The sequence below is a fragment of the Chrysoperla carnea genome, chromosome 2 (assembly GCF_905475395.1).
Source record: "Chrysoperla carnea chromosome 2, inChrCarn1.1, whole genome shotgun sequence".
NCBI lineage: Eukaryota > Metazoa > Arthropoda > Insecta > Neuroptera > Chrysopidae > Chrysoperla > Chrysoperla carnea.
The window spans coordinates 7,849,387-7,974,574 of record NC_058338.1 but is presented as its reverse complement, the minus strand read 5'-3'; the positions used below and the strand labels follow the sequence as shown (position 1 = coordinate 7,974,574).

Sequence of the window (125,188 nt, the reverse complement as noted above, 5' to 3'; positions counted from 1 at the left end):
AAGTTATGAGAGGTTTTCATACACACACACACACACACACACACACACACACACACACGAGCCCATATGAGATATTGTTAAACAAAAATGCTATGCCTTGTTCGACCCCTTGCATTTCAATGTATTCCTTACGAATCATCCATTAATTACGTCACACGTTAAGGGAGTGGACGGGGTCAATGAAATGTGTCATTGTATGACATGAGGCATGTGAAATTGTGTGACATGAGGCATGGATGGCCCCTTATTTGTAAATATTGACATTGCATTATCACTTTTCTAACGGTCTACTAATACTGTAGTATCCGTGGGAACGGTTTTGGAATTGTACCATCAACTTGTTGTTTTCAATTGACGTTTTCAACATATATTTTTATCCCCCCTAGAAAGGGTGGTTAAAACCCCCTTGGCAAAAGCACCAATAGGCAGTATATAACTTTTAATCTAGATGGCGAACAAAGCTTAATCCCAAATTTTCATCAAAATCGATGCTATAAGTCAAAATTTAGAGATTTAGTTTTTCTCCTCGTTTATTGGAGAATGTGCGTTATCAGGTCTAGATTTACATATTGGACCACATGGCCATGGCCTCATCGAAAGGTTAAATTATAGAGTGATTCGTCGTACGACATATTCGAGGTATTACAACGATGGAGATATGAATGACTATAACACAGTTCCGGTGATAGACTATACACTTATATATTATTATAATAAATGTTATTTATGAGGTTCCATACCACGTAATTACATTATTTTTAATGTAACTCAAATATTATTGCAGGATGATAAATTCGTTATAATTTATAGGAAACAAGCATACATTATTTATTTTATTGAGATATTCGGCTTAGATATAAAAGCATTGTTTAGTGCCACAAATAAAAACCGGTCACATGTTATTACATTCTAAATAGTTTGTAAATGGAGAAAATTGGTTAATAAAAGGTTTAACCTTAGAAAATTCAATTTCATTTACGAATATTTGTATAATTTGTTACATAAGTTACGATGATTCATTGGAAAATAGATAAATCGAGACAAAATATGTCAAAAACATTTTTCAATTCCTTGCACTATTGGCGATTTTGCTATGTATACGGAGGACAACTTGGCTGGGCCGATTTTGATGTTTCAAACTTCAATCGATTTGTCTTAACTTTGGGAGTGCTACTGAAGATATGGCAATTTTTCAATGCCTTGCACCATTTGCGATTTTGCTATGTATACGTAGAGCAACTTGTATTTGCAAGTTCGAAAAAACTATAAGTTTCGTTTTGGGAATGTTTATATAAACTTAATTAATGCAGATGACGTTGTTGTAAGTAACTCTTTTTACGATTTATTTATATTATGATTTTTATCGAAAGCATTCTTACCGGTATATAACCCGTATTTAAACTACTAAATTACGTACTCAATAAATTAAATAATATTTAACGCACGAAATATATATAATATATAATATATTTTTCTTTCTCGGCTTTTTCCACAATATGACATGAAAGGAAAAAAAAAAAAAAAAATTTCCGTTAAATTTCGGAATTTTCTTAAAATCTTTCTTCTTTAATGTGAAACAGATTATTTGAAAGTTGTAAAGTTTAAAATAAATTCATAGGCTTTTTTTTTGTTTTAGTCGATGCCAGGCAATGAAAATAATGAAGGCAAAATTTATAAAGATATAAAGATATAAAGATAAACTTATCTATTTATACCTAATATTTCAATGAATTGAAAGATTGTTTCCACCTGTTTGGTTTGAATCAAACACAAACACACCCAAACAAGTGCTACACAACACATGAAGCACTTTTAATTAATTAATTAATTTTGTACTTTAAATTAAATTGAAATTATACTATCTGTGTACTTCTTATACATATACTATGAAAGTCAATTAAAACAATACCAATTTATTAACTTTAGGATATAGTTTCTTTTTCATGTTTTTAAAATTTTTGGAACCTTGTTTAGAAATATTTTACAATGTGCAACTTGAAGTAATTAAAATTCCATTCATTGAAGTAGTAATTAGCTACATAAATTTTACAATAATCGGGTCCAATATCACACAATAGCTTCCCAATCTATTTTTATGAATGCCCGAATCTATTTTTATGTACTGAGATCAAACTTGTAATTTTCAAAAATCATATCTATTAAAATACTTTTTACGAATTCGTCTTTTTGGGCTGAGCATAAACTATAATGCCACGTAAATTAAACTGGCCGTTATCCCAAAGCTTCGCTGAAAAATTTAAATAAAAAGTTCATGAGAATGAATATATTATACTATTTTGAAATTATCCAAAAGTGAAATTTAAAATTTTAAAAAACCGCCGGCTAATGGGATTTATTCCTTGCTAACCGATTTTTGGAAACTTAGCTATATAATGTTCTCAGTCAAGTCGGTACGACCGTTTAGGGGATACGATGCCACTGAGAAACCCAAAGACGCACAGATAAAAACTTTAAACTTATAACACTCCTTCTTAAATCAATATCAAAGTGATGGTCAAGGATATCAGATGAGATGAAAAGGATACTTAGAGCAGCTATCATTTTTTGGGACAAATTTTTGGAAATATTTTAATTGAAATTGAAATATTTGAGTTGAGTTTGTTCTTTTGAATTATTGTTTTGAATTACCTAATTATTTTATCATTTCACTTTTCAAAATGAATTGAGCCAGGTTTATTTAACCATTCATTTCCATAGTAATTAGTTATATGTTAAAATTATACGTCATGCCATTTTCAGACTGAATCGATTTTGAAGATCATCGACAATTTATTAGTTTTTTCGAGTACGCAACTCTAAGCTCACACTTGAAACATATCTAAGAACACTTTCCGTTAAATTACCTTTCAAACAAAGCCAGGAAAATCAAAATCGGTTTATCCGTTTAGGCGTTCCGATTCCACAGACAGACACACATGCAGACACGCACACATAGCGGTCAAACTTATCACACCCCGTTTTTTAGTTCGGTGGTTAAAAATACTCATTAGAGCCATAAATGTCTATATATTGTATAACACATAATCGAATTATATAATTTAATGGGTACATAAAAGTTTTTAATGTAAAATTATACATAATTGAATTAAAATAATGTAAAATCGTTAAGGTTTTAAATAAATAAATATTTATTTAGACATTGTTTGTTGTTTAATACAAATATTATTTATAAGCTCGAAGTAGAAACATTTCGAATTCAAAATTTATTAAGGTTAATTATCTGGAAAATATAAACTCTTTTAAAAGCTTTTTTAACGAAAAACAAAATTAATTTTAACGTAGGCTATCTCACAGATAAAATTGATAATTGGTTTACCACTTACTTTTACTCTGATATTTTTTTAAACCCGTCAGCACTCGCGTCAATGCTCTTGACTAATTAATGATGATTAATAATATTTCTATACCAAACGAAAGTACACGAACAGGCCCAAAAATTACCGAAATTATTTTAGATATGTTGAAATAATCTGAAAAATTGACAATTCGATAATAGAAAAAAATTTTCGAGGAAGATTTCGAAGAAAAGTTTCAAGCACAGTATTTGATGAATAAGAGTTATTTATGTTTTTAATAACGCGAGTGCTGACAGACTAACTAATGCTAAAAAAATTAATAATTCATTAAATCAATTTTTGCGCCTCCCTATAAATCAATGTTTCTATACGTTGCGTTGCGTAAAGAGTCCGTCAAAGCACGTGAACACGCTTTTTTCGATATTTTTAAAGCTTTAGTCATGTTCTTAGCACCTATTTTCTTCTTTTCTTTAACTTTCGTCAAATTTTTTTAATGAAATTGATAATTTTTGGTTAAACTTTGGGGATGTATGCTTCCCGTTTTAAGATAGATGGGTATATTGCTGTGAAAGTGGCAGATCAGGCCGATTGAATAAAGAAACCAGATAAACTAGGTCCAATCTGATGTCAGAACATGATGCCTTCCATGAAAATTTTGTTTAAGCTATTTTTTGATTGGTTAACTACAAGCGAGCTTTACTAGATTAAAATAGGCAACCCTATATACCAATTTTTGCCTCAAACAGTTTTTAAAAAAGCTCCAAAATCCTAAAATTTGAGAAAGAACAGTTACATTTTTTTTTCTGGCTTGATACAATAACATTATATTGATTATTTTTGCCAAAATGGGAATAGAAATTGAAATGAAGTTTTCCATAAACGAAATCTACAATATCCGGTGAAAATGATAATTCATAAAATATAAAAAAAATATTTTAAAATCGTGTGAAAACTGCATATAAAATGATTATTATGTCAATATTATTAGAAGACGACTTGCAAGATTTTTTTTGTTTATGTGTATGTATAATTGTAATCACGAAGTTTATGGTCAAAATCACGTTATAACAACTATTTACTGATTATCTAAAAAAGGTAATCATTTCCGTTTTATCACAATAATACAAATAAATATAATAATAATAAAAATTATTATTATTATTGTTATTGTAGATGTAAGTGTAGGTACAATCTAATTGAATATAAAATGATCAAACTTGAAATTTTTATCCAAATTAAGCTTAGCATTTCTGAGGGTTTATGCATTTGGTTAAAATATATCCCCTTCAGGTTAACCCTAGTAGCTCGTTTGGAGGGCTAGTTAGGGCTAGTTGGTATAAGCGTAACCAATTTCGAACGCGGTATGCATACTGTTGCGGGTTCGATTTCTGCCGTCAAAACATAAAGTTAATTTAAATAATGGTTGTGATGGGCTGGTATAGCGCATGGTTTATGTAAAAAGGAGTTGCACTCAGCCTCTCAATAAATACGCAGATATTTTTTTTAATAACCGAATAGTTTAGACAGTTAAATTAATAGCAAAAATCTAGCTTTTGAGTCCGTTTGTTCATTCAATTTGAAGAAAAATGATCTTTATAGAAAAACAAACCACTTTAATTTGATTTACTGGAAATCTTTTTTCGAAGAGTGCCTAGATTTTGCAGAAACAATTATATGAAATAACAATTTTGATACGAAAGAAACAATTTAGGGAAAAACTTTTCAGTTCGTTTTTGCCTAAACTATGCGGTTTTCAAAAAATGTTACTTTTTTTAATCAATAACACCGTTCTTATTTAAAGTGTTCTATCCGATTACGAGTTATGGAGTAGAGTTTACCTTTCATTGAGCTTGGAAACTTAGGTCAAGTTTAATGTCTGCGTAAGATGTCCGCCTACACACCCAACATATTTTGCATCTTTATCGAGAAAAGTTATTTTTCGAGTTTCGAGCATATGCCAACTTAACAAAGCACCCTGAATATAGATGCAATCTTGCAACTCAATTTTGAAGCAGATATTTTCAACCGATTTAGCTTTAATTTTGTATACACAAGTTTCTTTTTCCGGTTACATTGTTTCTATCCAAGCGACAGCAGTATGATCAATTTACCGCCCGATTATTTACTTGAAGTCGAACCCACAACGTCCGAGTCTAAATAGTCAAACAGGTAAAGGTAATTGCGCTTTTTCTCGTTCAGCCACTTAGCCGGTTAATTTTTTTTATAGTCCAAAAACAAACAAAAAATTCTTCGTTCCTCCGATTTACGAGCTTGTTTCCAGAGTTCGAACCTGAGGGGTTCCTTCCTCCCTTCTCCCCACCCTCTCGCCGGGATTTGATTTTATACATTCGTTCAATTTGATTGAACCTAACAATACGTAATACCTGCATGTAACATGTATTTCTCAACGGTAATGTTAATATATTTAATTTAGAAAGTAAAATTGACCATTTCTTTCTTCTTAATATAAAATAAAATAATTCTTTAAAAAAAAAAATCTTTCTTCAATTACCACGATCGTGTTGGTTGGTAAATTTTAATCTATACCTTTACACATATATACACCATAATACTTCTTATTCTTGTGACAACTCGATGAAGGAAGGATGGATAAAATCGGGGGAAGGAGAACCATTAAAAACTGTGGTGGTTTTCAAACATATAAATGTTAAAAAGTGGGAGCTATATAATGCTCTTTTTAATTTATATAAATATTTTATCAATCAAAAGTATTGTTTTTTTTGCCGTTAGTTCAATTCTATATTTTTGATCGTGTAGACAGAATCAATCGAATCTACCTCTCTGGTTAATTCTTGAATTATTTGATTGTAAAAGATGATGATTTTGATGTGTTCAAATGAATTTGTGAGAAAGTGATTTTATAAAACATACATATACAATCAAACATTAATCGGTCTTTGATTTATTATTTGTTTTATTGAGTTTTATGTGGAAGTGAAATTGAAAGTGAATTTTTATTACCTATTTTATAATTTTTTTTAAGTGTTTTGGATTGTTCTCCGACTGTTTTATGCAGTTTAAAGGTAATTTTTAATATTTTTTATAAGCTTTTTTGAGTCCGTATGTTCTTATTTAATTTTTAGTGCAATAAAAGCTTGTATTTAACATAATTTTACAATGCTTCCACCATGTTTTGACTCTAATCGAAAGACGAAAAATAGATAAAAGTTCAAATGGAACTTGAAAACATATAGCGAGTAAATTAGAAAAATGAATTATGTAAATTTTTACTGAGAAAAAATCCAAGTAGGTAGTTATCAATTCCGGTGTATTTTGATACCCAGTATATATGAAATACAGTAGAATCTCGATAACTTAAACCTCGGTAACATAAAAACCTCTGTTACTTCAAAAAATACTATGTTCCCTTCCCATCAGAGCCCAAAACCTCTATAACTAAAAGACGCAACCTCTATAACTTAAATAAATAATCTCTGTATAGGCCCTCAGTAACTACATAGAAACATGTACATACCTCTATATTAACCTTTACCTAACATAGACACTTGATAACTTAAAACCTCTATAACTTAAAATATTTTGTGTTTCCCTTGGACTTTAACTTATCGAGATTCTACTGTATATATCAAAGTATACTAATTTCAGTCCCAAGTTTGTTACGCTTAGAATAATTATGATACAAACAAAATTTTGGTATAAGTGTTTATAAAATCACCTAATAAGTCCATTTCTGGTTGACAATCCGTCCGTGATCACGATAACTCAAAAACAAAAAGAGAAATCAAGCTGCAATTTTTATAGCGTGTTAAGGTCGTAAAAAGAAAGTTTGAATTCGTAAATGTACAAAATAGGTCAATTGGGTGTCTAAGGTCCGTAGTACCTATCTTGGAAATCGTTAGAGATAGAACACAGGTTAAATGTACAAAATGTTTCTTATAAAAAAATAAACAACTTTTGTTTGAAACATTTTTTTTAAACATAATTCTTTACCCGTGTGGACGCAAACCGTGAAGACAAAACTTTGGTGTCCATTTTCTCCAAAACTATTGAAGATTGCGAGTGGAAAATTTGCAAATAGCCTCAACCAGAGTGGTCATGTGAAACATTATCGGAAAAAAAATAGGGCAAACACTTTCGAAAATTTTCTATATGGTGTTGCCTATTTAACATTTTATTAGTTAATATTTTATCTAATTACGGTTTAACCTAACCTACCCCGACCTAACGTATGTGAAACACTACAAGAAAGAAAGATACATACATCAAAGAAAACATAACCCTCCTTCTGGCGCAGTCGAGTAATAATAGCAGAATTTATTCTCGATAAAAGCACAACTCCCTTGCATTTTTTTCTTGAAAGTTTATTTATTATCTATTGATTAAATAATATAACAAGATTTTAACTAGCCAAACATAATTATTTTCAGTTACGTTGTTATAGTATATGAACCGTTATAAATGTGTATTTTATGTTCAAAAAATTGTATAATAAACCTATTTTTTACGATTATGTCATGAAAATTTTATTGAAGGTACAGCAAATAAATTTTTACAACGTCATTCATTTTTTCACATATATTTTAATTCAAAGGAGAACAATTTTTTTTTATATATAGAAGACTTTTTTCGAACTCATAAATAATATAATATTTTATAGTTGCAATAAAACTTCTGCGTTAGAATAAACATTTTGATCATTTTTTATTCGGTTTTTTCCCCGTTTTTCCATAAATATTTATGCTGGATTAGTGATATTTGCTTAGTGTCTCACTAGCTGTATATCGTTAGCAAAATTAAAATTTGGTATAGGTTATATGAGGGTTATATGAGTGGTGGTGAGAAGGAGACAATGTCTCATCTTCTCTGTCACTACCCAGTTCTTTTCATGAGGAGATGGACTTACTTGAGCCAGCATTTCTTTGACGAACTCTCCAACCTAAAGTCCGTCGACATCAAAGCTCTCCTGCTGTTCTTAAAAAGCTCCAAATGGTTCATGGAGTAGTAGCCGGGGATAGGCCAACTCTTTTGGGCATCACAACGGACCCTATGGTCTAAGCTTGTATCACCCCAGTACAGTCACTCTAACCTAAACTAACCTATATGAGTGTCCCAAAACTGTAGCAGTAGATAATAGGAATATTAATGAGAGATTCATAAAATACTGCTTAATTCTTCGGAATTCTTGGGTGGGACATGATCAGGAGTTCTGAAACTTTCCGAATCTCCTTCTCCAGTATCCATCTCCCTTGGTCTCTCTTGGCCTCTCTGAATTCTGCATCTCTATCCTTGGGAGTTCAAATTCCAAGCTCTGTCGAGCAACGTAGGTGTGGTCCTTTAGGATGGTGGACCCTCGCCATTTGCTTTAGATAGATTACTCAGTATTGGAGATAGTTTCAGGTTACCATATTTACAGGAGTCTCCGCAGGCATCTTTTGACAAAAAGCTGTAGTTGCTTGCGTATCATCTTCTTAGTAACTTTCCAGGTTTAGTTTCAAGACTACAGAAGAGCACAACTTTCAAATTGATAATTTTTGTGATCGAAAGAGACGAGACAAGATTTATAGATATCGATACAGATATCACGTATAGTCTTGAGAAACAAAACGAATACAATGAATATAAGAAAATTCTATGTTTCTAGATATCAATGACCTTTTTATAAAAATGTACTTTTCCTTGTAGTAAATTATGTGTCGTTAATTAACCATATAATTTGCAAAATAAAAAAAATAATAATTTGCTATTTATAAATTACTTATATTAATTATTTTTGATAAATGTAATTTTATTTCATTATTATTTTAAATAGAACCTGAAGCATTTATTTTAGGAAAAAATTCTTAATAAATACTTACTTAATATGTGAACACTGCAACGTTAATGTATGTGGTTCAGATGGTTGTTTGAAAATTTTAAGTAACTAAAAAAGGCCCGACCGTAGTAATACCAATCAGGCTAACCCTTACAGAAAATATTTCTTTACACCTATATCAATTTATTCATTAATGAACAATATTATACCTTCCTTGCTTCTTTTGCACCGTCTTTATTCTGTTTGGGTACGGAATCCTAAAATCTATTTAAATATTTTTTGGCCTTGTACTTCAAGAAGGTTTTATCTCACAACAGAGAGTAAATTTAAGTAGTAAAATTTTACAATAATGAAAGTTACCCAAGAAATTCTTTCATATTTTTTCATTAATAAAAATACACGAATTTTAACATACAACTAATAAAACCTTAGATAAATGTATTTAAATTTATTATTTATCTCATACTGCTGTAAATGTCAATGATCTTTTAAAAGTAAAATTAAAAAAAAAAATTAATTAATTTTTATATAGGGTGTATCATTGATATAGCGAAAATATTCAAGAGAGATTCTTTAAACAAAAATATTTACCGATGATCAAAGAGATATAATACTGTGTCCAAAAAAATAAGGTGACATTTGAATTTAAACTGTGCGCGTTTGTTGTACATTACGAATTCCTTCCGCCCGGCCAAACAGTCAACAAGGAATATTATTTGAACGTTATGCGTCATTTGCGTAACGCTATCCGCCTAAAAAGGCTGGAATTGTGGAAAGACAATTCATGGTTTATACACCACGATACTGAACCATCCCATACTGCACTCATAATTCGTGATAATTTCGTGAAAAACTCAACCCATATCGTTCCGCACCCACCGTATTCACCTGATCTGGCGCCGTGAGACTTCTGACTGTTCAGCAAGCTCGAAAGACCTCTCCGAGGACACCGTTTTGATACAATAGAAGAGATTCAAGCCGCAGCGAAGATGGAACTGAAGGCAATCCCGGAAAGTGACTACAACCAGTGTTTCGAAGATTGGAAAATCCGTTGGTGCATTGCATCGGGAGGGGATTGCTGTGAAGGGGATGAAATTGATTTGGAAGAATAATAAATAAAGAATTTTCAAAATAAATACATTGTCACCTTATTTTTTGGGCACAGTAGTACATATATACGCTGATAAAATTTCGAACGCGATAAGTACAAACATACTTTTATTAAGGATGCATGAGCATGACAAGGATGTTAGAGTTGAAGGCTCGAAATTTTTTTATAGATAGACTTTTACTCAAAGAACATGTGATTTAAATATAAGCTTTGGTTAGCTAAAATTATTGAAAATCGGTATAAAATACATTGGTCTCATGGTGAAATCTCAAAAAAAAAAAAGAAAACTTTTAAATTGAAGTGCTCCCATCCATATAAAGAATGTACGAGCAGGCTAGATTTAGGGTTTAAATTATGTTTATCTTATTTCCAACCGTGATAAATTTTATTATATCTTGATGAATTAAATTAAATTCAATTTTTCGATATCTGCCTTGGTTTTTGAAATATCGACATGCTGAATAATTAAAGAAAATTTTATTCTTACTTTTCGGTCTTATATTGTCAAGTTATAAAAAAATTTACCATCAAAATTGAAAATAAATAATTTTTAAATTTGCGTCCTCATTACCGGGCTTAATCTTAAAAGACCCCATTAACTAGAAAAAGCTTTAAAAAAGCACGCTTTTTTACGATAAAATAATTTTTTTTAATCAATCTATTTTTTTGCGCTTGTTTTATAATTCACTGTTCCGATACACCTTGTACCTGAATTTAAATTTCTAGACTTAAATTAAAATACTGTAAACTAATTTTTTTTCGAATATTAATTAAAATCGCTGTTTTCGTGCATTATATTTGCACGCGAATGGTTTTATTTTACGTATTCAGTGTTTAGAATTGACATAGATTTGAATATTTTAAGATTAAAGAGAAAAAAAGACATTTTTTTGTGTGACTTATAAAAGTGAAACTTGTCATTGCAAATAAATTAAGTAATAAATGTTATGTTAATATTATTATTGCTATCTCAGTGAAAGCTTTCTTATTTAACTTCAACAAAAATTATTGTGAATCACCGCAGGCTTTATTATAAAATAATTTTTAAAAAAAATTTACGAATATGAAACTGTTAGTTGGCGAGATAGCACTTTTTTGTGAAATAAATAATACATACTTGAAACTACGTGAGTGGATTGCTTTTAGCGAGTCTACCAATCTTTCTATCTTCGACTCTTTTCGAAAGTGTTGCTTTTTCAAATAAGCATGATTACGTAAATAAAATATTTTGTTGGGCAAAAATACTACACCGATGAGCATGTCTACCCCCTCGTATTTTTCTGTAGGCTAACCAACACGGATTGCGTTTTTAAATTATGTTTGCTATGAAATTTAAATTAATAGAAATATTTGATGCTAGAAGCAAATTTTTAACCTTCTATCTAGTAAAGTTTAGGAGAAAATGGAAAATAATGTTCTAGCCTAATTTGCGCTTCACGGCTAAACAAAGATGTTTACGAAAAAATATTTCAAACAAAAGTTGTTTACATTTGTATTTCTTTTGGTTTACAAGATCCAAGATCCAAGATCCAAGACCAAATTATTGATATATGTTGTTCATTAATGAGCTGAAACTTACTTTTTACGTCCTGATCACGCTTTAAATTTCAGATTGATATCTGGTTTCTTTTCTGATACCCTAATTACGGATGGACAGACGGAAACTGACTAATTAGATACTTTTATGAACACCTGTATGTACATACCTAAATCTTGTACATATCATTAATATTTCTAAGCGTTACAAACTTGAGACTAAAATTAGTAAAAAACTCTTTCAAATTGTATAAAAATTTATGACAAAAGTAAACCTTTTATTCCATATATCAAGGTATATTATGTTTAGTCCCAAATTTTGGTATAGGTGTTCATAAAATCACCTAATTAGTCTATTTCCGGTTGTCTGTCTGTCGGTCTGTTTGTAAACATGATAAATCAAAAACGAAAAAAGATATCAAGTTGAAATTTTTACAGCGTGCTTAGGACGTAAAAGGAAAGATCGATTTCGTAAATGAGCAACATAGGTCAATTGGTTCTTGGGTCCGTAGGACTCATCTTGTAAACCGTTAGAGATAGAACAAAAGTTTAAATGTAAAAAATATTCCTTATAATAATAAATAAACAACTTTTGTTTGAAACATTTTTTCGTAAACATCACTGTTTACCCGTGAGGACGCAAACTAGGCGTAAATTGTATATAGTATGTATTATATGGGCATATCAGTTATATATGTGTGACATGTATGTCTATGTAATTGTGACAGAGTAATCAACACTGCCTATACATGGTATTTCAACAATTAACTCATTCAATTGTTTGTTCTCACTTATTTTTACTAAATTGCATAAAGTTGTAAAATTATTTTCTCTTTACTGATCGTGATGATTCATCCTCAAAAAATTATTAATTTTTTTAATACGATCTACCTCCTATCTAACTAATTAGTTGGTAAAGATGAAAGAAGAAAGTAATTAAAAATTCTCTTAAATAATTGTATTTAAATTAATATCTACGTGTATTAAAACAATAATATGTATTTTTTTTAGTGGTTTTAATTTTTATTTTTCATTTAAAAATTTATTTTTTTGAATTTCTCTAATTGTTTAAACAAATAATAAAAACCATCACTTACAATGACAATAATTATTTGTTTATTTTAAAATTATATATTTTTTATTGACTTTAAATGAAATTTGACTGTTTACACAAATTTATTTGGCTTAGGTACGTGCCCTTGAGATTAACCAAAATACCGCATTTTTGATGAAATAAAAATTAACGGATATAGTTTCGTAACAGCGTGAAATAAGATACTTTTTAGGCAGATATTTCATATGAAACACTGCCGATTCTTGCCTATTGAGGCCAATTTGGATGACAAATTTTTTGAAATATCATAGGGGATGTGTTCATTATGTTATCAAAAACCAAAATTCAAAAAAGTTGCAAGAAAATCGGCCCGGAACGATCTTTTTTGGTGACTTTTTGAAAACTTTTGAAAAAGAAAGCGGTTTTGTGGGAAAACTATTGATTTTCGCTGGTAAGATAAAATTGTATCTTTACCTGTTCTCTAGTAAGAAGCAGTTTGAAGTTTCAAATTGACCAATTTTTTTCTCGGGAATGTTGGGAATATGTTGTTGGGAATGGGATGTTTAGTAATAGTATGAAAAGGTAGAACTTTTTATTGCACTATTTATGAAATTTTTTTCGATTTTTTTTTTTTTTTTTACTAATATACCTGTTTGTTTATCAAAATTGATGGGCCACCGCTGACAACTTAAGGGATTAGCAAACAAAATGAACCCCCTTAGATCGAAGTATGAACGAAGTACGAAGTATTATTAACTTGTTTGGCAGTTATTGCAAAATCAATATTTTGGAGATTTTTCAAAAAAAAAATTACAACGCCCCCTAACGTGGGATCGAAACAAAATTAATGCATTTTCAATAAGCTTTAAAATAAGCCAAGATTCGTCCCAATAGGCCCACTAGAACTCGACATATCAATTTTTGTATTTTTGAAAATTTCTCAAATTGTACGTCATTTTTGAACTCAAAAATTCACTGGCATACGTCTGTTACCAAATCCATACCTAAAGTATTTGTAATTGGTTAAACAAGCGAAATTCGTTATTTATTTGACTAAAAATCTAAGCACTTGCTATCTAGAATCAGTTTTCGCTCTCCATAAATCTAAAAATTAAACACCGGAAGAAGGCATTTTAATAACAATGCAACAAACTGCTAAAAATAAATAAAAATAAACTTTTATGGAATTATTAAAAAAAAAGCTTTTTTTATTTTATGGAATACATTAGGGAAATGAATACGAAAAATGCTTTAATGTTGTATGTAATGCTAAAATTTAAATTATTCATAAATTTTATAAATGTTTTAATTTGGTCGAATGTGCATAAAAATTGTAATAAATAAAATTAATATATAGGATGTCCGACTCGAAACGTCCTGATTTAAAACATTCAAGCTGTGAAACTTTTCCTGTAGGTTAGGTTAGGTTATATTGGCTACCTATAGAGCTTATTGTGATACCATATATGTGTTTTACCACCATTTCCACTGATAATTTCATTTATCAGCTCCTCAATTACTTTTCAGTGGCTGATTGCACCTCCTTCATGCACTACACCAGCCCATCGCAAGTTTTAATTGAATTAATTTTTGTTATGACGGTAGGAATCGAACCCGCTACCCTAGGAATATCGCGAGAAGAATTTATTACGCCTTAACCAACTGAACTACTAGGGTTGACAACTTTTCCTGTAAATTTTTCATAAATTTTATGAGCGTTTTCGATCAAATGTGCATAAAGAATGTAATAATTAATTAAAGAGAATTGATTTTTTGCCGGCTTCCTTCATGTCCAAGTGACTTTACCAACTGGAATGTTTCGTGACTCGATGGACATTGACTAAGAGCGTGTGCTTTGAACAATTTTAAGTCGAAAACTGTCTTATATACTTCTGCTCAAATCCACATAGTTCAGGAGCTATGGGCACTATTGAATTTAACCAATAAAGACATTGTTGAGTAAAGTAATTTAATTTTCTATGAACTAAAAAGTTTTCTTCGTACACTACTAGAAGAACTTAAGAATAGCTTCTTTGCCGGAAAGTTCTTTTTTTACGAGAGGTCGTTCTGCATTATCTTTAGGAAAATTACCCTATTTTACCAAATGACGTGAATTTAGGCAGCTTCTTGATTTGTAATCGCAGCCATAAAATTAATCTTAATCATTAATCAACCAAATGCCACCATAACAACAACATGGCAAAACAATTAAATGGGTTTTTTTTGTCTATTGGGTTTTGGAAAAACATATATAAGGCACTTTCGAATTAAAACTGTCCATCGATTTACGCGTGACACCCTGTATTCTCCAGGCATAATATGCAATTTTTTTTTAAGTCAACGAATTTTTATTTTTGTTTATTAGTCAACATTGACTTATTTATTTATGAATTTTGTTTGTTTATGTAATATTTAAATTGATAATCTATTTTGTTCGGTACACAGTTGTTAAAATTGGAACCTTTCAAGGCATTCTGTATTTCATTATTAATACTTAATTAACTTACAAAGCTCACAGCTTACCTATTTTGAAAAGGGCCAAAAAAAGTAATAAAATTTATCAGTGGCGTAAGCATCATTGCAATTGTTTCAATAATTCAGCTTTCCTTGACCTAATTGACATTTTAGTTAACCCGCCAGCACTTGCACCAACCATTCGGTAATCTTTAGTCGCGTGATGAGAGATTTGCTCACGCGTTCTGCACATGCGTAAAACTTTTCACGCGCTAAATATTTTTTAACTTTGTAATTCTAATGATGTTTGAGGGTGAAAATTATGATATGAAAGTTTCAACCACGTTTACCATATGAAAAATAAAAGTTATTTATGTTTTAAATCGAGCGTGATCAAAGTGCTGATGGGTGACGCGTTAAAGTTTTCTATGTTATCTCTATTGCGATACTCAATAATGACATCGCTTTTAAGTCTCTTCCTCTTTGTCTATAATTAGGGATTACGAGTTCGAGTGTATTTTTTTAATAGACAAGATATTTGTCAATATTTAGTTTACGCTATATGTATCATATTAAAATCGTCAATTATACTCGAGAGACTTTGATGTAAATAAATATCGTATACATGATTAAAAGTAAACAACACAAAAAAGAATGTGTATTATATATGTAATTTCAAAAATTTTTCGATAAAATATTTGTGTAATTTTGAAAATATTGAATAATTTTCATTTTGCTGGAAATGAAGTAATTATTTCCAAATTTTACGGATGGTTTGCATATTTTAATAATTAAAATACGTAATACTATGTTCCTGTACCTGATTAATATAATACCTGTATGTAGTTAGTAATATAAGGCAGGTATGTAATTTTGTAGTTTGTATGTATATACGCATGTATGCACACTACAAATTAATTATTATTCATAAAATTATTTAATAACAAATCGTGGTGGATAGATACTATGGCAGCTGGATCAATAATTTTGATATTCAATAATAAGGAAGTCAGTGTTTACACCGTTAAAAATAGTAAAAAATATAAATACTGTTAAAAAATACTGTAATTAAGTGTAAAAAAATATTTAAAATACATTGTAATTTTGAGATATTTAAACGCAGTTCTGGCCGCAGAATAATATAACTCAATGTAATACCATACAAAATATAAGTAATTAATACCATACAGTATGTCAACAAGTTTGATAACCCACATACTGTGACGTCACGCCCGTTTTAAATTTTGAATTTTCCGTTTTAGAAATTTGAATTTCTCTCACTGAATTTATACTTTTATTACTTAATTTTAAGTAATTAAAAATATATTAATTAATAAAATAATGGCTTATTTGAAATGTCCAGTCATTAAAGTTATGGAAGAAAAATATTTGAACCAAATTTAAATTAATTGATTGATCGTATATTCATTGAATATTAAAACTAGCTTTTACCCGCAGTTTTTGTCCTTAAACAATTGGAAAATCAATTAAAAAATAAATAAAATAATATGAAACAAGTGAAGGTGATACAATTTGTGGACATCTGTTCAACAAAGGTTATCAGACATACTTCTGACAAAAAAATTAATTTTTTTAGAAACTATAGCTTAAAAAAATGGGAAAAATTAAAGAAAAAAAATTAAAGCTAAACGTTATGCAAAAAAAATTTTGTTTTTTAAAGTAATAACGTTTTAAATTTAATTTGAATAGTTTTTTTTAAATTTCTACGAATAAGTTTTGAAGAAATTTATGAAAGCATATCATCCATCTACAGTTTTCCTATAAGACCAATGTTAAATAATATGCCCAATTTTGAAGTCATTTATTTATTTAAATAATCGGACAATTAACCCCCCCCCCCAGATTTCCAGGATTGATTTAGACTTAGTCCAACTACATATAAATAAAAATCAAGCCTTTTATCCAACGTTGCTCTGGCGTTCGTACATCCTTAAATAGAACACTTTAGTATATTCAGTTTAGGACACATTTCACATATAAATTACATATTAAAATTCGATCATATATAAATAAATACCTATTTATAATATTACAACAACAACAACAACAACAATAATAATAATAATAATACTTGGTACATATTTGTTTTGTGTCTGTCTGTCTGTCTGTCTGTCTGTCGGTATTTAATAGTATTGATTACACATTTGAAACATTTTGAAATCATTGTAAAAATATTTGAGAAGGTATCACGTGTATGTTTGGTACTCATACACGTTTATACAGAGTGTCCTTCTTCTTTTTTAAGTTGACATATGTTAGGTTAGGTTAGGTCGCCTTGTTAGCTCAGTTGGTTAAGGCGTAACCAATTCCATCCGCGGTATACTTAGGGTAGCGTATTCGATTCCCGCCAACGCAACAAAATTAATTTAATTAATAGTTGTAATGGGCTGGTGTAGTGCATGGTATATGCATGAAGGAGGTGCACTCAGCGTCCGAAATTAAGGAGCTGATAAATGAAATGATCAGTGGAAAAGGTGGTAAAAACACATATATGGTATCACAATGGGCTCTATAGTCTAAGTGTGTCCTTCGTGAACAGCCAATATAACCTAACCTGACATATGCTTGAAACTGTAAAAATAACTTTTATTGATAAAAATGTTTCAAGCGATAAATGTAGAGTGTGTAGACGCCCATCTTACACAGACATTAAACTTGACTTGGGTTTTCGAGATCAATGAAAAGCTCATTCTACTCGATAATTGATAATCGATAGATGAAAACTTTAAATAAGAAAGTTGTAATTGATTAAAAAGTAACATTTTTTGTTCGAAACTTTTTTTGTCCACAAATCGTACAGTTTAGGCACTAATAGACTGGAAAGTTTTACCCAAAATTGCTTTTTCCTATCAAAATTCTTATTTCGTATAATTGCTTCTGCGAAATATAAGCACTCTTTGAAAAAAATTCCTATAAATCTGGTAAAAATAGTTTTCGGTAAAGACCATTTTTATTGAAATTAAATGAACAAACACACAAAATGCTAGATTTTTGCTATCAATTACTGTCTAAACTATTCGGTTTACAAAACAATGTTTCAAACAAAAAATGTTTGCGTGTTTATAAAGAACAACTTTCTAATTTAAAGCGTTTTCAGATTTCAGCGTTAATCAGAGTGAAGTTTTAGTTGGAGCTGAAAACTTAGATATTCGATGCCGATATAAGATATGTGCCTTGAAACTAAAATTTACCACTTAAAGCATTTTCCTCGATAAAAATTTATTTCAAGCATTTGTCAGTTTAAAAAAAAAGGACACTCTGTATATGAATTAATTGGGAAGGGTAATAAATATATGGACAGTTTATTATTACAATTTTTAATTAAAAATAAAATATCGTAATATTTTTTTTAATTTTCAATTTGATTTTTTTTTTTTTTTGATTGCATCAATTTATTAAAAAACTTTAAAACATTACGTTTGGGGTCTTGTGAAATGGTTTTGTATTATATATTTTCATTTTGTTTTTAATTTCATATTTTGAAATTTTTTATTTAGTTTTTGAAATTTTTTTGATTTTTTTTGTGTGTTACTTTCACAAGAACGTATGTGAATGATTTGATATGTTATTATGAATAGAAGTTCTTGTAATTTTTTTTTCGCAATAGTTTTGTCTATTGGAAATCCATAAAGACAAAATATATATGTTTATAAAAAAAATGTGCTGATATTTTTAAATTACTAGGTTGTTGCTGTTTTTTTCCGTACTTTTGCAAAAGTTATAGAAATGAGGAAGTGTCTAATAGTTTCACAATGATTATGTGATGAGTTAAGATATTTATTATTAATAGTATGCATGTTTATTTACAACTGAGTCTGAAATGACCATTTTTATTGACCATAGGGAATTCATGTATTTTTTTTTATATTTTTAATTCATTGTTTACACCGTTATAACAAAGTAAAAAATATAAATATTGCTTAAAAATGCTGTATTTAAGTGTAAAAAAATATTTAAAATACATTATAATTTTGAGATATTTAAACGCAGTTTTTTGGCGCTTTCTGTTGATGACGTATAAGTACGTGATCTGTCAATTGGTGACAGTTCAATGTATAATTTACACTTAAAAAAAAAAAATTTACAACACAGAATTTACACTCGTTATTATTAAGTTTTCTAATAAAAAGCCGTAGAATAGTATAATTTAATGAAACACCATATAAAATGTAAGTAATTAATATCATACAGTATGTCAACAAATTTGACAAACCCGTACTATGATGTCACGATCGTATAAAAATTTGAATTTCCGTGTTAGAAATTTTTAAATGCCCTCACTGAATTTGTACTCTTATTAATTAATTTTAAATAATTAAAAAGATATTAATTACTAAAATAATGGTTTAGTTGAAATGTCCAGTCATTAAAGTTACGGAAGAAAAATATTTGAACCAAATTTAAATTTCATAAATATTCCCTATCTTTTGTTTAGCCCGTCAGCACTCCCATAATGAACATATTGTTCACTCTCGATTTTGAAGATCATCGCCTTTTTTTAGTTTTTTCGGGTACAAAACACTAAGCTCGCACATGAAATATAGTTAAGAACACTCTCCGTTAAATTACCTTTCAAGTGAAACCAAAAAAATTAAAATCGGTTCATCCGTTTAGGCGCTTCGATGCCACAGACAAACACAGAGACACACACAAATAGCGGTCAAACTTAAAACACCCCTTTTTTTAGTTCCGGAGTTAAAATCTGCAAAATTTTTTGTCTAGACGACCGATTTATCATTCAGTTAATGAATCGATCGTTAGATTTCGTATAGAAAACACTAATTATGAGAACACCACTCAGTGAAAACTAAACACAGGTACGAAATAGGCTACAATCCCCTAGAATAAGTAATTTAAATCCCGTTTGTTCCGCAGCGAAAATTATCGGCTTTGTATAATAAATAAACGCATTTTAATAAGCTCACAATAATAGATAATTACTTTATTGGTAATTCGATACAATTATATCAATTTAATAAGTAATTATTATTATTTACTTGATAAATATAAATAATACAATAATATATGCTAATTAAAAAAAATAAAAAGTAAAAATTACTATAATACTATTAGATAAAATAATTGTACTAAAGTACAGGTACCTAGCTTGTTGATTTTGTAATAATTAACCATTACAAAATAAAAAAAATTAAATAAAATAAACTAAAAAAAAAATCAGTTAAATAAAAGAAAGTGTAATAATTTGTGTAATCATAGACAACGAATACACACTTATACCTAGTAAAAATACTACAGTCATGTTAGACAGATTATACCTATACTGCCAAATTCTCAAAAAATACAAAAAGGCTATAATCTAGCCAAGTAAATTTTTATGGTATTCAACAAAATTATTTACATGTAAACTTGTACTCTTTCGATTTTCGCCCATAAAGTAGGACAGAAATACCTTTCCTCCGGACACCACGTTCTTTTTATGTAACATTTAAAAAATCTATTGGATTTTAAATTTGAATGATTCTAAGTATTTTTTTATCCTTGATATTCTTACTTACTTAACCTCAACGTTTTCGAGAGATTTCGAGAGAGCTTTTAAGTGAAAGCTCCATAATGAAGAAAAGAAAGACTACTTTGCCCGACCAAAAATCTAATTTGATAGCTATTGTATTTTCCACCATTTCCACCATTAACGCAAAGCAGTTTAGGATAATAGTAACTTTTGAACTATATTTTCAAAGAATTGAAAGTTCTAACTATTGAGCTATATACGATCAAGATTGGATTCTTTTTTGGGAACATGCAGATATCTCAAATTACGACACTTTTTTGAGGATTCTATTTTGACGCAATTTTGTGCCAGTGAGTTAATATTTAAGACTTTTATATACAAGTTTTTAAAACAATTTTGCAATCATTGTTTACAAAAACACTCTTGACCGACGAGAATATTTCACCATCATTAGACTACGAATTCGACATACAAACATGGGCCAAAACAAAAACAAACCCAAACCGATGCCCATACTGCAACTCAGTAATGTCGCGGTGTATCACATACTTTCACAATGCCAAGGATACCAACATGAAAGAAATAAAAATGGACTACCCTCAGAAGCCAAAAAAATCCTTAATAATCCCAAATATTTCCCAGGACTCATCAAATTTATTAAATAAAATAATTTTGCAGATATTTGCAGTCAAAATATTAAGTTGTTATTATTTTTTAAGAGATGTAAGCCCGAAATGACTGTACTAACAATACACACTTTTAATTTCATTAAGTATTCACAATAATTTCAATAGATATCAAAATAAAATTTATAATTTAAACATGCTATGCGTTTGAAGGTCTTACTTATATTGTTATTTTATTATTTATTGAGGCTATTGTTGTTTGAGCTGTTTTAGGATACACACATCAATCAATTATTGTATTAGTTTAGTAATTTTAGGAATCCGTCTCGTATAAACTTGATTCTAAAAAAAAACAGTATAAATAGAGTTTGTCAATAATCGTTTAGCAAAAATTAGCAATTTTATAAGTAGTCATAGATTCCAATAAATTCCTTGCTACGTTTTTTTCAGACCGGTATATGGTCCTCATTTGAAAACCCAGCACTTTTGAAAAAATTCATAGAGAGTAAGTTTGGTAGGCTACAAAATGAAGCCACTCACGAAGCTTCAAATAAGTATTAATAATTTTACAAAAAGGGTGTTGTCCCGTGCTCTATCGTTCGCCATGGTGTATTTTCCACTGAAAAGAAATATGATTTTCATTGATTATTAGAATATTGATTCCTGATTTAAACAAAAATTAAAATCTACAGAATCATATATTTAATCGTTTATGCGGTCACTTGATTGATATTGGTATTTTATTATTAATAAATGTAATTTTATTTGTAAATTAATTTATTTTTGGGGTTAATGAAGCATAGATAATTAAACGAGATAAATTGATTTTAATAAAATTTTTATATATATTTAATAATAAATTATTTGTGTCATTGGGCAACAATCCATAAAATACTAGATGAAAGCTAATTAATAGATTTTTTTTTATTATCTTCTACAAATTTAGCAATACTTGATCAGCGTATACGATTGATTGATCTTTAATCTAAAATATTTAGAGAAATTAATAAAGTAATTGTAACGAAATCAAAATATTTAATACTTTTTTATTCTGTACATAAAAACTAGAATTAAAATTTAACTTCTGTATCTGAAGTTAACAAGTGAAAATAAACAATTGACGAAGTTAATTGTTGAAATACCATGCATAGTCAGTGTTGATTTCTTTATCACATTACACATACAAACATGTGACACATACATAACTGATAATCAAGTATAGTACATATTATAAAATTTCCGCCTAATTGGCGCCCTCACGGACAAACAGTGATGTTTACGAAGAAATGTTTCAAACAAAAGTTGTTTAATTTTTGATAAGGAACATTTTTTACATTTAAACTTTTGTTCTATCTCTAACGGTTTACAAGTTGGGTCCTACGGACCCAAGACCCAATTGACCTATGATGCTCATTTACGAACTTGACTTCACTTTTTACGTCCTGAGTACGCTGTAAAAATTTCAGCTCGATATCTTTTTTCGTTTTAGAGTTATCGTGTCCACAAACGGACGGAGGGACGGACGGACAACCGGAAATGGACTAATTAGGTGATTTTATGAACACCTATGACAAAATTTTTTTCCTAGCATCATTATTTTTAAGCGTTACAAACTTGGGACTAAACTTAACATACTAAGTATATTTCATATATACATGGTATGAAAATTGTTAAAGTTAACACACAAATGAAAATAATACCAAACGCACCCCAATGTTTTTCCAAAAATCTGGCAAGCGACCAAAGATACAAAGTGGCATAAGATCTAATCAAATTCTTAATTTATATTTTTAGTAAAAGATAAGAAAGTAAATTATTATTAACGAGCTCAACAGAAGTTATGTGAGTTTTTCAATATTCAACTCTAATCGTTAAATAAACTTTTCGACATGTATTCGTAACGAAGTAAAATTTCAATTGTAAAAAAGTTATGGATAATTAATCATAAAAAACTAATTATAAAATATTCATACGATTTCCGTTTACACTTTATTTTTTTTTTGCATGTTTATGAATACTTTTTTATGCTAATTATTATAAATACTTTTTGTATTTATTTACTTCTTTTATTTTTATTTTTTATTTTATTCAGAATATGATTAATTATTTATAATTGTTGGTATTTAATTATTAGTTCCTAAAAGTTTTACATAAAAATTCATAATATGGGTAATAATATTTTTTTATGTAAATATTAAAAATGAAAACAAAATAATATAAAAAAAAGGTTTCCATTTCATTGTGAATAAGTTTTATAACTAACTACTACACTTCACGCAATAATTAATTATGAATATTTTTTTTTTAAATAAAAATAGAATGAAATGAAATAAACGGAAAAATAAAAATTGAGGTTGAATTAATTTTTACCTTTAGCGTTTTTTTTTTTGAGTTTTCAAATTATGAACTGCATGAAATATTTTTTATTCACGTGGAAAGTAATCAGATAAATCATGAGAAAGAAGGTGGACTTAGGTTTATGATTTTTACCGCGACTATACAATTACGAGGATTATGTGTTTGACCCATATTAGTAGGGAAGCCCAAGAGGGAAATTGTGTCAGATTAATATATGGGGGTTTTCTTGGACCTTCCTTAGTACCTCCACAAACTATTAATCCTAAATATGGGGGTTGCGCGCTGGGCAGGCGATCAGATTAATAAAAACGAAATTGCGACAGGTGAATTAACTCGAGCGCGCCAGATTAAGATATTGTGGGCTAATCACATACTAAAAAATGTAAATTTCAATCATCTAAAAAATTTTAATCGCGCTAGAGTTACTCCGGGTAACGAAACTTTGCAAGCCTTCCATTTCTTTGCGTCTCGGTTAAATCATCAGATTATTGAAAAGTACTTTTTTAGCATATAATTAACCCACCGTATTTTAATCTGACGCGCTCTCGCGTTAATTCACCTATCGCAATTTCGTTTTTTACAATTCGGATCGTCTGCCCTACGCGCGTCCCCCCATATTCAGAGCTAATATTTGTGTCCATGACTTCGACCTGAAATTCTAGTTTCAAGGTCATTTGACTTTTTCCTTTGCCTTTTTGCCCTTGCAATAACACATTTTTAAGTCGCATTTATTACTAAAACTTACGATTTTCGCAAAAAATGTTTTTAATAAAAAATGCTAATTTTTTTTATGAGGATCGACTTTCTAATATAAAATCATATTCTATCTCTTACTATTTTACTTTTTAGGATCTCAATTGACTATTAAAGCCGTAGCTAACTACAAAAAGAACTATTATCTTTAATATATTAAAATGGCCCATCTTGTATAGATAGAAACATTTATATGAATGTGTGGGTAAGAAGAAATATGTATATATGTTTACATTAAGATATATTTTGAAAAAGCTAATTCTTTTTCTTTTTGAAAAAGCAAAACAATTTTGACTGTCAAAATTATTCCATTACGCTATTAGAAACATAAGTATGATTAACTGAAGAATTCGAGCTTGTTTATACAAATTTTATTAAAATAATTTTATTTTTTTTCAGTTACAAAACTTGGAATTCAAAAATCATGAACCTACTGCAATAAAACAGACATCAATAATTTAATTTTTAATTCAAAAATTTATTAACAAAAAATCAATAATTCAAGATGTATTCACATATAAATAATAATCGGACATTTAATCAAATATTCATTATCATATCAATCATAATAAAATTATTATTAATATCTAGTATTGTGACGTATGTACAGTGTGTGTCAACAAATGAACATGTAGTGAATATATTTAATGAAAATATTTATACAAATATAACAACAAGCACTTCAACGACAACAACAAGTTCATCGATTATAAAATTAACTAAAAATGATAAAAGTATTAAACAAAAGAATATTAATAATGGATTATTATATAGTTTTACAACGGATAAGTTTAAAATGGATACATCTATTATTGATTTACCAGTAATGAAATGGTTTGGTAAATTATTAGATCATCATGATTGGACCGAACAATATTTAGAGGATACTAATCCTGCATGTCATCAAGATATTGTTACATATTTAACAAATTTAAAAAATGGTACTACATGGGCAATCAAAAGTAAGTAACAATTCTTTTTTGTTACGTTTTTTGTGGTTTAAATTTACCAAGGCAAGTGGTGATGAGTGAAACCAAGATATAGAGCAAGACCATAGTTGACTGATTGAGTCTTGCATTATTAGTTTTAGTCTTGCAGAATCGAGTCTTATTTTTGACCATGAATTAATTTGAATCATATTTTGAACTTTTAAGTTTCGATTGAGTTTTATTGTATTATTTCAGTATTTATCTAATGTAATGAGTATTAAAAGTAAGACTCCAATACTTTTACTTGAAAAATATTTTAATAGGTCAAGTGGGTCTCAATTTTTAAAAAATCGAAAAAATCGGGAAAAATATTTTGTTTCTGATTTCGATAAAACTCTGTATACAAGGTAATTTTGATCCAAAAAATACAAAAATCAGGTGTATGTATCGATTGGATGCATAGTTTCTGAGAAAATCGCTCTTTGTGTCCAATTTTGGGTTATATCTCAAAAAGCACGCGTCCAATCATTAAATAAACCCTATTTTTGGATTTTTTGGATCAAAATTACCTTATATAATAAATTTTATTGATATCGAAGGTAATAAAAATTTTTCGAATTTTTGAAATTTTCTTAAGGGGTACCCCTTAGAAAAAATCGAAAAAATCGAGAAAAATATTTTGTATCCGATTTCGATAAAACTTTGTTTATAAGGTTATTTTGACTCACAAAATACAAAAATCAGGTGTATGTATCGATTGGATGCATAGTTTCTGAGAAAATCGCTCTTTGTGTCCAATTTTGGGTTATATCTCAGAAGGCACGCGTCCAATCATTAAATAAACCCTATTTTTGGATTTCTGGGGTCAAAATTACCTTATATAATGAATTTTATCGATATCAAAGGTAATAAAAATTTTTCGATTTTTTGAAATTTTTTTAAGGGGTACCCCTTAGAAAAAATCGAAAAAATCGAGAAAAATATTTTGTATCCGATTTCGATAAAACTTTGTTTATAAGGTTATTTTGACTCACAAAATACAAAAATCAGGTGTATGTATCGATTGGATGCATAGTTTCTGAGAAAATCGCTCTTTGTGTCCAATTTTGGGTTATATCTCAGAAGGCACGCGTCCAATCATTAAATAAACCCTATTTTTGGATTTCTGGGGTCAAAATTACCTTATATAATGAATTTTATCGATATCAAAGGTAATAAAAATTTTTCGATTTTTTGAAATTTTTTTAAGGGGTACCCCTTAGAAAAAATCGAAAAAATCGAGAAAAATATTTTGTATCCGATTTCGATAAAACTTTGTTTATAATGTTATTTTGACCCACAAAATACAAAAATCAGGTGTATGTATCGATTAGATCCATAGTTTCTGAGAAAATCGCTCTTTGTGCCCAATTTTGGATTATATCTCAAAAGCCACGCATCCAATCATTAAATAAACCCTATTTTTGGATTTCTGGGGTCAAAATTACCTTATATAATAAATTTTATCGATATCGAAGGTAAAAAAAATTTTTCGATTTTTTGAAATTTTTTTAAGGGGTACCCCTTAGAAAAAATCGAAAAAATCGGGAAAAATATTTTGTTTCCGATTTCGATAAAACTTTGTTTATAAGGTTATTTTGACCCACAAAATACCAAAATCAGGTATATGTATCGATTGGATGCAGAGTTTCTGAGAAAATCGCACTTTATGTCCAATTTTGGATTATATCTCAAAAGCCACGCATCCAATCAACGGATACCGTCTAGGGATATGCTGAAAAATGTATTGCATATTATCATTAGTGATTTACGATTGATTGATGATTTAAGTTAATTAAATTTTGCACTGCTATATACAAAATAAAATAATCCAGTTATTTCTAGTAATTCTTTCCTTCGAAAACAATACTAAAAACTTTCTTATATACCAACCAATTCAATTATTATTTGAGTTATTAAACAATAAAATTTAAGTGGTCTTTCATCAGATTGTAAATAAAATAAATGCTATAGATTTTTGTGCTGACGTCATTTTTATTTAGAAAAAGCGCCACTATTTACGAACACATTTTTCTGACATACGTATTAATTTTACAATCGAAGATGAGAAAAAGTCTGTAAATAATTCCACGAAAGTTTATTATCATATATTCAAATAAATAGAACTTCTTACCTTCTCAAGTTTATGTTTAAAGAGATTGAATTGTTCCTTTAGAGAAATTTAGCGGTTCCCTAGTTTATTGGTAAAAATTAATACAAAACTTATAAATTCTAAAAAAAAGTATGCAAAATGATCCTGTTATGAGCATTTTGCTCACACGTAGTGTCAGTGACGTCAGCCAATCAGTTTCCTTCAGTTGATTATTGCTTGACCATGATCCTTGATCCAAGCACTAGTCAACTGAAGGAAACTGATAAGCTGGCGTCACTGACACTACAATTTGACAGATATTTTGAACAGTATAAATTGTGGGTACACGAAAATATCATTGTGCAGTCCGCCACCAAATTAGCAACGAGTAACATACATAATAAGAGCAATTACGATCAGCTAATTCATACTGATGATGACTACTTGGTAGTCGAAATAGGTATTTACAAAATACAAAAAACTGATCTAGGAAATTGGGGTAAAAATCGAAATTTATTTCGAAATATCCAAGAGTTCTCATTTATTATGTTCGATAATATTTATAATTTTTTGTGTTTTTCGGAAATTCTCTTCTCTATTTTCTTTTATGGTTTTTTATCGGGCCAGCACGAAATTGAGTTTCTCGTCAATGAGATTTATAACGATCTCTGTGTTGTTGAATTTCATTTCTTTTGAAATGGTATACAGTCAAACCTGGATAAGCGAGAATTCAAGGAAGCACAATCCCATTCTCGCTTATAGAGGTTTCTCACTAACCCGAGTTTCTCACTAATTCAGGTACATGGGCAGCGTTTCTCTCTTATAGAGTTACGCACCAATAACAAGTCACAGCAAGTACGGATGTTCCGTCTAATAAGTTATAGTTCCTCCTAAATAATATAAATAAATAAAGCTCGACTGTCGCTTATAGAGGTATAGATAAGTAGCAGTCTCACTTACGGAGGTCCATGAGAGAAAAACGACTCTCTCTTACAGAGATTTCTGCTTCTCGCTAATAAAAGTTTTGGGAGCTTAAAATGACGGGTCCTGGCTATTACTCTCACTTATAGAGTTTTCTCACTTATCCAGGTTTGACTGTATTCCAAAATTTACCGGTTGAAATTAAAACTTGGTTTCCTTGATTACAAAAGTTTATTATTTATAATTTTTATTTATTTATAACAAATCGACTAATAAACTAAAATCAACCCATTACAACAGGCTTTATATAGGCTCTTAAATAAATGATATAATCCATACCTATATGCTTTGTGCAAACAGAGAATAAATTGGATAGTAAAAAAACATCTTTTTTCTCGAAATTCTTTTTCAATATTTATTTAAAGTCCATTTCACGTATTCCTGTTATTTACTAGATCTAGCTGGTAGCAAGAGCATGACATTTTGGGGGTATGTTAGTATAATGTAGTAATCTTATGAATGCAGTGTTAGAGGTTTAGTAAAACTCTGAATGAAGTATGTGATTTATGCTTGTATTAGGTATAACTCTGAAAAGTAAGTTTAAAGAAAATAAATCATTTTCAATATAAAAGTTATTATACCATGCATATATGAAATATACATAGTATATTAAGTTTAGTCCCAAGTTTGTAACGCTTAAAAATAATGATGCTAGGAAAAAAATTTTGTCATAGGTGTTTAAAAATCACCTAATTAGTCCATTTCCGGTTGTCCGTCCGTCCGTCCGTCCGTCTGTGGACACGATAACTCAAAAACGAAAAAAGATATCGAGCTAAAATTTTTACAGCGTACTCAGGACGTAAAAAGTGAGGTCAAGTTCGTAAATGAGCATCATAGATCAATTGGGTCTTGGGTCCGTAGGACCCATCTTGTAAACCGTTAGAGATAGAACAAAAGTTTAAGTGTAAAAAATGTTCCTTATAAAAAAATAAAAAACTTTTGTTTGAAACATTTTTTTGTAAACATCACTGTTTACCCACGAGGGCGTTAATTAGGTGTATTTAAAAGTGAATATCTTTTGTTATTTACGTGACGTCAAAAAAACAAACGATTGCGCATCAACACTGTCTATACATTTTTGTATATGTTATGTAATAAAGAAATCAACACTGACTATGCATGGTATTTGAACAATTAACTCAGTTAATTGTTTCTTTTCACTTGTTTTGTATCTAATTTTATGTCAGTTCTTTAGTTTAAAATTATAAAATTATCAGCTTTACACTCCCTATTGTCAGCTTTACACCTAGAGATCCCTGTGAAACACGATTCGGGGTAGGGAAAGCTTTAGACTGCCCTTCTAATTGTTCATCATCTTCTTATTAAGTTGAGAGAATTTTATTTTATAGCAGCATTTATGTATAACATCCCTAAATATTATAAATGTGAAAGTATGGTTGTTTGTTTGTTTGTTACGCTTTCATGCAAAAGCTATTGAATGAATTTAAATGAAACTTTACAATGATATTGCTCATACACCAGCATAACACATGAGCTATAATTTATAAAGATATACTAATTTTTTTTCCAATCCATTTACGTAATAACCTGCGTAATATTGTGTATGTCAGGGATGAATAGAGGCATTTTGACGTTGAAACTCTGACGTTATTTACGCCATACTTGTATTCCTACAAATTTCACATCCCTTACATTTCTACATTTCTTACATTTCCATATCCCTTAAATTTCTACAATTTCCGATCAAAAACCGCTTGGTTATTATGAAACACGTTATTTATGTTAAGAGGAATTTCATTTATAAGCCCGTATAGAAAGCGAAGGTCGTAAGAACAAATAGTTTTTGGCAGCTGAATAAGTGAGATAAGGAGTAATATTTTACTTAGTACGTTATTATTTTCTTAGTACGGATTATTTACATACTTGATTAAGTTTTTTGTTTTTAAGTTTGAAACTATGTTAAGCTTAGATTACACATCCAACACATCCATCCCATGCACATATAAGTTCTATATATATGTCGCAGTCAACTAACTTAATTCGTAGTTCAATGAATAGACTAGACTTTGTACAAACTAGCGGTCTCAGTGATATTCATTCGTAGCGTCAAATATGTACAACATTTAATGAACTGGCTCGATGATGTTTAGGCCATTCATAAAATATGGTGACAATATGACAAAAAAAAAAAAGAAATATCTGCCATGCAAGTTAAACTTTCATTGCCCTAGTATAAGATTTAAAAAGAAGGTCATCTTTTTTTCGACACTGCTTCCTGATGCCACCTTCAAAGTGTGTTGTAGGTTTCAGTGCTAGATGGCAGAAAGTGTGACAAAATTTAAAAGACAAAGCTAGACAGGCAAACAGTTAAACGTTATCGATTCAAGTTATTTTTCTAGCTGTTTTATTTTTATTTATTTTTCACAGCTAGACTAAAGAGGCTAGACTTTTCATTCAACGGCTAGATAAGCTGGTTGGATGCGACAGATAGATAGAAAAGACAGGTATTTAGTTTAGAAAATCCTTTAACATGTATTATAACTGTACCCTTGTCGTGATACCGTTGTCTGTGACTGATTATGTAGCATTTCAAGTGATTTGATTTACGAATGAAAATAACATTTATTTTCATGTATTGATAGATATATACAAAATACTAGAGTGATACCCACCGGTTTCGCTGGGTTTAAAAGTAAAGATTGATAAAGATTGCTCTTGCTTATCCCCTTTCTATAACACTCGAAATAATAGTAAGGATTGTTTTACACAGGTAAAATATATGTATGGTTTTCTATTTTTTTAACTGTATAATAGTAATTATTCATTGAGTATATCAGAGAAGATGGCCTTGAAATATTTTATATTGACTATTTTTATTATGTTATAAATTATAGTTAATGTGTTATTCTGATATATCAGCTATATTGCTGTACAGTTTCATTAAAATCCATTCGCTAGTTTAAGCTTACTTTCGCATTTATAATATATTTATTTATTTAATGAATTCCAACGTACCACAACGTTCCACTTTTTCCTAAAACTTTTTGTAAATTTTTCTTACAGTCTGCAAATAATTACTCTGTTCGTTGTTAAATTTATTATTCATTTTTTTTAAACTATGAAAAACTACCTTTAATATTTTCCATAAAATTATTTTTTGGTTTGTTTGTTAATATTTGTTCTCTATGAAAACAAATACATTTTTTGCTCCAAGGTAAATTCGAGTATACTGACAAAAGCAGAAAAGTATGTTTTTTTTTATTTTCTATACATTTCGAAATACAGTCAAACCTGGGTAAGTGAGAACTGGATAAGTGTGAAAACTCTATAAGTGACACTAATACCCGTCATTTTAAGCTCCCAAAACCTCTATTAGCAACAAACAGAAACCTCTGTAAGAGAGGGTTGTTTTTCCCTCATGGACCTCCGTAAGTGAAACTGCTACTTATCTATACCTCTATAAGCGACAGGCGAGCTTTATTTACTTATATTATTTAGGAGACATATTTACTACATTCGTACTTGCTGTGACTTGTTATTGCTGTGTACCTTTATAAGAGAGAAACGCTACCCATGTATCTGCATTAGCGAGAAACTCGGGTTAGTGAGAATCCTCTATACGCGAGAATGAGATTGTGCTCCCTTGAACTCTCGCTTATCCAGGTTTGGCTGTATATATTTATGTTTGTTTAAGATGCTAGAAGATATAAATGTATATTCGAAAAATTTTAATCATAATAATGATAACGTAGATTAATTCGGAAGGATCTCACTATTTCAGAAAAACATTTTGATTAAACCTCATTCATCGGCGGTTTTTGTAAAAATTTTTCTGTTTACATATTGTCTACATTAATAAAAGTACCTATGCGACAAAATAATGATGGTGCGATTTCGCAGAACTCTCACTCAAAAAAATGACTTGCAAATTATTTAATGTTAAAAAAATTTAGTTTATTAGGTTAATTAACTGTTTTGGGTATTTCCATGATATCTAGTTATATAAATCATTATCTGCTCGTTCGGTATAACTCTTGTGAAATATACTTAAACTAATGGTTAGTAAAATTTCTCAGAAATGAAATTAAAAATGTGGTTTATTTAATCTTACAATTAAATTATTTCTTATTTTATTGCAGACATATATTTAGGTATGTAAGAAACATTCAAAAGTGAACACTACCTACTCTAGTCCGCGTGACAGCACTCTTTTTGTTAAATGATTAATACATGCTTGAAACTTAGTAAAAAAATTTCTCTCTTCGACTATTTTCGATAGTGCTACGTTTTCAAATTAGCATAATTACGTCATATTTAAGTTATCGGTCTGAAAAAACGCAACAGAGAATTTATAGATTAGCACTGGAGGCCTCAAAGAACCTATTAGCACTGTAGGTCTCAATTTTTATACCATGCATATATGTAATATGCAAAGGCATACTAAGTTTAGTCCCAAGTTTGTAACGCTTAAAAATATTGATGCTATGAACAAAATTTTAGTATAGGTGTTTATAAAATCACTTAATAAGTCCATTTTTGGTTGTCTGTCCGTCTGTCTGCCAATACGATAGCGCAAAAACGAAAAAAGATATCAAGCTCAGGACGTAAAAAGTGGTCTTGGATCCGTAGGACCAATCTTGTAAACCGTTAGAGATAGAACAAAAGTTTAAATATAAAAAATATTTCTTATAAAAAAATAACCAGCTTTTGTTTGAAACATTTTTTCGTAAACATCACTGTTTACCCGTGAGGGCGCAAATTAGGCGTAAATTGTATAGTATGTATTATATGGGGATATCAGTTATGTATGTGTGACATGTATGTAAGTGCAATGTAATAGAATAATCAACACTGATTATGCATGGTATTTCAACAATTAACTCAGTCAATTGTTTGTTTTTACTTCACTTTTTTATATATTTCTTCCCATTTTTAATTCGTAATTCCAATCCGTTCAAGATCCTCTATTGTGGCTCCCATCCATCTCTTTTTCGGCCTCCCTCTTGCGCAAGTAAGTCTTGGTCAGCAGAGTTAGGTCCTCGTCCTGGTAATAATCATGTCGAAGGGATAGAATATTGATATTGTCATTCGTCTTGAAAAATTTGAAAGACCAAGACCAAGACTGCAAGACCGAGCAAATATATTTCGAGTGTAATGGATGAAGAGATAAGTGAGAACGAAGAAAGTCCAGAAAAGCGAGCGAATAACTGCGCGTAAATAATTATGCAGTTAATTGTTATGATCGGATATCAATTCCTCATCGATGCGTGCTCAGAATTCAAAAGAAGATCTCTTGCGCTGCGAATGATAGTGTTGATGGTATTTTTATGATTGATTGATGTTCGGTGCTATTATCAGTTGATCGGAATTTTCAACTTTTACTCTACTCTACATACCTATTCTTTGTATGCTTGGAAATAATGTTAAAGTTAAATTATGATGTTTTATATAAATTTCTTTTTTTTTTTTTAATGTTAAATAAAAGTAATATTTCCACATATTATATAAAATCCATTGATACATCCGTGGTTCTTACAGTCACTGATGACGTATTTAACAACAATTTATAATATCGTATTATTATTTAAACACCTTACTTACATTTTCAATTGCAAACATCAGGCAAGCAGCAAGGCAAAGCAAAAAACTTTCTCAAAACTTACGTATTATTTTGTAAAACTGGTTTTTATAACATTATTTATAAATTGTAATTTTTTTCTTATTTCATTTTTTAAAGTAAAAAATATTTACACTTTTGTAGATCAAACGTATTTTTGGTTCCACATTCAAAAAATATCGATCATAGGAATATTCCAATCAAATTTGGGAGAATTTAATGAAGTTTTGGATGTAGGATGTAGGATGTAGGTGGCATTATGCTAATTTAAGCTTTATATCTGTCGCTCTATTAGCTCAGTTGGATAAGGCGTAACCAATTCCGTACGCGGTTTGCATAGGGTAGCGAATTCGATTCCCGCCGTCGCAACAAAATTAATTTAATTAATAGTTGTGATGGGCTGGTGTAGTGCATGGTATATGCATGAAGGAGGTGCATTCAGCCTCTAAAATTGAGAAGATGATAAATTAAATTATCAGCGGAAAGGTGGTAAAACACATATATGGTATCACAATGGGCTCTATAGCCTAAGTGTGTCCTTCGTGGACAGCCAATATAACCTAACCTAACCTATGTATGTTGAAAAATAATTTTTATATGCGCAAAAAAGAGGCTAATTTTTTAAAAATCATTGATTTTCCACATTTTTCCACAATTTCCTGAAATTTAATCGAAAACTTAAAACAAAAGTAGGTATCATTTGTCTTTTCATTCAATGAAAAAATCAGCTGTGTCTAACAGGTATAGTTTACATTTTTTTACTCGTCCCGCTGACATTTTAGCGTTAAAATCCCATCAAGCACTGTCACAGACCCCCTGTATTCCAGAACGTTTTGAAAAAGGATACTTTGTAATCCGAGAAATTACACAACAAAGTTTCAACAGATTACAAAAGGCTTTCTTATTTCAACTGGTCGCTTTTTGAAACAGGTCAAAACGTAAAGATGTTGTTAAAATTATAAATTCGATTTACGATTAAAATTTGGATTACAAAAAAACAGCATCCCAATGAATAATCTCCTCAACTTTTGAAGATTGATTAAATAAAATAAATATTAACGAATAAATCTGCCAAACAAATCAAATCCAATTATAAAAACATTTAGACGATTTTTATGGCATTTTAATGGTTCTTTATATTTTGGTTCAATAGAATATCAATTAAGAGAAAGAAATAATAATATTATTTATGTTTTTATTTTATTTTTAAAATTATTATATTATTTATTAGGGTAAAGTGTACTACCCTGGATATATTTTACCTTTAATCATTCTATCGATTTCAAAAGATTGGGAACAATCAAAGTATACAAAGGGGTGGCAAATATTTATGCTTAACAACATTTATTCACAGAATTTTTTCCCTAAACTGCACAGTTTTTAAGAAAAATTAAAAAAGTCTCCAACAACACGGAAAGTTAGGTTAGAGTGGCTGTCCCTGGGGTGGGACACACTTAGACCAAAGGGTCCGTTGTGATACAAAAAAAGGGTTGGTCTTTCCCCGGCCACTACTCCATGAACCATTTAAAGCTGTATAATAACAGCAGGAGAGCTTTGACGACGACGGACTCCAGATGTTTATGTATAAAACAAACGATCGAAAATTTTGCGCCCGATAACTTTGAGACTGACTATTTTTTCTCTAAAATACATACTTTTCAAGTAAATACGAAAATATTGAGGAAAAACGTGTCAAATCGTTGATTTTTTCCGAAAAAATCTTTTTTTCTGCGAATATGAAATTTTTTTTAAGGTACAAATTGGCATTGGGTAGCATTGCCGCACCAAAAACATCAGTAAATCATATAAAATTTAATCGAATTTGATGGGATTGACTATAGAGTGATCTGTAAAGATAATATGTTTAGGGAAGAGATGATGGATCACACCAGGGATCACACTGTTCTAGTGCTATAATTTTTGTATTTTTACACCTTTGGGTGCACAAAATATCCATGCATATGAAGTCGTATTTTTTGAGTTAAAAAGGCACAAATTTTTGTCACAAATATAAGTACTATTTAAAATGTCTCCACACAAATACTAATTTAAATGTAATATACTTTATTTCGTCACCAATAGATGTCAGGAAGAGTCAAATTTTGCAGTCAATGCTTCAGTTTTTCCTGAAAACACAGATAAAACAACGTTTTCTAAAAATAAATATATAACGTATTCATTTCCATGGATATGAAGAGTTCATATGCATGGATATTGTGCATGGATCCAAAGGTGCTAAAATGCTCACTGCATATCTAGGTTTTTATAAAATTTGCATACTCAAAAAATACACAGTGTGAAGAAATAATAAACGTACAAACAAACTCAATTTTATTTGTTTTTATACCATGTATATATGAAATATACATGGTATATTAACTTAAGTCCCAAGTTTGTAACGCTTAATAATAATGATGCTAGGAAAAAAATTTTGTCATAGGTGTTCATAAAATCACCTAATTAGTCCATTTCCAGTTGTCAGTCCGTCCGTCTGTGGACACGATAACTCAAAAACGAAAAAATATATCGAGCTGAAATTTGTACAGCGTACTCAGGACGTAAAAAGTGAGGTCAAGTTCGTAAATGAGCATCATAGGTCAATTGGGTCTTGAGTCCGTAGGACCCATTTTGTAAACCGTTAGAGATAGAACAAAAGTTTAAAAGTAAAAAATGTTCCTTATCAAAAATTAAACAACTTTTGTTTGAAACATTTTTTCGTAAACATCACTGTTTACCCGTGAGGGCGCCAATTAGGCGGAAATTTTATAATATGTACTATACTTGATTATCAGTTATGTATGTGTCACATGTTTGTATGTGTTATGTGATAAAGAAATCAACACTGACTATGCATGGTATTTCAACAATTAACTTAGTCAATTGTTTGTTTTCACTTGTTTCTTTTAAAAAACACACTAAATGTAAATCCATGGTACCTACTATACACTCCTTCCTATAATCATTTTTACTATTATTATTATTATTAATTGTTATATAATATCAATTCTAATTGATCACTGTGTGGTTAATGGTTTGAATTCTATACATTAATAATAGTATTATTAAAGTTGTTTATTTTATTTAAAAAATCTGATAGTTTTCCTTCTATTTCTTCCGGTTTATTAATTATCATATGAATATTATTAATATGGACTCAGTATATAGTTATTTGTTACTTTTGTACAGTGTGTTAATCTATTAACAGTGTTCAAGTTCAAATTGTGCACTGTGTATCTACCACCTTACATATCAGCTCTAGTCCAGTCTATCTTTTGTGGTTTTATATCGATCTTTGTTCTATGAATTTTCCATTCATTTATTTATCTGTGCATGATATCAGACGTATCAGACAGACTGTAAAAATTATTACTGTTTGTTAAGTGTCTCAGAACTTTCGACTGGTTGAACCGATTTTGATGATTTTGATCTATTTGAAAGCTGATGCTTCCCGTGTGTTCTCATTTCATTTTGGTCAAGTTCCGACAACGGCATCCATGAGAAAACCATAAAAGGCTTAAATTTGTATTAAGTGTGCACGACAGAAGACGAATAACTCAATATCACGCCAGCCGATTTGGATGATTCTTTTTTTAGTGACAAATTAGTTAGTGTACTTCAGATTCACTAAAAATCACTAAATAAAAAAAACTTTTAACAAAAAGAAAACCGACTTCAAAAGAAAAACTTTTCCAAAATAAATTATTATATGCACTAAAAAGTAAACAAATAACGATAATATAATGTAGTTAAAATTATAGTTATTTTTGGAGTCGGTGTCAGCCAAGCTAATGTAGCAAACTGTTCTGTCAGAGTTGTTTCCTTAGCTGACACCGACTCCAAAAATAACTATAATTTTAACTACATTATGTTATCGTTATTTTTTTACTTTTTAGTGCATATTAATTTGTTTTGAAAAAGTTTTTCTTTTGAAGTCGGTTTTGTTTTTGTTAAAGCGTAATATTTGTCATTATTACAACTTTTCATCTTTTCTTCTTCAAGAAATGATGAAATTAGATAAGAAGAAATGAAATCATTTTCTTCTTCAAGAGATATCCAGCTGAAATTTTGAAAGCGTGCTTAGAACGTAAAACTGTTTACCTTTGAGGGCGAAAATTAGGTTAGAAACACAAAAAGTAAACAAAAAAAATTAGCTTGCAAAAAGAAACTCACGCAAAAATATTTTGACTTTGAACACGAATAACTTTTTTCTATCAAGCGTAGCATGCATGTACTTTGACATAAATGGGTTTGAAGATAAAACGCAGACAAGTCCAACGACATCAAAATAATCAAATTTTCATGAATAAATCAAAATGCAAAAGAATTCATTTTTCAAGATGGCAGCGAAAGGGTTAATTTCGCGAAGACGCAAAATCAGATTTAAGGTCTCCAAACAACCCCCCATAGAATGTGTGAAAAAAAATATAGTGTCACACACTTTTAGATCAGTTCGTAACTGCACTGGAAAGTTTTATTATCTAGGATTTAAATTATTTAACAACATTTTTGAATAAAAAAAAAGTTGATCGTCTTTGAAACCAGTTTCAAAGAAGCAATAATACTAAATTCTAATAATTAAATATCAATTACCATTTGAAATTTGTACATTTGTTTTCAATAGCTTGGTCAATGCAAGTCAAGTTTGAATATTAAGTGCTTGGCATACTGTATATAATTTAATATAAATAATCATAACTCAATTCGTTGTTATATAACAAAACAAGTTTTTGATTTTAAGGTACTTCACGTTTATTTGATCAATAAATTATTTCTTTTTTTTGAAAAAAAAACTTTCTTTCATATTCAAAATATTTTCGTTCTTATATTGTTTTGGTGGAAGGTTAAACACGTTTTAAAAATTGTTATTTAATTGGCAGTAGTTCATTTTAAAAGAAATGGTGTAGTTGCAGAAATGAAGCCATGAGGTTCCAAAAATTTGAACAGATAGTCGGATTTGAATGCGGTTTTTGAATAAAAAACAATTAACACGTTGTATATATAAATGTTACGTAACTGTTGTGGTCGGGAATAACTTACTCATAACGCACTCTGCACAAACGTTCAAACTCTACCATAGCCACAGCGACGATATAATAGCTAATACGATCAAAGAGGTCAATAACTAACTGCAGCTAGTGGTTAGCGGCAAAATTCATATGGATAAATCAAATAAAATTAATTTTATAATAAAATGAGACATCAAAAACCTAACTCAGATGGGTTAAGTATCACGGATTTGCCATTTTTGATAACTCCAATAGATAAGTATCATATTAGCTAATATGGTCCATGGTTAAACAAAGACCAATATTTCTTTAATTATACTTCAAATTAGTCGCGTTAATGAGAATACATAAAAGGCGCAAATTTCGGAAATCCTCGAGGACGGCTATGAGGAACAGACAAAATAATCAACACGAAATTTAATCAACTCGTTCAGAGAAAACTGACAATCAGTAGTAATACTTGATATCCAAAATAAAATTCAAATCTTTACTTAGAGAAGTTCACATAAATTACCTTGACCCGTGCTTGAGCAGACTAGAGAAATAATATATAAGTGCTTCTTTTTATTTATAGGCAATTTTATTACAGATATGACATACAAATTACAAAATGAAGAAAATTAAATCTTAGTATTATTCTTCTAGTCTGTTCTTTACTTTTAGATTGTGAGTTTAATTTCATTATTAGCCGGCACGATAAGTTTTAAAATGTAGGGTAAATGATGGAATTTGATCATGGAATAAGGAAGATATTACGTACCCAGGAAAAAGCAAGCTAGAGCATTGATCAATAAAATAGCGTGATTCAGATTGCATTTGGTCTGTAAAATCCATAATCGACAACTGAATAAATAATAAATGAACCTTTGTTTTAAAAAGACAAAAGTAATTTTAAAAAAGGTAAAACAACTTCCGTGTTATTAATGTTTTTTAATACGGAATCCTAAGGCTTAATGAATGAGTGATTTATCTATTGAAGTATTACAAAATAATAATAATAATATATAAATAATAATTATCTATGTTACATATTATAACATATAATATAATGAATTAGATAAATGAATGTTCTCATTCAATTATACAACAACAGCAACAATAATAATGATTTGGTAACAGTTTTAGTTCATCATATGTATAGAGAATAAACAACAAACACAGTAGACGGTAGAACTAGACGACATAACATGGATAAATAAAAAGTGTAATAGGGTATTCCAAATGAAATTTAGTATGCATTAATTTTCGGGTGCGAAAAATCGATCTAGGTAGGTTTTATTTAAAATAAATAAAAAGCAAAACTCAGTCATCCAGGTATTTGGTAATTTATTCGAAAACAAAGCAACATTTCTAATCAGTCTTACAAATACTGTCCAGTAAATAGCAAATAACTAAGGTTCAAGTTATCCCCAAACGAAACTTTATCAAAATCCATTCTGTCGTTTACTCAAGCAAACAGACTTGGTAACTTTCGCATTTATAATAATAGTAAAGGATATTTTCTAATTTAATGATAAATAAATACTTAATAAATTATTATTTATGTGGTAATTAAGTTCTGATAATATGGGTTGAATGAACATTATTTATAGTATTTTACCAGTAGCGTAGTTCGACTTGGAGAGGCTCGCTGTATCTTAATTATAGTGGGGCCCAAAATGATGGATATAGATTTCTCACAAAAGAAACCAAAATGCTTGCATTAAATTAAAATAAATATTTATTAAATTAAATATTCACTTTTCTTGCCTTTTTTCGGCAAATTAATTTATTAAATCATCAATAGCTGAAGACTTCGGTTTTTCTAAAATTACTGCTTCTATAGACAATAGTGACAAGCCTGTAAGCATTATTTCTAATTTTTGCTTACATATGTTAGGGGCCTCTGTAGCCCGCGGGGGCCCCGTAACATTGATACGGCTGATACGGCGGTAGGCTACGCCCCTGTATTTTACCTACATGTATGTTATATAATAATTCAGAAAATCTAATATATCACATAAAACATGAATTTTATATTAAAATCAAATGACATTTTTCACATTTTTTATTATTTTTAATTACCACCATTTTTTTTTATCTAGGAGTTTAAAAAATTTTGTAAATAAATGTTTTAACTTTTTCATAATGCAAAATCCACTTTTCTAATTATTTAACTACATAGGAACAAGAATTTTCGAAAATAAAAATAAGTGGGTCAAATATGTTAAATGTAGCCAATTTTTTTTACCTTGAAGTATTCTTGTCAAACGAAAAATAAGTTTTATCGAGTAAAATGATTCAAACCAATCAATAAACTAACCTGGTTTTTATACTTTTTGGATCAAAATTACCCCATCCACCGAGTTTCATCAAATTCCAGAACTAAATTTTTTTTGCGTTATTCTCGATTTTTTCAAAGGGGTACCCCTTAAAAAAATTGCAAAAAATCAAACATTTTTTTAAATCTCCAATTTCGATAAAACTCAGTTTATAAGGTAATTTTAGCCCAAAAAGTACAAAAATCGCGTGCATTTGATGACTGGTCGAATAGTTTTTGAGATACGAGCTAAAATCGATCAAAATATTGCGATATCTCAGAAACTCTGCATCAAATCATTAAACTATACAGAGTATTTCAACAATTAACTCATCCAATTATTTATTTTCACTAATTGTTTTATTTATTTTTTGCATAGCTCTTTTTTAATTTGAAAAAAACTGATTTTTTTAAACCACCAAAAAGCCTGCCTTCTCTGAATAGACGATTTTTTGGCACGGAGTTGTTATACAGTCAAATAAACAACTGTGCCAAATTTCAAAGATGCAACTAGTTTTTCCTTAGTAACATGATTTTTGAAATAATTTTATTTTACTTAAAATGAGATTGACATCCGAGAGATTCGACGACGACGGCCAATTTATCAACTATTGGCAACAATTTGGTATGTAGAAGATATTTGGCATGCACAACAACCTTTTTTTACTCAAAACATTAAATTGTATGGAAAACTATCATAAATATCAGACACATTTAGAAAACAAGTTAAAACAAACAATTGACTGAGTTAATTGTTGAAATACCATGCATAGTCAGTGTTGATTTCTTTATCACATTACACATACAAACATGTGACACATACATAACTGATAATCAAGTATAGTACATATTATAAAATTTCCGCTTAATTGGCGCCCTCACGGGTAAACAGTGATGTTTACGAAAAAATGTATCAAACAAAAGTTGTTTAATTTTATAAGAAACATTTTTTACATTTAAACTTTTGTTCTATCTCTAACGGTTTACAAGATGGGTCATACGGACCCAAGACCCAATTGACCTATGATGATCATTTACGAACTTGACCTCACGTTTTACTTTCTGAGTACGCTGTAAAAATTTCAGCTCGATATCTTTTTTCGTTTTTGAGTTATCGTGTCCACAGACGGGCGGACGGACGGACAATCGGAATTGGACTAATTAGGTGATTTTATGAACACCTATACCAAAATTTTTTTCCTAGCATCATTATTTTTAAGCGTTACAAACTTGGGACTAAACTTAATATACTATGTATATTTCATATGTGCATGGTATAACAATGGTTGTACAATACTTTGTCCCTAAACAATGGAAATTATTTTATACTTGCTTGATTCAGCAGGGTGCTACAGAAACCCCGGCGAGGACAAAATGTTTGCTCTAAATCTGTTTATAAAAGTTTGTGAATTACATTACAAGCTTTATTTAATGACTTTTCATGAAGTTTGTTTTCTATAAAAAATAAAAATAGGTTGTTTAAATATATTTAAACAACGTAGTTACGAGTGGTGTGTAGTCTCGAGGGAGATTAGTGGCAATTAAATTGTTTTATCGTAGATTTTAATCAAAGCTGCCATGGATGTAGACTTGTAATATGCTTTTAAGGTTGTACAATCACGCATTCGAACAGAATTTTCTATCTCTATTAATTTCGTTAAAGTGCGCGTATATTCGGAACTGTCAGTTTCAACATCTCAAGGTTTCGTGTTTTAAAAATCAGAAAAAGTTCTTCCTAAATAGACTTATAATACTAGAAACTGCATAGCCAAGTTTGCGGATATGTTACTACAACTCAATCTTATGATGTAAAATAAGTCTGCTACGACAGTGGCACTGAAAGGGCCGTAACGAGGGCCGTATACACAGCGCTGGTGGCAAATATTTAGATTGTGTGATTTCCTTAATGAAATGATAGTTTTTGTTCTGTAAACCGGGCAGTTTTTTCATTCTGAGATTTCGTTCTGCAAATTTCAAGTTTTATGGTTTGTGGCGGCACTGTTGGCTTTTTAAAGCGGCTCTGTGGTCGAGCGAATAAAGACACAATCGCCATTTATCGTTTGACTACTGACGGGGTGGTTGAGGGTTCGAATCCAGGCAGCGGCAGTCTGATCAATTGTAATTTATGTGGCGGTAAATTGATCACAATGCCGTCGCTTGGTTAAGAACGAAGTAATCGACTCCACCCACATCATAAATTTAATTGTATATTCGGGTGTAGTTTAAAATTTTAAACACTTTAAAGTGGTGCTCTAAGCTCTAAGGGCTTGAGCATTCTGTTCTGTGTGTGCTTTCAACTAGCCGTTCTGAGAAATTCTATGCTTCTATATATTACACACAATATTATTGTTGCTTCTTTGATGTATTCTTCAAGATCGCTTTGATCTATTCTCTTGTTTCTGGATGGTTTAAGAGAGTTGATATTTTTCACATAATCGATAATGTTTATCTAATCGACAGGAATCGAGTACAATGATGAAATTCATCAAGGCATTCTTAAGTAGAGTTTGAATGATATCGTAAAAACAAACCTTAAAGATTCATTTAAAATTTTCTCATAGTGTCTACGCAGAATGGTATCTTAAAGGTCACGTTCGTAACGATAATGTAATTTTTTCTCTTCTTAGACACAAAATAATTATTTTATTTATAAAACAAATTAAAACTAAACTGATTAAAGAAAAGTAATGTTGTATGTGCAACAATAAAACTTCTTTATTTACAAGGTGTAATATAAATTTTGTTGTGTATTTAATATTTTATTATTCTTTTAAAAACAGCGTAAACCTTCCGTCGGAGGTTGGCTACCAATTGTAACAACTATGAGAGTATAACAGATTCGCGAAATTGGTCTTTTAAAAACAGCGTAAGCCTTCCTCTGGAGGTTGGCTACCAATCGTAACAACTATGAGAGTAAAACAGATTCACGAAATTGGTCTTTTAAAAACTGTGTAAGCCTTCCTTCGGAGGTTGACCACCAATCGTAACAACTATGAGAGTATAACAGATTCGCGAAATTGGTCAACTGGTGACACATTAGTCAGATTCAAAGATTTAATAGCCAAGAGATTGAAAAATTTGCTAGATCTTCGTGTATTTTTTCTTACACGATTATTTGAAGGTAGTTTTCATTCCGGCAATGATACAATGAATCATGCTAATTTTGAAGTCCAAATGCAGATTTCAAATGTTGGAAATTGTTATATTATATTTTAGTCCGAATTAGTTGTCACCTTACTTGCTACTGTGGTGTGTACACTATTTTTTTGCGGAAAGCGGCAAGCACCGCAGGACCATAGTTGGCACTTTTCGCCTGGAGGCGAGAAAAATAATATGTTGTATTTGAATCTTATACACAACTTGTTTAAACTCGGCCAATGAATATCAATACATAGTATAAAACAAAGTCGCTTTCTCTGTCCCTATGTCCCTTTGTATTCTTAAATCTTTGAAACTACACAACGGATTTTGATGCGGTTTTTTTAATAGATAGAGTGATTTAAGAGGAAGGTTTTTATGTATAATACATCCATATTATAGTAGAGTAAGAGGTTGAAATAGGGGTTGAAAGGGATATGCTTCAAAAACTAAAAAAGTTGTGCATCGATTAAGCTCAAATATTGACACGATATCCAACCAGCTTCAAAGATCTATTGTTTTTATCTACTTTTAACCTTCGGAGGGTAGAAAGGTGTAGCGAGAAAGTGGGAAGGAATTATCGAATATTTACAAATATACCTAAGTGGGGTATCAAATAAAAGAGCATGACGTGTACATTACAAAACTGTTATCCCACGCAAGGAAATGTGGAGGGAGGGGTGCAAGTGGGGATGTTGCCCAGCAAAGCGGGTAGTTCACAGCTAGTATTTATATATTTGTAACATTCTGTAAGTCTGTTATATTTAAAAAGTTTTTTTAACTAACTTTAATTACATTAAGGATTCTCCTACTAATGATAGTACTAAGCTATTCCGACAATGTAAGAGTACGTACTAACTGGATTTTAGTTCGATGAGATAGCACAACTTCTAAAAAAATTCTAAAGTAAGACGAATCAAGGTGCGGTTTCTTTTATTGGGTTCTAGAAGGTATTTATAAACTTTGTAAACATTGCAGATTATCGAGAGATAATTTCCATCGTTCGTGCATTAAAAAAATGCATTTTTCGTGATGCACTTTTTAGGCAATTGAAAAACAATAATTGTCCCATCAATAATGTACCAAATGGACTGGAAACGGTTACTTTTGAGTCTTGATCAAATTGATCTTATCCGAAATAGACTAGATCAGACCTTCAGAAATGAGAAAAAATTATTTAATCTCCCAGTTTGCCATAGTTTCCTTAAAATTATGGTTTTTAAAATACTAGCTGTGAACTCTCCGCTTTGCTGGGCAACATCCCCACTTGCACCCCTCCCTCCACATTTCCTTGCGTGGGATAACAGTTTTGTAATGTACACGTCATGCTCTTTTATTTGATACCCCACTTAGGTATATTTGTAAATATTCGATAATTCCTTCCCACTTTCTCGCTACACCTTTCTACCGTCCGAAGGTTAAAAGTAGATAAAAACAATAGATCTTTGAAGCTGGTTGTATATCGTGTCAATGTTTGAGCTTAATCGATGCACAACTTTTTTAGTTTTTGAAGCATATCCCTTTCAACCCCTATTTCAACCCCTTACTCTACTATAATATGGATGTATTATACATAAAAACCTTCCTCTTGAATCACTCTATCTATTTAAAAAAACCGCATCAAAATCCGTTGCGTAGTTTCAAAGATTTAAGCGTACATAGGGACATAGGGACATAGGGACAGAAAAAGCGACTTTATTTTATACTATGTAGTGATTCTTCGAGCATGTACTGCAGCTTATGCTGGAACGATCATTATCTCCATAGATAAATGATGTATTTTAACCACTTTTCAGATTCTGTTTATTCAGTTTCAAAATCCGTTGCGTAGTTTCAAAGATTTAAGCGTACATAGGGACAAAGGGATAGAAAAAGCGACTTCGTTTTATAATATGTAGTGATTTGTAAATCGAAAATATTTACCAGTAGATGAAAAACGAGACAGATTTTGTAGATATTTTTCTTACCCAAGCTTTTTAGATATATTTTGTCATTCTATGCTTGAAGACGGCTCTGACCATAAGAAACATTATATATGAAGTTGTAAAAATTCGTATCTACGACTTAAAAACAGTTAATTTGTTTCAAGATGGGTTGATGATATATATATGTACACGATTTTCCATTTGTTTTAACACAATTATCACTTTAAAATGAATGTAATTATTTTAAAAAACTTTTCTCATTTCTTGTATGGATCTCTATACTCCATCTGTGACATATTAAACTAAAACTTAACTAAAACTTGCTGGACTCGTGCGGAATTTCGAAGTACGATACCAGTGACTAAAAGCTAGTGATTATTTTTATTTATAGGGAATTTTATTAAAGATATGATATACTTATCCCTACAATAAATATTTTATATCTGTTTAACTTGTTTCTGAAATAAGTTCTTCGAAATTTTAAGACATTACTTATTGTGTATTATTTAAATTTTCTAGTATGCAGCAAATCTGTATAAAACTTCCTCAAATTGGATTCTCTAATAAAAGTAAAAACAAAACAGTAAGTATCTCCGGTATTTCACATACCTAAAGACGTCTATTATGTAAATAACCAGTATTTATACATTATAAGTATAAGGCCATGAATACACATGCTATATAAGAACATACGAACTTAGCCTCACTATTTACGTCCAGAGCACGCTATGAAATTTCAGCTTGAAATATTTTTTCGTTTTTAAGTTATTGTGTTAACAGACGGACAGACAGACAATCAGAAATGGACTCTTTAGGTGATTTTATGAACACCTATATCAGAATTTTGTACGTAGCATCAAATTTTTATGCGTTACAGGGTATAAAAATTTAAAGTGTTCAAAGTTACACATTAAGTTTTAAGGTGATTATAAACCTACAGTATTATAAAAAAGTTTTGGTTAATTGCACGGTTTATACATATAAACTAAAAACATGCATTGTAGTCAAGTAATGTGTTATTTTTAGCTTTACAATACCATGCAACCATAAGAATATATAATATAAGTGCTGCTTATAAATTTAATAATATAGATATCTTTCTTCAATCATCAATATTTTTATGGTATTATTATAAACTACAAGATTTTCTAAATATTTTAGATAGTTTTTTATCACAATGTCTAGATTTTTTGATATAGAAATATCCAATTGAAAAGGATAACCAATATAATTCATCATTTTTTCAATCAACTTTGAACGATAAAATAATAATAAAAAGCCCGATGACCTAGGATTTTTTTTGTGATTTTTGGAAACTTTGTTAATCAAAAATTGTATTTATAAAGTTTTATTGAAATCCTTTTAGTATGATTCAATTCTTGCATATCTCCTTAATGGCAAGTGTATGCTTGGCTTTAATACAAATTCCCATATAGTATTGTTCTGATGATATTCTTATGTGATTATTAAGAACGTAATACTTGTTTAACTTGTATATAATAATATCATTACTTGTTCTTGTTCTTGTTCTTGTTCTTGTATATCATTACTTGTTCTTGTTCTTGTTGTGTTATTATATATTGTCTGATGCCTTTGGGATGTATGTTTAAATAATAATAATCATATTATAAGACGGTAAATATATATTTTATTGAAAAAAAAACTTTCTTAAAGAACCAACATGGTTTAAAAAATATTAATGTCGGATTACAACAGAAAAATTCGTTTTTCTCAAAATTGAGACTATGTTGAGACTATGACGGGCTAAAATTTGCCACCTTTTTTTATGATCAAAAGTAACATCCTTGTCTAGACTTTTTTTAGAACTTGGAGGGTATTTTACTGTTTTCAGGGTTCGATAGTAACCAAGATCAATGCAGATATTCTTACCAAACAATTATTTTTATAATTCGTCTCAATCCGAACAAAAGAAGCAGAAATATTCAAGAAAACATTACGAAAGAGAACAATGTAGAGATAAATTGACCCATTAGGGTGGCAGAAGGTCGTGTGGAGCGTTCCGGAACCGGAAAACTCCTTTTCTGTTTTCTGTCTTCTTCCAAGATATTTCGAATTGATTATCAAAATCCGGTTGATTTACCCAACTAATACTACTAATTATTATTATTATAAATAATTATGCGATGCGAATAATTAACTATTGTTTTTTTTAATTATTCATAATTTATTTTTTGCATTTAAAATATGATGCAATCAATATTCGTGCCAATGTAAATCGGATATCCAGAAAATAATAAATTTTTTATCCATTTGTAACGATGCTAGAGAGGATACGTTTTTTGAATTCGATATATTTTAGTTTTTCGAAATTTCACAACGCTAAGAAAAACAAGATAGCACACTTGCGTTAAAACATAACCTGGTACATAAAATCATATTAATTACAGATATTTGCAACTTCCTCAGTTATAAATCCATAACATTAATAATATACAAAATACAGTCAAACCTGGGTAAGTAAGAACTGGATAAGTGATAAAACTCTATAAGTGAGAGTAATAGCCAGGACCCGTCATTTTAAGCTCCCAAAACCTCTATTAGCGAGAAACAGAAACCTCTGTAAGAGAGAGTCGTTTTTCCCTCATTGACCTCCGTAAGTGAGATTCCTACTTATCTATACCTCTATAAGCGACAGTCGAGCTTTATTTATTTATATTATTAAGGAGAAATATTTACTACATTCGTACTTGCTGTGACTTGTTATTGCTGCGTACCTCTATAAGAGAGAAACGCTATCCATGTACCTGCATTAGCGAGACACTCGGGGTACATACATATTACAGTCAAACCTTGATAAGCGAGAGTTCAAGGGAGCACAATCTCATTCTCGCTTATAGAGGCTTCTCATTAACCCGAGTTTCTCGCTAATGCAGGTACATGGATAGAGTTTCTCTCTTATAGAGATACGCAGCAATAACAAGTCACAGCAAGTACGAATGTAGTAAATATGTCTCCTAAATAATATAAAAAAATAAAGCTTGACTGTCGCTTATAGAGGTATAGATAAGTAGCAGTATGACTTACGGAGGTCCATGAGGGAAAAACGACTCTCTTTTACAGAAGTTTCTGTTTCTCGCTAATAGAAGTTTTGGGAGCTTAAAATGACAGGTCCTGGCTATTACTTTCACTTATAGAGTTTTTTCACTTATCCAGTTCTCACTTATCCAGGTTTGACTGTATATACATATGTAGAATGATATGGCAAGTATGTATGTTATTGGTGAAAGTTTTTTCAATATATTACTACTATAATATACCTACTCATTGTAATGTTATAAAGTGTTATGCATTTGAAACATTATATTAAAGAGATATGCAAAGATTGAATAATACTAGAGACTTCAATATACCTTTATAAACACATTTTTTGATTAACAATGTTTCCTAAATCACAAAAAATTCCTAGGTCATCGGACTTTTTATTATTATTTTATCGTTCAAAGTTGGTTGAAAAAATGATGAATCATATTGGTTATCCCTTTCAATTGAATTTTTCTATATCAAAAAATCTAGAGAGTGTGATAAAAAACTATCTAAAATATTGAGACAATCTTGTAGTTAATAAAAATACCATAAAAATATAAGGTTGTCGATGATATAAAAACAAAATTTTAATTTAATTATGAGTTCATCGAAGATCCATCATTTGATGAACAGAGACGACTATAGTTAGAGTAATAACGATTGAAGAGCGATATCTATATTATCAAACACACAATGCATGCATTGCTGTTAATCAAAAAATGTTAAATGATTTTAAAATAAATTTTGGTATACGAGAAACTATTCCATTCATTGATAACATATTTCATGACTTTTTATTTTATTATAGAAGCAACTTTCTTCCAAATTCGTTTTCTTTTACACAATATCTACATATTAATTTTTGTACTATAAAAGTTTCATTGATTCACTATACCTAATGTCAGACATTTGTTAATGGCAGTGACATTACAAAACTAATTATTGTATTTGTATACTAATTTTCACATAAAAGAAATTACCTTGAACTATTTTGTGAGAAATTTTTTAATAAAATATTTTTATGAATGTTGTAACTTTGTTTTTACGATTAAATAACATAAAATTATTCCTCTGACAGAACAGTTTGCTACATTAGCTTGGCTGACACCGACTCCAAAAATAACAATAATTCTAACTACATTATATTATCGTTATTTTGTTACTTTTTAGTGCATATTAATTTGTTTTGGAAAATTTTTTCTTTTGAAGTCGGTTTTCTTTTTGTTAAAAGTTTTTTTTTGTTGTGACTTAGTGAATCTGAATTACACTAACTAATTTGTCACTAAAAAAAGAATCATCGAAATCGGTTGGCGTGATATTGAGTTATTCACCCATTCGCCCTCTTTGTCGTGCATACTTAATACAAATTTAAGTCTTTTATGGTTTTCTCATGGATGCGGTTGTCAGAACTAGACCAAAATGAAATGGTCCCAAACGGGAAACACCAGCTTTCAAATAGATAAACAATCATCAAAATCGGTTCATCCAGTCGAAAGTTCTGAGGTAACACACATAAAAAAATACAGTTGAATTGATAACCTCCTCCTTTTTTGTTTGTAGTCGCTTAAAAAAGTAGAAACAATTTTCAAACAAGTATAATGCTTAAATATCACGTAACCTAAATGAACCAAAAATATAATAGACATAATCCTTATACAGAACCTGAATCGCAGTTGAATAGATAGATTTCATTTTATATTTTACCATGTAGAATAGATATTTCGAGTTAGGTAAACAGATACAGATAGGTACCTACAGACAGTATAATCCATACTATTATAAATGCGAAAGTAACTCTGTCTGTCTGTCTGTCTGTCTGTCTGTTACTCTTTCACGCCTAAACGGCTGAACGGATTTTGATGAAATTTGGTATGGTGATAGATGATAACCTAGAAATGGTCATAGGCTATAAATAATCACGCCATCGTTCTTAGGGGGTAGGAAGTAGGCAGAAAACTGAATTGAGTTAGTGATTTTTTTATGGTTTTTGCTGGGAGTTTTGCTCTATCATGCCTAAACGGCTGAACGGATTTTGATGAAAATTAGGTTGGTGATAGATAGTAACCTAGAAAAGGATATGGAATATGGGGGGAGGGGTGAAAGTGGGAATGTTGCCCAGCAAAGCGGGTAGTTCACAGCTAGTAGTATATATCTCTTCGAACAAAGGAAAAGTATTTTCTACAACAGTTGACAACAATATCCCAACAAAAATTATTTAATTAAACTGGGTCACAATATACTGTACTGTATAGCAGGCATGGGCGAGTTATTTTAAGTCGAAGTCACCATTGTTATAACTTTATTGTGTGCCATAAACTTTATTGTGTGTCTCTTTATCCTAGGCCGCAATGCTCATAGAGGAGGAAGTGAGACGGGTATACGACTCTTCTACTTATCTCGGTTTCTCTAATAGTAATAAGATAGGTAGAAAAAAAATGTTGTCTATTTGTCTTACTCGTATTTTTGGTTGTCACTGGTTAGGTTGTCACTGTCTTACTCGTATTTTAGATACAAAAGTATGAGGGACTTCTCTAAGCCACATTTGCCCATGCCTGCTGTATAGTCTACTAGAATAACTTCACATTATTATTGTAGAAGCATTTCAACACATAACATAAAATAATATATTATTCATTTTTATCAGTTTCATAATATTCTTAAGGATATTCAATATCGAGTTATTACAAGAAATTTCTTATTCAGCACGTATTTTGTACTACGACAGTACTAGTCTTTATTAACTTTCCCGACGAAGTTAATGTAATGGGGCCGATTTTGAAAATGTCCAGTTTTACATATTTCCGCGGTTTCTAGGACGCAATATCCGAATCAAACCTTTTCAATGTGATGTCTGTTTGTGTTCGAATTCTTTCGCCTCGATTATCTCGCGAACCAGTTATGACATTAACACGTGACTGGGCTTATTCGACGTGTAATCGCGTATTTAAGAACTGGAAGATCAGAATTTTCAGCAGAATTAGTTGAAGCGTTTTTTAATGGTATTAAAAAAACTGGCAAAAAACTGAATAAACAGAATCTGAAAATTGGATAAGACACATCATTTATCTATGGAGATAATGATCGTTCCAGCATAAGCTGCAGTAAATGTTCGAAGAATAATCTATGAAGGCTAACAAGCCCTTTTTTTTAATATTTTTCCCCCTTTGGGAAGTTTGTCGTATGGACTACAGGTGTCGCACTCACACGACTTCAGTACCACACCGACTATGTACTGCAAATTTTAAACATTGATATGAACTAAATAATTTTGAATTTCGAGTATCCTAAAACCCAAAACTTGTAAAATTTTGCAAACAAAAATAATACATTATTATTATCAGTTATCACATGTGTTACAAATGCCTCAATTACAATTAAATTAAATATCCTTTTCCACTTTGTCTGGTCTGGTCTGAACCATTAAATATTAAAGTTTGGTGTTTTGTGATGCTTATAGTTTTATATACTAAAACTAACAAATCGGCTTATTTTGAAAGGTTTCTATAGATATGGAAAGGTAATTATCAAATTATTTAATAATGTTTTTATGTGATGTAATCAACAGAATTAAAATATTTGTTAAGTGCCAAAATGGTTCAAAAATTTTTCATAAATTATGGTAAAATTTCTTTCACTTTACGACTTTAATGGTACCTACTATAAAATGATTTTTTTAATGTCTCTCTATAATCGTTGAAATTATTTTCTCTTTATTTTTGTACTCTTCAAAATTTTGTTTTCTTCTCTGATCCATGAACAAAAACACACGTTTTTAATTCAAACCAGTTTTCAAACCAAATTCTATCAAAAAACATCAAGAGTTGTTCACATTTATTTGATCTACGACTTAGAAAATTAAAATAATACCATCTCGACCCGTGCAGAATTCCGCAGTGCGCTATCCGAGGCTAAGAACGGACTAGAGAAATAATATATAAGTGATCCAAAAATTTTTTTATTTATAGGCAATTTTATTACAGATATGATATACAAATTGCATAACATAATGAAGAAAATTATCTTAATCTTAATGATATTGTTCAGGGCTGTTTTTTCCTTGGTTTTTCTTTCGTCAGTAAGCAGCACGATATGCTTGAAAATGAGGGATAAACCATGAAATTTAATAAAGGAATAAGGGAAATCTCGTGAGGATAGAAAAAGACAGGCTAGGTAAATAATACAATAATATAAAAATAATGGGGGTTTAACCTCCGTATTTATGACATACGCCTTATCCCAAAGGCCACCCACACCATTATTTGTTAATCTTTATTTATTCAGTTACAAACATATTTACAATTACATTTTTGATGTGGGTGGAGTCGGTTACTTCGTTCTTATCCAAGCGACGACAATGTGATCAATTCTGTTGTGAACAATTATAAATTGTTCACATTTCCGCTGCCTGGATTCGAACCCGCAACCTAAGTCTAAATAGTCTAACGTTCAAAGACGACGCCGTAGACCGCTTGGCCATTTAGGCTCTCTAGATAAATAATATACCAATTCCGAAGCCGCCTAACTCCATTTATTCAGAAAATGCATTTATTGCATTAAAAAAACAATTTTGCCTTTATGCTATTTAAGATTAATTACAATTTCACAATACTTTGAGAATAAATGCTGTTTTAAAAATGTACATCAATTCATTCATTACTTCAGTGTTTATTTTCCAGACATTATTTAACATCTCTCAACCAGATGCATGTTTCAACCTTTTAATCGTTAATCGTTTTAAATTTAATTACATTTCAATCTGAAGCAGTTAAACATCGGTCTTCCTTTGTAAAAGTTAATTGAAAATTTCTATTCAATAAAATATAATATCAAATTTATTTTCTATGAATAATAATTTATCCCATGTTATTCATTGTCAATATCTACATTTTAAGCTTTATAGTAAACATTGAAAGCGTATATTCAACGTTCAAAAGTCCTTTTGAAATCATAGATAATTATTACTTGTTTTCGAAATATTGAATGTTTATTATAAATATATAGGGTAAGGTGGTGCAGTAGGTTGCACTTTCACGATTTCATGTTAAAAACAATAAAAAATAAATTAAAAATTTAAAGAAACCCCGGACACAAAATCAGGTTTGATCGATTCATTTGTGGCATCGTCGTTCCTAAACGGATGGACCGGTTGTGATTCAAAAAAATTTCAAAAAATAGAAAAAAAATTTTTTGAGTCTGATTTGGATAAAACTCTGTTCTTAGGCTAATTTGAGCCGAAAGAATACAAAAATCGGATCCATTTTACAATCGGATGATTCTTTTCGGAGATATCACCAAAAAGCCCAATATATTAGGCGATATCTTAGAAACTACTATTCTGATCGCACAATGAACACGATTTTTGAATTTTTTGGGTCAAAATCACCTTATATACTGAGTTTTATCGAAATCAGAAACAGCAAATTTTTTTCGATTTTTTCGATTTTTTCAAAAGGGTAACCCTTAAAAAAATTTCAAAAAATAGAAAAAAAATTTTTGTGTCTGATTTGGATAAAACTCTGTTCTGAGACTAATTTGAGCTCAAAGAATACAAAAATCGGATCCATTTTACAATCGGATGATTATTTTTGGAGATATCACCATAAAAACCAATATATCAGGCGATATCTTAGAAACTACTATTCTGATCGCACAATGAACACGATTTTTGAATTTTTTGGGTCAAAATTACCTTATATACTGAGTTTTATCGAAATCAGACACAGCAAATTTTTTTCGATTTTTTCGATTTTTTCAAAGGGGCACCCCTTAAAAAAATTTCAAAAAATAGAAAAAAAATTTTTTGTGTCTGATTTGGATAAAACTCTGTTCTTAGGCTAATTTGAGCCCAAAGAATACAAAAATCGGATCCATTTTACAATCGGATGATTATTTTCGGAGATATCACCAAAAAGCCCAAAATATCAGGCGATATCTTAGAAACTACTATTCTGATCGCACAATGAACACGATTTTTGAATTTTTTGGGTCAAAATTACCTTATATACTGAGTTTTATCGAAATCAGAAACAACAAATTTTCTTCGATTTTTTCGATTTTTTCAAAGGGGTACCCCTTAAAATAATTTCAAAAAATAGAAAAAATATTTTTGTGTCTGATTTGGATAAAACTTTGTTCTTAGGCTAATTTGAGCCCAAAGAATACAAAAATCGGATCCATTTTACAATCGGATGATTATTTTCGGAGATATCACCAAAAAGCCCAAATTTCGACGAAAAACATATCCGTTATTCAGTATTTATCAAAAAACGAAAACTACCTCTCACAATTGACCTTTGACCGGCCATTATCATTGACCTCATTGACATACGATTGATTTTGACGGGTTTGTATATTCCCCTACCATCACGAAAACGAAAACTCGATTTTAGACTCAGGGCATACACTTAAACACCTCCTAAAATTTTCAGCCATTAAGTATTTTTTTAGCCATTAAAACTTATTTTCGGTTTTATATTTACTGTAGTAATAGCATATATTTTATCTTATAGTTAAATGCGAGCTTGTAGATTAAATGAGTTAGTTACTCAGTTTTATATTAAAATGTATTTAATATAGATTTTACTAGATTCATAATTCTCCTAGAATTATACATACCTACGTTAGTTACATTATTGTAACATAAAGAACAATTCAATTACGTTTACGTAATATGGTTTTCATACAAAGAACTATAATCTAGGAAGGTAATACATATTATTATGGAATTATGTGTGACATTATATAAATTTTATATTCTACATTTAAAATAAATTAACGCACAATGATATTTTAATATCCACGTGTTATATAAATGATTTCTTTATTGTCTTTAATTTTCCTTAGGTTCGGTTAGAGTGGCAGTCCTGTGGCGGGACACGCTTAGACCATAGGGTCCGTTGTGATACCGAAGGAGGGTTGCCCTATCCTCGGCCACTACTCCATGAACTATTTGGAGCTGTTTAAGAAAAGCAGGTTTGTTTTGACGTCAACGGACTTCAGGTGGGAAAGATCGTCAAAGAAAGGCTGGCTCAAGTGAGTCCACCTTCTTGTGGCAAGAGCTGAACGGTGACATAGAAGATGAAACATCGTTTCTTCCTCCTACGCACTGCCACAGCTCCTCCAGTAGTTTTGATACACTGTCCTGGCCACCTAGCCAGTGTCCTGGCTAGGTGGGAGGTATTAGAGGCCATTGGGAGTGATATAAGATCTTCGAAACGCCTGCGATTAAACTCAGACCACATCTGTCTGTCAAGTACGTTCCTCCCTCCATCTAAGATTGGCCTTTTTTTAAGATATCCTCTTTCAGGAGCAACTTGCAGTTCGCAAATGGAACTCCCGCATGTCTATTGATGCTTGTACCTGGCAGTATTGAGCTATTTCTAGCAAGATCATCGGCTTCACAATTTCCCTGAATGTCCCTGTTTCCAGGTACCCATACCAGGTTTACGTTCATTACGTTAAATTATCAACAAGATTTAACGAATTTGAATCATTTATGGATGGAATGTATGCAGTATAAATCATATAGAAGATTGTATCTAGAAAACTGCTCTGTGTGAAATGCTGCCAAGTTTGATTGAAACTTCTTACGTAATTGAATACATTTACAAACATTCTTATACCATCAAGTTTTCACATTATAAAACACTTAAATGATAAAACCGAGTTACTCTAAACATATTTACTTACCTTATCTCAATGAACTTTTAACTTTTAAATTTGTTTAAACGATAAAATATAATGTCTGAGAAAAGTATTCTTGCTTTCAAATAACTTTGAAGTGTTGACATTTCTATAAAGGATGTGTTTATTGAACTTACGATAACGGTAAAGAATTTCATCACTTTAAAGAACGGGAAAGTATTTCTTTCTATCTTCTATTAAATTTGTAAGAAGTAGAAACCACAAGTAATTTAATTAATTTATCGTGATATTGTTTGGTTAATTCTTAATTTGTTTTCACTGCATTTACAATTAAAGTATCTTGGAAAGTAATGTTAGAGCAAGCAGTTAACGATAATAATAATGTTAGAGCAAGCAGTTAACGATAGCTGAATCATGGAACAACTAACAGTGATTATCTCTTCGGTATAAAATTTTTTACATGTACCCCCTAATTAATGAAATCAAAACTTCCCAGAGGAATTTTGGTCAAAATGACATTTTCAAATTATTTCAACTGGCAGTTAAAGGTTTTTATACCCTGTGTATATGTATCTACAATATCAAGGTACTTATACTAAGTTTAGTTCCTTAAAAATAGTAAAGCTTAAAAATATCGAACTAAATTTTGGTAGAGGTTACTCATAAAATCTCCTAAAGAATCCATTTCCGATTGTCCGTCTGTCTGTCAACTCATAAACGAAAAGAGATATCAAGCTAAATTTTTTTAAGCGTGCTCAGGGCGTAAAAAATGAGGTTGAGTTCTTAAAGGAGCTACATAGGTTAAGATCATTCTGTAAATCGTTAGAGATAGAACAAAAGCTTAAATAAAAATAATGTTCTTTATCAAAAAATAAACAATTTTTGCTTGAAACATTTTTCGCTAACATAACTGTTTTTCCGTGAGGGTGCAAATTTGGTTAGAAACATTATATAGTATGTATACAGGTATTGTATATATTTTAAATTTATACGTTACATATATTATGTATGTGTTTGGTTAGTAGCATATACTATATCCACTGACGAAGTGAGAAAAAAGATACTCTGATGGCTTTGTGGGTAAGATTAGCCAGCAGCTTTCTTCACTTACATGACGTAAAATACAAACGATTGCGTATTCAACACTGTACGTACATGATATACCAAAAATTAATTCTTTGTTTTCACTTGTTTATTCGTAAACTTTAAATGGCAATTGATAATAACCCATATTTTTAATCTGCTTCTTGGCTTAGTCAGCGGACCAGGGCTGGAATAACCATTTCGAGGTTTCTAGACAATACTATTTTAGGTGTCCCTTTTCCGAAGTTTGAAAATTATCAGTTCTTGTCAACTTGATGAAGGGATGTGAATAAAATGAGACGCGGGTATTTTAATGGATACGTTACGTAACGTAACGCATCCATATTATCAGCTCCAGTATTCGATGCTAGATGGTTCTGTTCTGAAGTATGAAATATTTCATCTACTAAAGAATGAGGATTTAAAGTTTCCAATTCAATTTTCTTCCTATGAACTTGCGGGACCCTTAAACAGTTGCATACTCTGCTTTGTGGTAAATACGGCTTTGTGGCGGAGTTTATCATTTATAAGCCAAATGTTCTAAACATAAAGAAATTGAAGACGTTTACATACAACATTTTGTAATGAGAATTCCATAAATTTAAATTAAGAAAACGTTGTTACCTTACAAACCATAACGAACATTGCAAAAGAACATAAACTGATTAAATGTAACAATGATTTATTTTATTCATTTTAACATTTTTGTAAAGTAATTTTAATATAATTATGTGATATATATTTTAATTATATCGTACACAAAATAAATATAAATTAAGTTGATTTAATAACTTGGTTAGAGCTCCTGTACTTGTAAATAAACTAAGTACTAACTAAAAGATGCGATTATGTATACTCGTGTGTCACAAAAATGCAAGTTTTATATCATTCTAAGTATTTAAACTACGACATTATACCATGTGTGTTTGTACCATCTAGGCATATACATATCTGTAGTATGACAGAATACATCCGTTTAGTAATGCATCTAAGCGACAGGTATTATATACATGTATTGAACATTAGTTGGAAGACGCTTGGAAAGTGAGAGTTTTTTAGTTACAGATAACTAGTAAGTTCATCAAAACTCCCACTCTCTGCATGCATACAACAGAAGATCTGTCGTATCGTATCTGCAGTCTTACAATACATGTATATAATACCTCTCGCTTAGATGCATTACTAAACGGATGTATTCTGTCATACTACAGATGTGTATATGCCTAGATGGTACAAACACACATGGTATATGAATCACATGTAATGTTATAGTAAAACACTTAGAATCTCGCGAGGTAGAACAACTACTTGTGGTGTCTCACCTATTCTCGCATCACCTTGCCCGACTTCACAGGCAACACTAGGCACAAAAAATATTTAACTTTACCTGACTCGGTTAAAATGAATCACCCTGTATTTCGAATTATTTAAATAACTATTTAGAATGAAAACTTTGATGAATAGACGAAATCTTAACATTTTTAAACAACGCTTTGCATTTCTTTTTTTTTCTCGAAAATTGTCTTTTCTTCTAGAAAATGAATAGTTTTTTATATCATAGCACAAAGTTTCTTTTCTACATAAAAACTAACTTGAGACGAAAACTATTATAAATAGCATAAAGCTAAAAAAGTTGAAAACATGAAAACTTGAAGAAAAAAAAAACAGTTGCTAGTGATAATGTTACTTTACTTTAAAAATATTTTCTAACTAGTGATTTTTCTTTTGTAACAAAAAATTGTTTTTAGGGAAAACATTCAGAGAAAACGTAAATCAAAGTAAATGCCTTTCAGATCGCAAGTAAATTCATCAAATTTATCAAATCTTTTTTTATAAAAGAAGTTCCTGTAGGAACGCATAAATTTGCCTGTGTTATCATAACGAAGTTATGGAACTAACACGGGTAACGCCAGGAATTACGATTTGTTTGACAAAATCGCCTTAGAATACTATGAAATAAACTCACATCAAACGTACAAAAACTTATGTCCTGCTATCCAACCAACAAATTGCTTAATCGTGTTAGGAAGCTACAAAATTGGACCTCGCACAAATTATATGTAATCTGAATTTCGGTCAAACTTTTTCAAATTTTGGGAAATGATAGTCATTCTGAATAAAAGTTTCCATGGTCACAAGTCATGAAAATGACAGGATTTCAAGTTATCACTAAATTAAAATTGGAAAATATACTCATTTATATAAAAAAAATTATTGTAATTTGATTGTCAACAATCATGTACGTATATATGTAGCTGAAAATATTGATCTTAACACTTCATATTATTGATCCATTGAACATTTAACACTGCTTCTTTTTTGAATTTCGTAACATATTCTTCAAAAAAACAAGAATTAAAAAACAACACTCTTACATTAAAAAACACACGTATGCATGTAGTTATACATATCTGTATATGTATTTGCCTATACACAAATAGGCATATATTATACAAATAAGTACATTTTCCAACTTTAATTTAGCTATAACATGAAATCCTGTCATTTTCATGACTTGTGACTAACTTTAAAGAATGACTTAGACTATCATTTGTATTTGAAAAAGTTTGACCGAAATACAGATTACATCTAATTTGTGCGAGGTCATAGTTTTTTCTAACAATTTTTAAAGAGAAACATATGCTCAATTTACTTACGTCACCATGTCGTAAAGAAAGAGTTAGATGTTTCTTGTAAGCCAATGTAATTGTTTGAAAAACGAATGAAAAGTTTTTAAAAAGTATGTTAAATGTATGTTTTAAGTTTTTGTTAACTTTAATTCCAAGTTTACTGCTGTACAATTCTTTAAATAATAAAATTATTTAATTCAATAACATTGAACAGCGGCTGCTGTTATACTGCAATCATAAAACTTGATATTTTATTAACTTGTTTTGAATTTTTTAATAATTATGGGAAAATTGATATTATACGGAGTGTTAATAATTAAATAAAAACTTTGACGCAGGTTATACTAGGGCTTACTTACATCTTATTTGGCCAATAGACCGGTGGTCGAACTGGCTTAATTTTTATCTTTTTCACACTGTCTGGGACAGTAATTTACTTTTTTTTTTGAAATAAACTAATTTTGGATCAAAATTTGCATTATCAAAGGTTAGTTTTTCCTACCATTCAACTTTTTGCTAGATATCGGGATCAAGAACCTACAATCTTGATACCTAAGGTAAAGCTAGGTTAAGTTTGACAACAAATTTGGAAAGTATGACTCAAATTTGATACAATTAATTACTTGGTTTATCAAAATTGGATAAAATGTGGATGTAATTGAGCTTCATTCAATTTTTTGGATTTTGATGACATCATGAAGTTCAAATTTTATCCGATCGGAATAGAATTTTTTTGGAACCCAATAATTTTACCCACAATTGGTTAAATTTATGATGTTAGCTTTCCGCTACCATTCACCTTTGTGCTACATTTCAGGACGAAGACCCGAAATTCTTGAAACCTATTAAAAGCAGGTTAATTTTGAATACAAATTTGAAAAGTATGACCCAAATTTGGTAGAATTCCATAATTAGTTTATCAAAATTAATCGGATAAAATTTGGATGTGCTAGAGAGCGTAATTCAATAATTTGTTATTTCGATGACGACGTCATAAAGTAGATTTTTTTTTGGCAAAACAGCCAAGTTTTTTTGGATCTACTAATCTTGGGCATTGGGCAAAGAGTTGAGTTCTGTGACTTCTGGCCAGAAATTTGATTTAGAATTCTTCTGTAACATCTTCAATTCTTGGCCACTTCTTCTAAGATTCACTCCCATCTCCAGGTTAGTTTTTAAACTGTAATTTTTCCAAAACTATAATATATCACATGGTTAGAACAACTGTGTAGATAAAAAACACATAAAATTTTAGACACGCGTTATTTCAATTTTAAATTTAATAAAACAATAATAATGATATGTAATAAAGCTGTTCGTTCGTTCAACTTTTATATTATAACGTAAAGCGTATATGTATGTCGTTAAGCTTTCCAACAAGCTTTTAAATTGATAGTAGTATAACATCGCCATCATTTTGCGTTCTTTAAATTACATTTACGGCTTTTTTTTTTAATAATTTTTTTTTTAATATGATTTCGTTGTTTGCTTACCATTCATTTATCGTTAAAAAAATTAAATTTTATTTTAATCGACCTAAGAAAGAAATTGCTTATAACCATCAAAAATATTCCATAGTTTTATTACAGAAGTGAATTCAGTTAATTTTGATATGATACAACTCCCAACTTGCCGAGTAAAAGTTGCTACCGATCAAAAATCCTTGTCGCCATAATTTTGGAATTAAATAGTCTTTAAGTTTGAATTTACGAAATTGTGTATAACAGCTCTTTACCTGTCCAAAAAAAGTCTTAATGGGCCCAAAGAACCCGACAACCACACTCACACTGCTAACCAGCGGTGGATTTACAATAGGAGCAGTTGGGGCTAGTGCCCATGGCGGCAAAATTTGGAGAGTGGAAGAAAATTCGCAATTTTAAAAGTCAAGCGTGTTTGCCAGTGAAAAAAATTATTATAATATAATTATGAGTTAAGCTGAGTGCAAAATGTATAACTCTAAGAAATCAATTATTTGCCCTAGCGTAGGCAGTCTATTTCTTTATGGCAAAGCTTAAGAATTTCCTCACTTCAAATTTCTTCTGATTCAGTTTGATTAATATTAGAAATGTTTTCTTAGTTATTTTTCTAAATCTAGCCCTGATCACTTTGTACAAATCTATCAACAGGCTATTACTAGAAATATCATTTTATAATACAAGTACCTTAAATGAAAAACCAATTTTAATTTTTAATTAAAGTAAGCCTGTTTTCTTTTTTGTAAACTAAAATTAATAGATAAAAAAATAACAATTTTTGTTTATATATCTACCTCAATTTTCATTCAAGTATAAAAAAAACATGATTGATGTATTTTATAAATAACACTTATAGCTGAAGGGAAAAAATATAATAACTTCGAAAGTGTGTTTTACAAACTTAAACATTATTTAATAATATTTTGTACAAAAAAGTTAGATAAGAGCGAATTCGATTACCTTTATCGGTAGTTCAGTAGAACAAATAATCAAGGATACACGTTTAACGAGTGAAACGAGAGTAGAAAAGGCTTCTTGTCAAATTAATTTCAACATCCCCAGCAGAAAAATAAAAGAAACTTCAAGGGCTGTTACTTGAAGACAGTCTGACGCGATCTCAATGTACGAAGGGTGCCTATGATGACAGCCTTCTGCATGGCAGAGATAAGGTGTAGAAGATGAGACCTGCAGACTGGAATTTGGGAAAGATTCGTCTCGAGAGTGGGACGATGGGACGAATTTTGCCAAGGCCACCGATAATGAGAACACCCATTTTGACTGGGTAGCCAGGGTGTAGTTGTCGTAGTTCTTGCAAGAGATCAAGATATTTAGTCCGTTTTGACTCCTCCTTCCAGACTATGTTCGTTTCTGCGGGCGCAGATAACTCGATAACGTACATAGTCTTGGATGAGATATCGTAGAGCACTATTTCAGGCTTAGTAGCGGAGAGCTGTCTGGTAGTTGGGAACGAGAAATTCCATTTCTCGTTCTTGCTGATGGACTTGATCCTGCCTGGAGCATACGGCAGGACTGGCGTAGGGTCATTATCATCCAGAAACAAACAAATCTACCCAACAGGGAAATCGAAAACCCTGTACTAACAAAATAAACAGCCCAGTAATAATAAATCTTCTCGAAAATAAATATTTATAGTAAATTGTATTTGATTTCAGTTCACAAATTGATTGAAATAGGATGAGATTTAAGTAAATTAATGAGTTGTATAATTGTATTTAGTAAATAAGTATATCAAGCCCTTTTACATTAACAATATTATACACAATGTTCGATTTACATCTAGGCATATAAATATCACGAGTATGGCAGAGTACATGTGTTAAGCACTGCATCTTAGTAAGAGGTATTATAGATGTTATATAAAATTGTAAAAGTGACTTGTATCGTGGCTTATCTGTTGTACTTCATCCATTCAACTAAGAAACTCCCACTCTCCAAGCGTCTTACAACTATCTCAACGCATATCAAACCTCCAACACATGTATATAATACCTCTCACTCTGTCATACTCGTGATATTTATAGCCCTAGATGTAAATCGAACATTCTGTATATTTTAGAAATACAAATAATTAATTTAAATAGCTTTATCATCCAAAATAGATAAATGATTTAGTTTATTATTAATTGTGTTTATATAACGAAAACTTTTAAGTCAATTTGCTATAATACTTATAGTTTATTAGTCAAATTTTAATGATATTTAATTGATTTCGAAAATAAATCATCACTATTTCAATTAATTATAATTTCCATAAAATGGCTATTAAAACTTATTCAATTTATACTAAAAGGTCATTAATTGAAATCACTCTTCTTTAATTGACATTTACAAAAGTACATGAGATGAAAAAGTACGACAGCAAATAACAAATATTATTTTGATTTTACTGTGTTTTCTACATAGTAGTTTCATTTACATGATTCAACCCCTCGTCATTTCGATTAGTCTATACGTTTAAAGCTTTCAAATAGAACTCGACATTAAAAAGTGTCGTTTCGTTTATGTTTTGCTGGCTATCTTTCGCCAAGTGTTTATGTCCTACTGAGCAATTTTTGGCTCAGCAAAAATCATGGAACTCGCTTATCGCGTGTTTGTAATTGAACTCCTCCTAAGCGGATGGACCAATTTTGATGAAATTTTGTGTATGAGTTCAAGTGGATGTGATAATGATACGATTCACAATACGGTCCACTGCATAAATGTTTTTGAAGGTTCCGCACCAAAAAATTAAAACCAATGAAATAAATGGTGGAAGCGCATTTAAATTATATATTACATTACGTCTTACTATTCAAATGTATTTATTTGCACTACAATTATATTTATCTAGAATTGGGACAGTTATTTGAATAGTATTGAGGTATTATTTATTATTATTTAGGTATTGTGAATAGGTATTTATTAGAGCTATATGCGATCGCAACGAGCTCCACTGCGGAGGTTCCAGCCAGACCATAGGCCGAAGATCAGGATAAAGACCGAACGCCAGAGCAAAGATCAGTTGTGGCAAAGTTTTAAGTTTTCTCTTCCGTCGACAGTTCCCATGAAAACCTTTTTTTATTGTTAATTCTAGGATGCTGCCTATATTCACTTTCATAGTTATCCTACAACTTTTTACAGGATTAAGTGGCGTTTCATATACATCGAAGTATTTTGGAGTGCCCCATTATGTTATATATGTAGAAAATTGTTAAAAGATTAATAGTTTTAAATAATCGCATAACTAAATCTCATAATCCTTGTGTCTGTGAATTATGGAATCTAAACAAAACATTTCATTTAACAAAAAACTATACAAAACATCTCTTGTTTCAGACAAACAAAAAGTTTTCAGTTTATAAATAGGTATAATAAAACAATACACGTCTAAAACTATATTTTTTGTTAAACACCAATGAACAAAGTATGTTGACCTCCAATTCAAAGGTGGTTTTTTTTTTTCAAAAAGCTGTCTTACAGGGCATAAAGTTGGAAAAGATGCATCGTCATATACCTCGGACCAAGTATAACATGCTCATTTACTTCATTTTTATTTTTTTATGCGAAAACAAAATGGAATATTCATTAAACGGAAGTCATTTGATCTGTTTTATTTCAATACATTAAAGCTTATTATCATGTGTTTCAACTTCTAGAAATTACCGAGAAACAATCAGATAAGGCTGAATGAGAAAAAAGTAAATACATTTATATATCATACTACATTTTTTATACCATGTATATATGAAATATACATAGTATATTAAGTTTAGTCCCAAGTTTGTAATGCTTAAAAATAATGATGCTAGGAAAAAAATTTTGTCATAGGTATTCATAAAATCACCTAATTAGTCCATTTCCGGTTGTCCGTCCGTCCGTCCGTCTGTGGACACGATAACTCAAAAAGGAAAAAAGATATCGAGCTGAAATTTTTACAGCGAACTCAGGACGTAAAAAGTGAGGTCAAATTCGTAAATGAGCATCATAGGTCAATTGGATCTTGGGTCCGTAGGACCCATCTTGTAAACCGTTAGAGATAGAACAAAAGTTTAAATTTAAAAAATGTTCCTTATCAAAAATTAAACAACTTTTGTTGAAACATTTTTTCGTAAACGCCACTGTTTACCCGTGAAGGTGCCAATTAGGCGGAAATTTTATAATATGTACTATACTTGATTATCAGTTATGTACTTATGTGTCACATGTTTGTATGTGTAATGTGATAAAGAAATCAACACTGACTATGCATGGTATGTCAACAATTAACTCAGTCAATTGTTTGTTATCATTTGTTTTTTTTTTTTAAATTTTCTACACGATTAAATTTGTTAATAAATGTTAAATTGCTTTTAAAAATCATTAAATGTAAAAATTGTAACAATTTTTGTTATTTGGTATAGATGATCATTTCATATTACGATAGCGAAGCGAGAAAAATAAAATATAAGAAGGGATTTTTCCTCCTGTTTTATTGGTGTGAAAAGAAATGAAGTGTAATCTGTTGTAAGAGATAGGTTTTTTCATTTTATATTTAACAAGTGTCTATTGGAAAAAAAAATGGTTTAAATGCAACCATGTATCGATAAACAATTATGTTCAATTTTATGATGGTTCTAAGTTTGGTTTATACGACCATAAAATACTTTCTATTCGATGTTTAATAATTTGTTCGGAATAGGGTATTCTACTGTATTTGAAAAGGTACTTCAAAATGTTGATTTTGCTGATAAAAAGCCACCAAAAATTTATTTCAGAAAAATACACATGCTTTCTTGCCAAAAACAAATTTTAAACTTTTTTTAAATTACGCGGGCATCCAATTTGGTGACGTAATATCGGTATCATTATACGAAGTAACACAGATAAGTTTGACATATATATTCATAGACAACTGATTATAGTTGCTCCTGAACGAAAACAGCCTAAACGCGTTTCAGATTTGAGAGACCATTCCGGCAGAGTAACTCTGATAATTAATATAACTCATACAATTCTTCTACTTCGTATGCAATGTTTTGCAAAGTTATTTCTGCAAACCGAGCTGTTTTGCATTCTTTTGAAGCAGCAGAAGGTCCCAGTACAGAGTGATCAATTCATACTTCGTTACCAGAAAATCCGCTGTATCTCCGAAAATAATTCGAATTTTGTTAATTCCGTTTAAGGACTACTACCTTAAAAGTATTTTCACTTTTAAGTAAATTTAGACCAACAATATTTTGATCGTATATAAGAAGCTTTATTTATTATTTTTTATAAGGGTTTTTTCCGTCTGATTTGTTTCCTACTTTCCAACATATTTTCCGCTGAATCATCGTTCTTTAACACCAAAACAACAAATTTATAATTAAATATATAATAAGAATTCACATTTTGATTCATTAAACACTTACTTAAATACAATTTTTTTTATTTTGTTACAGTGAACGATGCATCTGGTCGTTATAATGGACAATTCTTTTTTGGAAATGATTTTTGGTTGGGTTCAAAAACATTATGTTATGAATTACAGAATGAATATTATAATTTATTTATACCACCATTCGAGGCACATTTTTATATGACAAAATTACGAATGCATTTGAATGAAATTACACCAAATGTAAGTATTATTTATTATTATTAATGAATTTTAATTTATTTATGTGTGTCGTTACTATGGTAACTCCCTGAAATAAAACTCATGCACTGAGCGAATAGAGGATTCATGCTGTTATTGTTTTATTCAAGGAGGAAAGTATAATGAATACGAACACTTACGATCAGAAAAAATTATGTCTCAAATTTATCATCGAAGTATATGATTCCCGCTTAATATACCTAAATAAATAACTATACGCAATAACTAACGCAAGCTTAAAGAGCTGATATTAGAGTGATCGTAGAGTTACTCACAGGGCATGATAACCTGAACAAGTTCCAACATCAGATTGGAAAAAGACAATCTTCCGCGTGTGACAGATGCGGAGAAAATTCAGAAGAAACATCGATCCACTTTCTCTGTTACTGCCCGGCGCTCATACAGCAGCAAAGAAAATGGTTTGGTCTGGCCATAGTCGAGCCAGAAGAAATTAGGAAACTCAGCGCTAGGCAAATCCTGGGTTTCAGTACATCAGTTGGTTATAATAGCCACTGAAAAGTGTAGCGGGGATAGAGTACAAGGGTCTATTTGGCTAGGTGCTCTGAACCATTGCTTCGAGGCGCGATGCTCGAGCATGGCCCGCTAACCTCCATACCATACCATACCAACGCAAGCTTGGTGTTCATAAAATCACCTAATTAGTCCATTTCCTGTTGTCTGTCTGTCTGTCACCTGCCCGTCTATCATCACCATTACTCAAAAACGAAAAGAGATATCAAGCTGAAATTTTTATAGCGTGCTTCGGACGTAAAAAGTGAGGTTGAGTACGTAAATGAGCAACATAGGCCAATTGAGTCTTGGGTCCTTAGGACTCATCTTGTAAACCATTAGAGATAGAACAAAAGTTTAAATATAAAAAATATTCTTTATAAAAAAATAAACAACTTTTGTTTGAAACATTTTTGCGTAAACATCACTGTTTGTCCGTGAGAGGGCAAATTTTATAGTATGTGTTATATGGGAATATCAGTTATATTTGTGTGACATGTATATGTATGTGTAATGTGATAGAGTATCAACACTGTCTTCACATGGTATTTCAACAATTAACTCAGTCAATTGTTTGTTTTCACTTGTTTTAAGTGAAAATTGATATCGAGTTCAAATTTTTTGTACATTCTATACAAGCATCATTGATTACAAAATCAATACATAATATTTAAAGTCATTAAAATCGAATTAACAGCAAAAAACATCTACTTATAAAAAGAAACATTTTTTTTGATTTATATGTTGAGATAAAAACCAATTTTGTTTATTTATTTTTTTTTTTTAAATATGTATATTTTTACTTTATTTTTTGTTACAGGCACGTTTTATATCATTGGGATTATGTTTACCAAAAGCATGTACTGTAAAGGATATACGCTCAATTTTACAAAAACATATTGTTGAGTCCACAAGTTTATTAACATCCACGTCACTGGAATTGTTAAGTGTACGTCCAGTACCTGGTGAATTTAATCCATACGATCATGTTTCATTTTATATTGCTGTGTAAGTTTATAGTATTTTTCTATTATTCTTTTTTTTTAATAGACAACCGTTTTTACATAAATGTACATGTTTTGCATATAAGCGTATTGGTATGTATGTCTGTTCTATGTAATTTGATATACTTAGTTTTATATTTGTATAGATAGAAGCTTTTATCTAAATTTGTTTTTGGTTAAAATGGTCAATATACTTTATTTCGTTGTACTTTATTTTTAAACCATGCTTTTGTTTGGCCTTGAATTTATAATATATTTTTACTTCGAATATATAGTATTAGAATTCCAGAAGCATAAAATCAGTGGTGTACCGAATCTATCAAACTAAAAGGGCCCTCAAATTCTGGACTAGCAAACTTCGTATTGAACAAGCTCTAATTTATTTACCCCTTAAAAAAATCGAGACAATTATTTCGTTTCTGATTTCGATAAAACTGTATTTATAAGCTAATTATGACCCAAAAAAATTCAAAACTCGTTTCATTTGAAGATTGGATGAATTGTTTTCGAGAAATCCACTAAAATTGCTTTTAAAGGGATGATATCTTAAAAACTATTCTCCCAATCATCGAATAAATCCAATTTTTCTATTTTTTAGGACAAAATTACCTTTTAAACAAAGTTTTATTAAATTCGGAAACAACAAAATTGTGTTTTTTTCGACTAATTCCAAGGGGTAGAAAAATTTTAAAAATTTATATTTACATTTATGACGTCATACTGAAGTCCTGTAATTTAATTCCCGAAAAGATTATCTACTTTGTGTATGTATTCTCTAGAGTAGGCATGGTCAAACGTGACTTGGAAAACTAAAATACGAGTAAGACAGTGACAACCTAACCAGTGACAACCAAAAATACGAGTAAAACAAAGAGACAACATTTTTTTTCTACCTATCTCATTACTATTAGAGAAACTGAGATAGGTAGAAGAGTCGAATATCCGTCTCGCTTCTTCCTCTATGAGCAATGCGGATTTGGATAAAGAGACACATAATAATGTTTATGGCACACAATAAAGTTATTACAATGGTGACTTTGACGTAAAATAACTCGCCCATGCCTGCTCTAGAGAATACAATAAATAAAATATCTTCATAAAATAACCTTTTTTTGTTTCAGAATAAGTACCATAATTGTGACAATATTAGTATTAACATCCTCATGTTACGAATGGCTATTAAATCGACGTATTGCAACAATAAAACAACAACAAAAATATACAATAAATATTGAAAACAATAATGAACATAATAATAACAACAATGGTGCTGATATTAGCAATGGGACAACAATACACACAAACAACAACAACAATAATAATAATACAATTAATTTAGTTTTAATGAAAAAACAACATAAACAAGCAGCAACAACAGCATCCACCGAACATAGAATATCAATGGTACATCAACAACATTATCCACCAACAACAAATCATGATAATGGAAATGCTGGCGATGGTAATGGAATGACAACGAATGCAAATGCAAATAACAATAATAATAATAATAATAATAATAATAGCAGTGCAGCTGAAAATTTAAATAATAAAACGTTAGGACAAGGTATGTCATATAATTTAATTAAAATGTGCACAATGGTGTGAATTTTAAAATTTATACACGATTGGAAATTTTGTAGTTGAAAATATTGATCTTAACACTTCATATTATTGATCCATTGAACATTTAACACTGCTTCTTCTTTGAATTTCGTAACATATTCTTCAAAAAAACAAGAATTAAAAAACAACACCCTTACATTAAAAAACACACGTATGCATGTAGTTATACATATCTGTATATGTATTTGCCTATACACAAATAGGCATATATTATACAAATGAGTACATTTTCCAACTTTAATTTAGCTGTAACATGAAATCCTGCCATTTTCATGACTTGTGACCATGGAAACTTTTCTTTAGATAGACTTAAATTAACATTTCAAAATTTGAAGGGTATTGAACCTTTAAGGAAATTTTTGAAAAAAAAGAATGAAAAACTTTTCTAGAAAATACTTAAATTATCGAAAACTAGAACAAATGGCGGCCTTCCGTCAATTTTACGCACCCTTTTCATTATCTTAAATACTTCATTTGATGTAAAATTGAATACCTCTTGTTCTTGTTATTTTATTAGCAATATCAAAATTGAAAATGTTTTCATCTTTCGATTTGTACACTTTGTATCCATCAATATTATACAGGAATTGTACTAAATTGAAATGCTGTACGGGAATAAAGGAAGAAAAAGAATGGAAAGTCATTTTCACAATTCAATGTTGCTTCCTTACGCTTGCACAATGCTTGTCCTTCAAGTTTATTATTATCAATATCTTCAAGTACGTTTTAACAATAAAAATACAAAATTACAGCGATAAATTATTTTTAATAAGTTTTACATGTTAATTTAATAAATCTCATATTCAATTCTATAGTTTAGAATGATGTATATGTTTACAGAAAATAGAATTTTTCTTTCAAATGATTAATGAAGTTTCTAAAAGAGAACTAGAATCAAAACCCGATTTAGAACAGCGAACTTGAACGTAGTTATTTGTAGTATTAATACTACATTATAAAAAATTGCTTTGCTATTTTTACCAAAAGGAAGTGAAACGCACTATTTTTTTGGTGAAAATATAATCCTGGTTTGTGATTTTATCAACCTTTTTTTGCCACAAAAAATTAAAAATAATATTTACAAGTTTTTTGGTAAAATTACATAACTTTCAACATTTAAAATATGGTAATTTTTCTTAACTTATTTGGTAACCTTCGATAACACGGCATTCCACTATGCCGCATTTGAAAATGATAACAAACAATTGACTGAGTTAATTGTTGAAAGATCCTGTAGAGAAAGTATTGAACATAAGTGCTTGAATTATTTTTTATAAATTAGAAGAGTTTATAAAACCAATACAAATATGGACATTTATTTGGTTTTCGAAAATTTCGAAAGTTCTCGAAAGTATTTTCTAGAATTTTTTCATTTTTCGAGGATTTTTCACAAGAGTACTCGTTAATGCTACCTGCAAATTTTCAAATACCAATCTTTTATAGTTTTGGGGAAAATGAACAATAAAGTTTTTCCCTAATTTACATTTTTTTTAAAATGTTTTAAACAAAAGTTGTTTATTTTTTATAAAAATTTTTTTACATCTGTTGTTCTACCTGTAACGATTCACAAGATGGGTCAGAATGCTCATTTACGAACTCAAACTCAATTTGTTGTTCAACGTCCTGAGATTTAAGATAATTTATTTCGGAGTTTGAGTTTATAATAAATAGATAAACACATATAAATAATTTTCTAAACCAATAATTTTCTATGCACACCAAACCCTCATTTATTTATTTACAGTTTAAAGGGAAACAACATTAATTACCTTCTGGAAAATATATATCAATGACTTTGATTGAGTGACTTGAGAATAAGAAGAAAGGTTATTCAAAACCTACTATGTAGAAGGTTTATGCGCTGTAGGCATAAATGAATTAAAGCAAATAATCGACGGCTACTATATGCAGACCCTCCATATTCCTGTCAATATTCTCCTATAATCTTTTTATTTCTTTTCTCTCATAAATCGGTTACGATGGTCAACCTATCTACAGTTTTTATACCAAGTTTAGTCCCAAGTTTGTAACACCTAAAAATATTCATGCAAGGCGCAAAATTTTGGTGTAGTCGTTCATAAAATTTCCAGTTGTCCGTTTGAATGTCTGTCTGACTGACAACACGATAAATCATAAAAGGAAAAAGATATCAATCAGCGTGCTCAGGACGTAAAAAGTTCGTCAATGATCAACGTAGTTCAATTGGGTCTTGGGGTCCGTAGGACCCATCATCGTAAATCTTTAGAGATAGAACAAAAGTTAAAATGTAAGAAATGTTCCTTATACAAAAATAAACAACTTTTGTTTCAAACCTTTTTTCGTAAACATCACTGTTTCATGTCATGTGTGTGTGACATGTATGTATGTCTGACCATCTAAGAGTGGCTATATCTCTTTACTTACATGGCGTAAAAAAACAAACGATTCCGTAATCAACACTGTCTATACATGGTATTTCAACAATTAACTCAGTCAAGTGTAAACAAAAAACTATTAACTTCGGAAAATTTTCAGGGCCTGTTCGTATACTTTATCGAACGGTTGACGTGAATGCTGACGGTTTATACTTCAAAGACTAAAAAGAAAATACGCCTTTCGTTTAAAATTCATTAAGATATAAATGTAATGCCAATACTCTCAATGGTTTTCGTATTGTCACATGATATGATGGCTAGTGACATGGCTATTTACGTAAATTTTCTTTCACCTACAACATGATACCTATACTTGTTTATCGATGTGTTTAAAGAGACACGTTTATATAGTTACCCTTCAGAAGATGTCTCATCCATCACTTTCAAAACATTTTTATGTTATTATCTTTATAATGTCATTTTCCCACCCTTCATTTTAATGCTTTAAAACATTCCGTCATTCCTATTATTTTGTATAACGCAATATATTTTTGACGAAATGGGAACAAATGGAATTTTTTGTATATTTTAGTAATGTGCGTTTTGTGTTAAATTGGTCTATTTGAAACCTTTTAAATTATTTATGTTTTTATTGAAATTATAATTCAATTTAATTGTAAAACGAATAATTCAGTACATTTTTATTGGCAGGGAGCATTGTAGATGGAGGGGGCAGCTAAATTGACTGTAGCGCTGTTATCCTATAAAATTTGTAATAAATTATGCGTTTTATTTAAAATATGCGTTTTATTTTAAATTTGGTTTAAATATTTTTTTCCGTAAACTTAAAATTAATTAATAAAAGTACACAAATTCAGTGAGAGAAATTCAAATTTTAAAACGGACGTGACATCATAGTATGTGGCTTTTCAGACTTGTAGACATACTTTATGGTATTAATTACTTATATTTTGTATGGTATTACCATGGATATATACTATAATTACTACATGCGTGGGTATTACACCTGTAGTAAACAGTACATTGAACGTATAATTATGTGAGCTGTCACCAAAAATGACAGTTCATATAATTATACGTAATCAACAGAAAGCGCCAAAAAGACTGCGTTTAAATATCTCAAAATTATTCTCTATTTTAAATATTTTTGTACACTTACTTACTTTTACTTACTTTTTGCAATGAATTAAAAATATAACAAAATTACATGAATATTCGCTATTGTATTATAATATCCTTAAAAAATTAGAATTTCTGACACTATGCCCATAGTGTGAGGCAACAGACAGCCATAACACTGAATTTCGAGAACTAGAAATTGAATTATTTTGGGAAAATAGGTACTCGTTCAAAGGATATGACAAAACTCGGTACAATTGTTTCAATTGAATCGATTAATGCGCTTATAATTCGTAACTATTGACATTGACCCTCTTTTAACTAAAGTTTGTGACCTTATTCGCAGATCATCCTGTATTTTTGCTTGTATAGAAACAAATGTGTAAACTAAATAATTAATTTGTATTTTTTCAACAGGTTTTCTCTCACAGTTATTATTATGTTTTTCGGCAATATCAAATGGGAAAAAAATTCTATCATTTGAGAAACCATCTGGTGATGCTATTACATGTATACATGGTCTACGTTTCCTGTCCTTATGTTGGGTGATCATGGTTCATACATATTTAAGTGTATTTCAACATGCGACAAATAAAACATTACGGAGCATTACTGAACGTTACTTTTTATTTCAAACAATATCAAATGCAACATTCTCTGTCGATACATTCTTCTTTATTAGGTGAGTATTCAGAGCATTTTTCTATCCTTTTTCAAGGGCTTTTTTTATACTCTGTATATATGAAATATATATCAAGGTATGCTAATTTTAGTCCCAAGTTTGTAACGCTTAAAATTATTGATGATACGAACAAAATTTTGGTATAGAGATGTTCATATGGCCAACTTATAAGTACATATCCATCTATCCGTCTGTCTGTCTACACTATAACTCGCGATTTTTGGAAACTTAGCTATAAAATTTTCTCAATCAAGTCGGTTCGATCGTTTAGGAGACTACAATGTCACTGAGAAGCACACGGGCGCACTGCAGATAAACACTTTAAACTTATAACACTCCTTCTTAAATCAATATCAAAGTGATGGTCAAGGACATCAGATGAAATGAAAGGGATACTTAAAGAGCTATCATTTTTTGGGACAAATTTTTTGAAAAAAAATCTTGAAAATACTTTCCAAATTCAAATACATGGCGGCCGAAAATCTGTCATAATTATATTGGTTTTTTAAACTCTTCTAATTTATAAAAAACTAGCTGTGAACTACCCGCTTTGCTGTGCAACATTCCCACTTTCACCCCTCCCTCCATATTCTATATCCTTTTCTAGGTTACTATCTATCACCTAACTAAATTTCATCAAAATCCGTTCAGCCGTTTAGGCATGATAGACCAAAACTCCCAGCAAAAACCATAAAAAAATCACTAACTCAATTCAGTTTTCTGCCTACTTCCTACCCCCTAAGTACGATGACGTCATCATTTTGATCTTATATCCGTTTTTAGGTAACCATCTAATACCTTACTAAATTTCATCCAAATCTGTTCAGCCGTTTAGACGTGAAAGAGCAAAAGTCCCAACAAAAACGACTAAAAATCACTAACTCAATTTAGTTATCTGCCTACTGCCTACCCCCTAAGAACGATGGCGTGATTATTTATAGCCTATGACCATTTCTAGGTTATCATCTATCACCATACCAAATTTCATCAAAATGCGTTCAGCCGTTTAGGCGTGAAAGAGTAACAGACAGACAGACAGAGTTACTTTCGCATTTATAATATTAGTATGGATAGTAATGCAAGCACTGATATTCAACACTATTTATACATGGTATTTCAACAATTAACTTAGTCAATTGTTTGTTTTCACTTTTTTTTTGCTTTTACTTTGGCGTTATCCCTGTTGATATGAGATATAAATAATATATGAATAATACGATTATATTATATTTTTGAACGCATAACTTCCGAAAAAATGTTAACAATGCTAAGGATTTGCATTCATAATCTGTGATTGCTCTAACGAATAGGCCAGCTGCTTTTGTGGCGAGCAAAATTAAATATGACACTAACGTAGGTATCAATTGGCCCAATCTATTAAGGGATCATCTTCGAGATGAGAGATAATAAGCTGAATTTTCGTATAAAGCTTTATTTTGGCGTTATAAAAGTTGTCTCAAATGTCTCAAAAAATTTTGTGTGTCCGTAAGTTATTCAAGGTCAAAGGTGAAAAATATCTGTTTTTCGCTGACTCACTCACTGTCTGATCTATACCAATTCCAAAGAACTTCTAGACATTCTAGAAAGATGCGGTTTTGGCAGAAAATCGTCATCAAAATACTTCAATTTTTTCATTGCAAGCCCTCGAAAAATCGGGAAACTGTAGATATTCGTAATATACTCGCAATGTTGTCCCATAAAGTTACGCAAAAAAATTTTGATCAACTTTAATTTAAAGAAAGTCCGCTCAACTTTCGTAGTAGTGCCAGAAGAAGAAAATTATTTCCATCTCCAGCCAGAGGGCATTGCTCCGGTTGCCCTATTGTAGTTTCGGTTTTGATCATCTCCAACAGGTATTAATCTCGGCACCCCTCAACATATGATTTCATTGCTCTGAAAATTTTTAATTTTGTAAACAAACTTCAAGTCTGTGTATATCTGTTTTTTGTTATAACTAGTATAAAGCTCGTTGAATAACCAACCATTCACAAAATGCTTTATCATGACTAACGGAAGTCTTTTCAAATCTTAAGGGACATAACTAAAAGCTATAAATAAAATATTGTATACAAAAATGTGGTAATAACTTTTATTATTAGTATCCCCTATAGTTGTGTTTCGTCGTTTGTCACACACTGTTTGACCCAGTTTTTTTCTTACTATGTTCGACACAATAAATGCATTTCTGGATCACATGTAAATTTTACAAAGTATAGAAATGAATTGAATTGAAATAGCCAATCAATAAAATATACTAAGAATATTCTTTTTATTTGACAATACATTATTTGTTGTTGAAATTTAACTTGCAAACTTTTGCTAATCGAATTTTTGTATCGCATTTTTTCGAACTTTTTCAATTTGATCAAGAAACAGGATTCTCTTATTCAAATTTTAAATCAAAGGTCAATTATCAATTAGGAAAATGCCTAGATTAATTTTTATATTATATACGTATTTCGACTATCATATCGTCATTATGAGTATGAATTAATTAAACTTTTAAAAATTAAGGAGGGTGACTCGTCAGTAGTAGAAAAAAATAAATTAGTAATTAATGAACCGAATTTTAGTTTGTTATATTTAACGAACTACTTGTGTGGGGACCTTACTGATCAATTCAGAGAGTAATTTTTAATTAACAAGTGAGAACAAACGATTGACTGGGTTAATTGTTTAAATACCATGTATAGACAGTGTTGATTACGGAATCGTTTCTTTTTCCACGTCATGTAAGTAAAGAGAGATAGCTAGCCATACATACATGTCACACACACATGATAGGTATGTATTATATATAGGTGCTACACAATCTTCCAACCTAATTTGCTCCCTCACGGGTAAACAGTGATGTTTTGGAAAAAATGTTTCAAGCGAAAGTTGTTTATTTTTTTATAAGGAACATTTCTTATATTTAAATTTTTGTTCTATCTCTAACGGTTTACGAGATCTAATTGAACTATGTTGCTCATTTACGAACTCAACTTCACTTTTTATTGCCTGAGCACTCTGTAAAAATTTCAACTTGATATCTTTTTTAGTTTTTGAGTTATCGTGTTGTCGTATGTATATAAGACAACCCACTTAGTTTATTTAATAGGCTGGTAGTGTCTTTAACATCTCAGTGAACTGTGATTCGATAAAACTATTTGCTTTGTATTAATATTATATTAATTTATTTTGTTAATTATCTCTCAAAGTAGGCCTCAGATCAAAAATTGACAAATAACTTTTCCCTTCGTCTTTATGATCTTATTCTGTAGGCCAACGATCTGCAGTCAATAACAGAACACCCTGTACACTTGGTATAAAAATTTGGATACTACTTAAAAGAAAATATTGATAGAACTATTTAATCTAATGAAATTTTTCGGAGTTAGTTGATTTTTTTTATACTCAATCGAATTATATTTTCTATAATTTTCAGTGGTCTACTCTTATCAATCTTATACTACCGTTCCGAGGAAAAGAAACAACAAAAGAAAAAAGAAAAACTCTCAACAACAATTGATAACAATAATAGTGTTGCTGGTAGTATACCATCAACAATAAATGGTACAACAATATTAAATCCAAGTACAGCTGCTGCCACATTAATAACCGATTCACAATTAGAGAAAGTACCAACATTTGCACAAATTTTACATACAAACACATTAAAATTCTTCACTTTATTATTTTATCGTTTCATACGTTTAACACCCGTTTATATGTTTATATTAACAATAAATGATATTATAATTAAATGGGGTGCAAATAATAGTGTATTTGATTATGCAATTATTTATGATATTAATAATTGTGATCAATATTGGTGGCGTAATTTAGTTTATGTTAATAATTTGTATCCGTTGAGTGAGATGTGCATGATATGGAGTTGGTACATGGCAAATGATACACAATTTTATGTAATTGGAATTATATTATTGTTGGTGTCCTTACGGTAAGTTTATTTTTAAATTCAAACAGTGGCGGATCCACCCATATGGGCATGATGGGCATGCCCAACACCTTAATAAACTTATGATTGTTCCTAATTTCGTACTAAATCCCCATCTGGTCATTTTTGAGGGGAACATTCGTTTCAAAGCATGTAGATTTCAAAAATCGAAAAAAAATCCTAGCGAAATCGGTGGAAGAGTACTTTCGAAAATCAATTTACGTACCCCTATATTCGATTCCGTTATCAATGAACCAAATATTGGTGTCAAGTACTGGAATATCGATATCTAGGCAGTGAAAAAGTGGTTCAGATGTACCGGCAATTCATTAATGATAGTGAATCAACTATTATAAATAAATACCGACTCTGGATGGCCAAATGGAAAACAGAATGTGAAAATTCCGGCATACCAGAGCCGGTGGCTTATCTCATTGAAGCATGCGACCAAGATTTGTAGCGTAACTCTTCCAGCCAGTTTTCTTGATCAACCTTGGTCAGGGCGTCATATATTTTGTAAACATCTCCTTTGTAAGAATGCACTATATCGATCATCAGCGAGTTCATACCCCGATTCGCATTTGGCCGATTTTCAGATGCTGTGCCGTGCCCATCAACTTTTTTGAGGGCTGGATTCGCGCTTGTTAGTTTCTAAAAAGTGAATGTATGATCATACCTACTTGAGACTTCTGTTTCGAATATTATTTATAAATTCTGTTAGAACTTTGGAAAATTCTACGAAAATAGAGAGTCAAGGAAGTGAGACCTTTAAAATGCACAGAAAACAATCGGAAACACAATTCCCGACTCAGGGCATTGTATCATTTTAAGGTAGGGAAGCAGCGGTTAAAGTCCCCAGAGCTTCCATAAAAGAGGGATCTCTACAAGAGCTTTTTAGAAGTATCCGTACTCAGCATTGAAAGTGATTTCCTTTATTATTGGTAATTTACGATTATTTTATAAATTTAAATTCACTTTACTTATCTGTGTTGTATGGACACGATATTGTAACGCGGTGCTATCAGCAAGACCTTGATCGGTTTTATTGATAAATTATAAAAGCAATATGTTATATTTTTAGATCCATGAAATTTGCAATTGGAATGTTACTTACATTTATGGTCAGTGCATGGATAACAACTTATGCAATCGCCAATTATTTTAATTACCATGCCCGTATTGAGGCACCTTTTGATTTATTCAATGAATTATATGAGAAACCATGGACACGGCTTGGACCATATTTAATTGGAATGATTACCGGTTGGATACTCTTCAAAATTAATGTTAAAATGCAAATACCACGAATTGTTGCATTATTGTGTTGGATGTTATCCTTAGGTTGTCTGGCAAGTTTGGTTTATGGATTAGGGAGTACAGGATTACGAACACCATATTCATCGCTTTATGTAAGTAAAAACAATTTTCATAGGAGCAGATTTTTTCATAGGAAATATGCTATTACTAAAATTTTGTATTTTAGGTATCATTAGGTCATACCGCATGGGCTATATGTTTAGCATGGATGACTGTCGCATGTAGTACAGGATATGGTGGCCCAATAAACGCCTTATTGTCATTCCGTGGAATGTTACCCTTGAGTCGATTAACATACTGCGCATACTTAATTCATCCCATTATACTATCCTTAAGTGGAAACCAACGTGATGGACCTGTGCATTTACATAATTTAAGTGTGGTAAGTCCTTGAAAAAGAAAATTTCTACTCGAAAATTCATTCACTGATCAGCAAAAAAACAAATTATACCGATTTCTAATCATTGCGTTTTCCATAGTTTGTTATAGTTTGTGGAAATGCTGTTGCCTCGTTTCTATGTTCTTTAGTAGTATCATTGGCTTTTGAAGCACCAATTGTAAGGGTACTACATCTGATTGTGGATGGTCCAAAACCAAAAACAGTGTAAACATATTGATAATTGAAGAGTTTAATTTCATTTTATATTGATATTTAAAAAAAAATCTTTTAAAGAAAATTTTGGCGTTAGGATACAAAACTAAAACTGAACAATTTTGTGCTAAATAACGTTTTAGTTTGAATATTTAAGTGCAATGAAGAATAATTGTGAGAATTTTCATGAAATGAGTGTTGTGAAGTAAAATAAAAAAGGTTTACAGTCAACAATTTGAAAATGAAGTAGCTTATCATAAACTTTTGGTGCTAATAAGTGGTAATAAAGTGGTAAAAGACTTTAAGGTTTCAAGTGATCATAGTGCGTCATAAAATTACAATCTGACTCACTCTATATCCCGATTCCGTTTTCCGTATAATAACAAGTAAGCCCACGTATACACACTCGTATATTTGATAGAGAACGTTCTTCGCCAAAATCTATTGGTGAAATTTAAAACAGGCTAAAAGTCAATCATTATTAATTTATTCTTTATCCTAGAAAAAATCCCTTTGAAAATTTTTATATTTTAGTTAAAAGTTAAGTTCAAAAAAGTTTTGAACACATACATATTTATTTTTACCCACACATTCATATAAATGTTTCTATCCATACACAAACATTTCTTTTTACTTTCATTACCGACTAAAAACTCTGATAACTCCGTATAACTCACTCACAACAGGCAAGACCTATCGTTCGAAATACACCTTAAAAGACTTCCCTTGAAATTCCAAGAATGTTTGAATTCGAAGTATTCTAGATTTAATTTTCATGTGTAAAATAGTATAAAGTAATTTGTAATTATAATTTGATCTCGATTTAAGTAAAAAAAAAAAAACATCAAGATTAAAACATGATTTTTAGTATTAAGTAAAATTGTATATTTTTGTGAATAAAAAAAACTATGAAATAAATTTCGAGTGTATTATTTTTATTTTTCAGAGATCGAGAAATAGAACTGTTAATTCCTCGGTGGGGTCTACAGCAAATGAGTTCTAGACTCAAAGTTCTAATGAGTTGTTACAAAAAAAGTAGTTCAATTAAAAATAAACAACAACAGCAACAAAGTTGACCTCTGTTTGACCATGAAGTCGTCCACGTATTAAAAAACTAAATACTGTATTTTTATTCCCCCTAAAAATGAGTCAGTACGTGTTTTCATGCTTTACGATTTTTTCCATTCCGTTTTCGAAATATAAGTACGGAAACTTTTTAAAAAAAATTTATTTTACATACCGACCTAATAATAGTTTCGAGAAAAACGAGTAGTGAAGGAAATCTATCGGATTTTGATAATGAATTCGGAAAATTTTGAGAGAAGGCTAATTTTTTTTAAATAGATTTCTTTCCTTGTAAAAAAAAACAGAGAAAAGGAGTTTTGCGGTTCCGGAACGTTCCGCAAGACCTTCTACACGCGGTTTTGGGACATTTTTGACGTAATTATTTTATATTTTGAATCACTAGTATGCTATGCGATAGTAATTTTAAAATTAATATTTGTATAGTTTTTTGACATTAATAAAAAAAAAACAATTTTTCTTCGAAATGTCGGTTAGTTATCTATCAATTCAAGAAAATCAAAGGAAATCAAACCCTAAAAATCAACCAAGATATTTATGGCCAGAATGGACTGATTCTGAATATAATTCAATTCGTATGGAGCCATTCAATAAGGATAAAGTATTTTTTACTATATTCAAAAAGTCAGTTTTTTATAAATAAAAGTTTTTTATATTTTAGCCAATATTAGAGAAAAATTTATACTTTGATCAAGAAACTTTTTTCTTACCCGATATCTTACAGTCGGAAGTCGCTAGTTGGGTTCGAACTTATGATTATTTTAAATCAGTGAGTTAATTTTGATTTTCAATATTGTTTGGCTAATTTTCTTACTCAAATATTTTCACAGGCTTCGGAAATAACTTTATTTCAAGAATACGAACCCTATAAATTTCCTAACTTATTTGAATTGAATCGCCATTTGATGTGCAGTCCTTTGATGCGTTTAATTATATCCTCTTTTGGTGTTTTACAATATTTTGGCGATCGATACACAAATAAAATGCCAAAATTTTTTCAATCATTATTAAACGAGCCATGGCGTCCATGGTTTCATGTATATTCATGTGGAAAAATAAAAAAAGATGCACCAATGGAACCTACATGGAATGCAAATGGTAAAATTTTTCATAATTATGCTATCCAAAAAATATCCATTTCATTGCTGAAATTGGGACATATATTGTTAGATTTCTGGATTGTTTTTTGAAACACTACTTGATAGTTTCGTCCTTGCGATAGATTTTTTTTTGAAAATTCTTTTGGTATCATAGGTGTTTGTGTTGCGCGTTTATTTTATGGTGGCAGTTGGATTTTGATTCGTATGGATGATTTTATCCCAATTGATAGACAAGGTCGTGCTTTATTGCCAATGGTGGCCGCGGCAAATGCTACGGAAAATGTTGCAATATTATGGCCAATATTTTTAACAAAAGCTTTGTTAAAAATAGCAGCATTAACATGGACTGAAAAAGATGAAATTGTCGATTTTAGTCCAATACATAGTATTACTGGTTGGGTCTATGAAAAAATTGATGTTCGAGGTAAGCCATTCGAGGGTTACATAACTTATTCCAATCACTATTTAAAGCAAAGCTGTGTTTATATCATTTCAAGGAGTTGACAAAAAAACAATTTGGGAGATGTGTCGACCTTATGCAACAGCATATACATGGCCTGAAGACGAATCAGGTCAAAAAGGTTCAAAAAAACTTGCAAAATCTAAAGGTAAATCCACTCCTATTACCGTAACGAAACCTAATACTGCCACGAGTGTGCTAATAGAGAAACAAATGTTTTTATGTTTATTAATAAATGACATACACTTTTCCGATTATGGTAATTCACAATTAAGTCCCTGTTTTGGGCATTTATGTTATGTGGAGCGAACTCGTAATTGCGTCCTCGAGAAACCAGAAAAAATGCCAGGTAATTAATTTTGTAACAACAAATATATGAATTACGCTTAAGTCTCCGCTTGGCTCATGGCCAAATTTAGAACAAAAATCAAAATAATCGTCACCATAATACGGTAAATATTTATCGAATTAATCCTTTGCATATTAAAAATGCCTATTTTACATAGGAAATAAATATACTTATGTATCAGTAAGAATGCTTTCAATAAAAATTATCAATAAATCATAAAAAAGTTACTTACAAAAATGCCGGAAAAGATCTGGCTTTACAAATGTGCCAAACGTATGATTAAATTCTAGATATAAAACTAGCATTCGGCAAAATTAAATTTTATTAATGTTGCAGAGCTAGAACCATGGAAAAAACATCGTTGGGTAGAATGGGCACGTGAAAGAAAAATTTATCCAGCGGATCCTTATGCTGAAAGTACATATGCATTTGAGATTTTATCAACATTTCGTAGATCATTAGCCCCTGCTGTCGATTTTGAAATAGACGTAAATCCTCCTCCATCCAGAGCAACAAATTCACCTCCTAGTGGTAAGAGTGGTAAAAGTGGTAAGAGTTCCAAAAAGAGTAAAGCTGTAGAATCACCGTCAATACCATCTCCGTTATTATGGTGTAATTTTGATCAAATTTTCAATTACATTTCTGAACTACATTTATTTTTTATACCTGGAACTTTTCAAAATAATTGGTTGGTAACGTTAAAAAGTGACGAAAAGAAATCTAGACCAAAATCTGCCGCTAATAGTATAGTATCAGCAAAAACAGATGATAAAAAAAGTCGAAAATCAGTCGCTAGTGCAGCTACCATTGAAGATGACAAAGTGGAAACACAAATACTTTTCTGGCCAAATGAATTACTTATATCTAAAAATACACCAATTTATTTATTTATCGATTCCTTGTCTACAAAATTTTTATTGTTTTCATTACAACATAAGTGTGTAAAATATACCAGACCCATAATGGGAACCAGCTTAGGTTCAACTGTATTACAGAAAACAAGTAATTATCGCTCAAAAGCCTCAGTTTTAATTGAGAAATATACATTTGAGAGTAATGAATTTGGCGAAGTGGAATTTTTTTTGAATACAATGGGTGTAGCGGGCAGATCTTTAACCATACCTCAAGGTCGGTTTATATTCCGTTTATGGTTGAAATCCGAAACTGCGAGTAATTTATATATATTGTCAAATACAAATTTTTTCATGGGAAAAACGATACCAATTCTTGAATCAATGACAAAAATTCCATTTCGTATACAAGAATATGCGAATAGTTTTAGTAACGCATTTTCCACATATTTTAATTCGATTGGCTACGTAGATTTTAAAGCATGTATGCGAGCATTTTATCAATTTATTCGTCCGGTTAACTGTACTAAAAAGATGAAAATGTTATTGTACGAGAAAATTGTTGATATTTTATTTGATTTATGTGAATTATGTGAAAATCCAAAAGAAACAAAATATGCTCTAAGTGTGTTATTCGGTCCTAGATTATCGCCGACTTTAATCGACGAATATAGTATTGAAAATAGTGCAGCCAGGAAAATTCAAGCAATGTTTAGAGGATTTTATGTGCGTCGGGTCTTGGAGAAGAGATTTATTGATAGTAAACAGTACGACTCTATACAAACTTCCTTACGAGAATATTATGATAAATTCTTTGGCGTGGAACAGCGTAATTTGAATGTGCCACATATTTGTTTAGCATTACTAAAAAAAACTAATATTTATGATTACGATTTTTATTCGGATTACGCTTATTATTTAACCACATATACTTTTCGCAGTCAACAACGTATAAAAGCTGAAACAAATTCATGGGCGCCACTTTTGTTATGTAAGTTTTATGTTCCAAAATCAATTTTTTTACGATTTACAATGCAATCGGAATTATCAACACAAGTTATACGTGTATTTGATAATGATACGAGTGAAGAGATGCCAAGATTTGTGGATAGTGTTAAGGCGCAAGTATTTAATAAAAATGAGGCAGGTTATACAATTGTGGCATACGGTTGGAATTTAGAACCAACGGATATATGGGATACTGCATGGATTTTACAAATTGCACATTTGTTAACTGAAGACTTAGATTTGAATGTATTAAAATGTGATTTTAAAGTAAGTTTGATACAATAGAGGTCATAAAAATAAATTAATAAGGTCCAATTAAATTAATTTGCAATCAATTATTGTTTTATGACAGTCCCTTCTCTATTCTAAAGTGACATCTACTAATTTAATGAATTTGATAGGTCTGTGAATTCATAAATCTTTCTATTTTTTCTATAGCCACATCTCCCGAATCAGGCCTCAGATTGAAATTTGGTAAAGAGCTTTTCCATTTTTCTTGATAAGCTTAATTTACTGGTATAATTTTCTGCTATCAATAACAGAACACCCTGTATTTTATAGGAATGTCACAAATCTCAATTAGAAGGTATCTACGTACCAAATGAGGCAAATGTTGTATGCGGCTGTTTTATTCGCATAAAAAACAATACTACTGTTGTTATTCGTGCTGGCACTACTTATGATCAAGCAAAAATTAAAGTGCAGTTAATGACAGATATTGGTACATTACTATATGAATTATCTGGTACACATGGTGTTGTTTTCCCACCGATTGCATTAAGACATGTTGGTACTCCTAAAGCAAGTATTAGGTCATTGAGCCCACACAAAGCAAAGTCAATACAATCTAATTCGTCGGATAATTTATTTGAACCTGTGCAACCCTCACAAACAGAATCTTTGGATACTTTTGAACCGTTCAAGGTAAAAAATATTAAATTCATGCTTTTTATAAAATTTTTTAAACATTTCTATGGTTAAGGAGATTCAAGATCGTCAGCAAATACCACAAACGGGATCAAAAATAAGAGAAACTCGATATTATTTGAAGGTAGAACTGATAGATGATTCATGGCCATTGACAAATACGGAATGGGCTGCTATACAAGAATATAAGCGAACAAAAGAATTAAAAGCTTATTACAAAGAAGGAAAAGACAACAGGGAAGGATCTGCTGGTTCTCAGAGGTGTGTAAAAGTGTGTGAATGTGTTGGAAGGGACACCCTGGGGCAACCTGTATACACCTGGCTATTGGCTTGTAATGTATGGTGTTTGTTTGCGGTCATTTTGGGGATATTTAGATGCATTTGTCTTCTGATACCAATTTCGATTAACTACGGTATAAACTACACCGGTCTACTAATCAATTTGTAATTTATATCAGAAGATACCTTAATTACGAAAATAATGGAGAATAGACTTATCCTTGCAAAAATTCTTTCAAATTAAAGCTAGCTAAACATTTTTCGATAGGCACGCTGTCATAGGCGTATTAAATCAATAAAATTTCATAAAAAATTGTCCCATCTAGGTATCATATGGGTGAAGGTTGACCTTATACCGTTTCTTAAAGTTATAATACTGGATAAAATACTTATTATGATTTTTTTTTTTATAAATAAAATAGAGGAATAAATAAAAAAGGTAATATAAACAAATTAGCTCCATTATGGACTATAAATGTTATGAGTTTTGATCCTGTGACGCTACAACAAGATAATGAAAGTGATAATCGAATTTTACATTTGAAAACTAATTGGGAAAAAATCAGTCCTGGTAGATTTAATAAGGCAAATAAATTAAGGTATGTTCGTTTTATTTTTATAACCATGACAAGAACTGATCAATACCAAAAATTATATCAAATAGAGTTGTTGAAATTAAAATTAATCATCAATTTTTTGTATTTTATTTCAACGTAGCGTTTTACTATTAACGCTGCGTTTTAGATGAAACTGATCTCTTGGTGCATCTGAAAAAAAAAAAACACTAACAGACAGTTAAAAATTCAACACAGTGCGTAAAGTTCTCACAGCTAATGAGCCTTTCCTTGACCGCTTGATTAAAACGTAAAATTTTTGAAAAATAAAGTAAAAATTTCTTATAACTAGGCAAGAATTATTAAAACAATTCCGCCGACCTTCAAAACAGGAGGAAGAAGATTTTTACACACAAAAGGTGTCGGTGAAGGGATCGAGTGCACTTTTTAAAAAGACATCACAGATTAATACTCCTATAAACCAATCGATGAAAGTTTTAGAAGAACGTGTGATGATTCCAAAATGGAAAGATGATAAATTGTTAAATTGGAAGGATTATCCTACGACGTCTGCTACTTATAATTTTATGTAAGTACATAAACTTAAACAAGTTGCGAATGAAATATCGTTATTATAATATTATTTCTCTATCCTGTTGTTTTTCTAAGTGGTACTTGGTACATTTTAAGATCGTGAATCTATTTGGGGCATTAGCCAGTACCATAAGCTTTAAAATGAGAGATAAATCATGAAGTTGAATACAGGATTAAGGATGATTATCGTATGGACAGGAAAAAACAGGCTAGAGAAACAATATGTAAGATAAAGTAACTAAGCCGTATCTCGTAAATTCATTGGATCGAAAAATTTATCGGGTTATTTTGAGTTTACTAATTCGGTCTCCAGAGATTATATATTTTACTATGATATTTAGAAAGGAATTATTATTGGAAAAAAATCGCCACATAATGACGACTGATAAACATTGGTTAAAAACTCGTGAAGATGAGCAAAAAAGGCATTTATTTAGAGAATATCGAGTTCAAGATTTCCAAAAACGCTACCGAATGATGAACACTTATATGGAATATGTTTTGAATGATTATGCAAAGCGATTTGGCTCTGTATACGACCACTTAGAAGGTAAATACTTTCGGTTTATTATGAGTAACATTATTTAAAGATGGATGGAAGTTACCGGAGGTAAATTAATCGTTAGTTGACGCATCTCCTGCATTATCGGATTTTTTTTTTAAATTAATAAGGATGAATAATAAATACATATTTTTTTCGTAGAAAATATGTTATTCTCAGAAGAATTAATGGCTGAAGCATATGATGTACGGAAATATATCTACGAACAAGAAAAACCAAGAGTTATGTCATTCTCATGGGGTGGAGTATGAACTGTCATAAATAGGTGTAGCATTTATTTTTAAACATTTATTTTTTTATTTAACTCCTTACAGCGAGTAAATTTTGCTGTATTTTGTGAAATAAAGTTTGTTAATATTATTTAAACCTTTTTTCCTAAAATAGTCCACCCCTCTTTTTTTTTTAAATTTAGTTTTTGTTCAGTTTCAGAACCAATTAAGGACGTTGTATTTGCAGCGAACAGTGTTGTAAGAAAGTTGTATTTGTAGCGAATATTTGATCTATTCGCTACTGTATGAAGCCAAATAAACAAACCGGATATATCATGACTATTACATAAGTAATTTTGCAAAAAAAAAAAAAATAAATAAATAAAAAAACAACTGAATTAACTATTTAAATACTCCCACTACTACATATCGTATTACACAATAACTCTTATGCTAACGGTTTGATTTAATTTACTCACGAAAACAAAACAATGATTTAAGATGAAATTATTGTTAAACAATACTATTTGTTTTTTTACTTTAAGAAAGAAAATGCATTTCTGAATAAATATATGATGCTTTACAATGTGTTTAAAAAACTAGTCGGTTTATATCGGCCAGAAAAATACAAAAAAATATTTAAACTCTATCAGTGTGGCATTCCGCTTCCGTGGCTACCGTATCCCCCGTATCTACCCTACCCGTTTTTCAAATTTTGGAAAATGATAGTTTAAGTCATTCTAAAGAAAAGTTCCCATAGTCAAAAGTCATGAAAATGACAGCATTTCATATTATAGCTTAGAGTTGGAAAATGTACTCATTTGTATAATACATGCCTATGTGTGTCTAGGCAAATACATATACAGATCTGTATAATTACATGCATACGTTTTTTTTTTTAGTGTAAGGGTGTTGTTTTTTAATTCTTGTTTTTTTGAAGAATATGTTACGAAATTCAAAGAAGAAGCAGTGTTAAATGTTCAGTGGATCAATAATATGAAGTATTAAGATCAATATTTTCAGCTACAAAATTTCCAGTTGTGTATAAGTTTTAAAATTCACACCATTGTGTGTTAACAACATTGTTAACTAACGTTAACCTTATAATGAATATAAAATTTTGTTGCGTTAATTTTGGCATCGATTGTAGTTGTTTTTTGTTTTGAATATTTTTAACCTTTCGTAGTAATAAATATTTTTACCTTCACATTGCAGAATATTTTTCTTGAATACTACAAAAAGAAATAAATAAGTAGGTGAATTCTATAAAATGGTAATTTTGTACTTGAGTACTTAGTCGTTACACACATAATATTAAAGTCACGAATGTCATGTCTTGTCGAACGTTATTGAACTTGTAACTAAATAATGCTATATCCAAAACCTAACAACCTTGTTTATTTGGTTTAGAATGAAGAGTTTGTTAATTAGAACCCACTTAAATTTTGTGGACATAGTTATATGGCTTCCTGTAAGTTTACATTTTTTTGGTGCAAATGTTTCTATTTGTTAATAAACAAAAAATTTAATTCATTGAAACATGTTAAAGTACACTTAAAAAATAGTAAATAGGCAACTTGTATGACGTAAATGTTAAGTGTTTGTACACTATTATACATTTACAACGTATACGTATTCGAGTTGCTTATTTATTAATTTTGTAAGTCAACTTTAACAATATCCGATTTATTGAATGGACAATTTATTGATTATTAACTAATAGAAACATTTGTACCACTAACACATGCCTTACTAATGATATTTAGCACCTAAGAAAATCATTCCATGAGGTTTTAGCGACATGCGAGCGTCAAATTTTTTTTCTCGTTTCTTCTACACAACGATTTTCTTCGCTGTTATTTTATTCAATAACTGAAACTGATTTTTTATCCGAAAATTCAACAATTCAAAATTTAAATAATGATTTGATGATACTTTAAAATATCATGAAATATCTACCATAAAATGACCTAGCTTCCTATCATTTTATTTCCCACAATATAGTTAAATCTTGGTCAAGTGCATCCATCCTATCATTAAATCTGGAACTATGCAATTATGAATTTAAAATTAAGTTTAGTTTGTCTGACATAATTCTCACCTAAACTATTATCAGCACCTAAATTACCTACTATTTGAAACCGTTATTCGTGCGTTGGCTGTTAGGGATTCATTCTTGTTTTACAAGACAATAAAAATAATTGTATTGTTTAATGTCATAATAAAATTATTCACTTCATAGGGACTTGGTTGGCTCGCTTTTATGAGTTATGTGTATGTGTGCATAAAAGCTGGGGTCTCTGAACAAGAATTTTGCGACAGAATTGGTCTCAGAGGTACCTAGTGCCCAGATTGAAAGGTATCGCCGTCACCTCGTAGATTTTTCGACAAATTCGTCATATAATCATTCCAAACTCGTTACTTACGGGTTTATGGAGTCACTGAACACGAATATCACGACAGAATTGGTCTCACAAGAACCTGGTGACAAGGGTTAACGGTTCCCTGTCAAATTAGGTGAGAAAATTTCCTGACGCTTTAACGAATCGAATACTGAAAACCGCATACCGACTTACTGCACAAATTTTTCGAACTTTGATCATTTTTAGTGATTTGTTAACCGACTTCAAACCCAAAAGAAAGAGGTTCTCAATTCGACTGTTTTTTTTTTTAATGTTTGTTACTTCAGAACTTTTGACTTGGTGAACCGATTTTGATGATTCTTTATCTATTTGAAAGCTCGTGTTTCCCGTGTGATCCCATTTCAATCTGGTCTAGTTCTGATAATGGTATCCATGTGAAAAGCATATGAGTCTTAAATTTGCATTAAGTATGTCCGCGGCAAATGGACGTATCACGCCAACCGATTTCGATGATTCTTTTTTTAGTGACAATTGTTATTTTTGCAGTCGGTGTCAGCCAAGTTAATGTAGCAAACTGTTCTGTCACATTTGTTTCCTTGGTTGACACCGACTTCAAAAATAACAATTATTGTAACTACATTATATTTTCGTTATTTTTTAATTTTTAGTGCATATTAATTTGTTTTTGAATTGTTTTTTTGAAGTCGGTTTTGTAAAAAAAACTGTTTTGAAAAAAAAACTGACTCGGCAATCCATCCGTGACATATTCACTGACTTTCTTTTTATTATTTTAATATAATTTGATAATTGTTACATATTTTTAATTAAAAAAATGTGCGTTTTTACATAAAAATAATTTTTATTGTAAACATTTTTTATTGTCACATGAAAGACAGACAAGTTTAAAGAGATAGATGGGTAGTACCGTGTAATAATTGTTATAACAGGTATTTTTTAAAAGTTTACTGTTAAAATTATGCGTAGGTATGAATATTGAAATGATTATTATTATTATATTTTTAACATATTTTGGTGTATTATTCTGGTGTAAAACCTGTAAACACACAATATACCGTTAAAACATCATGTTTTTGTTGTTGTTGAGATTCTTGATATGCTAAATAATGTATATGTGTGTTCTAATTATTTGGTAAATTATTTTTTTGGGGGAATAATTTAATAATTACAGTTTGGTGGTTGGCAGTAAATAACTTTTCAAAAATATAATGTGCAGTACTTGCAGTAAACTGCTATGTATGAATAGGGTATTCCACTATTTTTGAAAAAGTACTTCAAAATGTTGATTTTGCTAATAAAAAGCCACCAAAAATTTATTTCGGAAAAATACACACTCTTTCTTGCCCAAAACCTTAAATTAAATTTTAAATATTTTTTAAACTGTCAAAAACGCGGGCATCCAATTTGATGACGTAATATGGGTATCATTATACGAAATAATACAAATAAGTTTAATAGATATATTCATTGCCATCTGATTACAATAAATATAAATACTTATTATCTATGTATATATTATACCCAGCTGTCTACACTGAACTAATTGATGGTCTATGGCTCATACCGCTATGACATCACTCGCGTTTTAGGTCACGTGATATACAGTTTAAAAATTACGATTTTTAATATTAATATTTTAAAAGGAAAATGTGCTTTTATGACTCGAAATTAGAATATTTAAGTATGCTTATAAATTTGATAATAAAGATATCGCTCTTCAATCATCAATACTATAATTATTATAGTCGACTCTGTTCATCAAATGATGGATCTTCGATGAACTCATAATTAAATTTAAATTTTGTATTTATATCATCGACAACCTTATATTTTTATGGTATTATTATCAACTACAAGATTGTCTAAATATTTTAGATAGTTTTTTATCACACTCTCTAGATTTTTTTATATAGAAATATCCAATTGAAAAGGATAATCTATATGAGTCATCATTTTTTCAGCCAACTTTGAACGATCGATAAAATAATAATAAAAAGCTCAATGACCTAGGAATTTTTTGTGATTTTTGGAAACTTTGTTAATCAAAAAATTTTTTTATAAAGTTTAATTGGAATCCCTTGTATTATTCAATCCTTGCATATCTCCTTAAAGAAAAGAATGCAATTTGCTCAATTTTTTAACATAAAATGTGCTAAGTTAACTTAAATTATTAAACTATTAGCTGAAGTGAATATCGATGTTAAAATACTACTGAAGAAGTATCCATAGTTGAAGGTGCCTATGTAATAATACCTGATAGGTTGTTGACGTTTCGCTTGAATGCATTTTTCTTTTTCAAGTTTAAAAAAAAAATCTTTAAATATCTCTACTAGATTCAACAATCTTAGGATATCACTTATAACATCGATTTTGTTGCTACGTAATATAGGAAACATTTTAAATTGTGATACTGACGTTGTTTTTTAAACGCTATTTAACACACCATGAATTGAAGAAAAAAAAGAATATTTCCTGTGCAATTAAATGTAATTAAGTGTCATCTAACGCACGTTTACCAATTTGATGCCGAAGAATAAATAATATTCATGGAGCTATGGTCAGTAGTCTTAAGGCGTTTCGATACGTTTTACCAAAAATCTGAAATTTTATAATAAGTCTTATAGCGTTAGTGAGTCTAGCGCGGAAATCGTAGGCGACTTAACCATGTAAAAATTAACATACAAAGTTTGGTAAAGTTGAGAAAAACTAAATTTGATAGTCACAGAATACGTAAGTATTCTAAAGTACCCAAACCAGAGATATGATGCTCACCGCCAGAGATATGATGCTCAAACCAGAGATATGAGATCTTAAAATTAAAAAAAATGTCCTAAATGCATACGTTTTTTATATTTATGTAAAATAAATAGTCTTCCCAAAAAAAAAAACTCATAAAGAAACGCTGCCTGTGGGTATAGCCCCTTAAATCATTTTCATTTCTTCAATTTTTTTTTTGTTTTGGCAAGGAGTGTTCTACCAGGGGGTTAGAAACACCTCCTTTTGTCCCCGGTACACTTGTTTGGAATCTGATCATATTGCAAAACTTTATCAAATAATAAATATATGTTTTTTTATAGTGAGAAAACTGTCTAATTTAAAGTTTTCTTCTATCTCTGATCTGTGACGAAATCCAGTATTCATTTAACTGACCTTCAAGGTCAAAATAGCTAAGATAGGGTAGCTAAGATATTCTGGAAAATATTAGGTATACTCTTGACAGTGTATAAAATATTTGAATTTAATAAAAACATTTTTTAAAATAGAGTTTGATAGATATGTGAAAATAAAATATTTTTGATTGGTTTGAGTTTATTACAAAATAATGCTAATTGAAATTCTACTCCATATTTGAAATGTGTTATAAACATTTTGATTAACTTATTCGACAATAAATTACAAGGTGTTACATATAAAAAATATGTTTTAACATACGTTGTACAATGAATGACTATATTCACGTGTTAGAGAAGTTAAATAAAATATAAATTCGGAAAAAATAGACCCATTAAAAATTTTCGATTTGCGTTTGGTTTTGAGTAATGGATCCTAAAGTGCAATTGAAATCACATATTACAGTCACTTTTTGGCCGTATGCGGAGGCATAGCCAACCTTTGAATAAGGGAGTGAATGAAATCTCAGAGGTTCAATGGTTAACGTTGCACTCTTTATAACTTTCTTAGTTATTTTGTTATTTACGAAATCTTTTTATATGGTATTCTTTGTATTATTTTTTAAAACAAGAATTTAACAAAAAAATTATACGCTGTGTAACTTCATTCATAAATGAATTTTTTACCCTTAGGGTGTTATACCGGAAAAGTTAAAATAACCACCATTAAAACTTTTTTCGATTCATTCCATGTACAAATTTTGCTTAAAATTAAGTTCGAGCTAAAAAAACTATAGTGTTGGCACCACACTGAAAAAGTATTTACCATAAAAAACAGTTTCTAGTCAAAGTTTTTCACGATTCTACGATACCTAGCTCAACGAATATATTTTCTTTCCACAGACATAAATGAATTGAGAATTTGAATTTAAAATTTTTTGGTTTATTGCACAGCACATACATATAAACCAAATACATGCTTTGTAGTCAAGTAATGTGCTATTTTTGACTTTACAATACCACACAACTACAAAAATATATAATATATTATGTATAAGTGCTGCTTATAAATTTGATAATATAGATATCTTCATCAATAGCTCAATACTCTAACTATAGTCGTCTCTGTTCATCAAATGAAGGATCTTCGATGAACTCATAATTAAATTAAAATTTTGTTTTTATATCATCGACAACCTTTTATTTTTATGGTATTATTATAAACTATAAGATTGTCTAAATATTTTAGATAGTTTTTTATCACACACTCTAGATTTTTTTGATATAGAAATATCCAATAGAAAAGGATAAATTATATGATTCATCATTTTTTCAACCAACTTTGAACGATAAAATAATAATAAAAAGCCCGGTGTTTTTTTTTTGTGATTTTTGGAAACTTTGTTAATCAAAAAATGTATTAAGTTTTATCGAAATCCCTAGTATTATTCAATCCTTAATGATCTGGTAGCTACGGATTAATTGATTGTATGGTCGTACCATACGCATAATCGATTTGTTTTAAATTAACGTGAGAAATATTCATCAATGTTTCTATTGTTAGATAATAAATTTATATTGTACATAAAATAAATAATCAATATTCAATATACATTATTTTTTTCAATTATGTGTGTATGCCTACAAAAATACCAATCATTAGTATTACATTGAAATCAACATGGAGACATATTCAACGGGGTTTTTATACATATTTACAGTTCATGTCTGAATAATTTAAAAAAATTCTTTACAAAAAAAAATTAGGCCATTAGGATTTTTATTATTATTACATGGCTTAACATCTTTGGTCACCTTTATTTCGCAAAAACTCAAATTAAAAATTGTTTGTTACTAATTGATTGTTCATTGTGTGCCATTCAAATTTCAACCTGATACCTTTTTCCAGACTGACAGACAGGCGGATAACCGAAAATGGAATAATAAGGTGACTTTATGAACACATATTCGCACCGTGTGTGAGTTTTATTGGAGGCGTTTCCATGGTAACGATACACTACTTTAATTATAGAATTGTATGGATGCATATATAATTGTATGGATTGCATTTATGGGACTTACATTGAAAATTTAATATTATTGTCTCACAAATTTAAATAAATAATTATGATAATTTACATTTGAAAAATAATATTTATGCTATTTGATTTCTTATTTTCACAATTTTTAATGCATTAAGTTTAATTAATTAGTGTTTTTCAATAATTTTAATTTGACATTTCTATTACATTAACATGTAAAGAATTGGAAATTAGTCATAACAGCCTCCTTTATCGCCAAAATTGTTCACTGGAAGCGCTGGCATCGATTTTATTGTCCCTACCATGACTACGCACACAACGAATACTAAAATTTGGTGAATAGCATCAATATTTCTAAACGCTACAAACTTGGGACTAAAATTAATATACCTTGATATATATTTCATATATATAGAGTTTAAAATTGAAACTTTGCAAGTTTAAAAATAATAATTATATCAAAATCAATTATTTCAGGTTCAATTACAATAAATTATGTAAATTTAAAAACGATTTAAAAGATAATCTTTTATAGAATTTAAATATAAGTTTTAGAATTACATTTAAACTAGGACGAAGTTAATTTGGACCTTAGTAGTTCCTGTTTTGTTTGACTTTGATATTTCTCATAGAATTAATAATACCTATACTTAATTTATTTCACACATGTGTGACAGATTACCTTGGTAATTAATATAATTAAAAATAGGTAACAACTTCATATAATATTCTTCCTGATTGTCTTTATAGTAAGAGAGCCAGAGCCTAAATGGTCTAAGGCGTTTGCCGACTGTTTGCCCATTTAGACGTAGGTTGCGGGTTCGAATCCAGGCAGCGGCAGTGTGAACAATTTATAATTAATGGTAGTGCAGAATTGATCACATTGTCGTCGCTTGGATAAGAACGAAGTAACCGACTCCACCCACATCAAAATCTAATTGTAAATATGTTTGTAATTAAATAAATAAAGTTAAACAAATTATGATGTGGGTGGCCTCTGTTATAGACGTATATGTCCGAGAAACGGAGGTTAAACCCCATTCTTATATTATTTGTAAGAGAGCCCAACGTACTTTACATTTTTTTATCAAGCAGAAATTTTTATAGCGTGCTCATAGAGCATAAAAAGTAAGGTTGAGTTCGTAAATGTGTAACATTGGTCAATCAGGTCTTGGGTTCGTAGGACCCATCTTGTAAACTGTTAAAGATTTAATAAAAGTTTAAATCTAAAAAATGTTTCTCATAAAAAGTAAACAACTTTTTTTTGAAACATTTTCTCGTAAACATCATTGTTTAACTGTGAGGGCGAAAATTGTATAGTATGCATTATATGGGAATCTCAGTTATGTATATGTGTGGTATTTATGTATGTGTAATGTGACAGTGTAATCAACACTTTCTACACATGGTATTTCAACAATTAACTCAGTCAATTGTTCGTTTTCACTTGTATATTTGATAAGTACTTTTTTACCAGCAATTTATTATAATTGAGTAAGGTTTCGTATGATGGCCCAATGAGTGCTCGTCTAAAAGTAACACTAAAACGCCTGACTCTTGAAGTAATATCTGTGAATATTTTATTTTAATAAAATCTGGATATTGAATATAACAAACATTATAATAATATTTTAATATTATTTTAATGATATTTGCATGTAGGGTAACGTGTTGTACCCCGGATACATTTTATTCTAATCATTCTATAGTTCTCGGCAGATATTACTTATTATCTATATGAGGTAGCAACTGTATATGAAGACAAATACAACTAACCAAGAGAATGGGCATTTGTTTTTGGGTGGATATATGCAAGGATTTAATAATACTAGGGATTTCAATAAAACTTTAAAAATACATTTTTTGATTAACAAAGTTCCAAAAATCACAAAAAAATTCCTAGGTCACCGAGCTTTTTATTTATATTTAATCGTTCAAAGTTGGCTGAAAAAATGATGAATCATATTGGTTATCCTTTTCAATTGGATTTTTCTATATCAAAAAATCTAGAGAGTGTGATAAAAAACTATCTAAAATATTTAGACAATCTTGTAATTTATAATAATACCATAAAAATATAATTGTCGATGATATAAAAACAAAATTTAAATTTAATTATGAGTTCATCGAAGATCCATCATTTGATAAACAGAGACGACTTTAGTTAGAGTATTGATGATTGAAGAGAGATATCTATATAATCAAATTTATAAGCATCACTTACACACTATATATTATATATTTTTGTAGTTGCGTGGTATTGTAAATCCAAAAATAACACATTACATGACTAAAAAGCATGTATTTGTTTTATATGTATATGTACCATGCATATAAACCAAAACTTTTTTACAATACTGTAGGGAAACTAACACCATAAATGAAAATTTTCATCTATGGTACATAACTATTCCCTGTCGATAGTATGACTTAGAACTGGAATGAATATATCATCAAATTATAATTCTGCATAGTAATAATAATAACATCATGGATAAAATAGAAGTAGGTAGTACGTTTTAAGTATTATAATATCTATAGAGTATAGAGTTAGAGTATGGGTACTTAAGTATTATCCAACAACTACACAACCAACAACGATCAACGAAGAAGAAGCGATGAGAAATTTTCAAACATCTTTATTATTTTTTTTATTTGGAAAAAAGTGCATGTTGAATGGAATTTATCGTACCGTTTCTGTTATAACGTTTGTATAGTAAAGTCTATTATTGTAAATTAATAATGTATGTGGACAGAGTGGTGTCATTTCATGGTCATTCTAATTCATAATCACTACATATTATAAAACAAAGTCGCTTTTTCTGTCCCTATGTCCCTATGTACACTTAAATCTTTGAAACTACGCAACGGATTTTGATGCGGTTTTTTAATAGATAGAGTGATTCAAGAGGAAGGTTTTTATGTATAAATACATCCATATTATAGTAGAGTAAGGGGTTGAAATAGGGGTTGAAAGGGATATGCTTAAAAAACTAAAAAAGTTGTGCATCGATTAAGCTCAAATATTGACACGATATACAACCAGCTTCAAAGATCTATTGTTTTTATCTACTTTTAACCTTCGGAGGGTAGAAAGGTGTAGCGAGAAAGTGGGAAGGAATTATCGAATATTTACAAATATACCTAAGTGGGGTATCAAATAAAAGAGCATGACGTGTACATTACAAAACTGTTATCCCACGCAAGGAAATGTGGAGGGAGGGGTGCAAGTGGGGATGTTGCCCAGCAAAGCGGGTAGTTCACAGCTAGTATTCTATATTAGTGTCCGGCCGAAGATCGATTTTTGGCCGAAGCTGAAGTCGAAGCCGATTAATCTATCGCCACAACCTTCGACCGAAACCAAAGGTTTTAAAACATGATTTTAAAACGTTAATACAAAAGTTAATCTCTAGGAGTGGATTTAGAGATTAACATCTCTAGAAGTTGATCTAGAAGTCAATCTAAAGATGCCACACTAAGCAAGGTTCGTTTTTGCCTTAACGTATCCAACTTCGCGTTACATACATGTAATTGTTTACCTTCACGGGTAAACAGTGATGTTTACGAAAAAATGTTTCAAACAAAAGTTTAACATTTAAACTTTTGTTCTATCTCTAACGGTTTACAAGACTTACGAGACCTACGGATCCAAGATCTTGACCTATATTGATCATTTACGAATTTAATTATCGTTGTCTCTACAAACAGTCAGACGGATAACCGTAAATGGACTAATTAGGTGATTTTATGAACCCCTATACATGGGACTAAACTGAGTATACCTTGATATATTTCATATACACATGGTATAATGACACTATACAATACATAGATTTGATTGAATGTCTATATGAAACATTTGATAGTCTGTCATGATTGAATATCGAAAAAAAAACAGCAAACAAAACTTTTGGATTAGAAGCATTAGTGGGCATTATTAATGAGAGCCATATGGTATTACAGTATCGCTAATGTATTGACATCGGTCAGTGTTTTTATATGCATATGATGTACCTCTTATTTTATGCATTAATGATGTAAAGTGATTTATATGATTTGATACAAACTTTAAGCAATATAGGGTATTCCACTATTTTTGAAAAAGTACTTTAAAATGTTGATTTTGCTAATAAAAAGCCACCGAAAATTTATTTCGGAAAAATACACACGCTTTCTTGCCAAAAACTTAAATTAAATTTTAAACCTTTTTTAAAAATTTTAAAACTGTCAAAAACGTGGGCAACCAATTTGATGACGTAATATGGGTATCATTATACGAAATAACACAAATAAGTTTGAGATATATTCATAGACATCTGATTATAATAAATATAAATACTTATTATCTATGGATATATTATACCCAGCTGTCTACACTGAACTAATTGATGGTCTATGACTCTTACCGCTATGACATCACAGCAGGGCTTACCCGCGTTTTAGATTACGTGATATACAGTTTAAAAATTATGATTTTTAATTTTAATATTTTAAAAGAAAAAAGTGCTTTTATGACTCGAAATCAGAATATTTAAGTATATTTTTACATAAATTTTAACTTTTTTAAAATTTCATAATTTATTTTTGACTAACGATAATACCCTATAGTAAGATAACCGAAATTGAGACTCTGGCACCAATATCAAGACTATCTTTACAAATTCGAGAGAGTTTTGTAAAAATTGATCACGGCATCATAAAACTTTGGCTAAATAATAAATAAAACAATACCAAAATAAAGCTGCAAAAATTTCGGTTAAGTTGGTGTAAATCTTGTTCAATAAACCAATTAGTTTACGCTGCTTTGAACTTGCATTTGTCTGCATCTGTCTTTGAGAATTCATTACCAAAAATTGTGAGATATTACACCCAAAAAATTTGGAAAAATAAATGGATGTTCATCTATAGGATTAAACAAAGCTTTGTCTCTATTAGATCAACTGTTATATTTGATATAGGATGTTATTTTATTTTTTTGAATAATCATTAAAATCAATTATTTGTTCAATAATATATACGATAATTAGTATAGTGATTATATGATATTTATTATATGAATCAATAATTTTAAATATCAAACTACAAATTAACAGATATAGGTAAACATAGTTAGTTAAATATTATGTGTTCATGATTTTGTAATTAAACTTAGTAGCTATACATGAAAAATTAAATTTAATTAATATAAAATTATAAACTTTACTATTGTAGGTATGTTGTATATATTAATAATTATTATTCAATATATGATTTTTATAATACATGGAATTATGATTGCATTGATTTAATTTGATTTACGCACGTGATTTCGAATATTTTATGAAAATTAAAATAATTATTTTGATATCGGCCTCATCGAAGCAAAGAGTTATTCATAAATTAGAAATTTTGGATCGATTTAAAGGCGTTATTCGTTGTGTGCGTAGTCATGGTAAGGACAATAAAATTGATGCCAGCGCTTCCAGTGAAATAATTTTGGCGTTAAAGGAGGTTGTTATGACTAATTTGTAATTCTATACATGCTAATGTTATAGAAAATGTCAAATTAGAATTATTGAAAAACACTAATTAATTAAACTTAATGCATTAAAAATTGTGAAAATAAGAAATAAAATTGCACAAATATTATTTTTCAAATGTAAATTATCATAATTATTTATTTAAATTTGTGAGAAAATACATACAATTATATATGCATCCATACAATTCTATAATTAAAGTAGTGTATCGTTACCATGGAAACGGCTTCAAAAAAACTCACACACGGTGCGAGTAGATACAAAGCATTGTTTTATCCAATTGGCTGTGTCAGCATATATGCTTTGGTTACTGTGTCAGCATGGTGCGAGAAAGATAATAAATGGGAACTCTAGGACATCTCGAATTAAATTCTTTTAATCAATTTTAATTTCACTTTGAAATTTGACATAAAATCATGTCTAGTTTTACATTTTTATGCATTATGTGGCAAATTCGATATCAGGCAACTACCATAGTTATACTTTTCCAAGTATCTAACAAGTTGTGGCCTTAACCAATCAGTTTTGATTAGCTTAGAATGCCCTATTATGGAAGACACACCGTATTATTTTCACAATAACTATAAATTTTTTATTTAAATTCCAAACATTTTATTGATTAAAAATACCTATTTTAAATGTAATTGACAAAACAATTAATTATTACTTCGAACATGTAATTGTAATGTTACATACGTTTATTATCAACAATTTATCTATATTATAAAATGAATAATAATAATCCATTCATCTTAGTAAGAACGGTGGAAAAAATCTCGGAATCTTACGGAAAAGGCTGAATATTTGTTGTGAAAAATATTATTTTTCAAATGTAAATTATCATAATTATTTATTTAAATTTGTGAGAAAATACATACAATTATATATGCATCCATACAATTCTATAATTAAAGTAGTGTATCGTTACCATGGAAACGGCTTCAAAAAAACTCACACACGGTGCGAGTAGATACAAAGCATTGTTTTATCCAATTGGCTGTGTCAGCATATATGCTTTGGTTACTGTGTCAGCATGGTGCGAGAAAGATAATAAATGGGAACTCTAGGACATCTCGAATTAAATTCTTTTAATCAATTTTAATTTCACTTTGAAATTTGACATAAAATCATGTCTAGTTTTACATTTTTATGCATTATGTGGCAAATTCGATATCAGGCAACTACCATAGTTATACTTTTCCAAGTATCTAACAAGTTGTGGCCTTAACCAATCAGTTTTGATTAGCTTAGAATGCCCTATTATGGAAGACACACCGTATTATTTTCACAATAACTATAAATTTTTTATTTAAATTCCAAACATTTTATTGATTAAAAATACCTATTTTAAATGTAATTGACAAAACAATTAATTATTACTTCGAACATGTAATTGTAATGTTACATACGTTTATTATCAACAATTTATCTATATTATAAAATGAATAATAATAATCCATTCATCTTAGTAAGAACGGTGGAAAAAATCTCGGAATCTTACGGAAAAGGCTGAATATTTGTTGTGAAAAAATTATTTAAATTAAACTTAAAGCCTGAATAAATTATTGAAAACAAAAAAAAAACACGTTGTGCCCGACTAATAAACAACGGATGAGCACGGTGGGCGGACACAAATTAAAAAAATTATATTTTTTCAATTTTGATGGTGAATTATGTTATAACTTGACAACATAAAACGAAAACTAAGAATACAATTTTTCGATATCTGGACTAATTTTCAAAATATTGAAAATTTTGTGTAATAGGGTATTCCACTATTTTTGAAAAATTACTTCAAAATGTTGATTTTGCTAATAAAAAGCCACCAAAAATTTATTTCGGAAAAATACACACGCTTTCTTGCCAAAAACTTAAATTCAATTTTAAAGCTTTTTTAAACTGTCAAAAACGCGGGCATCCAATTTGATGACGTAATATCGGTATCATTATACGAAATAACACAGATGAGTTTGATAGATATATTCATAGACATCTTATTATAATAAATATAAATACTTATTATCTATGTATATATTATATCCAGCTGTCTACACTGAACTAACTGATGGTCTATGACTCATACCTCTATGACATCACAGCAGGGCTTACCCGCGTTTTAGGTCACGTGATATACTGTTTAAAAATTACGATTTTTAATTTTAATATTTTAAAAGAAAAAAGTGTTTTTATGACTCGAAATCAGAATATTTTTACATAAATTTTAACTTTTTTCAAATTTCATAATTTATTTTTGACTAACGATAATACCCTAGTATTTAGATTTCGATACTTGCCTTGGTGATACGACTTGCCTTGGTACTACCTTATAATAAATGTAAATACGATTATAGGTAAAGGAAACGAGATATTCTCAAAAAACGAATTTGTTGTGACCTTTGACCTTGAATATCTAAGGGTAATGATCCGTGATCAAATGTGCCTTTTGAGACAAATTTTCATCTAGATTCCGAGGTGAAATCCTAAGATGATTGGACTATTACCATGCATGTGGATATGGAATTCCACCAATCATCAACAGCTACACAAGTGTTATTTATTTAAAATGTGTAAAGAATTATTTACAACATGACACAACGCACCGTTATAGTTAGTTCACTTTACTATAGATATTATTTATTATTAATTAATTGAGAATTATATTATTAATTCATATAAATTAATGATGCTCTATAAATATTCAAAAAAAAAATGTAGCGAACATTCCAAAACATATTTACTTATTTGAGATAATTATTTTTATAAGGTACTTTTTTTAATTTTTTTTTATTTCACACATATTTCAATTTTTATGATTAAAATTTTTTTTAAATTAATTATTGACGCCTAAATGAATGCCAGATTTATTAAATATTTGATAGCTCGCCAGATTTTGATGATTCTGTATCTGTTTGAAAGCTGGTGCTTCCCGTGTGGTCCCATTTCATTTTGGTTCAGTTCTGACAACGACATCCATGAGAAAACCATAAAAGTCTTAAATTTTCGGCATGTACGCGCGACAAGAGGACGAATAACTCAATATCAAGCCAACCGAATTCGATGATTCTTTTTTTAGTGACAAATTAGTTAGTGTACTTTAGATTCACTAAAAATCACAAAATAAAAAAAAAAACTTTTAACAAAAAGAAAAACTTTTCCAAAATAAATTATTATGCACTAAAAAGTAAAAAAATAACGATAATATAATGTAGTTAAAATTATTGTTATTTTTGGAGTCGGTGTCAGCCAAGTTAATGTAGCAAACTGTTCTGTCAGAGTTGTTTCCTTGGCTGACACCGACTCCAAAAATAACAATAATTTTATCTACATTATATTATCGTTATTTTTTTACTTTTTAGTGCATATTAATTTTGGAAAAGTTTTTCTTTTGAAGTCGGTTTTCTTTTTAAGCGAAGCGGGTGGGTATCACTCTAGTCCTAATATAAATTCCTAATAAGATTTGCTATTCATATTTATAACAAAACTATCACAATAAAATACTTCACACAATCTTTACCCGCACGTATTAATTTTATTTGTCATGCTTTTTTGTTCATAATTAAATTACAATTATAAATTCATTATTAATTTTATATTATTATTTAATTTTTTTTTTAATATAAATTATAGTTAATTATTATTATTTTTTAGACATATTTTTCGTATATTCTTTTTTGTAAAAAAAAACATTAACCTTGATTTGAAATCAACATATAAAATATATTGATTGCAATAAATACAGTTATTTATTATATTAATAATAATTAACTATAATTTTCATCAAATATATTATTTATTGTTAAAATTTTCTTTTACTTTGGAATTCAAATTAGCGTGCTTGAGTAGTCACGAGTATGGACTCATATTTCAATGAAAAAGTTTATGACTAATTTGTTTCTGTCCCACATTGAGATTCTCACAAAACATATCTTCTATGTATTCTTTATGACATTATATCTTCTTAGGACCGGTTCGACCGAGAATATGGAAACTAGCGAACTACGGACAGTTGAAAAATAATCTGAAGATAATTGTCAATGTACCTACACACAAGTTCGAAATTAGTTGTTAATTATCGTCAGTTTACAAAGTTAAAGTACAATAGGCCTTAGAAACTATAGTGCTTAGCCTAAACTTTACCTACAATACATCATCTTATTAAATAAGTTAGTCGAAATATATAAACATTTTACAAATTTTCTTAAATGGAAAAGTTTTAGATAAAAATATATAAGATTATTATATTGTAAGAAAATTGTAATTGAATGTAGCCCATATTCACTTGATGCCTAAAGATTTATGGAAAATCACTTATAGAAAAAATAACATACAAATGCCATTCATCTAATCACTTTATAAATGTATTTTATGGAAAAACGAGTGGCGTTTTGTTATAATTGTTAACCCCCGAATTAAAAAAAGAGGTGTTATAAGTTTGACCGCTATGTGTGTGTGTCTGTGTGTTTGTCAGTCTGTGGCATCGTAGCGCCTAAACGGATGAACTGATTTTAATTGTTTAGGTTTCATTTGAAATGAAATTTCTATGTTGCAAGTGCGAGCTTAGAGTTCTGTTCTCAAAAAAACTAAAAATTGACAATGATCTTCAAAATCGATTAAGTTTGGACTTTTCCAAACTGAATGATGACGTATAATTGTAACATATAAATAATAACTATGGAAATGAACGGTCAAATAAACCTGGCTCAACTCAATTTGAAAAGTGATATGGTAAAATAATTAGGTAATTCAAAACAATAATTCAAAAGAACAAACTCAACTCAAATATTTCAATTTCAATTAAAGTATTTCCAAAAATTTGTCCCAAAAAATGATAGCTCTCTAAGTTTCCTTTTCATCTTATCTGATGTCCTTAACCATCGCTTTGATGATGATTTAAGAAGGAGTGTTTAAAAAGTTTAAAGTGTTTATCTGCGCGTCTGTGTGTTTCTCAGTGGCCTAGCCCCAAAAACGGTCGAACCGCCTTGATTGAGAACATTTTATAGCTTTTTGTCGGGGGTTTTTTTAATTTTGTAAGCATACCCTTAAAAACACTTCAATATAGGATTTGTATATGTTAAAAATGCAAACTTTAAAAGCTACGATTAAAGCTTATACCATAAAGGGCATTAACGAGAATTCATATATATTTTTTAAAGATGATTCTAAGGAAACGTGAATTTTGGGGAACGTCCGGAATATCGAAAAGCACAGTACAGTAAATTTCGACTGTTTTACATAAAATCAAATAATCTACACAACAAATTGATAACTATATAAAGTTAGTTTCTATAAATTTTATTCAATTATTTCTTATTGAATATACACGAAGTTTATTTTAATAATATAATGATAACATATAATACACATATTATATTATTATCAGAGATAGATAGATATAGATAGAATGTGACTTAACTTTAGTCAACTCAAGTCATCGGATACAATGTAAATGTATTTATTATTATATTATTATAGTTCGTAGACGATGGAAGATCTTGACTATATAGTATCTGTTCAACTGTCTGAACATATAAAAGTTTAAATCATTTACTTTATATTTAAAACTTAATGTAATAATAGAAAAATGAAACTTTTCTAACTAAATAAATTAAATCGAAAAAAAAAAACATTATAACTTTACCCGAGATTTTATAAAATTTATACTTTGTCTATCTCTGTCACCTTTTGAGCAAACTGAATAAGATTGGGCACTCTTAACCCACCAGCACTCGTCCGTGGTTGAAATTTGTTCTATTTTCATACATTATCATTGAAGTTAAATAAACAAAATCATTACTTCAATGAAAGAGATTGATTTTAGTTTAAAGTCATGCAATTTATTGATGGAAAATAAAATTGAACTAATTTCGAATATATAATCGTGTAAATAAAGCGAATCGATAAATTAAAAGAAAATTTCGATTGCTTTAAATATAGGATTTGGTTATTATGATCGCATATCTATCATATCTAGTCCATATGTGATTGGGCCAACTACATAACCGTGGTTGTATCACATTCGAGGGACCATTCGCTATATTTGATCTGACAATGAGGTTGAGATAACCTCATATCGGTTGGTATTGAGAATTTTTGTTTTCAGTGCACATAACTTGAAAATAAAATATCAGTTTCATTAAATTTTTTTGTTCCACTTTATATGTTTCCAGAAGTATTTCCAATTACTTAATACATCAATAATATTATATAATTGATCAAGCAACAACATTCATTTGAATATATTAATTGTAAAGCCATGTAACTTATAAATTACATCATTATGTTTTTAAATATATATATATATATATATATATATATATATATATTTAAAGTAGGTATTTTTTTATTCACTTTACTTACTTTACTTACCTTATATTACCTAAGACTTAAGTCACAAAGTCATATGGTATGTAAGTAAATGCAAACGAATTACGAATACTTGACTTTAAGTCCGTTATTTATACTGCATTTTTAGGTTTAAAAGTCCAAGTCTCTTCTCAGAAAACAAAATTTTACAGTCAAAAAATTTTTTCAAACCACACCAATCAAAAAATAACTTAAATGTTTCTATTTGTTAAAAAACAATAAATTGTTAATTCCATAAAACGATCAATATAAAAGTTCACTTAAAACACTTAGTAACTAGGCAACTGGTATGACGTAAATGTTAAGTGTTTGTCAAATAATCGAAAACTATTATATATGTATTACGTATACGTAATTCAAGTTGCCTATTTATTAATTTTTTTCCTTTACCGTTATATTGAATTCACAATTTATTATTTTTTAACAAATAGAAACATTTGTGCTACTAACTCATGAGTTATTAATGATATTTGACACCTTAGAAACACATTCCATGAGGTTTTAGCAAAATGCGAGCGGTTTATTTCATTTTCCTTTATTTGTAACATCTTTAACTGCACTAACACGATAAAGATGAGTGTCTTTCAGAGGCTATGTACTTCTAATATTCCTATGTGGTATCACAGGAATTAATCCAAGATCAAGAACGAGGAAATAATAATCACTAGTTTAAACTTCGATTTAACATTTTTTAACACTATTCATATAAAAAGAAATTGTAAATACATGACCTTGAAGATAAAAATCAAATCATAAATCGCACTAATGATTGATGATCTAAGCCATCGTAATATTAAAAGTACAAAAATTAATGAAACAGAACGAAATATGTGAAGGTAAATCAATAAAATTAATAAACTGTATCAAATATTTCTTATAATTAAATATTTGAACAAAAATATAATAATAATAAAGCAAAGAATTTTTTTTCTTTAACGTAAAAGGTACCAATAAAGTAAAGGTTTGTGTATTTATTCTATAAATAAATAAGAACATTTGTTTAGTTTTTTTAATAATTTTTTGTCGGTGATACAAAAAAAAAAAGAAGAACCAGTTATATTTGAACAATAAACAATTATCACATAGAGAATGAAAAATGTAATGTTAGATTTACATTGGTGCCTATGTAGTACAATCATTATGACTTTTGTCAAAGACTAGACCTCGCATAAATTAGTTGTAATCTTCATTTCAGTCAAACTTTTTCAAATTTTGACAAATGATAGTTTAAGTCATTCTAAAGAAAAGTTCCCATGGTCACAAGTCATGAAAATGACAGGATTTCATGTTATAGCTAAATTAAAGATAGAAAATGTACTTATTTGTATAATATATACCTATGTGTGTATAGGCAAATACATATACAGATATGTATAACTACATGCATACGTGTGTTTTTTAATGGGTGTTGTTTTTTAATTCTTGTTTTTTTTTTTGAAGAATATGTTACGAAATTCAAAGAAGAAGCAGTGTTAAATGTTCAGTGGATCAATAATATGATGTGTTAGGATCAATATTTTCAGCTACAAAATATACGTACATGATTTTTGACAATTAAATTACAATAATTTTTTTTATATAAATGAGTACATTTTCCAATTTTAATTTGGCGATAACTTGAAATCCTGCCATTTTCATGACTTGTGATCATGGAAACTTTTATTCAGAATGACTTAAACCATCTTTCCCCAAAATTTGAAGTTTGACCGAAATGCAGATTACAGATAATGTGCGAGGTCTTTGCTACATTTTTCCAGTCATGAAACCACTGAATGATGATCAATTCGCTTATATTTTTTGAGAGATTACAATCCAAAATGTTTGTAGTATTTGTACAGTAATAATGCAAGAATAGTACTTATAATCATCATAAATGTAACAGAAACACATATGCTGTTGACCTTCCTCCGTCCGTAATGCTCGTTATTTTTATATTTATATGTTAATGGTGTAGAAGTAAATGTTTTTTACAATATTTGTCATTAATAACTTTAAATTGAGAATTTGAACTTTACAAGCTGGCCAAACTGGGAACCATCATGGCTCCCACTCAAGAAAAGCTTGCGAGGATGCCATACCAAGAAGGTCTTAACAGATTAGGAGATAATCTGAAAAACCCACAATTAAAGGCATGGACCATCTACGAGGGAGGGCGAATCGCCAAAAGCCTGTTGGGTGAAGGAAACTCGCTCGGTAACAGAGCCGAAGAGATCTTGAAACTAAACAGAGCTGATATTAGAGTCATCGTAGAGGTACTCACAGGGCATGATAACCTGAACAAGTTCCAACATCAGATTGGAAAAAGACAATCTCCCGCGTGTGACAGATGCGGAGAAAATTCAGAAGAAACATCGATCCACTTTCTCTGTTACTGCCCGGCGCTCATACAGCAGCGAAGCAAATGGTTTGGTCCGGCCATAGTCGAACTAGAAGAAATTAGGAAACTCAGCGCTAGGCAAATCCTGCGTTTCAGTACATCAGTTGGTTATAATAGCCACTGAAAAGTGTAGCGGGGATAGAGTACAAGAGTCTATTTCGCTAGGTGCTCTGAACCATTTCTTCGAGTCGCGATGCTCGTGCATGACTCGCTAACCTCCATACCATACCATGCCATATTGTGGTAACGACCACCACAATAAACATTTCGTTCCAATAAAAACTTTTTCTTTGTGTAACGGCCTTGTATCTTGACCCTTACTGGTAAATTATAAGTCTGTTTGAAGTTTTAAAATTGGAAAATAAATAGATAAATAAATCATGTGATGATTTTCTTTTAGATTAAAGAAAATATGAAAAAAAAATGCATTATCTCATATTTCTCAACCATAATTGAATAGTAAATTTTTCCTAAGTAGACCATAAAGCTTTTATCTTTACCACTACGTATGTCTTAATATACAAGATGATTTTTTAGAAAGTTTCTTGTTAATTTTTTGAAAACGGTTCGGAACACTAAAAGCAATAAAATTCGGATCTCCTAATTATAGTCAAGGAGACAGAAGACATAATTCTTTCCCAAAGAATCAAAATATGATCAACTTTTTATACCATCTATATGAAATATATCAAGGTATAATAAGTTTAGTCCCAAGTTTGTAACGCTTAAAAATATTGATACTAGGAAAAAAATTTTGGTATAGGTGTTTATAAAATCATCTAATTAGTCCATTTCCGGTTGTCTGTCTGTCATCATAAGATGATACGGATTTGATTACTGTTTGATATTCTCATCTGTTTTCGAAAAAATTAGCTAGAAACTTTAAAAAAAATCACACTGTAGAAAACAACAAAGTAGAAGAAAACTCAAATATTTTTCTAATAACGAATTTAAAACTAAACTAACATAAAACCATTGATAGAGCTTTAAGTGTTCGTCTATTCCACATAATATCAAACAAAAAGTAAAACACAAAGAGACCAAACACCTGTCCTTAATGTTATTTCGATTGTGTTTCAATTTTTTTCTAAATAGATAAAATAAACTTTCTCGAAAGTGAAAAGATAAAAAAAAATATTATGTTGTTTTTCTATTATCTTCAATTGTCGAAGAATACAATCTAATTGAAAATAATTGAATTGCTTTAGAAAATAAATTTGTTCCAGCAAAGTGAGAAACCGTTTTATCTAACGTCTTCTCGGAGAGTCCTCGGATTAAAAGTAAAAATCACCGCTTTATAGCCTCCATTTCTCTCGATCTCACTTATCCTTCTTCCATAATACTCGAAGAGATTATATATGCGCAGATTTCAATAGTCACACAACTCATTGAGTATTTCAGAAAAGCCATGAATTGTTTAACATTGACAATTTTAAATTTTTTAAGAAATTTTTAGTTTATAGTTCAAAATGATCATCACAGATGGAGCAGTAAAATGTGTTTATAAATTAAAGCTCATGTGTTATTTCGATGTATGAGCTATATTGTTGTACAGTTTCATTCAAATCCATTAGCTAGTTTTTGTTTAAAAGCGTCACAAACAAACAAACAAACATCCTTACTTTCACATTTATGATACATATATAGCAATTTGTAATTCAATTAGTAGCTGCATAATTGGTTTTGTTTTCAATAAACGCAGCTTTATTTTCAATTTTATTTTATCTCGATTTTTGTTTGTTTGTTTGTTTTTTAATTAAAAATGATGCTTTGATTAAAGTCCGCCTATATTATGTTGGATAATTTCACTAACTTTCCAATGTTTTTACTAATTTATTGCATTTATTAATGGTCCATTATCGTCGAAATTAAATGATGCTACTTATGAAACGAGTTAGAAATCGTTTTTGACAAATAGAATTGGTTTTTGGAAAATATATCCACTTTTGTTTTTAGGGGAAAAGTCTCTATAATGATCTCCCTAAGAACAAATGTAGTGCACAGCCAAACTATTAACGATATGTATAAGGTCGAAATATTTTTGGTCTCTTCATTCAAGAGTTGACATTGGTATGCCAATTTTTTTTATATGCAATTTTGATAAACCAAGTATGTAATCCTACTAAATTTGGGTCATACTTGTCGAATTTGTGATCAAAATTAACCTAGCTCTAATGAGTTTCAAGAATGTGGAGTCCTGGTCTCGGAATTAAGCAAATAAGTGATAGCTAGCAAAAAATTAACATCACAGCTGAAAAGAATGACCCAAAATTAGTGGATTTCAAAAGAAATTCCAATAAGATCGGATCAAATTTACCTGTGTTATCAAAAATATCGAATTTTTTAACTCTATGACGTCATCAGAATCCAAAAAATTTAATTTTGCTCTATCTCATGCAAATTTTAGCCAATTTTGATAAACCAAGTATGTAATCCTACTAAATTTGGGTCATACTTTTCAAATTTGTGGTCAAAATGAACCTAGCTCTAATAGGTTTTAAGAATGTGAAACCCTGCTTCCGGAATTAGGCACACAAGTGATAGCTAGCGAAAAATGTAATTATTGGACAACCTGTAGAAATAGTAAAAACAAATTATTAATAATAAAAAACAGTACTTTTGTTGGTTAAAGTGACTGATCTTCTTCTTTATGATTATTTTATTCATGATGTAAGGAATAAAAAAAAAATATTGTACATACAAAGTAACAAAAACCTTTTCAATTTTTAGACAATCTTCTACTTTATAATAATACCATAAAAACATAAGGTTGCCGATGATATAAAAACAAAATTTTAATTTAATTATGAGTTCACCGAAGATCCATCATTTGATGAACAGAGACGACTATAGTTAGAGTATTGATGATTGGAGGACGATAACTATATTATCAAATTTATAATCCTCACTTTCACACAATATATTATATATTTTTGTAGTTGAGTGGTATTGTAAAGCCAAAAATAGCTTATTCTTTGGTAACGAAGCATGTATTTGGATTATATGTATGCACCGTGAAACAATACTGTAGGTTTACAATCACCTTAAAGCAATTTTTTATAAACATTCGAAGAAATGTAGAAATTGTGACATGGCAAAATCAGTAACCTCTATTCGATTTTCAATTGATTGAAACATTAAATTTCATACACAAAATTTTCCTAAAAGTGTTTTTTTACAAGATAATACGATTTTGTGGTTGTACAGATTGAGGAAAGAATTGACGACGTTATCCGACATACGGGACAAGATTCTTTAAAACAATACAAAGAAATTGATGAATAATTGCTATAAATAAATCTTCGTTTATTAACAAATAACACGGTTAGAAAATATTTTTCGCACCATAATCAAATAAGAAGTCATACACCAACTATGATGTACTTGTGCACTAAGTCATTCAACTCAAAACACATCTTGAATTCACTTACTTAAACATTTGTAAAAAAAAAAGACAAAATTGTCTCCATGGATGCAAATCCATATTCACAATAATATAAACGAAGCCAGATATCAACATGGTAAAATATAGGTTGTGACAACAAATGATAAATTTGCTAATCTTCTAATTTTTGGAACGTCTACTATGATTTCATTTTGGAGTATTTAAGAGCTTTTATACTGCGACCAGTTTATTTATAGTACATGGTAAGAAATTTTTGTTTATATCACTATGTCAGTATCGGTGTGAGCGCCATACCAACCAACCAACCAATCGGCACTACAACCCTGGGTGGGCTTTGGCCTCTTCGACCACTCTCCTCCAGACGACAGCGAATTTACAGCCAGTGACTTGCATCACCTTTCTGGTCGTCGACAACTTTGTCCAACTACCTGAATTGACGCCTTCCTCTTCTTCGTACGGCGTACACTTTTGAATGCAATATTATCTTGGGCATCCTTCCTTCCTCCCTTTTTTGCACATGTCCGAACCATCTAAACCTCTGTGATTTAATGAGCTTCACAATATCTTCTCCCTTCAGGATTTTTTCTGGATTTCTCTGTTGATTCGGATGCGCAATTCTCCCTCGCTCAATTGGATTGCAGCATTAATCCTTGTTATGATTTTTCGTTCAAATCTATTTATTTTCTCCTGGAAACCAATTCATCGTTGTGCCAAAATTAGTCATATAGGACAAACATACCTGATGACTATATAAAAGGCAAGTTTAATATCAAAATGTTGCCAGGCATAGTTGAAAATAAATTAAAGATATATAAATTATTCAAAGTTTTACAAATGCTATTTTTAACGAATCAGATTTTAAAAATGGTGATCGTTTACACGGCATATCAACACCAGTTATTATTAAACCGGTTTAATAACTTCAGCTTAAGAGATAACGTACAAATGTGTCAATGTGAATTCTTACGTCATCTGCTGAATTTTGCAATAAATTTAAATTATTTATTATAGAAAAATTATAGATGTTTGTAGTAAAAAAAAAAAGCACAATTCCTCATACTTATTTCACCAGGAAGTAATTGATCTGGTTCCTACGGAAGCCTGAATGGGTCACTGTCAATTTATGAGAAAGTGGCGTTACATTAGCTTATTTTTTAAATGTGGACTACCCACATAACACCAACTTTAGAAAATGTTACTAATCTACTTTCAACAAGTACACTTGTGGCATTATGGAAACGAACCTTTTTGAAGATGTCAGTTTGTGATGACTATCCTTTAATTAGACAGTACCGAAACTATCTGGAATTATTAATAATTATATGTCTGGATTTAATAATAATATGATAATGTTTATAATTTGTCTTATGTATAGTTAGTTAAAAATTATCTTTAATATTATTTAAAAAATATAATGCTTTAAGGATGTATGATCATGACAACAATGTTTGACTTAAAGGCTCAAAATTTGTTTGTAGGTAGTCTTTTACTCAAAGAATGTGGTTAAAATTTCAGCTTAGGTATCCGTGCAAATTTTTAAGAAAAAAGTCATTAAAAATCGATATAAAATACATTGGCTCTTATGGAGGAATCTCAAAAAACGCCATATTTTGGAAGTTTTTGATAATTTTCATTTGGAATGAATGAAAACAAATTAAAAAAAAACTTTTTAATAGAAAGTAAACATATTAGCAATGAATTAGAAAAGAAAAAAACTAAGTGTCACCGTCCATATAAGGGATGTAAGAGCAGGGTAGATTAAGGGTTGAAATTATTTTTATATTATTTTCAACTTTGATGATGAATTTTGTTATAACTTCATGAATGTAGACGAAAAATAAGAATAAAATTTTTCGATATGTGTCTTGGTTTTCGAAATATCGAAAGCTAAATAATTAAACAAAATTTTCAATTTTCGATATTTTGAAAATTAAGCCAGATATTTTATTCTTACTTTTCGTCTTATATCGTCAAGTAATAACATAAATTTATCATCAAAATTGAAAATATCTATTTTTAAATTTGTGCCCCCACTACCATGCTCATACATCCTTAATTGTTGATGTTTTTCTTTTGCATCTGCACATTTCTAATTTATAACCTTTAAAAGTATTATTAAGTGTTTATTATGAGGTTTAATTAGAAAGCTGCACATGACATCTTCAAAAAGGTTCGTTTCCATAATGCCACAAGTGCACTTGTTGAAAGTGAACTAGTGATTTTATTAAAAGTTTGTTTTATACTTGTGGGTAGTACACATTAAAAAATTAAGCTAGTGTAGCGCCATTTTCTCATATAAATTGACAGTGAGACATTCAGGCTTCCGTAGGTCCCTGAAGACTAAATCCACCATAGCTTATATCTTTATTGTTTGATAATAATTTTATTTAATTTGTTTATTTAACGCATATTTTTTTTTTGTAACATACTCGTATGCGATAAGATTGAAATCATTTATATAACAGTACTTAAATTAAATCTGATTGCATTGTATTTTATATAATATGATGCTTATTTAAATAAATAACTATTATATAAGTATTTTATATTTATTTATATTTATATAAATGAGTAAATATTAATATGTAGTCACATCTGTTATGTGTTATGTTTTTGAGATTGTGTTTTTATTTCTGCATGCTATGTTCGAATCGGATGTGACTCTTTATCTTTTTTCCACATTGTATATTATATAATTTTGTAGATGGATCGATGTACAATGGTCCAAATAGATGTACCAAATAATTTCTTGTAATTTTGAAACAAAGTTCCTTAAATCGTACGTTACATACTTGACAGATGGAGAGGTAGAGAAAAAAAATTGTGAGGATTCGAAAAAAACATCTAAGGTGATTGTAAACCTACAGTTTTGTAAAAAAGTTTTGGTTTATTGCACGGTACATACACTATAAACCAAATGCATGCTTTGTAGTTAAGTAATGAGTTATTTTTGGCTTTACAATACCACCCACCTACAAAAATATATAATATACTAGCTGACTCGACAGACGTTGTTCTGTCTTAACTATGAATATTGAATTCGATATCGATACTTCTAGATGACTTTTCACCTACAATTCATTTAATTGTAACTATTGATAAGCAATTATTAATTTTAACTAATCTGCAGATCCAATTCATTAATAGCTATACTATGCTCAGTCCATCCGCTAAGGCAACCCGTAAGCCCGTCTTCTGCTTAGCTCGCCCGCTAAACTCAAACTTCATTACAATCTCTTGAATAATTATAAATAATACCTCAATCCTATTCAAATACCTTTTCATAATTCTAGATAAATATGGTGGGAGCGCAAATAAGTACATAGTACATAGTAACATCTAATATAATGCATTATTTATATGCGCTTCCACCATTAATATGGAGCTGTATGTCAAAAAAGATTTTCCCGCTTTTCTGTTGAAATTTTCTTTCTATGTTATAAACCTCACGGAGCACGAGACCTTTCCAACGAATGCAAAACCGTGGAAATCGGTTCGTGCGTTCTGGAGTTATAGCTTCAGGAAGGAAAACCCGACTTATTTTTATATACTAGATTGTGCACAAGTGATGCTTATAAATTTAATAATATAGATATCGCTCTTCAATCAGCAATACTCTAACTCTAGTCGTCTCTGTTCATCAACCTTATATTTTTATGGTATTAGCATAAACTACAAGATTGTCTAAATATTTTAGATAGTTTTTTATCACACTCTCTAGTGTTAGTCAGATTTGAAATTTGTTAAATAAATCATAATAAAAGTTTTATGAGCACATTTTTTACTCCATAGAGATAATTGTAGAAAAAAATGAAACGCACTTTGGGTCAAATGTAGTGTTAGTCACATATGGAATCCCCCAGAAAAGACACAGCAAATTCCTTCATAAACTTATTCACATCATAGAGCGCATATTATTTTTTGCGTGTATTTAATTTTAGCAAATTTTTTACATAGCAATGTCGTTCTTCTTGTAAAATTAAAGATTTGTTTACAATTCCAGACTTGAAAAAAATTGAAAGGCTGCGTTTTTTTCAACAGGCTGTTTCCCTTTTACATATTATACAATGATTAACGCCCATTATACTATTAATAATTATTACTAAACATTTACATTTTATTCTGCTTGACCTAATTAATACAACTTTAAAGTTCGTATGATGTGGGTGATTGACCTCTGTATATGATCAAGATAAAAAATGTTTGTGTTCTTTGAAAATTGCATGTAAACAAATTGTTACAAGTTATGTAAATTTTATTTCTTTAATAATAGATGATAAATAAATACTTATTTAAATTCTTGATGACCAATGTAACTTCTATTAGTCTTCGTAAAATAACTAAATAAAGATAATTTTATAAAAAAGAAATAAAAAGAAAATATTTCTTTTCTTTTATCTCTGCAGCAAACTCAAAATGTTTGAAAAATTCACATTTTGAAAGTTCAAATATTCGATTTGAAATTCGAATTGAATAGTACTATTCAATTCTATTCGAATGCTATTGGCACACCCCGAGTAATAATTTGATAGAAACATTTGTGATTGCGATTTCTACTTCATTGATAAATTCTTTTGTTTGAAAATTCAACTAATTCGAACATAGCACAAGAGACGAAAGATACAGAGTGGTGTAATAAATCAACTAGAAAGGCGACGATAATAAGAACCTGGATATGAAAAAAAAAACGAACGGTGAAGGATAGCGATAAATATTTCAGAGACAAGCGTGAATTCTTAATCTTTAAGAGAGCACTAATCACAAAAAGACAAATTTTTAAGGTTCTTAGCCTTGTGGCTTTTGAATTTTACCTCTATATAGACGTAATACTTTCAAAACGAAAATTCGAGAATGCATTTTTAACAGAGCTTCACAATTCAAGATTCCTGAGTTAAATAAAACTATTTTAGTCAGCCTGTTTAGATGAGTGTGTGTGTGTGTGACGGAGGGGGGTGAAGGAATGTCATCAAACTGCTACCAAATGAAAACCGTTTTACAGTTGACAAATTGAAACATTTTTGTGATAATATCTCATTAGACAACCCTGGAGAATCAAATTTTCGTAAAGCCATATGCGAACAAGTTAATAATTTTAATTTTTTCTTGTTTCAGATCCATTTGAAGATCTTTTCAACCATCTCCAAAGAGGAAGCGGTTGCATTTTATCGTTTTTGATTCATCGAAATTTTTTGTAAAGCCATAGTGAAACTTTAAGGGGTGGTATCCACCAGAACAGTCGAGTTTTTCAAAATAAAATGAAGAAAATCGATTCATACAAAAAACGACGTTATATATACCTTGAACAGTTGGGCCTCAATATACATTTGTCCTTATGGCTCGGAATAAAAACGGAACAAATTTACCTTATTTCACCAAGACTCAATCTTTTAACTCCTCAGAGGGAGATATAAACCTTAACTTTGAAATAGTTTAAGGTAGGTAACGATGGATGAATTTGCCACTTTACGCCAAATTTAGTCCAACTCTCTTCATGAAACCCGTGATTTTTAGAAAACCTTTGGGGAGTATGACAAAATCACTTGTGGTCCTTGTGGAACAACCTATTTATAACCACTTCAGACGGTTTTTAATTCATATTCAGTAAGTATTATCATTGACCCTACCAAAAATAAAAATAAAAAGGTAAATTTTTATAAATAAAATTTATTTTTGTGATTTAAATAAATACAAATAATATTCGCATTTCATTTCAATACAATATAAATAAAGTTCTTGAATGAAATGTCAATGTCACCTTTTAAGTTATATATATAGTGTTATCTTCTTTTATTTAAATAATTTAAATGATTATAAGAAGGTATATAAACATAAACCTCTATAGTAATTTTGCAATAAAAAGCAGTGTAGACATAATTGTAAAAGTAAAAAAAAATCATATTATAATTGTGATACGCTTTATTATTTTCACTTTTATAAAAATACAGTGCAGTAAAACCCCTAAAAAACATTTTAGATAATAGGAAAAGTCTACGGTTCAGTTAAAACAGTGGGTGATTGCATATATGACTAACATCATATTATGAGTACTATTAAGTAAAAGGTTTTAGTTTTACTAAATTATTTTTACCATCGAAAATAGTAACATTATTTTTCCATTCATGGTACACTTTTTCATGAAACCACCCTTAAGACCATAAGATAAACCAAAATAATTTGGTATAATAAGTTTATTATTTTTTCTTTCCTGGGAGACATATTATTATTCTATATTCCCAAAAATACATGAAAAATTCCTTTCCAGGATTCTGTAGAATGTAAAATAAGCGAATGTTCAGTATCCTATACGCCAAGCGGCTTTTTCGTTCAGTTTGGACATATGAAAGAGACAAAGAATACCATTTATCGTTTTTCCCCTGAGCGTTTGTTTACAACCCGACACAGTCGCGTCATGATCTGTCAAGTTCTCAAAATCCTGGTAAGATATTCATTTGCGAAATAAATAAACAATATAGGTTATTTAAGTATTATATAAAGGATGTCTCGGGAGTAACGGACGCCCTTGTTGCATCAGGTAGAAAAAATGCGAAGACGAAAAGTTCTCTTCCATATTTTGATCTGATGCAAAGATAATTAGATTATTAATTAAAATAGGCAGCCAATCAGAAGCGGGCTGCAGAGTGAGACACGAGATTCTTAGCTTGTACGTATGCAAGTGTGTGAATGTGCAGGAAGGAGCCAGTGTAAGTACATCGGATCAACAAATGGAAAAGGGCTTCTTGCATTAGTATTTTATTTTCTATCTGGTGCAACAAGGGAATTGTTTCTCCTGGGACATAAATTCGTTACACGTCTTTCTGGGTATTAAATATGGTTCTATTTGGTTTCACTGTAATATTACCTTACGAAGGATGCAGTGTATTAAGTATTTAAATACACTTCTTAAAAATTACAAAACTCATAGAACCAAAACTAACGGTATAACAATACCATAAAATTACCCAATTATATATAAATTTTTATTTTTGTGAATAAATTGTCCAAAAAGTTGACATTTTGCATGCAATAATTTGGTTGTGTTTTTATTATAGGTAACATTGTCACATTAGATATATTTTTTTTTTGTTTTATTGCTTCCGCGTTAAATAAAATTTTTATAAAATGTGATTTTTATTAAAATATATTACAGACAAGCTGACCCGACGAACTGCGTATCGCCTAACAGTCGATTCGTTTTTTTCCGTGAAAATGAAATGATTTTTTTTCAATTGACATTTTACCACAGACAATTTACATTTTACCATATAGACAATTTGTTTTGAGTAATGTTACAATAGTATAAATATTGATAAATAGACATATCATACGATTTTAAATTCACTCTTGTTTTGCTTTTCCGGAATCCCTCTATAACACTTGGTATGGTATGGTATTAAAGTTCAAATTGATTTTTAATTATTATTACGAATCTTCTGTATGGGAATATATAAAAGTGTTGTTTTTTTAATTTTTTCAGGCAATTTTTTAAATTTTTCTCTCCGTAAGAACCATCTTCGTACTTCAAGGTATATTATAAAAAAAGAATTAGCGAAATCGGTTCAGCTGCTCTCGAGATTTGCGCTTAGCAACACATTCAGCGATTCATTTTTATATTATATAGATATTATGTATTATTCTTTTTTTGACATTCCGCACCTTAAAAGGAATCATTGAGCAGATCACCAACTTTCACCACTTCCATCAACAACTTCAAATTTTTCACCAACTTTTATTTCGAAGTTTTTACAATTAAGGATCGTATACTTTCCGATCAGCACTTGGTAATTATGCCTTGTCCTGTGTATTATATTTCAAATTTTGATTGTGATTAATGTCGATGTGAAACAAAAAGTACATGTTCTCTAATTTTGATTACAACCTGTATAACCTAACATCACTTTTTTTTATATGCGTGTTCATTTTCAACAAATTATCATGTATTTTCATACACATACAAACACACCACTTAAGCTAAGAGCTTTTTTCACTATCCATTAGGGGTGAATTTCCGTTGTATTGTTTAGGGAAACATTGATATTCAATTCACGCATTATATAATGTCTGAAGGCGATCACGATGAAAATCAATGGTACATCCACAAGGTTTTTTTACTTATTTAGGTATCGAAGGTATTTCTAGCGACTAAAAGTAGCTTAGCACGAAAAATTCCAAAAATTTAGTTTTCAACGACATAAACTTTTAATAATATACATAAGGTTCGATTTACATCTAGGCATATAAATATCACGAGTATGACAGAGTACATGCGTGAAGCAATACATCGAATAGAGAGGTATTATATACATGTGTTGAAGCTTCGATATGCGTTGAGATAGTTGTAAGACGCTTGGAGAGTGGGAGTTTCTTGGTTGAATAGATGAACTACAACAGATAAGCCACGATACAAGTAACTTTTGCAATTTAATATAACACCTATAATACCTCTTACTTAGATGCATTACTTAAGGCATGTACTCTGTCATACTCGTGATATTTATATGCCTATAGATGTAAATCGAACATTCTGTATAATTCCTTTATTGAAGTGTTTTTAAAGGTATGCTTTATTTATGTAACAAGACTAATTTTAAAAATATTAATTTTCCAGATACTTCTCATTTATTTCCATGCAACCATAATGTCCCACAACGAAGTGTAGCTGGGTGCAGCTAGTTTTATACTAAAAACACTCCTCAATTATTTGTATCAATGACCGTTTTATATATGAATATTGCGGGTCTATTATATTAATGTCATCATTCATTGTAAATATTATTCACTAATTTTTTACAGCTATATTTTAAAGATACCATATTATAAAAACTCTAGACAAATTATAAAACAAGCTTCAAATGATGTAAAATAAATATACTAGTCTTTGAAAGGTTTAAGATCCGCAACATCCCATTGACCGATACTACTCATTTAAAAACTCAAATTCGATAGCAAAATGGATGATTTTATTAACATTAATAACAAAAGCCCGCCAGCACTTGCGTAAACCGTTCGCTAATCTTTGGTGGTGAGATGAGAGGTTTGCTCACGTGTTCTGCACATGCGTCAAATATTTCGCGCGTTAAAAATACTTTAACTTTCATGTTTCAGCTAAAGAATTCAAAAATTGATCTAACAGAAAAAAAAAAATAGGCGAAAAATCTTTTTCTTGGAGAGTTTTTCGTGACTTTTAATCATTAATTATATCTCGTAATACCAAAAATAGAACTTTTTAATGAAATAATCATAATGTTAATGACATTTCATCAAAGTTTTTGTTATAAAATGGTTTTAATAGTATACTAGTAAACTCGTTTGCAAATATTGATTTTTGTTAATATATGCCCGCATTTTTTAATAGAATTGTATTTTTGAAGATTACCTCATGGTTTTTAATTTATCTCTTTATTTTTGGTTCTGTACCTCTTTTGTATGCTTAACAAAATATAAAGAAACGCTTTTCAATAGATATTTATGGGTGCGTTTTCAATACTTTTTATGTTTTGGCAGCTTCAATTTTTCTTGAAAATTCAAGGACTTTGAAACGTGATTTTTTGGGAACGCCTTTAAACGATATTGCAGTAATGAGTGACATACATTCATTTAGTAGACATTATAAATGTTAATAGTGTAAATAAGTAACAATAAAAAGTTCCTAATGAACATTAATGAACAATTTATATAATATTTAATATCAATTAACATTTTAAAAGTCGTCCGTTGTCATTAAAATTACACAAAAGATTCTTATTTTTTTTAAAGAATTTTTTGATGTATATATAATAATATTTTTTTATAACAGATTACAATGATAATTACATGATTTAAAGCGAAAAAACTTAGCAGTTGTGTATTTGCTTTTTAGAGTCGAACTCATTAAATTTCTGATTACGTAAATTATGATTATGACAAAATTATTGTCATTCTGAAAATTTGGAAATATATATAGCTTTTCTTATATAGAATTGCCATTCTACACGATATTTAAGGAATTTACGGGAAGAAGGTATACACACACAAATTATTTTGGAAGAATTTCAATAAAACTTTATAAATACATTTTTTGATTAACACAATTTCCAAAAATCACAAAAAATTCCTAGGTCATCGGGCTTTTTATTATTATTTTATCGTTCAAAGTTGGCTGAAAAAATGATGAATCATATAGGTTATCCTTTTCAATTAGATATTTCTATATCAAAAAATCTAGAGAGTGTGATAAAAACTATCAAAAATATTTAGACAATCTTGTAGTTATATCATAAAAATAATATCATAAAAATGTAAGGTTGTCGATGATATAAAAACAAAATTTTAATTTAATTATGAGTTCATCGAAGATCCATCATTTGATAGCCAGGGATGACTACAGTTAGAGTATTGATGATTGAAGAGCGATATCTATATTATCAAATTTATAAGCATCACTTGTACTCAATATATTATATATTTTTGTAGTTGGGTGGTATTGTAAAACCAAAAATAACTCATTACTTGACTACAACGCATGCATTTAGTTTATATGTATGTACCGTGCAATAAACCAAAGCTTTTTTACAATACTGTAGGTTTATAATCACCTGTAAATTCCATCGAAGAAGTACTTACATTAAGACCTCTTCAAAACGTAAAGAAAACATAAATCTTTTGATTCCAATTTTCGGGGAGACAACTATATCTTTCAATCCAAAATTGAAATTAGTTTTTCACAAAAATACATTCTGAAATTCCAACATTAGGTATTATTAATTCACAATATTACATTCTGATTTGTATTTGATTTATTTTTTATTTTTGGTATTAAGTCTATTAGTGATGTCATTATTTATTATTTAGTATCAATATACATAGAAATATTTTTAATCAAAACTTGGATGTACTGTTAT

The 125,188-nt window shown here is 29.8% G+C and overlaps 1 protein-coding gene across 1 annotated transcript; it reads left to right on the top strand.

The window, feature by feature from the left end:
• The first annotated feature begins 25,290 nt into the window (after positions 1-25,290).
• Positions 25,291-81,153, top strand: LOC123291410 (nose resistant to fluoxetine protein 6-like). Its single transcript, XM_044871685.1, has 9 exons — positions 25,291-25,456; positions 67,776-67,954; positions 69,303-69,490; positions 70,608-70,998; positions 75,017-75,288; positions 78,716-79,231; positions 80,310-80,637; positions 80,712-80,927; positions 81,025-81,153. The coding sequence occupies exons 1-9, from the start codon at positions 25,291-25,293 to the stop codon at positions 81,151-81,153; spliced, it is 2,385 nt and encodes a 794-aa protein (XP_044727620.1).
• The last annotated feature ends 44,035 nt before the right edge of the window (positions 81,154-125,188 follow it).

Coding starts and splice junctions, on each gene's coding strand:
- LOC123291410 (XM_044871685.1), top strand. CDS start 25,291: ATGGATACATCTATTATTGATTTACCAGTAATGAAATGGTTTGGTAAA. Junction 69,491..70,607: donor GTTTCATTTTATATTGCTGT/GTAAGTTTATAG, acceptor TTTTTGTTTCAG/AATAAGTACCATAATTGTGA. Junction 80,928..81,024: donor ATTTACATAATTTAAGTGTG/GTAAGTCCTTGA, acceptor CGTTTTCCATAG/TTTGTTATAGTTTGTGGAAA.